At 43.9% G+C, this 144,179-nt stretch overlaps 1 protein-coding gene and 1 pseudogene across 4 annotated transcripts in view; both read left to right on the forward strand.

The window, feature by feature from the left end:
- LOC148542202 (cystatin-2 pseudogene) overlaps nucleotides 1-3,786 on the forward strand; it is a 22,790-nt pseudogene extending 19,004 nt beyond the window's left edge. The window contains exons 2-3 of the transcript XR_015878299.1: nucleotides 1,468-1,575; nucleotides 3,639-3,786. The product of XR_015878299.1 is annotated as a cystatin-2 pseudogene (transcript). The remainder of the gene's footprint in view (nucleotides 1-1,467; nucleotides 1,576-3,638) is intronic.
- A 12,385-nt stretch (nucleotides 3,787-16,171) lies between these two features.
- Nucleotides 16,172-102,650, forward strand: UFL1 (UFM1 specific ligase 1). Of its 3 annotated transcripts, none has more exons than XM_088472100.1 (20): nucleotides 16,172-16,230; nucleotides 39,477-39,696; nucleotides 51,768-51,913; nucleotides 52,020-52,048; nucleotides 53,696-53,793; nucleotides 62,760-62,874; nucleotides 63,547-63,677; nucleotides 73,182-73,240; nucleotides 73,585-73,731; nucleotides 78,553-78,728; nucleotides 79,638-79,817; nucleotides 79,969-80,089; nucleotides 81,606-81,728; nucleotides 82,276-82,396; nucleotides 85,029-85,195; nucleotides 87,455-87,585; nucleotides 90,345-90,425; nucleotides 95,708-95,793; nucleotides 96,822-97,002; nucleotides 101,932-102,650. In XM_088472100.1, the coding sequence occupies exons 2-20, from the start codon at nucleotides 39,620-39,622 to the stop codon at nucleotides 102,145-102,147; spliced, it is 2,385 nt and encodes a 794-aa protein (XP_088328226.1). In that variant the 5' UTR covers nucleotides 16,172-16,230; nucleotides 39,477-39,619; the 3' UTR covers nucleotides 102,148-102,650. The 3 variants fall into 3 exon arrangements, with proteins under 3 accessions (XP_088328226.1, XP_088328244.1, XP_088328235.1); XM_088472118.1 differs by having other exon boundaries at nucleotides 16,173-16,230; nucleotides 81,609-81,728; XM_088472109.1 differs by lacking the exon at nucleotides 16,172-16,230.
- Nucleotides 102,651-144,179: the final 41,529 nt, after the last annotated feature.

Genomic DNA, 144,179 nt, shown 5'->3' on the forward strand with positions numbered 1-144,179 from the left:
CTTACGAGAGCCCAGACCCAACCTTAGGGTCTGGTCGTAAGCTCTTATGGTCGCGATGGTGATGACCATCGCGACCATCACCCTGGTCGGTCGCTAGAGCTGTGGGTGGTAACCCACAGCCTAGCGATCGACCAGAAGGCGGCACTTAAAAATGTAAGTGGCCGCCCTCATTCAGAGCGATCGCTTGCAGCAAGCGATCGACTCTGAATGAGGTCCTTAGAGCGGTAGGGGGCCTGGTCATGGGCCCCTTGAAACCTGATGGGCCCTAGGCGGGCACCTAGGATGCATAATGGTAAATCCGGCCCTGGGTACAACTAATGCAAATGGACTGCCAGGGGGTACTCGGGCGGAAATTTATTATTGAGAACCACTATTCTGTATTATAGAGTTACTAACAGCACTAGGAGGAATTTTTATTAAAACTATTTTGTGAGAAATCCTCTGAAAACAGCAGTTTTCAGAGGATACCTGCAAAAGTTAGGTTTCCCCAGAATGTGCTCCCATAGGTTTCATGCTAAAATAGCAAAAGGCTTGGCCTTGATAGTTAACATCATATTTAGCCTATGGGCTATAGTTGTGCAAAGTTTTGAGGATCTCTCTCCAGTGTGTCTGCTTACATGCACAGTAGCTCTGACTGGTCAAAACCCGGATATAAAATCACTTTATTTTAACACATTGGAACCCGTGTCCCTGCATGTGTTGTTAATACATTCCTCTGATTCATAACTTCTTATTGCTGCTATAAGTAATTTTGATTATTGGTGTTAAGATACAGACCTCAATAAATATGATCGTAAATGCCAATTTGTGACATATTAAAATGGAAATCCAAGGTATAGTGAAAAAATAACCATATCAAAAGGTGTCTCTTGCCAGTCCTTTTTCTGACTGCCCCGGTTGAAAGCCGAGGGTGCGTGTAAATGCAAAGAGGAGTTTGCTCAAACACCCTCTGCATGCAGTCACTTAGAAATTGCTGCTTCTCATTGGTCCGTCCTTCCCTCCCCTCTGCAGCTATTTTAGTTCTGAATGCCTTTGGAGGGTTACCAGTTGTACAGCCCTGTACTTGGAGAAAATGACAGGTTTATTTATTTATTACCAGTTATTGTATATAGCGCACACATATTCCGCCTCGCTTTACAGAGAATATTGGGCCATTCACATCAGTCTCTGCCCCACTGGAGCTTACAATCTATATTCCCTACCACATGCTCGCACACTTACACACTAGCGTTAATTTTGTTGGGACCCAATTAACATACCAGTATATTTTTGGAGTGTGGGAGGAAACTGGAGTACCCGGAGGAAACCCACGCAAGCACAGGGAGAATATACAAACTCCACACAGGTAGGGTCGTGGTGGGAATCGAACCCATGACCTCAGTGCTGTGAGGCAGTAATGCTAACCATTACACCGTTAAGTAAATTTTGTTTTATATTTCTCATTTGGTTTTTCTTCTTTCAAATAAGATTATTACTTCTGGGATTATATACTTTATGGATGTGGAATTTGCTCGAACACAGTGTAGAAAGCCAACCAAGGACGTTAGCAACTGCGCATTCCATACAGATGCTAAGGTACAGTATAATGCAATATAATATATTTATGTATTAAATGTAAATACATGCCACTTTACCTACTTTATATTTAGATTTAAAGAAAAATGTTTTTCAGAAGACAGTTAAGGGCTGATGCAAAGTTGAACGCAAGTCAGTTTTACGTATGTATCTTGCATTTTTTTGCACTGCACATGCTCTGGATACGAGTATACACAACTTAGGGTGATATGGAGTTGCATCTGCATGTCATGTCTGAGGATTGGAGTTGGTTGGAACAGACGTGGGAGACTGAAGTGGAGCATAGGGAGGCGTGGGTAAATCTGGAAGGCTTGCACCAGGACATCCTCATGCAATGAGGAACGATAGGAGGCAGTGGAACTGCAGGAGGTGATGAGCCCAAAGGTGAGGACAGTAGAGATCAACTTTATTAGACAACAGGTTGGAATTAGAACAGGAGCTAATACTGAATGAATGAGCTTAATCAGATAGGAACCGATGATGCTGACTTTAAGAACTTGATGGATGTGAATCCGATGTTGAATTGATGAACTTAATTGGCTGGGACAGATGGTTGGAGATATCGGCTGGGACCGATGGAGTAGTTATTAACAAGTCTCAGGGCCTGATTTAGCAGGAAACACAGTTACTTATATGCACGCAATCGGCCATTTAATTTGCACTGCGCATGCGTACTCATCGCAGTGCGTGAACCAGATGGTGCGATCGGGACTGCGATCGCAGAGACTAAGCAGATCCATTGTATAGAGTGATAGACTCTATATGTGGGTGGTGACAGGGGAGTTGTCGGGTAAACACAGGTGTGCCAGTGCATTTCAACACCGTCGCATGAGTGTGCATAAATTTGCCACTGCGATACCATACACAGCCTGAGGCCTCATATTGTGCGCAGAGGTAAGCAATTCTTGAGTGAGGTCTGCACTGCCTTAACTGTGCGTTTGGGTCAGATGTTCTTGATTTTACCGATTGTTTAGCTATGTTGTCAAAGTATACGGATGTGAGTAAGGGGAAGTGGGCTTCTTTATGTTAGGCTGCGATCGCAATGCGAATGCAAACATTTACATATGACCACTGATATTGGCAACTGCGTTGCGTGTGTATAAGCAGAATAGCGTTCCATGCTGCAGGCAATCAGTGGATAACCCAGACTGGATCACAGATGGAATGGAGACTTGCAACCAGGCTTGGAACTGGAATCACATGGACTAGTACCGTTCAGATACAGAGTACCTGGGAGCTCAGCACAGAGCTGTAACTTCAGCAGGAGCTACGTTGTACTGGCAATGGAGGCCAGTAAGGAAGTGGAATTTATAAGGGTAGAACCCCAGGGATTGGATGATGTGATCAGCTGTTCTAGAAACAGCACTCTGAGTGGAGGAAGAGAGTCAGGTGACTGAATCAAACATGGCTGCGCCCATACTGTGAGTTGTGGAGGGAACTCAGGTGTGCAGCCTGAGTGCTAGCATGCTAAGTAAACACACAGAGCACAAAGCCAGGACTGTGTGAACAGACCCCATAGCCACCTGGATGCGATGTGCAGTGTAGGCGGACATCTGCATAATCCGGGAGTGATGTGAAGTCACAGCGCAAGCGGACCTCAGCGCACGCTGGATCAACACCGCAGGGGAGAATATGGGAAAAATTAGTCAGGATCGTGACACTGCACTAGCGCAGTGTGGGGAATAATTGGTGGTAATCCACATACGCAAGTAAAGTGAGTACATGCCCATAGGATTTCTGGCTATGCATAGTTGTGTCTGCATGTTATGAAGCCTGTTTTCAGATGTGTCTTTGGCGGCAAAGAGAGAGTTGGTATTAGTGTGCAATTATAAGTATGGCAGCAATGAAACCAAGCATACGGATGGGAGTGGTGAAGTTACATACAACTCAGCATATGCACAGCTATACACCTTTATTTCCATGTGTGCCGTGCAGGTGTAATTACATCAGATATGTTTTCAACTGTGCATCAGGCCATAAGTTTTTTACTGATGCATACACAATGAAAGATATTCTAAGAAAAATGTCAATGCTAACCATTTTCTTTATCTCTTCTCTTATAGAAAGCATTGTGCCACTTCGAAGTGACCTATTCTACTTGGAAGGACTTCACTTTGGTGGAGAAAATGAATTGTAATTAAGTTTCCTACTTGGCATATTACAGGTCTTAATTTTTTAATGTTTTACAACAGAGTAAACTATTAGCTCTGCTATGTGTGTATAATTCTAATATAGACAATCTACTGTACTTGGTAATGCACAAAATAATCAAATATATTCATACTGACAATAAAATATATTCAGTATATTTAAAAAAAAATATTTGTAGTGTGTTTCTTCTTTGGACTTTAAGTGCAGTTTCTGTCTATGATACACTTATACAGCACTGAAAACTAATTTGACTGTAATATGCTATAACATGGACCCTAAATAAACACAATATACCTTTTTAAGTTCATACATATTGCGATGTCTTAGCTTTTTTGGTTCTTTCGGATGGACGTTTACTTTGAGCTTGTCTATGGCTATTTATAAGCCTACTTCATAATTTAAAAAGCACTTCTCTTCATGCTATGTTATTGTGTTTGACACATGGGTATATGAAAATGTTTTCAGAGTGGGACTTCTCACTGTCCCTTATGTCCGTGATATACAGCAATTTAGTTTTTAAAATTCAACCATTTTTTGCGCGGTGCATTTCTAACTCCAACAATTAGATATTTGGTCCTGTTAGCTTTAATGTACATTTATATTGATACTATACAAAACATTGTGTAAGAGCAAAGAAGTTCTGGTAAAGGGTGAGTAGTAACAAAAAATGCTGAAATGGCAAGAAAGTCGCAAAAAAAATAATTTAGAAGACAATTTAAAACCAAAGTAAATACATGCAATAAAACATGACCAGGTGTGAGGCACATCAGACTTCTCCGGAAATAAGTTTGTAAAGAAGGAAACAGCATGTTAAACTTTGATTATAGAATCCGGGTTTGTTAAATGATAGACATGTGAATGATAATCAAACCCCAATCCTGTTAGTATGCCAAAGACAGGAGATATTAGTAGTGGTTAGGCATGGAGGGGAAAAACTCCTTATAACTAATTTGTCCATTCACGGTTTGGGTATAGGATCCTGGAAGTCGGGATGCCGGTGGTCACAATACAGACAGTGGCATCCTTCCTTGCAGTTCGGTATGCTAACCCTAACCCCCCCCTCCTGCAGCATAACTCTAAACTGCCCCTCCCCACTTCCCCGCAGCCTAACCATCCCCCTAGTGCCTAGTCCTAAATTTAAAATTGTAGTAATCCTGCGCACTGAGCTATGTTACAGTATGATGGCCAGCTGCTATCAACCAGATAGGCACCCCCACAGCCTACTGTGCAAGTGGTCTTGTTGTTAGTGGACGTTATAACGTCTCTAGGTGCTTTAGTCCATATATTGCAAATATGAGTCTAAGGGGTAAATTTACAAAGAATCGAGTCTGGTAGAGTTTGTTTTTTTTTCAACTCAATTTGCTTGATCTAAACTCAGGTGATTTGAAGTTCCTGAGACTCGCAAATTTACAAAGAAGGGAGTTTAGCTGAGAGTGAGATGGCCGATGGTGAAGCAGAACGAGATTTCTCTGCCGAGTAGCAGGTTTTGCAGGAGATGACTCACCCGAGATTGCAGTGTCTTCTCTCTGCAAAACTCTCCCGAGCAAGCAGCCTGCACATATCAGTTAGATATGTGTAAGCTGCTTGTGTTGTACCTGTAAAACAAAGGGTTATAAGTGTTAAAAAAAATGATATAGGGCCCCCCCCTAAAGCTTAACCAGCCCCAGGCTTGCCAGCCTGTCCTGGTTTCTAAGATTACAGGGAACAAAATGTGTAGGGTTCCCCCGTAATTTAGAAACCAACACCAGGCTGCAGGGCCAGTCCTGATTTTAAATATGGGGGAAAAAAAAAAAATTGCGTAGGGTCCCCCCTATATTTAAAACCAGCACCAGACCCAAAACGGCTGGGCTGTAATGACACAGCCCGGAGACCCTTTCACCAGGGCTCCGGGTCCAAAGCATTAGCAGCCCAAGCCAGGGATCTCAGGAGAGGTGGGGACCCCCCAAAAAAGGGGTCCCCTCTCTCCCTTAACCCCAGGCTTGGTCTGAAGCCCGGGGCTCTTCCCCACACCCCTGGAGTTGTTTTCAAAATGCCATGGATTACCGCGGAGACCAGCGCCAGATGGATTAAAGTGATGATGTTCTGTACATGGTATTTCAATAAAAAAATATTAACTTTACTATAGCTTGATTGGCATAAAATACAAAAAATGGCATACACAAAATGCTGAGGATACAAATAAATGCAATACTAATTAGATACTGATAAGTCAAGTGGATCAAAGATATCAACAATCGTTATTCAAATAATTTGTCTCTGAGTCTGTATCAAACTTGTGGGTAATTTGACTACCAAACTCAATAGTTTGCTGTGTTGGAGTGTCATGCAGTGAAGTCTGACAAGTTGGAGGCACTGGAGAAAATCTAAAACAGGCTGCGTCATCCCACTTGTCTGTTTACAAATGTTAATACATTGAGCAAGTAGGAGAGGAGGAATCAGCTGTTGTTCTGGCACCAAGTTAGGGAGAGAGAAAAAAAAAACGTTTTAAAAACCTTTAGGATAGATGCCCGGGGTTGTCTTCCTGGGAAAGGGGAGCTGGAGTACTAGGACAGTGATGAGGGTCTCCTGGCTTACCGTCTTCCCTTCAGACGGGACACCCAGTGGTGTATCTGTTGCCAGACGCACGCCGGGACCCGTACTCGGAAGGGGCTGGTCAGTGCCTTGGGAGGGGATGTTCCAGCTAGGGCTCAATTGAACTTTGCTGTGCTCCAGATGTCCGCTCCCCTTTCCTGCCGGCTAGTCTTCAGATTCTTTTCTTCTTCGATCCCTGTTGCTTCCAGGTTGCTTCCATCACTTGACCATGGCTGAATTGCGGTGCGAGTTTGGCTGTAGAATAAAGTTGTTCCAGTGCTTTTTCCAACTTTGAGAGTTGTGTGTTGTGGTTCCCCAACGCACTTTGGCCGTAAATGGCCTTCTTCTTGGAGGTAGTGTGAATAGTCTTTGTACGGGAGCTCTGTATAAGCTTGTGGGGTGGGTCTCAATTATGCAAATTCGTCCTACAGGCTATACTGATTGGCTGATGTTTGTTGCAGAAATTACTGGTCATCTCACATGTCAATCATGGTGCTTAATAGAGATTTTTGGTCATCTCACATGTCAATCATGGTGACCAACGTTGATTGCATTCCTCAGGTAGAGCAGAACGTAGAATTAAATATCTATATTACGTTAGGGTTATTGCAGTATTCCTAACATTGCTTATATGTCGTCAATCTGGGGTCATGATGAAAAGATATACTTTGACTTGAGGAACGATGTGATCACACTTTAGTGTGGGAGTGTAAGTGGTATTTGAACATAGTATTTGTATATGCGTTCCAGTTATTTATCTATACCTAAAGAACGATGATGTTGGAACTGACTATGTTAATCTTATGTTGGATTATATACCTTTATATCCATATAGGGATTTTGGTCATGGGGAATCTGTGGTTTGCATTATGATCATCTAAAATCTAGTACAGTTGAGTTGGTAAAAACTGTAAATTGTAAAGAAAACTAATGATACATTAAGAGAAACTATTGGTACATTTTCGCTGATACCTTTGTATGTGACGCATACATATTGGTAGTTGATGTTCAGTCGCCTATACCTTTGTGATTGGGAGGGTGTATGTCCCATCTCATCTCTTGTCTGAGGTTTGACTTATGTATGGTTCAAGGATAAATTATACATACAAAATCACCAGCATCGCGATAAGTACGAGATTCACCTCAAGCTACACCAATCTTTATATGAGTTGGTGGGAGGACCATCATATCTGGGGCAACCCGGAACTTGGGGCAAATCTCATACTCTGGAGAAGGTATATAGATGATATACTAATTATCTGGCATGGCAACAAATCACAACTGCTCACTTTCCTAGAATCAATCAACAAAAATCAGTCATCTCACATTTACTGCTAATTACAGTCAGAAACAGGTAGAATTCCTAGATCTTAACATCTACATAGATAACAACATACATACTAAAACATTCAAAAAACAAGTAGACGTAAATAGTTTTATCCTATCAAACAGCTGGCATCACCCAAGCTGTCTTACATTCATACCCAAGAGCCAGTTCATCAGATTAAGGCGGAACTGCTAGAATTTAGATGATTATATTATACAAGGGGAAGAACTAACCACACAGTTCTTAAAAAAGATTTATGATAAAATCATGGTCGAACAAGCCTGTAGAGAAGCAGCACTAACAGATAGAGATAATCTTCTTACTTATAAAGACAATAGAAATACAGAGAAAGACACAAAAATACTATGCATAACAACTTTTTCCAAACAATACAAGAACATACAACATATAGTAAAGAAACATTGGCCAATACTACTAAAAGATGAGATTTTGGCAGACCATCTCCCCAGGTTTCCAGACACAGGGCCAAATGTAATAGGGTGAGAGTTTAGAAAATGTGAGAGTTTAGCAGTAAACTCTCACATTGGTTAAGTTTTATCTTCAAAATGGGAAAACATCTGAATGAGATTTTAAATCGTGAGAGTTTTTTAAGTCTGAAAAACATGCAAGTTCACTCTGTTACTTTGTTTTTGGACTCTATTACATTGGCAAAGTTTAGAAAGTGTCAAACTCTCACTTTTCTAAACTCTCCCCCTATTACATTTGGCCCATAGTGTTTAGAAAAGCCCCAGATCTCAAAAACAAGTTGATACATAACCATATCCCACACAAATACAAACCACGATCGACAACAGTGGACCAAATAACGGTGTCTTCTACTGTGGGGCATGCTCTGGGTGCTCAAACATATGAAGACCAGGAACAAAACAATCAACACCTTTAAATCCAACCATACAGGCACTACATACAAAATAAAAAATAGATTGACCTGTAACAGTAAAGGAGTGGTATATCTACATGAGTGCAGTTGTCACAAACAGTATGTAGGACGCACGATAAGAACACTCAAAGTACGTATAGTGAACATATATAAAACATCAAAAAAGGCCTAGAGGAACACAATTTATCCAAACACTTTAAAGATGCCAACAACAGTAACCCAGAATCACTACAATTTATAGGGATACCAGAGATTAAACACAATTGGAGGGGTGGTAACTTTTTGAATAAGATTAATAAATCAGAACTAAGATAGATGTACGAGCTCAAAACCTTTATACCCCATGATCTCAACAAAGACAATGAAGTGAAATCAATCATATGCAAATAAATTCCTTCATCATCACCGACACTGAAGTCCCATGTCTTTTAAACAATCAATTACAATTGCAACATATATTATGAATGATAAACTATTTATTGCTCAAACCTCAGACAAGAGATGAGATGGGACATACACACTCCCAATAACAAAGGTATAGGTGACTGAACATCAACTACCAACGGTTAATATTTCATCACCATAATTACTCACTTTTACTGATCCAATACAGTATATAGTACGTATGCGACTAATACAGAGGTATCAACGAAAATGTACCAATAGTTTCTCTTAATGTATCATTAGTTTACTTACAATATACAGTGTTTACCAACTCACAACTGTACTAGATTTGAGATGATCATAATGCAAACCACAGATTCCCCACGACCAAAATCCCTATATGGATATAATGGTATATAATCCAACATAAGATTAACATAGTCAGTTCCAACATCATCGTTCTTTAGGTGAATTATAGATACATAACTGGAACGCACATACAAATACTATGTTCAAATACCACTTACACTCCCACACCAAAGTGTGATCACATCGTTCCTCAAGTCAAAGTATATCTTTTCATCATGACCCCAGATTGACAACATATAAGCAATGTTAGGAATACTGCAATAACTATAATGTAATATAGTTATTTAATTCTACATTCTGCTGTACTTGAGAAATGCAATCAACGTTGGTCACCATGATTGACATGTGAGATGACCAGTAATCTCTATTGAGCACCATGATTGACATGTGAGAAGACCAGTAATCTCTGCAACAAATATCAGCCAATCAGTATAGCCCGTAGGACAAATTTTGCATAATTGAGATCCACCCCACAAACTTATACAGAGCTCCCGTACAAAGACTATTCACACTACCTCCAAGAAGAAGGCCATTTACGGCCGAAACGCATTGGGAAACCACAACACACAACTCTCAAAGTTGGAAGAAGCACTGGAACAACTTTATTCTACAGCCAAACTCGCACCGCAAGTCAGCCATGATTAAGTGACGAAAGCAACCTGGAAGCAACAGGGATCGAAGCAGAAAAGACTCTGAAGACTAGCTGGCTGGAAAGAGGAGCGGATGTCTGGAGCACAGCAAAGAGGTCAGTCTCCTTAGAGAGGGGGTGCCCGGTCACAGGTTCAATTGAGCCCTAGCTGGAACATCCCCTCCCCAGGCACTGACCAGCCCCCTCCGAGTACAGGTCCTGGCAACAGATACACCACCAGGCGTCCCGTCCAAAGGGAAGACTGTAAGCCAGGAGACCCTCGTCACTGTCCTAGTACCCCAGCTCCCCTTTCCCAGGAAGACAACCCCGGGCATCTATCCTAAAGGTTTTTAAGTTTTTTTTTCTCTCTCCCTCCCTCACTTGGTCCCGGAACAACAGCTGATTCCTCCTCTCCTCCTTGCTCCATTTATTAACATTTGTAAACAGACAAGTGGGATGCCGCAGCCTGTTTTAGATTTTCTCCATTGCCTCCAACCTGTCAGACTTCATTGCCTGACACTCCAACACAGCAAACTATTGAGCTTGGTAGTTTAATTACACACAAGTTTGATACAGACTCAGACAAATTATTTGAATAAAGATTGTTGATATCTTTGATCCACTCGACTTATCAGTATCTAATTAGTATTGCATTTATTTGTATCCTCAGCATTTTGTATATGCCATTTTTTTGTTTTTTATGCCAATCAAGCTATAGTAAAGTTAATTTTTTTTATTCAAATACCACATACAGAACTTCATCACTTTAATCCATCTGGGCATGTGTAAACATTTAGACTCATCTTTGCAATATATGGACTAGCGCACCTAGAGATGTTATAACATCCACTAACAACAAGGCCACTTGCACAGTAGGCTGAGCGCTACACCTTGTTTATTCAAACTTGTATATATAGTCCTAAGTTTAACTCTCCCGCTAACCTTAATACTTACTGATGGGATTCCTATGCCGGGATTCCAACTGCTGTCAGGGTTCCAGTGCTGGTATTCTGAGAGTTGGCATCCCGAACGCAGGGATGTTAAATACATTCCCCTTCCACTATTGTTTAGGTAAGGACAAGTAGAGTAGTTTTGATGTATTATTGGTAATGCCAGTGCAGTCTTGTGCTCAGCACTTAGAAAGGCTAAAACAGTTTTCTGTACTAGCCCAGCACAATTCAGAAAATGGCTCCTCTGGGAAACACACCTGTGATGATAACTTGAAAATAGTATCTGAGATCTAAACCCTATGTACTCCATTGCAGAGTGCAGTTGAGTTTGTGCCTCGGTAATCTATGGGCTCAGACTATCAGTGTAAGCACCGCTATGTTAAGATGAGGTGTTATGGGTTGCAGATAATCCAATATTATGTTGGTGGTGGTTACCTTTTAGAAGAAGAATATATTTTTGGAAGAAAAAAAATGGATACTCTCCATGTGGTTGGAGGGGGGCTTGTTGGGATTGTTAGTGTAAAGTGGTTTAGCCTTCACAAGAATTCATCATCCAATTAAAAAAACTTTCAAGGCCCCACACACAAAACGATATTATGCACGACGCATGACAGATCGTGTATAATATGTACACATTGTGAGTGTCCACTCACAATAACAATGCATGTACATCATCCTGTCAGATCTTTCCTGCTGCAGGAAAGATCTCTCGGTATCGTCCATGGTCCAATGGCATATCCTTCAGTGTGTATGCACCGAACGATATGTCGTTCAGATCTGCATGCGCGAATCAGGGAGATCCGTGATGCATGCATAACGGCACTGCTGCCCGCACAGATCAGTGTGATCCATTCGGCAAGAACCTGCGATAAAAGACACATATGCATTGACAGTTCAGTAAGATCCGTCCCTACATCTGTGTAAAAAAAAAAAATGAATGAATGAATGGGTTAAATTAAAAAAAAAAAAAAAGAACCATAACCAGCACCAAATTTATTCTAGGGTGGGGTGGGGGGGGGGGGGGGTATGGGGGAGGGGGGGATTAGTAATGTCACAGCCTGGTGAACCCTTTTCTCCGGTCTCCCAGCCAAAGCATTACCCCTTATTTTTTTACACACTGATGCATGCATCACAGATCGCCCTGATCATTGCATGCATCTGTCTGCTATCGTGCATGAGCTTTTGCTGCACATCGTGTCCTGGAGTGCGGGGGACAGTTCAAGGGAAATTGCTCATGATGTCGTTGAGCACATTGGGCCTGATTCAGAGCCACTCGTAAGCGACAGCTCGTTCGCTCCGAGCGATGTTTGCCCAACTGCGCATGCGTATGGATCGTTATACGCATGCGCGAACCAGTCAGTGCGGCCGAAATTCATGTGCTCGCAAAATAGCGAATGCCTGCTAATTTGAGTGACAGAATGAGGCGTATGTGGGTGGTAACAGGGGAAGGGGCTTGAAAACGGGGAGTAGAAATCCGATCGCAGGCGTGCTTAAAGGTCAAAACGGGCGTTTTAAGGGAGTGCATAATTAATCCAGCAGCGTCATTGACCACGTCACTTGTTTTTTTTAACTCAGAACTGCTCGCAAAATAGTGGTTGAAAAAACCAACCACAAGAATAGCGAGCAGTTCATACGCTGGTCGATGTACTCGATTAATCTAATAAATAGCGGACATGACGTCTGGTGCGAGCGGCCAGGGGGCGTATTTTTCAAATTTACGTTCGCATGTTTTGCTCGCTCGTTCAGACTTCGAGGCGTGAACAGACCGCAAAGTGCGAACAGTTCATTTGAATAGCCACCCCTTTTTAGAAAACGAACGACCGCAAATAGCGAGCGGCTCTGAATGAGGGCCATTGTTCCATGTGTAGGCATCTTTAGAAGAATGTATAATAACATGCATATAGAACAAGACCGTGCACTATCAACATGGTACATTTGTTGTTAAACCAGTAGTTTTTTAGGATTCATCTAAAACACAGGTGTCTATTTTTCCAGTGTTTCAGTATGGAAAAATAAGATTGTAGGTGTTGTACAATTTTAGTTTTATGGAACCTCCACAATGAATAAGATTTGTGATGAGATCTCTCCAGAATATGTTAAGCTTTGTACACACTAGACGGTATTATGCACAATTTGGCCGATTCCAACACATTGGAATAGAAAATTGTGTAAATTGTGTAGTGCACACAAATGGTAACAATGCCGCTGCACATACTCAAGGGTTGTTTGTAGCTTCCTAAGATCTTACCTTCATGCAGTAAGATATGGCAATCTCGTACACGATTTGTGACATATCATTCAGTGTTTATGCCTGAACGATATTTCGTTCTGACCCAATGCCGACGTCACTTGACACAGATGCATGCACGGATCAGTGAAATCCGTGCATGCATCTGACAAAAATAATGCTTGAAACGTTTAGAAAAAAAGAAAAAGACGTGGTTCTCTCCCCCCTCAAAGCACAACCAGCCCCGGACGTTTTAGAGCCAGTCCTGGTTGTCAAAATACAGGGGACAAAAGACGTAGTGGTCCCCTTTATTTAGCACAACCAGGACTGGGCTCAGCGAGCCGGTTCTGGTTGGAAATACAGAGGATCAAAAGAGTAGGGGTCCCCTGTAATTCCATAACCAGCATCTGACTCTTTTTAGCGGGGGCGTGGGGTGGTATTGCCACAGCCAGGGGAACCCTTTCACCGGGTCCCCTGGTCAGAGCATTACCCCTGACCCCTAGTCATCCCAGGCCAGGGAACCCTGGAGAGACGGGGACCCCCAATAAGGCTATCCCAGCACCCCTGGGCTGTGGGTGCCGGGTTGATAGGTTAATAATGTGGTGTAAAAATAGATATAAAAACATTGTCTTTTGCTGGAGAACTACAGGTTCCAGCAAGCTCCCTCACATGTTGGTACTTGGATAATCACAAGTAACAGCCTGCGGGGCATTACGGGCCTGCTGGTATCTGTAGTTCACCTGCAAAAAAAATGTTAAAATAAAGACAAGACACACACACTGTGAAAGTTTTATTAACACACACATGCACACTCACAATCACACATACTCACCTAGTATCCCTGTAGCCAATCACGTCCCCTTCTCCATGTAGAAATCCACGGATACAAAAGAAGAAGAAAAATAATTATCTTTGTTGGCGCACTTTAAAGACTAATAAAATGTAAGTTTAATTAAATCGATTAACTACTGTCTATACTGCAATGGCCCCTACATCCACAACAGCGCACTGGTGAAACCTGGTAAGACTGTTCTGTGGGAAAAAGGTATTAGGCGGTTAAGAGAACTTAAAAATGAAGAGACTGTGGGTGCTCTGTGCAAAGATAGGCCAGTGGGGCCAGAAAGGTCTCAACTGTCTAAAAGACTTGACAGTTATATGATTAAATGTTTTAGCTATTGTCAGGTAGCAGCCTAGGATTGGCCATTACTCACCCTATCACTGGCTTCCCCTAACTTCTCGAGCGGTCAAACATCAGGTGCAGTGGCGAGTGATGAGCTGAGGATTATGCCTAGGGACCACTTGGACATCCATGAGCTGCTCCATGTCTTGGTTGCTGCGGTTGCCATCATGGACACAGCCATGACAGTCTTCATCACTTGACTGACCCTTTACCCAATGGTAGCGTGGTGGTTGTCAGCTGATGCTGTCCTCCACCTTAGGGTATATAACAAGGCTCCGGAAAGCAGGAAGTTGCCTGTATAACGTTGATACTTCTGGTGTATGCTTGCTGTTTCTACATTCCAGGTTCCGTGCTCCTCTCGTCAGAGCTATTCTCTAATGTTCAACCGCAGTGTGTGTATTAAGTACCATCTTCAAGTACCACCTCGTGTTACCATCCTCCTGTGAGTACTGCGTCTAAACCACAGTGTGTGTACTCAGGGCCTGATTCAGACCCGCTCGCGAGCGTTATGAGCTCGCAAGCGGGTCGATGGTGGCCCAGTGCGCATGCGCACGATGGAGCTGGCTCCATCATGCGCATGCGCGAGACCCGGATAGCGACGGACAATCCGTCGCTACAGGTCTCGTACCAAAGGGGGCGTGCTGTCAATGTTGAGTGACAGCACGCCCCCTTTGGTGGGCGGGCCGGGGGCATGGCTGCCCAGACTAAGGCGTTCCCATGGGAATGCCCACCGTCTGGGGCCAGCCCCACTGACATCACAAGTGATATCAGTGGGAGAGCTTTTTGGCCCTGTTAGAGCCGAAAGCTCTCTGGGGCTTGTGGCAACGAGACCCTGCCACAAGGGTCTCGTCGCAAGCCCGATGGTCGCGATGGTCTTGACCATCGTGACCATCATCATGGCCGCTCGCTATAGCTGTGGGTGGTCACCAACAGCTATGCGAGCGGCCAGGAGGCCGTTCGAAAAAACCAGAAGGCCGGCCCTGATTCAGAGCTAGCGCTCTGTCAGAGCATCCGGCTCTGAATCAGGCCCTCAGTACCATCATCAAGTACCACCACATGTTACCATCTTGTCACGATCCGCAGCTGGGAATTCCTCTGAGGAGGACAGAGAGCCGGGGGGTTAGGATGGGTAGGAGGCAGCAAGGTGAGTGACAGTGCTAGTGTCCTCAATAAAAGGTTAGTCCCAGGTGTTGGCTAGCCCTAGCCAGAGGTGCAGAGTCTAACCCACTCTGTGGTCTTCACCAGTGACCCCTCCAATTGGGAAATGGGTTTCGCCGCAGCGAGTGAGCAGGTCGCGGCCCTCCGCCTAGGTACCTGGGAGAGACGAGGAGACTAGAAAATGTCACTGCAATAATGGATGAAGTGATGTACTGATATGAATTTGTTACACTGTAGATAGTTTCAGGATACAGTAGCTGTGCAAGGAATGTAGATGTTGGTGAATGAACTTGTTACACTGGAGAGGTTCAGGATACAAGTAGCTGTGCAAGGGACACAAACACTGGTGAATGAACATGTTACTAAAAATGGGTTCAGGATAGAAGTAGCTGTGCAGGGATCTTAGCAGAAGAGGTGAGAGTTAGGGGTAAATTTACTAAAGTGAGAGTTTTCAGAAGTGAGTTTTAGAGGAGATATTGCCCATAGCAACCAATCAGATTCTACTTAACATTTAACTAGCACCTTCTAGAAGATAATAGCTAGAATCTGATTGGTTGCTATGGGCAACATCTCTTCTAAAGCTCACTTCTAAAAACTCTTCTTTAGTAAATTTACCCATTAGCCGTTGCTAATCAGCTTAACAGCTTAGACAAGTAACACAAGAACTCAGCTGAACTGCAATACAGCAATCAAGAAGGAACTTGACACAGTGGTAATCAGTTTAGCAGCTGAAACATGTAACCCAGGGAATAGCATTGAGAGCTGTACTGCACGCTGGAACTCAGAGAGAGCTGCTACATATAACGCCGGTTAGTAACTTGACAAACTATAGATCCAGTCACAGAATATAAAAACTACAGGGAAAACTGAGACAGGGAAAGCTACTGGATCTAGTGCTGGGGAATAGTACAGGAGGAGACTCAGGGAACTAGGTAAATGAGAGAGCTGAATAAACACAGGAGTATAAACTGAGGCAAGACTTGAAGTAAAACAAAATAAGCCACTAGAAATCCAGACGTAGATATGCTCAGGAAGGCACCGGAGACGCCAGCTGGCTCGAATGTTATTTAAGAGGCAGATGCAGACTAGCTGTGGGATAAGCTGAAAAGTAACCTAGACCCTGGAACAAATACTGGCATCTTAGTCACAGGGCAATCTAAGTTGAACAGCCACTTCCTATTCCTGGAGTCAGACTAAATACCCCTGGGCAGCTGGTCATTGCATCAGAGGATTAGCTGAGTGACCACAGGGCTACCATTGGGAGAGATTAGTCAGGTGATATGGCCCAACATGGCTGCGCCCATGCCCACTACAACGGGAACCAGGACACACACACAGAAGCCCTAGCAGACCCCGGGGAGAATACTCAGTCAACAATCACCTACACTCCCAGCGACCTATGCCCAAGGACGCCGGCGCAGTGGTGAGTAGCAGCCGATCCAGGCCACATCCTAACATCTTCCTGTGACAGTGCTGTGTCTAAAACCACAGTGTGTGTACTCAGTACCATCTCATGTTACATTCTTCCTGTGACAAATACTGTGTCTAAAACCAGTGTTTGTATACTCAGTACCATCATCAAGTACCATCTCGTGATACCATCTTCTTGTGATTGTACCAAGTGACACAAAGGGGTGAGGATGTGGTAGAACAGCTTGTGGTTCCCCAGACATATACGAGAACTGTGTTGGACCTAGCGCATGGTCACATAATCGCAGGACACCTATGGGCTGAAAAGACCACTGAGAGGGTTTTGCAGTAGTTCTTATTTCCCGGGGTGTATAAAGATGTATCTAAATTTTGTTCTTTCTGCCCTGAGTGCCAGTATCATGCTCCTAGACCACATTTCAAGAGTCTCCTAGTGCCCATGCCTGTTATAGAGGTCCCCTTTGAACAGATAGCCATGGATTTGTTTGGGCCCTTGTTAAAGTCTGCTTGGGGACATCAATATATACTTGTAATATTGGATTATGCTACTCAATATCCTGAGGCAGTTTGCGTAATATGTCAACCAAGGGCATAGCTAGAGAGCTGGTGCATGTTTTTAGCAGGGTGGAAACACCAAAAGAAATTTTAACAGATCAAGGTACCCCCTTTATGTCTAGAATTATGAAGGAGTTATGCAAATTGTTTAAAGTTACTCACTTGAGAACTTCAGTTTACCTACTCAAACAGATGGGTTGGTAGAGAAATTCAACAAAACCTTAAAAAGTATGCTAAAAAAAGGTTGTTGACAAGGATGGGAAAAAAACTGGGATTACTTGTTGCCATATTTAATGATGTCCATTAGTGTTACGATTTACCTGGTACATAGGCCGAGTAAAGCTTTACAGAGGCACAGGGTGATTGGACCCAATAAAGGTTTAATGAGCATAGAGTAACACAGGCATAAAAGAACAAATAGAACACATGCAGTAAAACATAAAAGGTAGGATCCCAACAATTCAAGGAGTGTTAGTTAGCAACAGAGTGCATGAAACAAAAGGTCCTCAAAATAGAAACTAATTTGATGTGGCACGGGGTGAGCCGGTAGAAATGGCGATTGCGCCAGTGAAGACGTAGGAACTTGAGGGTCAATTGGTGTGGCACAGGCAGAGTCACGGCTAGTGAGCCATTGTGAAGTGGCGATTGCGCAGTGAGGACATAGGACCTTGAGGGTCAATTGGTGAGGCACAGGCCAAGTTGCGGCTAGTGAGCCGAATGAAGTAGCGATTGCGCCAGTGAAGACGTAGGACCTTGAGGGTCAATTGATGCGGCATGAGCCGATTCGCGGCTAGTGAGCCAAAGTGAAGTGGCGATTGTGCCAGTGAAGACATAGGACCTTGTGGGTCAATTGATGCGTTCACTAAGCATATGCAGAATGTGTACAAATGAAATGAGAGTAATAGCTGCAGCAGTAAAATGGGGTACAAACTTACAAAGTGAGTTTAGACTTGGTGAAGATACTGCTGGTATAAATATACATGCAGGATGTGCACAGATGAAATGAAATCAGCAACTGCAGCAGTAAGGTGGGATTTCAAACTTGCAACGTGAGTTGAGACTTAGTGAAGGTTCAGCTGGTATAATTAAACAAGCAGGTTTAGTAATAGTGTGTTATACTCACACACAAAACGTATGATGGATGTGTATAGCTGAATGAGAACAGCAGCAGCACGGTGTAGATCAGGCTCCAGAGGCCTTTCCAGGTAGCTAGCATGCCAGAATAATTCCACAGAGCCGGTAACTGAGGAAGCAGCACGCTGGAACCACAGAGTCACAACGCAGTCAGCTGGGATGTGGGAGGATTGAGCTATAGCCGGCAGGGTGGTGAGAGTCCAAAGCTTAGAAATAGGATCAACAACAAATCATGTGGAAGGGAAGTCCGGAAGCTACCTGGAATGCCTGGATCTTCTGAGGACCGGAGTAGAACCCACACAATTAGAGAAGTACCTCAGTCTTCCACAGGATTCTCTCCTTTTGATCTGTTGTATGGGAGACATCCCAGAGGGTTGCTAGATGTTTCTAAGGAGACATGGGAAGGACAGCCCAAACCCTATAAAAGTGTATTTGGACATGTGTCATAGATGCAAGATAGGATTGCGGCCGTGGTGCCCATTGTCAAAGAACTCTGTTAGAGCCGAAATCTCTCTGGGGCTTGCGGCCACGAGACCCTACCACAAGGGTCTCGTCGCAAGCCCGATGGTCGCGATGGTCTTGACCATCGCGACAATCATCATGGCCGCACAAAAAAAACCAAAACGCCCTGATTCAGAGCGAGCGCTCTTTCAGAGCGTCTGGCACTGAATCAGGGCCAGAGTGCTTATTTTGATACCCACAGTGGAAAGCAAGTTTTTGGCTAAATGGCAAGATCCATATGAGATCAGGGAGAAAGAGAATGAGGTTAATTATAAAGTACTGTATACCAACCATGCAAGAGGAAGCCTGAAAAAATTGACCATCTTAACCTAAGAAAACCCTGGAAGGATAGATTAGTCCTGTCAGCCGAATCTAGCCCGCCAGTAGCTTCAGTCCCTTTTGATTCCAGAAGTAAAAGTGTGCGAAACCCTGTCAGCTGCTCAAAAGAACGAGGCTAAGGAGTTCCTTATTAGGAACAGAGATTTGTTTTCAGCACTGCCCGGCAGGGCTGCCATCAGAAATGGTGGGGCCCGGAACTGACAAATTAGGCAGGGCCCCCCTCCCCCACGATATGGGGCAGAAGTGGGCGGAGCTGTGGATGTGGGTGGAGCTACTTTGGGGGTGAGAGACAGGGAGGGCTGGACCTATTGGGGCACAGATTAATCGTTCGTCAATTCTGTTATATTATTTGCTGTGCTGACATTTTTATTTGCATGTTTTTAATTTAATATATCTAAGCACAAGATGTATTGTGTGTGTATATATATATATATATATATAATCACACACATAAATATGTAGGTAAGTGCTGTTACATTACTTGCTGTGCTGACACCTACATGCTAGTTACGGCTCTGTTTGTGTGTGTATATATATATATAATGTATGTATGGGCATGGGGCCCCAGCAACTTTTCAACGTGCAACGGATAGAATTTTAAAACCCCACAGACAGTATGCAGCGGCCTATCTGGATGATGTGGTAATCCACAGTCCAGACTGGTAATCTCAGTACGAGTACAGGCAGTGCTGAACTCAACACCAAGAAATGTTGCCTAGCAATGGAAGAGGTTCAATACTTGGGGTTTACCATAGGAAGAGGCATGTTTAAGCCCCAGTTAAACAAAGTTGAAGCTATACAAAACTGTCCCAGTTCCGAAAACAAAAAAGTTAGAGCCTTTTAGGGATCACTGTGTATTACAGACGGTTTATCCCAAATTTTTCCACCACAGCAGTGCCACTAACAGATCTCACAAAAGGGAAAAAGTCTAATGTGGTGAAAAGGGGCCCTGAGGCTGAAAAAGCGTTTCAGGCATTGAAAGTGACTTTGTGTACACAACCAGTGTTGATAACACCAGACTTTTCTAAAGAGTATGTAGTTCAGATGGATGCCTCAGAGGTAGGGTTAGGAGCAGTGTTGTCCTAAAGCAGTGATAGGGAGGAGCACCTCAATGTTTATCTGAACAGAAAACAGAAAGTGACCATGAAAAAAGGTACACTATTGTTGACAAAGAGGCGTTAGACAACTTGAGGTATTACCTCTTGGGCAGATGGTTTAAGCTCATAACAGATCATGCCCCATTAAAATGGATGGCAGTAAAGAAAGGCCAAAATGCCAGGGTAACAAGTTAGCATTGTAGGAATTTACATTCACTGTGGAACATAGGCCTGGGTCCCAACTATCTGATGCATTGTCCTACATATTTTGTTTACAAGTGTTTCGCCCCAGGTCAAAACAGGGAAGGGGGATGTGTGAAAAGGTCACTGGCATAGTGGTGAAAGGCCGGTACATTTCTCCTATGTTCCTAACCTATGTGTTCTAAAAACCCCAGGAAAATGTCTGTGTTGATGTTAACAGCTTTGTGGGCTTTTTGACAAAGCTGGAAGATGAGAGAGAGGGCGGGCTCCATCCATTAGGCCCAGTACGGGTTTTGGAGCTTTTGGCCTCACAGGAGGTTAATTAGGAACTGCAGCTGTGTATGTGTGTTTTAAGGCTGTCAGGCTGATCATTTGGGAGTGACTGCCTCATTTCTCTGTGAGAGAAACAGGTTGCTGAAACCAGGTGAACTATGCCTGCTAAAATCTTTCTGTACTTTGTTTTATTAGTGAGCTAGGATTACTTCTGTGTTTAATTAGTGCCAGACGGCAAGGTTTTTATTTTTGTTTATTTTGTTTGCTGCGTAATAAAACTGGCTAAGGCCAGTTGCACCAGACCAATGGACTTTGTGTGATTTCTCAGCTGCTGCAGTGCCATCTACCCCAGGTGATGGTACCAGTTCCCCGACCCTGTTATAATATATAAGGGCACATTTGCACTTATACTAAGGCTGAATTGAAAAAAACTGAATTCCTGAGGGGGGTCATGGTGTTTAAGGGGCTACACCTCAAAGCTATTGCCGGTACAGAGCTGAAATTAAGCATGGACAGGTAGAACTGACATTCGGTGCTGCATGCCAAATTTCAGGGCAAAAAAAAAATGAGGATTTGGGAGTAGTCTAAAGTTTTTCATGACACTCTTAATTAGGACCACTTTTCTGATGTTCTCAAAGTGGGATTTTTAGGAAGGCATAACTCGGGGTAGAGTGCGAATTTAGACTTGGGGTTTGTATTATCAAGTAGCTCTTGTTCCAGGGTAGGTGCTTTTGGGGTACAGGTATTACCTCACAAATGCCCCATTATATAGATAGGGAGCTTCATCTTGTTGCGCAGCCTCAGTACATGCCTCCAGCAGAGGGTGTACTCACTGTGGCTTCACCTGGGTGCACCAAGATGACTGTCCTTCAGCAGCGCTAGCACGCGGCAATGGTAGCAGGCGTAGCAGTGGCGGGGACCCTGTGACGGTGTGTGAGTTAGCCAGGCGAGGACCCGGCGGCGGTGCGGCCATCAGAGTCGGTGTTGATTTCACCGGTGCGGGTATCAGCGGCATGACACAACGGCAGCGGGGGTAACAGGTGGCGGTACGGGCATCGGCAGCGGGCCTGGATCTGAGAGGATCCAGTTCCTGCCAGCCATTCGGCAGAGTTTGGCAGCGGAGCCCATTTTTGAAATTTGAAGATGGCTGCCGCGAGCCAATCATGGCTCGCGATGTCTTCGCAGAGTTCGGCAGTGCTACTGATTTAAAAAATGGTGCCTTTAGGGCCAATTTTTAAATAAAGATGGCCACCGCAAGCCAATCACACCAATCCCCCTGGATGCCTAATTGGAACGAAGAGGACCAGCAGAGGCTAGTCTGATTACCATTTAAGTGTAAACATTGTTATTTTTGCCTATCCTGGAAAATATATCCGCTGACTAAACAGGTCTGTTTATGAATGATGTATTTACATTAATTGATGCAGAAATCAGCTAATTCACAAGATTAAGGCAAATATTAGTAAGTCATTGTTTATCATCGCAATATGTGACAATAAGAAATTATACTTTACAGGGCTAAAATGTGAAGACTCTTAAGTAGAGCCCCTAGGACTTACAGAACAAAAACAGATAACTGTGTAAGATCAATGTAGAATATATTGGGGCTGATTCTGAGTGGATTGGCGGCCGCCTATCTGCGCCTTTATGCAAATGCGACTAAAAAGTCCTTCCCTGGTGTACATCCGTGCATATGAATGTGCAAGCACTGAAACACCCACAGTCAGCGTCGCACAATCAAAACTTGCACCTGCCCTGAGTATGGCGCCCTATCGATTGGATTAAGGTCAGGACTTTGACTTGGCCATTCCAAAACCTTAAATTTATATTTCTTTAACCATTCTTTAGTTGAATGACTTGTGTGCTTTAGGTCATTGTCTTGCTGCATGATCCCATGTTCTCTTGAGATGTAGCTCATGGACAGATGTCCTGACATTTTCCTTTAGAATATTCTGGCATAATACAGAATTCATAGTCCCATCAATGATGGCAAGTCGTCCTGGGCCAGATGCAGCAAAACAGGCCAAAACCATGGTACCACCACCACCACCATTTTCACAGATGGTATGAGGTTTTTATGCTGGAATGCAGTGTTCTCCTTTCTCCAAACATAATACTTCTCCTTTAAACCAAAAAGCTCTATTTTAGACTAATCTGTCCACAAAACTTTATTCCAATAGTCTTCTGGCTTGTCCAGGTGATCTTTAGCAAATTGCAGACATGCAGCAATGTACTTTTTGGAGAGGAGTGGCTTTCTCCTTGCAATCTTGCCATGCACACCCTTGTTGTTTAGCGTTCTCCTGATGGTGGACTCATAAACATTAACATTAGCTAATGTAAAAAAGGCCTTCAGTTGTTTCGAAGTTTCCTTGGGTTCCTTTGTGACCTTGCAAACTATTAGACACCATACTCTTGGCGTGATCTTTGTTGATCGACCATCCCTGGGGAGGGTAATAATGGTCTGGAATTTTATCCACTTGTAAACAATATGTCTGACTGTTGGTTTTTGGAGTCCAAACTCTTTAGAGATGGTTTTGTAACCTTTTCCAGCCTGATGAGCATCAACAACTCTTCTTCTGAGGTCCTCAGAAATCTCCTTTGTTCGTAACATGATACATTTCCACAAACATGTGTTGTGAACTACAGACTTTGATAGATCCCTGTTCTTTTACAAAGACAGGTTGTCTACTCACACCTGATTGTCATCCCATAGATTGAAAAAACCTGACTAATTTCACCTTCAAAATATCTGCCAAGTCTAAAGCAGTGTTCTCCCCAGAAGTGGGGGCTTTTGCAATGATAAAATGTTTTATATCCGGACCTTATAAGGATTTAAACTTGGGGCACTCTCCCCGGCCCCAATACGCTGCATCCCCGTACAGCCTACTGCCAGGCATTCCCTCCAGCCCAGTGGTCAATGTGGGAATTTTATAGTGGGGGAATGGAAAATGTAAGGTCATAATTATGCATGCGTTGGAAAAAGGGGTATGACCACTCAGATGGGGTATGTCCTTAAGACGCGCTACCTTTTCATCAGTGCAGTGTACCACACCGTAGTACCCCTTATACACATTATGCCATGCAGTAGTAGTGCCTCTTATACATTATGCCACACAGTAATGCCCCTTACACATTATCCCACACCCAGTAACTTACACATAATGCATATTGAATTCCCCCCATATGATTCGTATAAATAAAACCACAGGAATAAAGGCCATGACAGGAATAAACACACACACGCACACACACACACACACACACACACGCCCCCATTGGAATACATACAAACATAGGTCCCCACTGGAAAACACACACACAAACCCCCAGGCACCCTGGATGTATTACTCACCAGATGCATCTGTAAACAGTCAGTAGAGCTACATAGATGTGTTTCAGGTAGGAAGGCTGTCTGCTAAGATGGTGTCTGTGGGTGGCAGAGGGTAGTGTTGAGGAAGTCACAGAAGGAGTAGAGATGACCATCAATAATCCGCAACCCCCAGGGAGCCAGAAGCAGCAGCAGTCAAGTGAGGAGCAAGGAAGGATAGGCACATAGGGAGATGTGGTTGCGAGCAGGGACCGGAGTTCCACCTAGTGGCAACCCACACTCCGGTGGGAGCCAGGATCAGCAGCTGTCAAGTAAGGAGGGGGAAAGCAGGGACTGCAGTTCTGACCATCTGTAATCTGCCATCCCGAGGGAGCCAGGAGCAGTATCAGCAGTCATTTGAGGGGGAGGAGAGGCACAGAGAGTGTGGACAAGGAGGTGAGTCTGGAGACCAGATCGGTGACAGGAAAGTCATCCAGCAGCAAACCAAGAGCAGCAGCAGTTCAGGGCCATCCAGCCTCCAGCACTGAGAGCAACAGAACTTTCGGTGGGGTTCAGTATACAGGCGAGCAGCGCTGCAAGGCATTTGTGAGTCACACATGCAGTGTTAAAGCCACTCCACATTGTACAGTCGCTCACTGTACAGACACAGCAAATCCCTGGTCAACAAAGACACGTTTGAGGGTGACCGGGCAACAGGGGACACGGGGCATTGCTGCGGGGGGAAGTGCCGGGCGATAGCCTGTTTCTGCCGGGGGATGGGCCCGCAAATAACAGCCTGGGGAGAAGACTGCTAAAGGTTCACATACTTTTGCCACTCACAGATATGTGATATTGGTTCATTTTCCTAATAAAAAAAAAAAATGAGCATGTCTAATTTTTTTGTCTCATTTGTTTGATTTGGTTCTCTTTATCTAATTTAGGACTTGTGTGACAATCTGAGGTAGTTTTAGGCCAAATTTCAGCAGAAACATAGAAAATTCTAAAGGGTTCACAAACTTTCAAGCATCACTGTACATCCATTTGTGCAGTGCAAAAGCCAGAGCAGCCTACACATCCTAATCATGTTCAATCACATCACTGTAACTAATATCTGAATAAACAGATACCAAAGACACATGACCATTGATTGTGAGAAAATATTGTCCTCTATCCATTAATGGCAGAAAACATTGCTAATCATCTTCAACTGATGCTTGTGTTCCCTACTGAAAACTAAGCTGACTGCCAGCAGGAGGTACTGTAGGAGGCTATTTTTTACAGCCCACAGCCTGATAGAGGAGGAGGAGGGGGAAGTGGCAGCCTGACTCTAAGCCAGAACCTATCAGACACTGAAGCAAGACTTCCACGGCAGGACCTGCCAAGCTAACATTTGTCTTGTTAGCAAATGGTGGCACTCGTCTGGTGGCATCAAGGCTCCCACCATCCTGGCGAGCCTTGATGCCACCAGACGAGTGCTTCCTTTGGTGGCATCAAGGCTCGCCAGGATGGTGGAAAGTCCTCTTAGTCAAAGCGGGACAGTAGGCTGGTTGCCGTGTATTTTTTTTTAAAACATTGGTATAAAACCATCAATGGTGCGAAACGGTCAGCCTGTCAATGGATTCAAAACCTTCAGACAGTGGCTTAAAAAAACCACACCATTGATGGCCAGGCTGGACTAAGCTATCTTAACCAACAATCTCTCTCTCAACACCAATACATCACAGGATTTAGGAAATATTTCTACTATAATGCATGATGGTAGCATTACAGAACTGTAAATAAAGATCAAATTCACTGTATCATGCAGAAAAGAGATATCTATACCTCACTCCCTTGCTTGATTTTAGGGATGGACATTAAAATGTTGCTGGAGGTTCACTTCGTGTATGAGAGATTATGCACTTAAATCTCACCCATTAATAACTAGCGTCCTTATATCAAACCCCAAATACCCACACACTACATATTCGCACATAAGGTTCCATAAGCATCAAAATGTATGATTCAAGTTGGTTAAGTTAGTTTAAATGCTAAGAAATAGAGGTTTTTGATATCTAAGGTATTATATATGATAAGCAAGGTATGTTTGATCTCGTTCTGATGCCTACGCTTTTTACAGAATCCCGGTGTTATCGGTGGAGAGATCGCATCATGCAAACTCAAGTTATGGATCGCAGAACTTATAAGCAACAAAAATGTTTTAGTTGATGGAATGTTACAGTAGGCGTTACCAGAAAGACCACGGCTGTTAGAGGCAGGAAAAGTCTATTTGAAACAACCTGTTAAATGTGTCATTACATATGCTCCTCCTCTGGGAACCAATGAGATCAGCAGGAAGATTCCCCTTTGTCCTGTTTCAGTCTGGGGGGGGGAATAAATACATGTGTCCAAACACTGGTTTGGTAGTTCATGCTGAATTTTGGGTGAGCTGAGGATATCTAGCGAGAAGTCTATCTCTGGATCCAGAGGCGCAGCGTATGTATAACCGTACTTGGTCTGTATTATTTCCTTTTACGCCTAAATTATGTATGTATAGATTGCGTGTAACTGACTGTACTTTTACCTGAATAATACTTGTGCATTGGAACCACAAGATTCCACTCCTGTCTTTATTTGCGGTCATACTGCGTACGCAATTAGCGTTGTCTTAGAGGTTTTTAGGCAGGGTTTTGTCTTAGAGGTTCTAGGCAGGTGAATCTTAGAGGTTTATAGGAAGGAATATATTAAAAGGTTTATTTACGATTTAACAATGTGTTGTGTATTTCTGTGTTCTACAAATACACTAGAATGATATGCGTGAAAAAAGTATGCGTGAAGAATCTGTTTATTGAGTATAAAACTCAGACCTATATCACACTACGGGCCTGATTCAGAGCTGCTTGCTCTGAATCTGGGTGTTTTTTTTTTTTTTTTTTGTCTCCAGACGCTCGCAAAGCTGTGGGTGCCCACCCACAACTTGTGCGAGCCGACTGGAGACCGCCGCGATTATCGTGACCATCGAGTTTTCGACGAGACCCAGGGATAGGGTCTAGCCTACGCAGCCCCAATAAGGTAACACCGCGACCACCTGATCCGACCAGCAGGCCCCCGCCGAGAGTTGATGTCCAATGGTATAGCCAGACCAAGCAACGCCGTTGGCTGCACCTCAAACAAGGGGCGCCAGCACAGCCTGAAGTTCAACAGGACCACACTAAAGGACATCACAGAACCGTAAGTTGAGGTAACAGTGTTGTCGCTGAATCAACAACCTCCCCCCCCTTATATATATTTTTTTCTGGACTATTTTTACCCCTTATGGTACGCAGCCCTCTAAACTCAGTACTGTATAAAGATGGTAACCAATAAGTAGGGCGGGACGCCGCTCTCTTATAATAATGAGACCTGGCAACACATCACTAAGGAAGTTGTATACCCTTACATGTGGCTATTAGTCAAGAACTCAAAGGCAGACAGACTTATACCCCACCTTGATTAATATGTTATGTTTTATATATGCAAATGTACTACAATTATAACTGTTATTAATACTGTGCAACATTAATAACTCTGCTATCCCTGTATGTAATTAATAACCTAGAAGCCCTGTCATACATTGTTTACCATATATGATTGTTTAAACAACTGTACATATAGGGAGGTATTCAATTTTAGTGAAAAGTCTGGGCTGGACTTTTAGCTCCACAGCGGAGGTTTTGACAGGGATAAAGTATCAGGCGTGTGCCCCTTATCCCCGTATTCAATTTCCATGGATGCAAAAATGGGACCCAGCAAAACTGGAAGCGGTGAAAAAATGTGGCAATTTTCAGGAAATCATCCTTGGACCCCCCCCTAAAGATGTCCAGACATGGGGGATCACTATGGGTAAGGAAGTCGGGTTTTAAAATAGCCGCGGCAGGTGCATAAATGCGGCTTTGAAGAAGGTGATGCAGAAAAGCATTTGCCAATTTTTTGAGGGAAAAATAACTATGCCCATCACATTTATGTGGGGTACTTGAAAATGGCTGCAAGCATATTTTTAAGTCCCTAAAATGATTTTTAAAAATTCTTCAAAAATGCACCTACCGCTATCACCCAAATTCAAGAAAACACCTGCCGCATACTTTGGACCCCTCTGGATTTAATTTAGCTATTTTAGAAGTGTGTTCCCTATTTTTTTTTTTAACCCCAAAATGTTAATTTTTTTTGGGGTGTCCCGATTTTTCTTCTAACACATTAATTTTTGGGGACATTCCCAGGGGTGCAGGCTATTTTTTTTTTTTTAAGCCTGCGCCCCTAAACCCCAATTCTGCACTTTTTTCGCCACCTATTCTGTGGTGAAAAGTTATCCCCATTTTTTTACAAAGATTTTTCGCACCAGCGAAAAGTCTTTGTAAATGAATGCGGGGATAATTAAAATAGGCGAAAATTACGTCATCGGCATTGTGGTTCGCATTGTGCGCATGCATCACAGTGCGCGTGTGCGAACCACTCCAAAAGATCGGGAAGCGATTGCTCGCCCACCATAGACAGCCCAGCTGCATGAGTGACAGGGGAAACAGTTTATGGGTGGTAACAGGGGCAGGCCACTAGAAACGGGGGAGTAGAGGTGCGAACGCAGGCGTGTCTGCGCGTCTTAACGGCATTTCAGAGGCGTGCATAATAAACTGGCAGCGTCTTAGTACACGTCACCTGGCAGGGTAAAGTCAACCGCAAGCGCTGTGATCACTTCCAATGGTACCTGATGTACCGATGGTTGCATACACTTCCTGGAGATGACGTTGCAAGTGGGCATCTTAAGACAGGCTGGTGGGCGTCTGCATACACAAAGGGAGCGCACGCCAAGACATAATGGGCGTGCTTATGCCTTGCAGTCGCCTGCCTTCCTGGGTGTGTTCCGAATTTGCATACCTGAGAACGAGCAAACGCTTCTTAGAGTCCGGGTCTGAATCAGGCCCTCTGTGTGAAGCGGTTTATGACCTAGAAACAGATTGCTGGAACACTCTCCATATTCGCCTGTGACTTGCAAATTTTACTTTATGGAAAATAATGATCAGTTATTGAGGTAAAGGAGAAAATGATGGAGCTGGTGAGACTGCTGACATATATTGATGCTACAGCACAGCTTTGACCAATGGAATATAAGAATGCAGAGGTGTGTGGATGCAGAAGGGAAGTTCACAGAAGGGGAATGGAATAAAAATTTACTTAATATAAGTAACCATAAATTATAGCATCAGTCTTGTTATTTAATAGCCACAGGTCGTATGTCAGACAATCGCAATGTTGACAATCATCATGTCAACATAGACATAATGTCGACATTGAACATGTTGGCATGTTCATAATGTCGGCAAAGACCATGTCGACATTCAGCATGTCAATGCTGGTGTAATTGTTAGGGAACGGGTATATCTCTAGAGGATTAGTCCCAGGACAGCCTTGAGTGCTGGAACACTTGGCTAGTTGTGGCCATTATTGCCTTGAGGGCTGGTAAGCCTTGGTGAGAAGCAGCCTCTGGGCTGTGTAACAAAATGCGGCCTTTGGCCGTGTAGCAGCCTTGAGGGCTGGTATGCCTTGGCTAGATGTAGTCTGTGTGCCATAGGACAAGATGAGGCCTTTGGGCCGTGCAGCAGATGTACCGCTGGGTTGACACAGGCGTTAGTATGCTGGATTGCGTTCTTAGGACGCTGGGTTGTGACCTGTGCGCCGGGTTGACACAAGCAGCTGATGCTGGAGTGGGCCTGTGCCACTGGGTTGACATAGGCAGCTGATGCTGGAGTGCGGCCTGTGCCGCCTGGATAACACAAACGGCAGAGGACTGGTATGCGGACCGTGCCGCCTAGATGACACAAACGGCAGGTAGATGGTATGCGAACCGTGCCGCCTAGATGACACATTAGTTCCACCAGGATAGCGAAAAAATTATATAGAAGAAAGATTGGCAAAGGCCGAGATGAAATCTATTTTTGATTTAGGGACATTAGAACCCGAAGGACTTAGGCCCAGATTCAGAGCCGGAAGCTCTGAAAGAGCGCTCACTCTGAATCAGGGTTTTTTGTTTTATTTTTGTGCGGCCTCCTGGCCGCTCGCATTCTCGTGGCCGCAAGCCCCAGAGAGATTTCGGCTAATGCGAGCGGCCAGGATGATGGTCGCGATGGTCAAGACCATCGCGACCATCGGGCTTGCGACGAGACCCTTGTGGTAGGGTCTCGTGGCCGCAAGCCCCAGAGCTGAAAGCTCTCCCATTGACAGAGCCGAAAGCTCTCCCATTGACATCACTTGTGATGTCAGTGGTGCCGCCCCCAGACAGTGGGCGTTCCCATGGGAACGCCTCCGTCTGGGCAGACACACACCCCCGGCCCGCCCACCAAAGGGGGTGTGCTGTCACTCAAGATCGACAGCACGCCTCCTTTGGTGCGAGACGCGGAGCGACTGATTGCCCGTCACTATCGGGTCTCGCGGAAGCGCTCTGGGCCACCATCGACCCTGTTGCGAGCGGTCAGCGCTTGCGACCGGGTCTGAATCAGGTCCTTAGGCCCTGATTCAGAGCCGGACGCTAAGAGCACTCGCCCTGAATCAGGGTTTTTTATTTGTTTTTTGTGCGGCCTCCTGGCCGCTCGCATAGCTGTGGGTCTCGTGGCCGCAAGCCCCAGAGAGATTTCGGCTCTAACAGAGATGGAATCTCTCCACTGCCGCTCCCAAACGGCAGGCGTTCACATGGGAATGCCTCCGTTTGGGCAGCCACCCCCCCTGGCCCGCCCACTCAACATCGACAGCTCTCCCCCTTTGGTGCGAGACCCGGAGCGACGGATTGCCCGTCGCTAGCCAGGTCTCACGCATGCACACGAAGGAGCCAGCTCCGTCGTGCGCATGCTCTGTGGGCCACCATCGTCCTTTCATCAGGTTTTACACTTCTAACAATGTAATAAGATTGTTTGTAATGTTATTTACTTTTTAGTCAGTTTTTCCACCCATTAGGTTTAGTCTCCACCCCCACCAATCAGACAGCTCCTTAAGGTATATAAGACAGAACTAGGGGGATTTATATATGGCTTGACAAAGACCTTTTATGGTCGAAACATGTTGGCTTTTGGAGACCTAATACATGAACTGATTTATGTGACCACTTGGTCTTTCCTTTATATCTGGACTTATTTGGAAACAAAAAGTCTGGTATGTTTTTATTTGGATGACATTGAAATGAAACATATTTTGGAATACAAAGTCCTTTCACGTTTTTGACGTTGATTCCATATGGTTAAAAGAAACCTTGATGGGAGGAAAATGCCTATGTCTACTGTGAGTATGGTATGCTGATTAGAGACCTTTACATTGATTAATCCACCTATAGCTAAAGTGAGTGGGGTACGTCCCCTCAAATATTCTCTTTTCACAGTGCATGGTGACCCACACCTTTCCAGACACATGAGATCCCACCCATAAGGGTACAGCCTTTGGTGTTTTCCCTTTTTTTCTATCTTAGGCCCTCATTCAGAGCCGTACGCTCTGAGCAGAGCGCACGCTCTGAATGAGGGCCGTCCTCCATAACTATGGAGCGTCCCCCTGGACGCTCGTATAGCTGTGGGTCACCACCCACAGCCTATACGAGCGTGCAGTTTGATGGCCGCGATGGTCTTGACCATCGCGATCATCGAAACTGCGAGCCGGAGCCTGCGGTTGAGGTTTTCAACCGCAAGGACCGGAGTGATTTTGGCTCTATCAGAGCCAAAATCACTCCCACTGACATCACTAGTGATGTCAGTGGGCCGGCTTCTGACGGTAGGCGTTCCCTTGGGAATGCCCCCGTCAGGGAGGCACGCCCCCGGCACGCTCACCAAAGGGGGCGTGCTGTCAATCAACATCGACAGCACGCCCCCTTTAATCAGACACAACGAGCGAAGGACTTTCCTTCACTCGTCGCGTCTGGCGCATGCGCACGACGGAGCTCCCGCCGTCATGCGCATGCGCAGTGCACAACATCGACCCACTTGCGAGCGGACAGCCGCTTGCGAGTGGGTCTGAATCAGGGCCTTAGTTTGGTGATGTAAAATAAAAATATATTCTTTGTCTCAAACGGTACAACACACATTTTTTTCTTATCTTTTTCTCTTTTCCATATACCCAAGCACTGGGAGAACATAAATATGCCTCTAAATATTAGAAGCAATAAGGAATGTAGATGACTCATCATCATTTTCGACTCTGAAAGTTGAGTCCCATATTCCATTGAACATATATATTATTCTAAGAAGCTCCTTCATCTGAGCTTCACATCTTATTTACTGTGTCCATTAGTGGGGTGGTGGTGACACCCAGGTGCTCGTGGAAGAGGGCAGCATCTAAGTGCGCAGAGGTTCAGGCCATTTTTGCTTTTGGCAGTATAACAAGATAGGCAGGAGAACTGGGTACTCAACTGGATAACAGGAGACAATGCCAGAACCGGAAACATGTAAAACGATATCACCGGCATCGAAGCAACGTTTGCACCAGAAGGAAATAGCCGCAGGAACCAATCCAGAACAGGGATGATGGACAGCAGATGGGAGGAGTTCAGCAAACTGTTCCCTAGCGTTCGCATGAGCGGCTTGTGACAGTAATGTCAACATTGTTAGAATGTCAACATGCTGTTTTTGTTCTTATACTAACCCTAACCGTCCTGGAAATTTCCAATGTTGACATTCTGTCAAGAGTCAACATTTTGCAGGTGTCTATATTTTAACAATGTTGACATCACCAAGGTCGACATTCTACTGTCAACACTGTGAATATCGCATTGGTGATTGGCGACATCATGACTGCATACCAATTTACCTGGGAAAGATAAACCTATTTTGTGGCAATTGGCTTATAGAGGAGCATTTCCAAATGCTTGATTTTAGAACGAATATGGCTAACTAATGAAGAGTGCATAATTAACAACATGTAACCTTCGTCATACAAAGTCCGTTGCATGTCATACTTCAGACATATACAGGGCCTGCAATTATATGTAATTCGAGGCAGCAGTCAGGCCTGCAACACATCGGGGTCTTATCCCCACATATGTCCACCAGTGCCATCTCACGGCCGTCCGTGCACCCCCTGGTCATCTGCGGCAACGCTGAGCACTGTGTCACAAATTGTAAAAAAACAGTCAGGCTCCATGGGTGGGGCCATATTGTATTCTCCCATGGGATTCTCTCAGTTCAACTGGATTGCAGCAGCTGCGTTTACATGATCTTTTCAAGCAACAGACACCAGGGGGTATATTTACTAAAGTGAGTTTTTAGAAGTAGAGATGTTGCCCATAGCAACCAATCCGATTAAGCTATTATCTTCTAGAAGGTGCTAGATAAATGCTAAGTAGAATCTGATTGGTTGCTATGGGCAACATCTCCACTTCTAAAAACTCTCACTTTAGTAAATATACCCCCAGGAGTGCCCCATTTAAATCCTGAGATCAGCCCACTGCCAGAACAACTTTCTCTCCTGATAGTTCCTTGGCTCCGGACTTCATTTGCATCCAGTGCTGTTCCTGTCATTCTGAAATCTCCAAAGTACATGCTATCACCAAGAACTCTCCATTCCGCAGTAGCCTGGTGTTGTGCCATTATCATCAGCCTTACTGTGGAGTCAATCTGCTAGCACACTATACGGCTGTTGGTGACAGGTTTCCCTGTTCTGGGAGTCTAGTAGCTGGGGCTAGCTTTGAGTCTAAGGGGGTTAATTTCCAGTTCTGTGGGTCAGGATTGGGTTCTAGGTCTGTGCATCTGTTGCAGTCAGTTGTCCTGAGCTCCCCACTTCTGGTCTCATTTCTGAGTTGATTCCAGTCCTAGCTTTACTCTGTTCTGAATTTCCGTGATCTGTATATTTCTGAGTTCCCAGTAGTCAGACTCCATATGTACCTGGGTTTAGTTCTCCATGAACGGTTCCAATTACCTGTAGCTGTGGATTCCAGTTCTACGGTTCAGGCACAGACCCAGGTGTAAGGATTCCTTCTTATCTGCTAGCGTTACTCTCTGGGTTGGGGCATCCTACGTGGCTATTACTCGTCACTTTACTAATGAGCAGAGGTCTCGTCAAGGCCTGGCAATTTCAGTTACACTCCTGCCTCAGCTAGGCCCAATGGTCCCGATACGTATCAGCGATAAATGAGTTGTGGTAAAACTTACATTTGTTAACTCTTTCTTCCTTAGGGTCCACAGGAAGACATTGGGGTGTAGGTGGGACCTGGAGGACCGGTCACCAACAGCAAAGCTTTTCAATGCCAGGATGCTCTGGTCCTGCCCCCTATACCCCGCCCACAGCTTGAGAGCACTTCAGTTTTGTTAACAAGCCCAAGACAGGAGCAGGACAGAACAAAGACTTGTACACTGAAGAATCACACTCTCACACAGAGATGGAAACAAGTGACCAAGAGAAGAAACCCAAAGAAGCCAGGTGCATCAGGGTAGGTGCTCTGTGGACCCTTTAGACTTTGAAGAAAGAGTTAACAAAAGGTAAGTTTTACCAAAACTCTAATTTTCTTCTTCAGGGCTCCACAGGGAGACATTGGGGATGTCCCAAAGCAGTGTTTCAAGGGCGGGAACACTCCTGCGCTGATAGAAGAACCCACTCCCGAAGGAAGCATCCTGAGAGGCAAATGTATCAAAGGCATAAAACCAAAGAAAGGTGTGGACAGAAAACCAGGTTGCCGCCTCGCATAGCTGTTCAGCTGAGGCACCACATCGGGCTGCCCACGAGGGACCCACATAGCGAGTAGAATGAGCTGAGACTGTAGTCGGCACAGGAAGGTCCGTCTGCGTGTAAGCCTGTGAGATAGTCATGCGAATCCATCTGGCCAGAGTCTGTTTGCTAGCTGGCCATCCCTTCTTGTGGAATCCATATAGGCCAAAGAGGGAGTCTGATTTCCTGATGGAAGTAGTATGATCCACGTAGATCTTAGAGTACGGACCACATCCAAAGATGCCTCACCTGCCAAGAGGTCTGGTGAATTAAAGACCTGAACCACAATTTCTGCATTCAGGTGGAAGCAAGAAACCACCTTTGGAAGGAAGACTGGGCTATCCTGATGAAATATCAAAAAGGGGGAGCAGTGTGAAAGCACCCCTAAATCCGATACCCTACGGGCAGATGTTATAGCCAGAAGAAACAAGAGTCTTCGCAGTGAGCCATTTGATATCCACCAATTTCGGAGGTTCCTGAAGTGCTTTAAGCACAACTGACACATCGCATGGAGCCACAGGAGGGACAAATGGAGGTTGCATCCGTAAAACACCTTACATGAAGGTATGGACATCTGGCATAGAAGCAATCTTGCACTGAAACCAGACAAAGCTGAAACTTGCACTTTGAGAGATGCTATGCGGAGGCCTAGATTCAGTCAGCCTGCAGAAAGGCAAGAATTCGGGAAACTTTAAAGACCTGAGGGTCATAGTTTCATGGAGCACACCCTTGGAAATATGAATGCCAAATTCTGTGGTAAATCCTGGCTGAGGCTGGTTTATGTGTTCTCAGCATGGTCTGGACCAAAGGGCTGGAGAATCCCTTAGCCGTTAGGAGGAATGTCTCAAGAGCCAAGCCATTAAAGACAGACGGGCTAGGTCCGGATGTAGACATGGACCCTGAGACAACCGATCTACTCATAGAGGAAGTTGAAGAGGAAAGTCTATAAAGAGTCTTAAAAGATCAGAGTACCAATGTCGTCTGGACCATGCCGGAGCTATTAACAGGACTGTGCCTCCCTCCTGTCTAAATTTCCGAAGCACTCGAGGAAGCAGGGGTATTGGAGGGAAGAGATATGCCAACTGGAAGGTCCATGTCACAGACAAGGCATCTATAAAGGCCGCGTCGGGGTCCTTTTTTCTTGCTCCATAAACTGGAAGTTTGTTGTTGTGTCTTGATGCCATGAAATCCACTTCAGGAAGACCCCATTTGTCCACGGAAGCTGAAAGACTTCTGGGTGTATATACCATTCTCCAGCATGCACATTGTGATGACTGAGGGAATACACTTCCCAATTGAGAATCCCTGGGATGAACACTGCGGAGATGGCTGGGAGCTTGCGTTCAGCCCATGTGAGAATGCGGCACACTGCTGTCATTGCTGATTGACTTCAAGTGCCCCTTCGATGACTGAGGTAGGCCACAGCCGTGGCATTGTCGGACTGTACTTGTACTGGCCTATTTTTCAAAATATTCTGAGCCAGAGTAGATGGTATTCTGTAGATGGCTCGAAGTACCAGGATGTTGATTGGCAACATTGCCTCGACTGGGGACCATTGGCCCTGGAAGGAGTGCTAGATGGGTACTGTGACCTACCCTCAGAGGCTTGCGTCCGTGGTGAGGAGAGCCCAGTCCAGGATCCAAAAGGGATAACCCTGGTCTGTAGCCACCAGGCTAGGGACAAACGAGCATCTGGAAGGAGGCTCATCTTCTGGGATTTGAGCAGATGGTGTAGTCAGTTCCACCTGGAGAGAATCAGGTGTTGTAGGGGCCTGGAGAGAAAATGGCTCCACCATATCGAAGCTGGTCACCATTGATCCCAAGGCCTGCTTTGCAGAGTGAATCGACACTCTGCGATTGTGAAGCAGTCTGCATAGTCTCTACTGTAGTGCTGAAATCTTGTCTGCCAGCAGGGAGATTCTCTGATCTCGAGAGTCCAGGAGGGCTCCCAAATGTACCATCCTTTGAAAGTGTGTCAGGGAAGACTTTTTTACAGTTGATCAGCCAATCATGCATTTGTAGAAAGGTAATGGTTACCTGCAGATGACGTTGAATTGTCTCTGGGGAACTTGCCAACAGCAAAAGATCGTCCAAGTATGGGAGCAGTCTGATCCCTTGACGATGAAGAGAGGCCACCATAACTGCCATGATCTTGGTAAAGACCCAAGGGGCCACTGAGTCGCCAAACGGCAGAGCCAGAAATTAACAATGTTCCTATAGTATAGCAAACCGGAGATATTGTTGATGATAAGGTGCTATAGGTACATGGATGTAAGCGTCCTTAATGTCCAGGGATACCATAAAATCTCCAGGCTCCATAGCTAGGTTAATAGGAGAGTTTCCATATGAAGCTTGGGCACCCTGATAAACTTATTCAGAGATCTGAGATTGAGGATAGGCCGATGAGACCCATTGGGCTTCTGAACTAAAAAAGGGTAGTATAATAGCCCTTGCACCGTTGTGATGAGGGGACCCAAAGTATTACTCTGGATTCAGTAAGGACTGAATGGCTTTGTGGAGCAGCATGGCCTTGGTTGAGTCAGATGGAGGTCCTGTGCAAAAGAACTGTTGGGTGTGTCGCCTCAGGAAGGAGAGGGCGTATCCGTGGGAGACCACTTCTCTTACCCAGGTATCTGACATGGTTTGATGCCAAACCTGGGCGAATTGAAGAAGTCAGGCTGCAGACTTGTCCACAGACTTGGCAGGTGCACGTCTAGTAGCCCAGGTCGGTTTTGCCCTTAGGCTTGGAGGCCTTTACTGATGTCTGGTGCCGTGGAAAGGATTGGCCTTTGGCTTTACCTTGAGGGCGAAAGGATGAAATCCTAGATTTTGTATTATAGGTAGAGGGGAGGAATGCCGTCTTGGAAGCTGCCAAAGTAGTCACAATTTTATCTAGCTCTGGACCAAATAGGATGTCCCCCAAATAAGGGAGAGACTCCAGAGCCCGTTTTGAGTCTTAATCTGCATTCAAGGAACGGAACCAAACGATACAAGCCACTACCGAAGTGAAAGATATCCTGGAGGCCAAGAGAGCCGTATCCATAGCTGCCTCACCTAAGTAGGAGGCTGCATCCCTAATGTGAGATACATAGGAGAGTTGCTCCCTTAAAGCATCAGGGGGAAGTGTTTATTCTAGAGCCTCTGCCCAACTCTCAATGGTTTTTGCCACCCAGGCCGTAGACCTGGCACGACGAGTAATAGCTCAAGTAAGAGATTAAATAGATTTATGACAAGCTTCTATACATCTATCTATAGTCACCTTCAAGGAGATAGCAGTATGAATGGGTAACGTGGTATTTTTAACCAAATGAGTTACATGAGAATCCACTACTGGGGAAACTTCCCATTTATTGCAATCAAAAGCTGGAAGTACCGACAGTAGGTGGCATGCCGACGCTGGAATCCCAACAGCCGGGATGCCAAACATAAGTATAGCGGGCTGGTTAGTACTTAAGCTGGCCACAACTCTAAAGATTATCTGTCCAACCAGCCAACTAGTTGATTGGTTGGAATGAAAATCTGGTAACGTATGGGAGTAAATGATGATTAGCAATTTGCTCCTAAATGCCAGAAAACAGATGATAATGATCGTTCAGACAAGTTTGTTAAATGTTTGATCTAAACAATTTGTTCAAATAAGTTTTTGTCCATTTTCCGGCATTTGGGAGCAAATTGCTGATTGTCATTTGCTTTCATACCAAGGGGAGGATGGTTAGTGATGGCAGGGACAGGCTGGCCATCGGGCACTTCTGACATATGCCAGAAGGACCAGCTCGAGGAGGGGGGAAGGAAGTGTCCCCCACCCTCCACCCCCGGAATCATTATGATCTCACGGAGAAGGAAGGAGTGGACGCATGGATGGGCTGGTGGCGGCTGTGCTGGGAAGACACAGGGGCGTGCCGCTAGGCCAGCTGCCGTGACTCGCGGCATGCCCCGTTGAGTTAACCACGTACCCCTTCGCATACGAGTGCAGGGTGGACTGCCAGGGCTGATATACAGCCCCTGTCCGTCCCCGAGTGAAAGGCTGTAGGAACAGAGGGTTAGAAAGGGGGAGTTACTATACTTACCCCACTGGCGTCACAAGGGGGGTGCGGGCCGCACCAGGGTGTCACCAGTCATGGGGTGACACCAAAGTGCCGTCTCCCCGAGTGACAGGAGCCGGCTCCTGACACAGTGAGGGAGCCGGCACTTCACACAGGCTGGTCCCCGGGGGCAATTTGTCATATTAATTATACAGGCTCTGTAATTGATCAAAACAAGGTGAAATGGAGAGTTGACGTCAACCAGCCACATAATCTGTATAATTCATGGGTCACCCGAATTAAAGGGATGATAAGGCAGGCCTACATACATGTGTCATCTGGAGGCTCTGTGATAGTTCTTGATTCATTCATTATTCGTGAGTGTAAGATAACGAATTATCTAGTGTCTACAGTAAGAATGTCAGTGATGCAGTATATGAGAAATACAGCACTTCTGCCATATTACTATTAATAGTCACTGTACTGGTTTTCAACCGCCTTATCCTCTGCCCACAGCCTCCACGCAGCTGCTGCTGAATGAATATACGAGCTTCCTTTCCCAGGAGCCAGGACTCGTCGTCGTGACACCTCCTGCTCGCCGTAACCAGAGAGATGACGTGGGTGTGACTGGCGGACATTGGCAGCTCACCCCACAAGACATGTCTGCCGATTGGGAGGAGATACGGCGGCTGGCGGCCGACTTCCAGCGGGCCCAGCTTAGTGACACTGTGCAGAGGTAACCCGGGAATGCATGGCTTAGTGATCGGACTGTGGGAGCTACATCCTGCTGCACATGTCCGTATGTTATATAGGCGCTCAGCTGGGCGAGTGGCTGTCCGGCCGTGTTGCTGCATGCCAGGGAGGGACTTTTAGTTCCACAACAGTTATGGGGACAGACTATTATGCACTTTGCGGTCACTAATCCATTCCCCAGCACAGCCTGCAAGTCCCTCCTAATATACTGTGACAGTGACATACTGCATGTATGAGTAATAAGTGTTACATAAACCTCTTTACCACTAATGAATAGAGCAGAGGTAATAGGAAGGTACCTGAGCAACAGCAGCTGCTGTGCTTCTTCCGCTGTCTGCACTGGCTGCTTCCTGGCACTATTCACCTGTCCTGTGGCTGCTAGTACGGTTAGGTCTAGACCACAGGTTCTCAAACTCGGTCCTCAGGACCCCAAACAGTGCATGTTTTGCAGGTCTCCTCACAGATTCACTAGTGAAATAATTAGCTGCACCTGTGGCTCTTTTAAAAGGGTGTCAGTAATGACTGCACCTGTGTACCTGCTGGGTGACCTGTGTGGGGTCCTGAGGACCGAGTTTAAGAACCACTGGTCTAGACTATACAAGGCTGATGGACCTGTGACGTCACACCCACGTGACCCGGCCTGAAAGGGGGAGGGGCGGGGATGCTAACGGGGGATCAAAAGTGTCCCCTCGCGGACTCACTATGCTCGCCACGCTTCGGGCACGGTGGCTCGCTGCGCTCGCCACAAATATTTATTCCCCCCTCTGTGCCCTAGTGGATGGTAGCGCAGGAGCGTTCCAGCCTCCTGCAGCGGTCACGTGGTGGATACGTCACAGAGGTCCTTTAGCCACATAGGAAATAGCAGCAACCCTGCTTGGGTTACTGCTACTCTTCTACTGTCACATACACAGTGCCTTTATGCAGGACGAGCAAGAGAAAATGGAGGATCAGGGACATGATTCTAGCCCTCCAGCTGTTGAACTACAAATCCCATCATGCCTTGCAACAGTTTTAGTATGGAAACAGCAAAACTGTGGCAGGACATGCTGGAATATGTAGTTCAACAGCTGGGGGGGTGCTTATTGCCCACTCTTATTCTACAGGGAAGGGAGAGAAAGCAGATGTTGCTGTAACAGGGAAAATGTATTACTAAGGACAGATGATAATGACTGATAGACCTGACCTGAGATAAGTGGTCCAGCAGATGGGATTTAAGAACGAGAGAGAAGAGTTTAGGGTCTACTTGAAAGGCAAAATGAAAAGGGGCACAAAAATGTTCCTGCTTTTCACATTGCATTTATGTCTTTATATTACAAGTTGAGACAGCCCTTGCAGTAAAGGGCTGTCTTCACAAGGAGATGCTAAACATATTTTGCTTTTCTGAAAGATAACAGCATAGTCTGATCAGCATTGGTGTCGCCAGCCATGTTTTCACGGCACCCCTAAGACAAAAGTTTGTTATTGAGAAATTCAGAAAAAGAAGTAGTAAAGTGAAGTAAATAGTGTTTACCTGTCATCCTTAGGGTCAGTTATGTGCTGGTGGTGGACAGGTTTGCACTTATGTTTGTCCATGTATTTACATTACATTGACCATAAATAATTTGATTTGGTGCTGGACCACAAACCTGGTGTCATGGAGCACAGTTTGGGAGCCATTGGGCTAGAGTGCCCTTTCTAGTTGAACACTAGATGATGATCATGTGAAGTGCAGCTATACAGCTCTTTGACATGATATGATAGAAAAATGACATGATAGCCAGTGGGCATGTGACATTTTTTTCCCTGTGGCGTTAATTTTCCTATATTGTTAAGCAGTAATTATTGAGAAACTTTCAAGAACCCATCATATTCATTTCCAAATAACAGAGAATCTTTAAAAGATTGTCTGTAAAAACAAGTAAGAGCATCAACAAACATTACAGGACTCCACATTACATTGCTACATCTGGACGGAATCGGTATGTAATCCCGGTGGACGGGATGCCGGCGGTCAGAAGACCGATCACGGCATCCCGGTGTCTAAAATACCGACAGGTGCCAGTAAGCATACTAAGCCTCCCCCTTCCACACACCGCTCCCCCCCCCTCCCTCAAACCCACCCAGGGTGGTTCCTAACCATAAACTCCCCTGTCCGTACCATAAAACTAACCCGGAGGTGTGCCTAACCCTAAACTCCCCCCAGTGGTGCCTAACCATAACCCCCCCTCCCTGTAGCCTAAAGCGGCCCATGCACTGTGCAATTTTTTTTATTTTTTTGCATGATATGGCTGATTTAGATCAATCGTATCGACCAATCGTGTGTGGTATTTGTACGATGACTGTGCGTCCCCGCCGTCGTAAATCTACATCGTCGAAATCTTACGGTTTTTCCATATCGTGTACGATGTGATGAACATCGTATGCTGTTTGTCAAATCGTACACGATACAGATGCATGTAGCACAAACCAGGGTAATCCATGATACTTACATCTGTGTGATTGACACAGAGCACGGACGCGTCAGTGAGACCTGTCTGTGCTGCTGCAGTAAAAAAAAACAAAAAAAACCTGTGTAAAAGAATCAAAACGTCGTGCTTAGCCCCCCCCCCCCCAAAAGAGCAACCAGCCCCGGGCTTTTAGTGACCCAGTGCTGGGTGTGCTTCAATACAGGGGACAAACGATGTGGGGGTACCCTGTACTTAAGCACAACCAGCACTGGACTAGTCAGAACCAGTCCTGGTTGCCAAAATATGGGGGACAAACGATGTAGTGGGTCCCCCGTACTTTGCGCAACCAGTGCTGGGCTCTGGTCCTGGTTCTAGAAATGCAGGGGGGAAAATGAGTAGGGTCCCCCTGTATTATCCAGAACCAGCATGAGACTTTTTCTAGCGGCGGGCTAATGCCACAGCCGTCGGGCCCCCCAGCTGAAGCATTAACCCTGACCGCTAGTCAGCTCAGGCTGGGGAGCTGGGGACCTCCCCAATAAAGGGGCCCCCCTCTCCAGGGCACCCCTGGCCTAGGCTGATAGCCCGGCACCCCTGGGCGGTGGGTGCCGGGTTGATTATGTAGTGTAGTGCATTTCAAATAGTTAAAAATATTTGTCTTTTGCTGTGGAACTGCAGGTCCCAGCAAGCCTCCCCTGCATGCTGGTACTTGGAGAACCACAAGTACCAGCATTCGGGGCATTACGGGCCTGCTGGTACCTGTAGTCCACTGCAAAATCAATATTTAAAATAAACACAGGACACACACTGTACACAGTATAAGTTTATTAAACAAAAAATATCCATACTCACCTTCTCCTTATGCGTGGATCGGTCCTCTTCTGTCCAAAGTAGGCATCCAGGGACTTGGCAAAATAAAAAAACGGAAAGCACGGACCCACGTACTTAAGTACCGTCCTATAAGAAGTCTACTTCCCAAATGAGAGCTTAGCGGCAGGATTTCACCATGTAAAAATCACGTTTACTAACACTTAAAAAAACAAATATGTTAGTAAATGCATGATTTAGCCCCAGAAACACAACACTGATATAGATCTATTTAGATTGATTAAAATAGTAAAACATCGATTGAAATGAACCTTTAGTAAATTTGCAGCTGGATCTAAAGGAAGCATTTGCTTCAATGTAAATAGATATACAGGTTGAGTCACCCATATCCAAATATTCCAAAATACGGAATATTCCGAAATACGGAATCATTTTGGCATGACTGAGAAAATGAAACCTTTTGATTTTTGATTGTTCAATGTACACAAACTTTGTCTAAGGCACAAATTATTAAAAATAATGTATGAAATTACCTTCAGGCTGTGTGTATAAGGTGTATATGAAACATAAATGAATTTAATTTTTGTACACAAACTTTGCTTGAGCCACAAAATTATTGAAAATATTGTATACAATTACCTGCAGGCTGTGTGTATAAGGTGTATATAACACATAAATGCATTCTGTGAGTATATTGGGGTCCTTATTCCCAGGATATCTCATTATGGTATGCAATTATTCCAAAATACGGAATATTCCGTTATCCAAAATACCCCTGGTCCCAAGCATTTTGGATATGGGAGACTCAACCTGTATTAATTTTCATCTGTGGAATTTAGGTTTGGAATAATGGATGCTTTAGACCAGTGATTCCCAACCTCGGTCCTCAAGGCACACTAAAGCGGGGTATCCACTAGACGATAAAGTTGAACGATAGTGATAAAATCGTTCGATAATCGTTCAAACATCGTTTGCAAATCGTGCAGTAATTGTTTCTAACGATGTACGATGCGCGCTCCCGCTGGTCGTTTGATCGTCTCCTCCATCGACTGAATATGCAGGTCAGTTTCACTTGATTGCTTACAAATCGTTTACACATCGTTTAAACATTATTTACACATCGTTCACGCTGAACGATCAAACGATGAACCACTGTCTGCCCACTATAGCTGAAAGCTCTCAATCACAGATTAAAACAACATAGTTTATTGTTAGATCGTTTGGAAATCTTTTGCAAATCTTTTGCAAATTGTTCAGAGTGGAAGATCATATTTCAAGGGAAACTTCAAGGGAAAATCGTTAAGAGGTTGGACAGGGATAAAATCGTCTAGTGGATGCCCCCCATTACAGTCCTGGTTTTGGTGATATCCATGCTAAAGCACAGATGGTTTAATCAAAATATCTGAGGTACTAATTAAGCTGCCTGTGCTCAAGTATGGCTTAAAACTTGGACTGTTAGTGTGCCTTGAGGACCGTGGTTGGGAACCCCTGCTTTAGACAATAACTCAACAGGGGCATCCACCCTAAATAGTTTCTCCCATTTATCCATACCCCCTTAGACAGAGGTAAAGAGATTCAGTTATCTGTGAGTAACCTGAAACTTGCATTCAGGTTAGGTCCATGCACTTCTGGCAAAGAATCCAATTGTAGGATTAAAGGAAAAGAAGGCAACTATTTCCTCCTCCTCCTTCTCTCATACACTGAAGTGTCAAAAAGTAATGGGATAACAGCATACAAAGGTAGTGGTAGGTGGCAACACCGTTCTGTGATATCTTGGAAATGCCCAGATCTCCATCAGTTGTAATCTGACATCTCGTGACTCCGTTTGAACACTGGCTAGGCTACTCATGGCAAGTGAATTATTAGAATTCAAACAGAGCATGATAGCGGGCGCCTTACGTACGGGACATTCCATTTCCAAAGTTGTGCGGACATTCAAAAATCCTCGATCTACAGTGTCGTGTGTACTGGGAATACCTCATGAAATGCATTACCACCCACTGTGGACAGTGCAGTTGCCGAACATGGGTGTTAAGGATTGTGACCAGGTATGGCCAGAATTGTCTGTGGTAATAGACAAGCAGCAATGGCTCATGTAACATCCACATGCAGGAGGTACCAGTCGCATATTTAGCGTTCCCGCTAGGCTGTTTTAGCGGGGCGCGGCGCCCTGCCCTTCTTCTGGAGGGCAAAAAGCACCCTGCCCGGCATGTCCGTAAGCGCCGGGTACACCCCCAAGTATGACGAAAAGGGGACGCGTCTTATAGACACGCCCCCTTTTCATGACCACGCCCCCTTTTCTGGCGCACAAGGTTGCCCTCTCTAGCCCCTGCGCCCTGCCTGCCGCCGGAGCTAGAGTGAACACTACATATTCAGCAGGTCAGTGCAGCGTTTTGGCTTCCATGGGATATGGGATTAGAAGACCCACTAGAGTGCCCCTGTTACCACTATGACATGGAACACAGCACCTCAACTGGGCTTGTGATGTCTGTAATTGGACCTTGGAAGACTAACTACATGTGACATGTTTCAGTTGTTTCGGGCTGATGTTAGAGTTCGGGTGTGGCACAGACCCCATGAGGCTATGGACCCCAGTTGTCAACAATGCATCATGCAGACTGGCGTTGATTCTGTAATGGTGTAAGGTGTGTTTTCGTGGCATGCGTTTGGTCTGGTGGTCCACCTGAGCACGTCATTAACTGGTAACTGCTATGATGCATTGTTGGATGACCATTTGCTGCCCTTCATAGACTTCATGCCTCCCCCCTACAATGATGGGATATTCCAGCAGGATAATGCTACTGCATCATGTCATTGGTCCCAAGTTGTCCAGAATTGGTTCGAGGAGTATCCTGGAGAGTTTCAACGAATGGTGTGGCCACTATGTTTGCTAAACATGAACCCAATAGAGCATTTATGGGATGTTGTGGAGATGTCCATTCACACCCAAGATCGTGCACCTACAAATATCAACGAGCTGTGGGAAGCTATCCAGAAGCCATGGGTCAACATCGGTCTTCCGTCCACTTGTGGAATCAATGCCACATCGAGTTGTACCACTTCACTGGGCTAAATGGTGTACTACATGAAATTAGGCATCTATCCCATGACTTTTGGCACTTTAGTGTACAGTATATTGTCAGGACAGCTCATACCAAGTAATCATTCTAATACTGTCAAAGCACAAGGCATCATTAATGTGGCACTGTGGAACTTTTTAAAAATGACCGGGTCCCGCAGGACGCGCTGCAGCTGTCAGTCAATAAGTCCTTAAAGTCTCCCCAACCAATCACAGCTAGCAGTTTTCTCGTCCAATCGACGCCCGAGCCCTGCCGACCACCTCCCTCTGCCTCCTACCCCTCCTCCGGCGGCTGCTAAGGACTGCTGCCAACTATGGCGGGGGACTGCCTGTATGATCCGGGCTGCATTGTAATCGGCCCTGCAGTGTCTGGTCACGCAGGGCCAATTCAAAGGCTGTTCCGGTGTGGCCGCACCTGGGCATTTGATTTGTGATGACCCCCTAACCGCCGGCAACTGCTCCGGGGTCCAGGGCAGGTGACACTGTTAGTGTGCCACTGGCCAACCTACTCAGCCTCCACTCTGCTCAACCCCCTTCCCACCCTGGCAGCCGCAAGGAGATTATTGCAGGCTGAAGCTTGTGATTGTTGGTACTGCTGCCTCTCTCCAGTAAGCCGGCTCCCTGAGGGGACTGTCTGTTTGATTCGCGCCTGCATTATAATTGGCTCAGCATTGTCTGGTCACACAGGGCAGCCGCTACTGAACCTTGACTTGTGCTGGACCCCAGCCGTCAACAACAGCACGGGGGTCAAGGGCAGGTGACCCTGTCAGTGCACCACTGTCCTGCCCACTTTACCTCCATCTGCCCTGCAGCTTCAAGTTCCTCTGTCTCGCTGCTGGCATTTACGCCCCTCCTCCCATTATGTGATGACTCACAGGCTACAGACTTTTCAGCATGACGGCCTCTCCCCACAGTCCATGGGACATCACTCAAAAGTAAGCAGCTAACCCTCCCTTGCCCCCCAGTACTGCCCCAGCTGCAATATATCCTTACAACTCCCTGCACCCAGTACTGCATGCCGCTAACCCCCTCCTTGCCCCCAGTACTGCCATAGCTGCTATCTACTCTTACCCCCTTCCCTAACCCCAGTACTGCCTGCCCTTAACTCCCCTCTTTTCCCCCCAGAGCTGTCCCATCTGCTGCCTGATCTCATCCCCTATAATATGTGATGGGACCCAGAAACCATGGAGTAGGACCCCAATTTCTTAAAGTGAGGGCTCCCTGGGACCCACAAATTTTTACGCTCAGCGAGATCACTGCTTGATTGTCTGGATCTCGTTTGTTTTTATATCTGAATAGACATGATTTGCCAAATACGCTATTGCCAATCCTCTTTTGATGTTGATGTCGTCACTATAGCACATTATTTGTAATAAATGGGAACTTAACACTTCCTTCCCCTGCTGAGCTAGATCAACTATCAAATTGGTTTAGCTTCCTCTCCCTTTAATTATTAGGCTACTCAGGGTCTGAAAATGGTCTCTCAATTCACTGAGTAATTGACACGGTGTCCTTCAACTCTTTCCCAACTTCAGTTATGTTTAACTTCTTGGCCATCTGTAATCTCTTCATTATACAATTACAGCATTATGTATCTAAAGTATTCTCTTTTTTTTCCTCACATTTGGATTGAGTAACCAATTAGACACTGCATTTTTGTCATCTGGGAAGTGGCAAAGCCATTTATCTTTTTTATAACAGAGTTTTTGAAGCCTCCTTTTATTACTCTGAGCTGTAGCGAGAAAATGTATCCTATTACAAATGTTTAAGGACAAAAGGACTGGATGGAGACGTCTATACATAAGGAACTAAACATTGGTGGTTTCTTCTCTTTATGAGAAGTCTGTATTGATATCTTGCGTTTTGAATATTAAGCCGTAAGTCAAATAATTTTCAATTTATGTTATGGTATGAAACTAGGATTGTTTTACTATAAGCCCTCTCTATTTCCCTAAACTGAGTAGTGAGTCGCATGTAGTCTCTCCCTATCCTCTCTTGCTGTTACACCCTTTCCCCCTTCCCCTGTTCAATTTCTTGATTACCTTCTTTATATTGCTGTTCATGGAACTGGGTTTCATTATCCTTCACCTTTTTACATTGTCTCAACTTTACCACTCATTGTCTCCTGTAATTGTTATTACTCCACTTACAGACTCCACTTACAGATTCTCTGGGGGCAATTAATGGGCACCCAATGTTGCAATTCTATTGTTTGCGGGCGCCCATTTATTATTGCACTTGTTGCACCCAATTAGACAAAGTCTAAAGTCCTCAATAGGGCACCCAAACGGTACATTTAGCATGTTTCTGTATGCCTCCTCAGGAGGTGGCAAGCAGAAATGGAGGTGCCGGTAGCTGTTCATATCTGAACGGAGCAACAATTGAATTGCTTCGTGGGGCGACCGGTACTGACAGCCGCCAATGCTAACAATTGAATCGTCCCATCTGAGGGCCTGATTCAGAGCCGGACGCTCTGACCAGAGCGCTCGCTCTGTATCAGGGCCCTCCTACCTGAAAATGGAGCGGCCTCTTGGACGCTCGCATAGCTGTGGGTGACCACCCACAGTTATAGCGAGCGTCCATGATGATGGTCGAGACCATCGCGACCATCGGGCTTGCGACGGAGACCCTGCGGTAGGGTCTCGCTGCCGCAAGCCCTGGACTGATTTTGGCTCTATCAGAGCCAAAATTACTCCCACTGACATCACTACTGATGTCAGTGGGGCCGGTTTCAGACGGTAGGCGTTCCCATGGGAACGCCTCCGTCTGGCAGCAACGCCCCCGGCACGCCCACCAAAGGGGGCATGTTGTCAATCAACATCAACGGCACGCCCCCTTTGGTGCGAGACCCGGAGCGACGGCTACCCCGTCGCTAGCCGGGTCTCGCGCCCGTCGTGCGCATGCGCAGTAGGGGACCATCGACCCGCTTGCGAGCGTCCTGCGCTCGCGACCGGGTCTGAATCAGGCCCTGAGTCCCTTTAAGCATAATATATGTATGTTTTGCTTCTTTGCCAAACAAAATATTGTCATTGTGCTGTATAGCTTGCTTAAAGTAGCGTGTGAAGGGAATTTACTATCCTCATTCCATCTTGGATTTTCACACTAGGCTTCTGTGTGATCTAAATGAAAAGCTCAGCCTGTGCTCTTTCCACAGGCAGGGCTCTTCCAGTCCATACAAACTTTTTAGACCCTTTGATCCTAGACCTCCTTTTAGAATCTCTTTCCCTGATTCAGAACCGGTCGCTCTGACAGAGCGCTCGCTCTGAATCAGGGCCGGTCTTTTTTTTTTTAGAATGGCCTCCTGGCCACTCGCATAGCTGTGGGTGACCACCCACAGCTATAGCGAGCGGCCAGGAAGATGGTCGCGATGGTCAAGACCATCGCGACCATCATGCTTGCGACGAGACCCTTGTGGTAGGGTCTCTTGGCCACAAGCCCCAGAGAGCTTTCGGCTCAAACAGAGCCGAAAACTCTCCCACTGACATCACTTGTGATGTCAGCGGGGCTGTCCCCAGACGGTAGGCGTTCTCATGGGAACGCCTCCGTCTGGGCAGGCACCCCCCCCGGCCCGCCCACCAAAGGGGGCGTGCTGTCACTCAACATCGACAGCACGCCCCCTTTGGTACGAGACCCGGAGCGACGGATTGCCCGTCGCTATCCGGGTCTCATGCATGCGCACGGCGGAGCCGGCTCCGTCGTGCGCATGCACTCTAGGCCACCATCGACCTGGTTGCGAGCGCTCAACGCTTGCGACCGGGTCTGAATCTGGCCCTCTGTTCAAACACTTCTGGGATGCTTTAATGGAAGGTGGACTTTTGGTTGCATTCATATCTCAGTTTGTGGCCCTCTAATAATTTTCAACCACACTTTGTTTCACCAGGACAAAACATTATTATTACTATTATTATTATTATTATTATTATCATTTATTTATATGGCGCCACAATTGTTCCGCAGCACCTTACAAAGTACAAATTGTAGACAAGTGACTTACAGAATACAATACAATACAGGACATGGATAATATATATTGCTACATATATATAGCGATCATATCACCCAGATAAGCAACAGAGCATAAGCAACCAAGTGTTAGGTGCCCTAGTGGTGAGTAAGAAGTAAATGACACTATAGTAAGGAGAAGCACAAGAGGGTAGAGGGCCCTGCTCGTGAGAGCTTACATTCTGGTGGGGGAAGACAAACTGGGTTGACACAGATGGGGTAGATGGGGACGAAGGAGCATGTAGCAAGGAGTTAGAATGATAGCTGGAAGGCTTTGATGAAGTAGTGGGTCTTGAGAGCCTGTTTGAAGCATCGCAAACAGGTGGAGAGTCTGACAACATATTTTGCTCCTCACTTGTCTGAAGTTATTTCACAGTTTTACCTTAACAGAGATATTTTCATCCAATCCCATCTCATCCTTGAAAGACAGTACTGCTCTCTCTGCCTCAGGTACATTTTGTTAAGGGGCATACACACTAGACAATGTGTGTTGTGAAAGATTTCCTTTGAACTTTCCATAGTGCAGGACAAACAATAAGATAACGTTAACGATATTGTATAGTGACGTCATTCTGCCACATCCCTGAGCAGGCACTTTCTGACGATATCGTCAGCTTGGCCTCCATGTTTGCACGACCCGTGGGAGCGCGCATCATTGGTCGTTCGGACAATACACACTAGACGATATGAACGGTATATCGATAAACGATATTGCTATCAATCATATTGTTCACTTTAATCGTCTAGTGTGTACGCGGCATTAGACTGATTTACTGTTTATTTCAGAGGGATCACTTAAGGCTTGGGTATCATGAAAGGTACATACACACACAACGATTTTGTTACTAACGATTTTATGAACGATTTTCTGTCAGATTTTTTAAAGTGTAATGAATGATTTTTTTTTTTGAACTACAAACGATTTTTGCATATTCCCTTAATGAAAATCGTTGAGTTGGTCAGTCTGACTGAACTACAAACGTGAACGCGCATGAACTATAATCGTTCATCGTTTTAACTTAGAAAGTGAACGATTTTGTCAATGATGAACGATAATCGATATTGTTTATTGATAATCGTTCAAAAAATCGTTGCGTGTGTATATGCAGTTTTACAGGTAGAATTGCCCATCAGATCCGTGTGCACTCCATAAGAGAGTAATTTTTGCCACCTGGCTTCCATGACACAGGTTTGTAGTGATATGGACATCCATGCCACATTTACCAAATTCTACCAGGTTTAAGTGAATGCCTCCACGGTTGACAGTTTCGACCATTAGGTTTTTTTGCGGTGGTAGCTTGGGCTGGTTGCATATTGCAGGGAAATGTGCTTTTACTCTATCCCCACTCCACTGTCTTCATTGTAAAATTATTTTTTTCTTTTGCGTTGAGGGAGGGGCGGACAGATACCACCAGTTTGTTACCAATTCTCTACTGTGACCATCTGTTTTTGTTGACCCCTTTTAGTTCTGTAGGTTTCCAGGTTACATATTTTTTTTTTTGTTCTCAGTGGCTTCTATTGTTTTTCTACCAAACTTGTTTGACATGTTTGATTCCAGGGATTATGGTCTGTGAGGAAGTGTCAAATCCTCCTCATGTGAGGACCTATGCTCTATGGTGATGTGTCTCCAATAAATTGGACAAAATGTTTTTTTATATTTTTTATTTTTTTATTTTTGAAAAAGCTTTGCCCACACATTCTGCAATTTTTTTGTACCTCTAGGTTATCTGAGCGTAACTGCATTGAGATTGTTGCCAAACTCATTGCTGAGAAGCAATTGGATGTAGTGCACACTCTTGATGGTAAAGAATATGTCACACCATCCCAAATATCTAAAGAGATCAGAGATGAGCTTCAAGTTAGAGGTGGTAAGATCAACTTTTTCTTTTTATTTTTTTAAGGGAGCTGTATTCATAATTGCTCTTACTATTTGCACATGCAGTGTTTGTTTGACTTATTTTTTCTCTTTTATAGGGAGAGTGAACATAGTGGAATTACAACAGGTAAGAAAATTTTACATAAATACACGTTTAGCATTGCTGCAGCTGATATCCTGACTGGTTTCAGTATTGACTTTAAATAGAAAAAATATTAAGCGCTAGTAATAGTAATTTAATTTCTAATTATTTAATAGTCTGTATGCAGACAAATTTGGCAATTGCCAATAATACCATACTGTAACTACTAAAAACCTAGAACAAGGAATGAATGTTAAACATCACTATAATAATTTGATTCACATTTATTCCTTGCTCTATGTTTTTAATAGTCTCAAATTTGTTTTGTACAAAACTGTTTTTATTGGCAATTGCCATATTTTTCTAAATGCAAACTGTTAAATAACTAGAAATTAAATTGTATTAACATAGCTTACTTTTTTTTTTTCTGGTTATCTTTATTAGGGATGAGCAATAATCCCTCTGTAGTGAGCAGCAGTTGACAATTACTGGAGTCGTTTACTTATTTATTTATATAAAGATTCATTTAGCACATGGTATTTTCAATGGTATGTAGACAGGAAGCCGACAGTCGAAATGCCGACCGTCGGCTTCCCGAATGTGTAATTCCGACGGGACTAATGATTGGCGGCAAAATCCCGATGCCTATCATTATCCCTACCACAGGAGCCCGACGCCCGGCATACCGAACGAAGGTATGCCGGGCGGCGCGTCGGACAGCCGCAAGGGAGGGAGGAATAGGTTAGGGGCTACCGGGGCGGACTTAGGGTTAGGCACTCCCCCGGAAGGGTTAGAGGGCCTTAGAGTTAGGCACCCCCGGGGAGAGGTGAGGGTTAGGCACCCCTAAGGGAGGGTTAGGGGGCGGAAAGGGTTAGTTATACTTACCTTAATTACCTGTCGAGATCTTCACGGCGTCGGGATTTGAAATCATTCATACCGATCCCTTTTGAATTGGTTTAATTTTCTGCTGCAGTGAATAAACTGTTTTTAAATTAGGTTTGTTTATTCAGTATAACATTTTTTAAATTAATGGAAGGTGCAGAGTTTATTGCAGTCAAAAAGGTATCATTGCTAAGTACCAAGTGGGGAATATTTTTATTATTTGCATTTATCTGTAGTAACATTTTTCACTGCAGTGAACCCTGCTTCATTATGACATTAAATTTGCGTCCATAAAAAATGCCTATTGCTGCTTTCCAAAGTCAGTCTGCTCAAATATATTTCTAATAAGGTATAGACGTGGGGCCTGATTAGGTGTCACATACAGGTCTGAATTTGTCCCCATTCTGAATGCAAATAGATTGAAAACAGAATGTTAATGCGGCTAGTCACAAGTCCTAATCCGTACTCCTCTTTGCGTTCGCACTGACCCATTTTATCATTATCATTGGCACTTACACCTGATCCATCTGAATTTGCTATCCAGAATGCATATGCACGACTCTACACACCGACAAAACAGTTCTCTTGTGTCTGTTTTCATTGTTGCCACTTGGAAACGCCTTTTTAGCAGCCAGAGAGAAGCAGCTGAGATGCATGTGGCTTTGAATTGTGGTACGTTCCCAAAGATACATAAGCAGTTTGAGAAGCATGTGCAACATGTGAAAAGTCGCTGGATGCAGCTGCACAAAAAGTTGCTTGCTACTCAGAATCAGGCCATTAATGTTTTTTATTATGTTTTCTTCTTGACAGGTTGTAAACGTTGACCTGACTCATATTGAAAGCAGAGCCAATGACCTTATTAAATTAGATAAAAATATCCAACTGGTGCTTGGACAGCTTGTGGACAAGTAAGTAAACACTTGCTTTACCAGATCCAGTATTGGGCAGCATGATTGGTGTATAGGTTAGCATTACTGTAACAGTACTGAGGTCTTTGGTTTGATTCCCAACACAGCCCTAACTGTGTGAAGTGTGCTTGTGTTGGTTTACTCCGGGTACTCAGGTTTCCTTCCATAATCAAAATATAAACTCGTAGGTTAATTGGCCCAGAGCAAAAATGAACCTTGGTGTGTATGTGTGTGAATGTGGTAGGGAATATAGATTGTAAATTCCACTGGGACAAGGACTGACCTGTTTTAATTGTGCGTGAGGGACCGATGTTACTTTATGTTCCAGATGTATATGCAGGACTGCAAGGTATTACGGATGTAAGATAGCGTTAGTGGGAGGTAGTGGGCGTCTCTATGCTGGCTGTGCGACGGCATTGTGATGGCATTCATTAGCATGTTTTTGTAGCAGAACTGCATTCCTAATCGGAGCTGCGATCGCAATAGCAATCTGTAGTGAATCAGGCCCTAAATCTTTTCGTATTGACTTCAGGAGGAAAAATTACTAATGTCATCTACAAGGCAATCTTAGACCTCGGTTCAGGGTCCGTAGGGGGTCCACAGGGTGACCTTGGGGTATTGGAGGATGGGAGTCATCCGGGCACCACGCAGTTGATTTTTTACTTCCTAGGATGCACTGGGTCCCTCTCCTATACCCCGGGCCAGAGGCACCTCAGTTTCGTTGGGTGCCTGCCCGGAGTCGGGTCACTGAACATGGTCGGGCTGTTCCAGCCCCTGAAGATCTTCATTCTTCGTTTTTTCTGAGCAGGCAACACTGACAATCCAGTGGACGTCCGTGCTGCCGCTCCGTCACCCTGCCGACGCCGGTACTGATCCGGGGATCTCGGCGGGCTTCCGGGGTCTTAGGTAGCAGGGACCCAGGAGGATCCTTGGAGTGTGGACGGACGCTTCAGGTATTCAGGTAAGCAGTGGGTCTCCGCGGTGGGGACCCGCTGAGAGACAGTCCTTTTTTTCCCCAAGGCTGGGGACTTCCCTGGGGACTGCAGCATGTGGAGCCAGGCACTGAGCCCTGCGCATCCACTTGACCCCCAGGGACAATGGGGCTGGAGTTTACGGAATGCTCCAGCATCCCGGCGGTTGAACGCTGGCCAGGGGAGGCAGCCTGTCTAACAGCCGGCTCCTCCCCACTGCACAGCGCACCTTTCCACTGCGGTCTGGCTAGGCTGTGGCAGTCCTCTGGATTCGCCCCCTCAGCATTCTCCGGCGACCATTTTCTCCTGGCTGAGTCGCAGATCACAGCAGACGGTGTGGAGCCCAGGTTCCCCTACATACCTCTCCTCCTGGAAGTGGTCAGTTTATGTAGCACTATATCCTAACAGACACTAAGGCCCTCATTCAGAGGCGGTCGCAAGAAGCGACCGCTCGCTCTGAATGAGGGAGGCCACTTGTGATTTTAAGTGCGGCCTCCTGGTCGCTAGCTAAGCTGTGGGTTACCACCCACAGCTTTAGCGACCGACCAGGGTGATGGTCGGAATGGTCAAGACCATCGCAACCTTCGGGGCCTGCGATGAGACCCTAAGGTTGGGTCTCGGCACCCGCAAGCCCCAGGGAGCTTCCTGCTCTAATCGAGCAGGAAGCTCCCCAGTGACATCACTGCTGATGTCAGTGCCGCTGCCCACAAAACGGCAGGCGTTCCTTAAGGAACGCCTCCGTTTGTGAAACCACCCCCTGCCATGCCTACAAAACGGGGCGCCGTTTTGTAGTGAGCTCCGGAGCGAGAGAAATTCTCTCTCGCTCCGGGGATTGCGCACGCGCAATGCGGCCGCTGCACGTGCGCAAAGCATAAACATCGACCCAGTTGCGGGCGCTCACCGCTTGCGACCGGGTCTGAATGAGGATCTAAGTCTGGGTAGTTGATTAAGTAGTGCCATTAAGTGCAGGTGTTATTATTCTGCATTGTATGTGACTGTATGCTAGCGCTGTCTGCCTGAGTTTCACTTTCTGAACTGTCAGCCATTTTACTTTCCCTGTGCCTGTTGTTTTCCTCTCTGAGCCCTAACACAGGTATTGTCAGGGTGCAACCTCACAGTCTGTTATATTCTTTGTGGGGGTCCCATTCAGTTTATTGGTATCCTCCTTCACCATCTCTGTCAGTGAGAGTGATCTGCCTAAGTTGGCTCCCGTCCAGCTGTCATGTAAAAAATGTATAGCGGAATTGGGGATGGGAGACATGGTCCTTGAGGGATTTTGTTCGAGGTGTTATGCTCCCCCAGGTCCCTCTACGGTCACTGCAACTCCGCACGAGCCCCCTTGGGCGTGCTTTGCACAAGCACTAATGGCCATTGTGAGATGTTTAGCTGTCCCTCTTGTGTTTTCCCCGCTAGGGTTCACACAGCAGCATCTTATGCCCTCTCAGAGCCTGCTTCAAGCGGCTGTACCCATGCAGGTGCTATCCCCCAGTGGGTTAATAAGATTCCCTCTGCGTTACAGAATGTGGCTGAGGGGCGACAGGGGGAGGCACTCAATGGAAGACCGCCTAAAAGACTTTTGCCGTTGTCTTAATCTATGCTGTAGGATGACGATGATGTGTCATCTGATGATGGGGTGCTCCCGTATGAATCTGACTCCTAATCCCCTACACGTGAGGTAGAGTCGAAGTCAAAAATTTATATTCCGGGTTTGATACAGGCTGTCCGTGCGGCCTTGGTCATAGAGGAGGACGAACCTCCAGCACCAGTCCAGACATGCCCTTTTCAAACCGGTAAAGGTGGCCGCTGCCATATTTCCTTTGTCTGACCAGCTGGTGGACCATCTGGAGGTGGCATGGAAAACACTTGGAAAGCGGTACCAGCCGCAGAGGTGTCTGGCCTATGCTTATCAATTTGCTGAGAACTATTTTTCAAAATGGGAAGCTTCACCGGCGGTAGATTCCCACGTCATGCTCCTGGTTAAAAGCGCGACTCTCCCTATGCCTTTCATGTCGTCCCTGAAGGATACTACAGATAGGAAGGTGGAGGTTTGCCTGAAGTCTATTTATTCCCTTTCAAGTGCCGCGTGCAGACCAGCCATGGCTATCTGCTGGGTGGCTCGGGCTATGGAATGTTTGGCAAACACCCTGGAATGGTCCTTGTCTTCGGATGCGACCAGGGAGCAGTTGAATCTTGTGGGCAACCCTATATTAACGAGGCTGCCTTAGATGTCAGCTTATTAAATGCCAGGATTTCCACGGCGGCCATTGCGGCTCGCCGCTCCCTGTGGCTTCACTCTTGGAGGGCAGATGCGGACTCCAAGAAGGGCTTGGAGTGTTTACCCTATAATGGTAAGGTCCTGTTAGCCCCTGATTTGGACACAATTGTGGATACATTAGCAGCCGCTAAGTCCGCTTGTCTGCCTTCTGCTCCTGCTCCGTCGGGGTCTCAGACTTCGTCCTTTCGGACCTATCGAACCCCAGGTAAGCTTAGAACCCAGTCCTTTCCTAGGCCGTCAACCACCAAGCCTGGAGTGCGAGACGTCCAGCTGCCAAGCCTGATGACAAGCCCTCAGCCTTACGGGGCAGACCTCCCCCTGGGGCCGACTTCTTCAATACACCCAGCGATGGTGTCAGACTACTACAGACACCTGAGTAAGGGAAGTGGTGTCTTGAGGGTACGCCCTCTCCTTCCGCAGACAGCTTCCCCATCAGTTCTTCACAGGCCTCCTGTCAAACAAGGACAAGGCCTTGGCTATTCAAGAGGCAGTACAATCCATGCTTCAGGCAGGGGTCATTGTACCGGTCCCGTTGTCCCAGAGGGGAACGGGTTATTATTCCAGACTTTTTCTGGTTCAAAAACCGAACTGATCCCACCGTCCTATCCTCGATCTCAAGTCCCTGAACAAATTCCTCCGGGTACCTCTGTTCAGGATGGAAACTCTTCGTTCCATCATACTGGCTATGGAACCTGGGGATTTTATGGTGTGTCTGGATAGTCAGGATGCATACCTGCATATTCCGATTGCTTCGGCTCACCAGCGTTTTCTCAGGTTTGCTGTGTCACAACAATATTTCCAGTTTCAGGAATGCCGTTTGGCGCCTCTACTGCACCTCGATTGTTTAGAAAAATTATGGCGGTAATGGCAGCCCATCTGCGGCTGTAAGGGGTCAGCCTGTTACTTTACCTGGATGACCTCTTACTGTTAGCATGGTCTCCAGAGGTACTTCACCACCACCAACTACAGCTGACAATATCTGTACTACAGATGCACGGGCAGTTGTTCAATTGGAAGAAGTCCTCCCTGATCCCGTCTCAAAGGATGCTCCATCTGCTAGCTCTGTTGGACTCACAACAGCAGTGTATTTTTCTGACCACAAACAAAATCACTTTGCAGTCGAGAGTGCACAGATGCCTACGCAGTCGCCGAGTGTCCATACACTCAGCCATGCAGTTACTGGATTCCATGGTGCCGACATTCGACATGGTGGAATATGCCCAGTTTCAATCCCAGCCTCTGTAAAAATTGATCCTCTCCTGGTGGGACGGATTACCCCATTGGATAAAGACACAAACAATGGTACTCTCTCCGGAGGTAAATCTATCTCTGTCTTGGTGTCTGCAGTCGGTCCACCTCATCAAGGGGCGCCCCTTTTGAATTCCGGACTGGGCCCTTCTGACAACGGATGCCAGTCTTCGGGGTTGGGGCTCAGTGATGAGTCCACACTCCTTTCAAGGATGATGGACAGCAGAACAGTCAGCTCTACCAATCAGCATATTGGAACTTCGGGCAGTCTTCAGGGCCCTACAACAAGCCAGACTCCTACTTCACGGAAAGTCTGTGCAAGTTCAGTCAGACAACGCCATGACCATGGCTTACATCAACCATCAAGGAGGAACTCTAAGTCCGGCGGCAATGTCAGAGGTGTCACACATCTTGACATGGGCAAAAGGCCATCTACCAGCCATATCGGCAGTGTTCATTCCAGGAGTTCTCAATTGGGAAGTGGACTTCCTCAGCAGTCACGACGTACATCCCGGGGAATGGTCTCTTCACCAAGAGGTGTTTCAGCCCCTAGTGGACAAGTGGGGCCTTCCGGATGTGGACCTCATGGCCTCCCGATATATTCACAAACTGCCAGTGTACGGGTCCAGGTCAAGAGAAGCCAAGACTCTCTTGATAGACGCTCTGACAGTCAAGTGGACTTTCCAGTTTGCGTACCTGTTTCCTCCATTCTCCCTTCTTCCTTGAGTACTTCGGAAGTTCAAACAAGAAGGAGGCACTGTCCTGCTGGTGGCTCCAGTGTGGCCCAGACGTCACTGGTACTCAGACCTTTGACACTCTGTTGCTGTTGCCTCTGCATCCGGACCTGTTGCCTCATGGTCCTTACCTTTACCCGAACCTGGGTCGTCTGTCTTTGACGACGTGGCTCTTGAGACATCCCTCCTAAGGTCCAAGAGTTTTTCCGGCTCTGTGGTTAACACCATGATCAGAGCACGGAAACCTGCCTCTGCCAGGATTTACCACAGGGTGTGGCATACCTACTTTGAATGGTGTCTTCCCAGAGGTTAAGACTCCCAAGTGTTTAGGGTATCTAGAGTTTTGGCTTTCCTGCAGGCGTGTTTGGATCTTGGTCTCCGCCTTGCTTCACTGAAGGTGCATGTCTCTGCCCTTTCAGTGTGGTTCCAGCAAAGGATTGCTCCTCTTCTGATATCCACACTTTCCTTCGAGGGGTCCTTCGAATTCAGCCTTGGGATTTGGCTTTTGTCCTTGGCGCCCTCCATTTGAACCCCTGGACTCAGTGGATCTCAAATGGCTTACTGCTTAGACAGGATTTTCTTCTGGCTATTGCTTCTGCCAGAAGAGTGTCTAATTTGGGGGCGCTCTCTTGTCGTTCCCCATTTCTGTTTTTTCACCAGGAGAGGGCGGTGCTTCTGACTCGCCCTTGTTTCCTTCCTAAGGTGGTCTCTAGTTTTCACATTAATAAGGAAATTATTGTGCCGGCCTTTAATTCCCCAGACCTCTCGGCAGGTGAGGCCTCATTGGATGTGCTACGTGCTCTCAGGATTTATGTGGACCGTATCAGTTCCCTTCGGAAGTCAAACTCCTTGTTTGTACTCTATGGTTTCCACAAGAAGGGATGGCCAGCCAATAAACAAACTTTGGCTAGGTGGTTTGAGTGGCGATTTCTGAGGCTTACATTCATGAGGGCCTTCCAGTGCTGCCCTCTGTTACTGCTCATTCTATTCGGTCTGTGGGTCCTTCGTGGGCAGCTCGCCGTGGTGCCTCGGCTGTTCAGCTTTGTAAGGCGGCCACGTGGTCTTCTGTCCAGACCTTTCTGAGGTATTATGCATTTGATACCTTTAGCTCTCAGGATGCATCCTTCGGGCAGCAGATTGTCCTCTCTGCACAGGAGCGTCCCCACCCTTGAGGGTACTGCTTTGGGACATCCCCAAGGTCACTCTGTGGACCCCCTATGGACCCTGAAGTAGAAAATTAGAGATATATTAAGAACTTACCTTTTATCTCTCTTTCTACAAAATCCATAGGGTCCACAGAGCACCCACCCTGTCGCACCTGTGCTTCAGTTGGGCTTCGCTCTGGTCACCGGTTTTCTGTCTCCTTCTGTGTGAGAATGTGATTCTTGTGTGTTCCAGACTTTCTTCTCTCTTTTATCCTCCTCCGGCCTTTTGGCTTGCTACAAAACTGAGGTGCCTCTGGCCCAGGGGGTGGGGTATAGGAGTGGGACCCAGTGCGTCCTGGGAAGAAAAATGAACTGCGTGGTGCCCGGATTACTCCCATCATCACCTATACCCCAAGGTCACCCCGTGGACCCTACGGACTTCGTAGAAAGAGAGATAACAAAGGTAAGTTCTTACCATATCTCTCCTTATCGCCGTAATTTCAAAATTGCACCTGTGCGAAGGTGGGTCGTTATTGTTATATAAATGGATGTTAATATGTAAGTAAATGTTAATTTAAAAAAATTGGTAAAATATGGTATTTAAAACAATTGTCTATATGGTTTACCTCATCCCACTTTTCAAATGCCATCTGTGTTACTGTCTCTCCAACTCTAGCTATGCATATTATACAAGACTAAATATTACCTGAAGCAACTACCAACCTTGGTGAGAGACGTGTGTTTTTGCAAAGGATTGTGCATGTCATAGTGTACTGCCTCAATAATTATACTGTGATGATATTGCAGGCTGCCCTTTCTTAACACACATCACTTCATTTTAAAAACATACAAAGACATAAAACTATTTCTGTGCTCTCAATAATAGAATAGAATAAAAACAAAAACAATGGTCTACACCAGTGGTTCTCAAACTTGGTCCTCAGGACCCCACACAGTTCACATTTTCCAGGTCACCCAGCAGGTGCACAGGTGTGTTCATTACTCACTGACACATTTTAGAAGATTCGCAGGTGGAGCTAATTATATCACTTGTGATTCTGTAAGGAGATCTGGAAAACATGCACAGTTTGGGTCCTTAGGACCGAGTTTGAGAATCTGTGGTCTACTATTTTGGCAGTTATTAGACGACTTATATAGTTGACACAGACTTTCCTTCCACAGTTATAAATTTTTATCTTTGTATGATGTCCCTCCCCTCTGATTAGTCACCTGTTTGAAGCAAGACACTCCCTATATTGGTGATCTAGGAATACAGGGCATGATTCTGATATGTACGTAAACCAGATGGTTTACGTACATAACTGATGTTTGGGGGCCTGTGCATATGCGCAAACTGGGTTCGGCGTTGCCGCTTGCAGTCCCCCTTAGCTTCAGGATGATTGAGATAATGCAGCGTTTGGGGAGTGAAACAGGGGCGCCGACCAGGACCTTTGTACAAAACATCAGAATTTGGCCCACAGTACTTGGTGTACAGCAGTATGGAAAATGTTACTGCTGTATAAATAAATACCAGTATTTATTACAGGAAGGATGAAAGCAGGGTTGGCTGGTTTAAACCAAATGTGTGTTTTTATTTTTTTAATTATTATTTTGTGACTACAGACACGGTGCTCTGACTTCTTTGAAAAAAAAAAAAAAAAGCCTATTATAAGGGAACGCCTCTGGTATTATTCAACATTCTTGTTACTTGTGTGCATTTACTAATTTAGTTCAGCTCACTCAAATGAAGACCACAACAGAGAAATAGAGAGGGTGAACCAGATTAGAGACGTATTAAATCTGCCTAGCATCAGCTAAGACTCCACAGACTCCTTCCCTAACAATCCCATAGGACAGGAGAAAACCACAACTAAAATTCTCACTCTTAAAGGATAAACAACTCCAACAAATTAAAGAGGCAATATATAGAAAAACATCTCCTTGTTTAATCTCCTGATTTATTTCAATTTAATTCCTTCAATTCTACTGAGATGAGTGGTAGGAGGAAGGACATAGGGCTAAATGTAATAGCTTGCGAACGCGATTTTCACCCACTGCGGGGATTTATGCAAATCTCCCTGTATTTTTAAAGTGACAATCATTTTAAAGGCTAAACCTGCCTGGTTTATCTCTTTTGTTGAGATAAAAAAACATAATTATTTTGGTTTGTTTAATGTTAGAAACCATTAAAACATGGTTGATCAAGGCTCCTAATTCATAGCAATGTTTCACAGTATTGTGTTAATGTAATAAGCGGTATTCAGTTTTTTTAATTTAAACATTATTGCAATAAAAACTGGTTTAAACTTTAAACCAAAAAAAATATGTGTTTTTTAATAACCTGTCTTTTTTTATTTATTTTTTATTTATTTATTTTTTAACCCTGGATGAAAGAAAAAAAATATTAAGCCAATGAACATTTGTCCCAAAATTGAAATTGGTTTTGAATGTTAAGTAATATTTTTAATAACTGTAGTTTGCCTTTGTTATTGACTAATAATCGGAACAGTCCTTATAACCTGATTCTAAGGCTTGAAACTTAGATTTAAATGTCAAGATTATAAACCTATATTTCTTGTTTTGTTTTTTTTAGCAACTATCTGGACCAGATAGCAGAGGAGGTTAATGATAAATTGCAGGAGGCTGGTCAAGTGACTATATCAGAATTGTGCAAGACTTACGACCTTCCAGGAGACTTCCTGACAGAGGTGATAAAGGACTGGCCACAGTCATATTTCGGAAGCTCTGTATTTCTTTGATTCTTATACTTCTGCATTAGAGCATAAATCGGTTACACCTCACAGTTCACATTTTCTAGAATATAGTTTTCATGGTTAACATAAGCCAATTCTTATCCACTTCCATTACAGGTCCCTTTTACACTTAACTGTGAAAACTGATAAAAACATTAAAGTATTACATTAGTTACACCATAAGTAACTTTTTAAGTCTGAATGAGTTCATCTATTTAGATAGAATCACCAGAATGAAGAATTGCAACTGCACTTCCCCTGTGGAGCAGATGTCAACCATCCACTCTTGTTTGTATTCTATGTGAATGGATCATATGTTGTTATATCTGTCCTATATGAAGCACAGCAGTAATATCAGGAATGGGGTAATATTGCTCAATTTGGGGTCTATGTACTAAGCCTTGGAAAGAGAGAAAGTACAACCAATCAGCTCCTAGCTGTCATTTTTCAAACACAACCTGTAATGTGACAGTTTGGAGCTGATTGTTTGGTACTTTATCTCCATCCACTTTATCTCTCTGCAAGGCTTAGTACATAGACGCTCATCCAACCAAATGCAGTTCAGCAATAGCTGGAATGTCAAATGCACTTATATATATTTTTCATTCTTTTCTTTTTTTACCACAGTCACTGACACTGAGACTTGGAAATATTATTCAAGGGAAGATTGATCAAAACAACAGGGGTGTGATATATACTGAGACATTTGTGGCTCGCCACAGGGCGCGAATCCGTGGCCTTTTCACAGCAATCACAAGGTTAGAAAATTGAATACATTTAGACATAAATATGTTGTACTTGACCAATATACACATTGATTTTATAACTGTTTCATAATTACTGTGCACATGACAGCAATATTGTTTTGACAGTTAAATATTTGTATTGTTTTAAACTTTTAGTAGATATAGTGCAATGATCATTTTAAATTGAATATACGGTATTATAAATGTTCGATCCTTTCTTTTGAAAGTATGTCAATGAGTTTGGAGCCTGACTGGCTCAGTGCTCTATACCGTATTGAATGATACTAGAAAATGTATTTGGTAGTGAATATGCAGATTATTATTATTGTTATTTGCCAAGTGAGGAATAAAGTTCAGTGTCTTTCCAACTAACCTTTTATTTGCTATAAATAAATTCTAGTATATATATTAATTGCTACATTTTCATTATTTAATGTGCAATTTAAATTTTTCCACACTGTGAAATCTACAGAGGGCAAGACCACGCAGGGCAAAACAGTTCAGTACAAACAGCACTGCAAATCTCAAAACAGCCACTGATGCAATGTGTGCAATTGAAATATACAGTGTCAGCTGAAACCTGTAGCTGTTACCGTGGGTGCAAAAGACAAGTCTAGTTCATCTGAAAATGCAAACGCAGATGATTGGAGTCCGGGGGCAGAGAGCCCAAGGAGGGTGTGTAGCAGGTGTGCAAGAGAAGTAGGTAATGAGAACAGGAGGGAGGAAGGCCCTTCTCATGTTGTTTCCAGTCTAAAGGGAAGGGGGAGACAAACAAAAGACATAAGGAGTGAGTCATTGTAATGGGAACTAAGGGCAGAAAGCAGGAGTGAGACAATTGGAGAGCGCAAAGGGTTCAGTTAGACCTGGCTAGGTGGTGGACAGATATGCTTTTTATGAACAGGTTGGTTTTCAGCGCCCGCTTGAAGCAATGCAGGCTGGGGGATAGTCTGATGGAACAAGGGAGATTGTGCCAATGAAGTCAGGGCAGCTCGGGAGAAATCTTGAATTCTGGAGTGAAATGTGGTAACCAGAGGGGAGGAAAGGCGGCGTTCAATGGCCGGCTGTAAAGGGCGGGAGAGAGTGTGTAAGGAGATGTAGGCAGCTGTGGAGTTGGAATGAGCCTTGTATGTCATAGTTAGGAGTTGGAAAAGGATTTTGTGGAGGAAGGAGAGCCAGTGAAGGACTTTCTAGGGAGGGGATGCAGACATGGAGTGGCAGGAGAGGGAAGATAAGTCTACCTACAACGTTAAGTACAGATTAGAGAGGAGCAAGATGGGTAGCAGGGGAGTCCAGTGAGGAGAAGGTTGCAGTAGTTAAGGCGAGAGAGTGAGTGGACAACGTTTTGGTGGCATCCCGGGAGAGGAAGGTTCTGAAGCGAGCTTGTGGAGCTGGATACGACTGGATAGGGCAAAAGATTTAATGTAGGGTGTGAAGGCGAGGGAAGAGTCAAGAGTGACTCCCAGGCAGCGAAGTTGGGGAACAGAGGAGATAGTGGTGTTGTTTACAGTGATTGAGTGATCTGGAGGGGAAGAGAATCCCGTTGGATCTGTGGCCGCTGTGGTAACTATGCAAGACTGATCGTTGATCTCTGTGAATTAAACACTTCATCATCTAAATGTGACTTCTGGTCATTGTTTGGTTTTTTCATTGCTGATATCGAACTGCAGGGGTGCTCCTGTAGAAACACAGGAGCACAGCGTCCATGCATGTGTTCATCCAGACATAATCCAAAGAGCAGGGCACTCACCAGGCTTGTTGATAATAATGAAAGGTAAGTTATAAATCTATATCAAAACATCTTGAGGGAAACGTTTTGAACCCCTTAGGAATCTTAATCATGACAGATGAGAATATCCCAAAAGTTCTACAGCAACTACACCCATCCCCAGACCAACTATATATACACCACTGTTAAGTGGGATTAGCAATCAGCTGTGGAACAGGAAATGAGCCCACTTAAGGGTCTATGGCCCTCATTCAGACCCACTCACGAGCGGCTGTCCGCTCGCAAGTGGGTCGAGGGTCCCCAGGGGGAGCTCCGTCGTGCGCATGCGCGAGACCCGACGAGCGAAGGACTTTCCTTCGCTCGGAGTGACTCATCAAAGGGGGCGTGCTGTCGATGGTGACTGACAGCACGCCCCCTTTGGTGGGCGTGCCTGCCAGACGGAGGCGTTCCCAAGGGAACGCCTACCGTCTGAAGCCGGCCCCACTGACATCACTAGTGAACGCCTTGGGAACGCCTCCGTCTGGCAGGCACGCCCCCGGCACGCCCACCAAAGGGGGCGTGCTGTCAATCAACATCGACAGCACGCCCCCTTTGATCAGACACTACGAGCGAAGGAAAGTCCTTTGCTCGTCGCGCCTTGCGCATGCGCACGACGGAGCTCCCTCCGTCGTGCGCATGCGCAGTGCAGACCATCGACCCACTTGCGAGCGGACAGCCGCTCGCGAGTGGGTCTGAATCAGGGCCTATGTACGAAGCCTTGGATGTTGATAAAGTATCAACAAATCAGCTCCTGTCGTTTTACAGGCTGTGTTGAAAAATGACAGGAGCTGTGGTTGGTCTGTTCATCACCTTGCAGAATATATTTATTATTTGGAATATAATAAAGGGCAGAATGGACCCATATGTGCACCAGAGGTCAAGCATATGAGGATTTATATATATATATATATATATATATATATATATATCAAACCAAATCTTTCAAAAGTAATTTGCATGTCGTCTTGAGAACAGGATAGAGAAGTCCCATTACTGGACTTCCAAGGTGCATCTTAATTTACATTGTATACTTGGGAGCTTGTACATCTTATTGACACAGTTGGAAACATTTACCACCCCTGACATAATTAGGATAAGAAAGACTTTTAATAAAACTCATTTCTACTTCAGGGTCCATAGGGGGTCTACAGGGTTGACCTTGCGGTATAGCTGGATCTGGATCCACGGGCACCACGCAGTTAAAGCTTTAGCTGCTCCCAGGATGCTCTTGGGTCCATCCTCCTCTATACCCTGCCCACGAGCCACAGGCACCTCAGTTTGAGTTGGTGCCCAGCCCCCAAAGCTTTTTAATTTAAAAAAAAAAACCTGTCAGTTTTTAGTTTTAACAGGGGCTCTTCAGTGTGGCAGCGAAGGGCTGTCTGTACAGACGCCCACGCTGCCGCTCTTACTCACCGCTGGCGCCGCAACGCCAGTATCGCACTGGGGATCGTGGCGGGAGGCCAGAGTCCGTACTAGCCGGACTCTGAGGACCTCCCTGGACTGCTGCCGGAGTCGCCGGGGAGAAGGTAAGCCGCGAGTCACCGATTAGCGGCGGCACGTGGGTCTTACTATTAATGCAGTCCTTTGCCCCCGGTTCTACGGGACAGACCGGGGGCTGCTAGCGGTGGCGGCGGGCTCCCCCCCCCATCGGAGGAATACCCACCAGGGTTATTTAGCGGCAAGCGGGATGCCGGCAGCCCGGGGGGTTAATAGCTAGCCAGGGGAGGAAGCCTTCCCTGTTTAGCGGCTCCTCCCCTCAGCTCAGCGCGCCTTTCAGCACGTAGTCTGGCGTAGCTGAGCTGCAGTTACTCGGCCACTCCTCCTCTGAGGTCTCTGGGGGCCATTTCTCTGTGGCAGCGCAGATCTCTCACTGAGCACGCGGACCGGTCCCCCTGTGTACCTCTCCCCCGATCAAGGACAGTATACACAGCACTATAGCCCTCCCAGACACTGAATCTGGGAGGTTGATTGTAGTGGAAAGGTGCAGTGAGTATATCTTCTCTGCATGGTATGTGACTTTTGCTAGTGCTTATTTCTACTTACTGTCAACTTATACCTGTGTACCTCTCCCCCGATCAAGGACAGTGTACACAGCACTATAGCCCTCCCAGACACTGAATCTGGGAGGTTGATTGTAGTGGAAAGGTGCAGTGAGTATATCTTCTCTGCATGGTATGTGACTTTTGCTAGTGCTTATTTCTACTTACTGTCAACTTATACCTATCCCTTTACTTCTCCTGCAAGCCCTACAGGTGTGTGGGGGAGGGGAGTTTCTACAGACCTCACCTATATAAATCACGTATTTGTGAGGTCCGTCACATACAGTTGTGTGCTACACAGTACCATATTGTGGGCTGTTGTTCAGCACACTGGTGAGTGCGCTTGATTCTGCTCTGTTGCCAGATATATTTATTTATATAATATATTTCCTCATGTCGGAGATTGAGCACTCCGTGGCTCCGGTGTTGGTCTCCTGCAGACGCTGTTCTGCAGGAGTGGATAGGGAGGATTTGTCACAGGATGGCCTGTGTAGACGGTGCCAGGTGGTTCCTGGCCCATCAAAACCTCCTATGACGCAGGAAACACCATGGGCGATGTTTTCTCAGGTGCTGGTGTCTATTGCGGACCGTCTGTCGGTCCCGACTGCTGTCCCTACTAGGGTGTTGCCCCAGCCGGCCATCCCCCATTCCCCGGGTGTCCCGCAATTATTGCGGAGCCCCCCCGGGTCTCAGTCTGTTGGTCCTTATGCGGGGTCACCTGTGTATATACAGGCTTCCCCTGTGACGCAGCAGTCTGTGGTGCCCTTCCAGGCCCCTGTGGCGGCTCCTCCACCCTGGGCGGATGTGCTCTCCAACTCAGTACAAAATTTGGCGGCCGCGTCTTCGGCTTTTCAGTCAATATTGCAGAATGACATGCCTTCAAGGGCGTCAAAACGCACACTAATGGCGCAAGCGGCGCATTTATCGGACTCCGAGGGGTCCTCCAGATGATGGGGAGGTTCATGATGACACTGACTCGGAGACATCGGTCCAGGAGGTAGATACCAAGTCGTCTATTAATGTGCGAGCACTGGTTAGGGCGGTGCGAGCCATTCTCCTAATAGAGGATGAGGCACTAGCTCCTAAGTCGAAGTATCCTAGTTTAAAAAAAACGAAGGTGGCTTCTGCGGTGTTTCCCCTGTCTGATCAGTTGACGGATCATATGGCGGTGGCTTGGCAGGCGCCCAGTAAGAGATTCCTGCCACAGAAGCGGTTGGCTTCTAATTATCCTTTTCCTGAGGCACATTGTAAAAAATGGGAAACTCCACCGGCGGTGGATTCCCATGTCACCCGTTTAATAAGGAGCTCTACTTTGCCATTACTGTCTATATCCTCGCTGAAGGATCCCACGGACAGAAAAGTTGAGACTTGCTTAAAGTCCATTTACTCCCTCTCAGGGGCAGTGACCCGACCGTCCATGGCCATCTCCTGGGTGGCCAAGGCCATTGAGGGTTGGGCCAATGCATTAAAGGATACCTTTCCGCACGATGCTCCGGATGTCCAGAGGGCGTTGTTAGGACAGATGAGAGACGCTGCTTCCTACATTGGAGAAGCCTCTTTGGATGCTAGACTACTGACCTCTCGAGTATCAGCTGCAACTGCGGGACGGGGTACTATTCTACTCTGTTTCTGGTACAGAAGCCCAATGGTTCTCATTGCCCTATCCTGAATTTGAAGTCTCTGAACAAATACATCAGAGTTCCCAAGTTCAGGATGGAAACGTTACGTTCCATCATTCTGGCGATGGAACCCGGGGATTACATGGTCTCCCTGGATATCCAGGACGCCTATCTCCACGTGCCCATAGCACCGGCACACCAGCGGTATCTGAGGTTTGCTATCCTGCAATATCACTACCAGTTTCGGGCGTTGCCTTTTGGCCTTTCCATGGCTCCGAGGGTGTTCACCAAGGTGATGGCAATTATGGCCGCCCACCTTCGGGGCCAGGATATACGGCTGCAGCCATATCTGGACGATCTTCTTCTGCTGGTGAGCTCCCCGGAGATACTTCTTCGACATCTCCACCTGACCATTGCTTGTCTTCAGGCACACGGGTGGTTGATAAATTGGAAAAAGTCATCTCTGATCCCATCACAACGGATGGTTCATTTGGGAGCCCTTCTGGATTCTCGTCAGCAAAGGATTTTCCTGACTCCGGAAGAGGTGCCCTCCCTACAACTGCGGATAAACAGTTGCCTGAGCAGTGCCAGGGTATCGGTCCTCTCGGCCATGAGATTCCTAGGGTCTATGGTGTCGGCATTCGACATGGTGGAATTTGCCCAGTTCCATTTCAGGCCCCTGCAGGGGCAGATTCTATCGGAATGGAATGGGTTACCTCACCTGGTCTTGTCCTCGGAAGTGCGCCAGTCTCTAGCTTGGTGGCTTCAGCCAGCTCATCTCATCGAGGGTCGCCCCTTGTGGATCCCGGACTGGGTTCTGCTCACAACAGATGCCAGTCTCCGGGGTTGGGGGGCAGTGACCGGCTCGTTGTCTCTTCATGGCCATTGGTCTGCGGAGGAAGCAGTTCTTCCCATAAACGTGCTGGAACTGCGGGACGTGTTCCAGCTGTCGTAGTTCAGGTGCAATCCGACAACGCCACCACGGTGGCGTACATCAACCACCAGGGAGGAACTCGCAGTCGAGCTGTGATGTCGGAGGTGTCTCAGATCCTGGCTTGGGCGAGTGCCACCTTCCAGCAATCTCGGCAGTCTTCATCCCGGGAATCCTGAATTGGGAGGCAGACTTCCTCAGCCGTCACAACGTGCATCCCGGGGAATGTTCGCTTCACCCAGAGGTGTTTCAACTTCTCGTGGACAAATGGGGACTGCCGGAGTTGGACCTGATGGCCTCCCGTCACAATTACAAGTTACCCGTGTATGGCTCAAGGACAAGGGACAGGTGTCTATATCTAAAGCCTGGTGGACGCACTGTCAGTGAAATGGACATTTCACCTAGCGTACCTGTTCCCTCCGATCTCCCTGCTGCCTCTGGTACTAAGAAAAATCAAACAGGACGGGGGCACTTTTCTGCTGGTGGCTCCAGCGTGGCCCAGACGTCCTTGGCACTCCGATCTCAGGAGCTTGTCCGTAGATTCCCCGTTCCTTCTGCCTCAGCGTCGGGACCTGCTGTTTCAGGGGCCTTGCATTTACCCAGATCTGGTTCGGCTGTCTTTGACGGCGTGGCTCTTGAGACAGCAGTCTTAAGGTCCCAGGGCTTTTCAAGCTCTGTCATCAGTACCATGCTGAGGGCGCGTAAACCTGCCTCTGCACGGATTTACCACATAGTGTGGCACACTTACTTTCAGTTGTGTGAGTCCAGAAACTTTGATCCTCAGGTGTTCAGGGTTTCTAGGATTTTGGCATTTCTGCAGTCAGGTCTTGACCTGGGCTTAAGTATGCTTCCCTGAAGCTTCATGTATCTGCTCTGTCGGTGTGGTTTCAACGTAGAATCGCTACACTGCCTGACGTTCACACCTTCTTCCAGGGTTTTCTTAGAATCCAGCCTCCCTTTATGCCTCCAGTGGCTCCGTGGGACTTGGCGGTGGTTCTTCGGGTCCTGCAGGGACCTCCTTTTGAACCTCTTGAGTCGGTTGACCTCAAGTGGTTAACACTTAAGACTGTGTTTCTCCTGGCAATTGCTTCGGCCAGGAGGGTATCCGAGTTGGGGGCACTTTCCTGTAGTCCCCCCTTCTTAATGTATTACCAGGACAGAGCGGTGCTTCGCAGTCGTCCTGAGTTTTTGCCTAAAGTTGTCTCTTAAGTTCCACATCGATCAGGAACTTGTGGTGCCTGCTTTTCAGTCACCTGATCTTACAGCTGGTGAGGCTTCGTTGGACGTTGTCCGTGCTCTCAGAGTTTATGTGGATTGGACTGCTTCTGTAAGAAGGTCCGATTCTTTGTTTGTCCTCTTTGGTTTTCATAAGAGGGGTTGGCCTGCCAACAAACAAACTGTTGCCCTTTGGCTTTGTTCTGTTATTCGTGAGGCTTATGTACAGGACGGTTTACCTGTTCCAGCCTGTGTTAAGGCTCATTCCACTCGGTCTGTGGGTCCTTCTTGGGCTGCTAGATGTGGTGCCTCTGCGGTTCAGCTGTACAAGGCAGCCACTTGGTCTTCCATTCAGACGTTTTTTGAGGTTTTATGCGTTTGACACCTTTGCCTCTCAGGATGCATCCTTTGGGCGCAGGATTCTCCTTTCTGCACAGGAGCATCCCCGCTCTTAGTTGAACTGCTTTGGGACATCCCCAAGGTCAACCCTGTGGACCCCCTATGGACCCTGAAGTAGAAAACAAGAGATATGGTAAGAACTTACCTTTTGTTATCTCTGTTTCTACGAAGTCCATAGGGTCCACAGGGCGCCCGCCCTGACGCACCTGGCTTCAAAAGGGCTGTGTTGCTGGTCACCGGTTTTCCGTCTCCCATTTCTGTGAGTATGGTTTCTTGTGTGTTCCAGTCTTCGTTCTCTCTGTTTAGTCTCCTCCTCCGGCCTTGCCTGCTTACCAACTGAGGTTCCTGTGGCTCGGGGGCGGGGTATAGAGGAGGATGGACCCAAGAGCATCCTGGGAGCAGCTAAAGCTTTAATTGCGTGGTGCCCGTGGATCCAGATCCAGCTATACCACAAGGTCAACCCTGTGGACCCTATGGACTTCATAGAAACAGAGATAACAAAGGTAAGTTCTTACCATATCTCTTGTTTTACTGCATATGTTCAGTCGGATACATCTCAAGATGTGTCCAGCTCTACAACATATGCACCAGGTGTACATCCGGAATCGGTGAAATACTGCCAGCCGCATGGCCGGCGGTTCGATTCCCGGCAGCGGCAGCCCAACATATGGACAGATCCCGGCAGCGCTGGAAATCCTCATCGTCCTCAGGTAAGTATATACTAACCTAACCCCTATAACCCTCCTTAGGGGTGCCTAATCCCACCTGTAAGTGCCTAACCCCCCCCCTTCCCCGCTGCCTAAACCTAAGTCCCCTGGGGGGGTGCCTAACCCTAAGTCCCTCCCGGGGGTGCCTAACCCTAACCATCCCTCCCCCTAGCCTAACCCTCCCGGGGGGGTGTCTAACCCTAAGTCCCCCCCGGGAGCCCTAAACCTAACCCCACCCCCGCGGCTGTCTGCTCGCGGCGCCCGGGATTCCTTCGATCGGGATGCCGGACGCCTGTCTCCCGGTGTCGTGAAAATGACAGGCGTTTAGATATAGACACCTGTCATTTAACCCACGACGGGATAAAGCAGTCGGGAAGCCGGCTGTCGGCATCACGTCAGCCGGTTTCCCGATTGCATCCCATACATCCACATTACCAAGTGTGTAAACTGTATACTGTGGCCCCACAATAGTGTAGAGAGAAGCTCAAGATATAATGAAGTGTCCTATAAATGAGAGAAAACTATTTCTGGTCAGTGTTGTTAATAAATGCAAAATATCCCATTTACCATATAAAGTATAAGTAAATACAAACATATGTTGTGAATCTAGACATGTTGCCCATCCAACCTGTCTAGACTGGAACAGTATTACAGAGAGGAATGCACAAAAATTGTAGTGTCCACTTTTGCAAAGCAGGTAGAGACTCTTAACAAATAGGTGTAATTGCAACTAAATGTGCTTCTACATAGTATTAAAACAAGTGGCTGAACACTTTACAGCCATTTTATCAACATTTGTAAACCGAAACAATAGTAATCTTATTTATTCTATTTGTTTTAGACCCACACCAGTAATTAATTTGATTTCTCAACATGGGTTTCCAGAGCATCTTCTATACTGTAAGTATGTATACTCACAACGTTGTGTTTATGCCATCTGTCATTAATTTACACAAGTGGTAGTTGTTTTGATTCAGATCATCCTGACAAAGTTTTGAAAACTTTCACTTGTTCTTGAAAGTCATATACAGTCTGTTTTATGTATTAACGATGGATGTGTTATGGGAAATCTTGCACACTACAGATGTAGCAGTTTTCAACAGTCATCTAAGCTAATAATTAAAGGAGAATAACATAATACATTTTACATTTGTATGCAGTGTGTTTCAGGCTGCTCCGTCAATTAAGAATTACTATTTAGACATTCTTTAAAAAGTGCTTGTTGCTTTCATCCTTTTTTGCAGCTCTGTTGGAGGAGCTTGTTAACTGTGGACGTTTAAAGGGCACAGTGGTCGGCGGGAGACAGGATAAGGCTGTGTTTATTCCTGACATCTATGCCAGGACACAAAGCAATTGGATAGATGCCTTTTTCAAGCAAAACGGTTACCTAGGTAACGCTCTTTTCCCTCTATGTATAAGAAACAAGGAGGTCTTTGTGAATCTTGTTTTGAGCTACATTAAAGTAATTTAGAGAATGCACCTTCTGGCAGGAAAAGCCAACTTTTCACTTTGTCCATCTAGACCTGCAAACTTGCTTCTTTGTTATTTTGTATATTATTAAACATTTTGGAGTATTATCTGTACATGGTGAAAATAAAAATGTAGAATATAGTTAGATTGCAGCAGAGAAACAGGAAGTTTGCTTGTTACGAAACCCTTATTCAATCATGATGAGAACAATCAGTGATCCCTACCATGAGGTTTCTAAATCAATTGTAATACACTCACATTCTAATTAACCAGTAACACTTTGAAATGCACAAATAAAAAAAAGATCCATCCTGACATCTACTATGAGAGCCGATATTGCACATGTCTAAAATAACAATGTACTGCTTTTTGGGTGGAGAAATTGACAAACTACAGTAACACATATTGCTGGAATCACTCCTCTGAGGTTCACATCCTCTGTAGGTGTCTCCTAAGAAATTACCCCAGTAAATTAGGGTCCAGTTTAAAGTAGGCCTCTAATAGAGCCTTATGTTCGCCCTTACCCCTATTACCCTAATCATGTTGCTTTGGCAAATATAGTTTAAATCCCAGCACCACTCATAATCACACTGGGAACATTGTGTCGGCTGCCCAAAGCAGAACAGTGGTAGAGACAGGTAGTGATATTACTCTGCACCCACTGCTACATTATTCCTCCTTTGTTGGCTCCCAGTTTCTTCAGGCACCCTCACTGCATAGCAGTTAGTAATGCTAGAGGAGGATCCACCACCGGATTTGTAAAGGGCAGCAATGGGTGTAAGGGCTAGTATGTAAATTTTTCCACACAAAAGGTTCAGTTCTTGTTTAGATTACTATTGCAACTCAGATAAAGCTATGTGATATGTTTACTAGTGATATGTCTGTGCTGCATAATCAAAAAGAAAATGTCCTAGTTTTTCTTTTTTCTTTTTATGAATTTTTAGTAAAATATGCAGACAATTTGTGCGCAAAGATCCTTTTGTTTTAAAACATTTTCATTTGAGTATGCTAACTGCCAGCACTAGTGGAGGTGAATAGTGCCTCATAACAGGCACAGTTTCTTCAAGGGCACCATTTTTTCTCTTGGTGGAAAATATAGATGATCAAAACACATCTATAGAAGCACTTTGTCTTGAAGGGACTGCAACATCAAATGTGTGCTTTTATTGTGTTGTGTGTAGGAAAGTACATGTGAAAATATTGTTTGGTTTGTCTTAGTATAAACTCTCTTTACAGGAGAGTGAGTTTGCATACAGAAACAGGCAACTATAAATGCTCCACACTCCCAATCTTCTCTTTTAAGCAAATTCCTGATAAGAGCGTAATGCTGGGTACACACTGGCAGATATATTAAGCGATCAATACTGGCAGATATATTGGGCGATCAATTGATCGGCGGATATATCGTGTGTGGCTGTAGGCCATTGTGTACCAGCGGTTTGTCTGTGAATGACGTTGTTCACAGACATATCGCGATGGCTGTGCTACACAGCCGATGGCAGATATAGTGCATCCTGCAATGTATTCACATCGCTTCACTTTTATTCCATAATGGAATAAATTCATTTTTGTCCTCAAAATTCTACACACAATACCCCATAATGACAATGTGTAAAAAGTTTTTTTTGAGATTTTTGCTCATTTAATAATAATAAAAAAAAAAAAAAAAACAAGAAATCACATGTACATAAGTATTCACAGCCTTTACTCAATACTTTGTTGATACACCTTTGGCAGCAATTACAGCCTCAAGTATTTTTGAATATGATGCCACAACTATCTTTGGGCAGTTTTGCCCATTCCTCCTTGCAGCACCTCTCAAGCTCCATCAGGTTGGTGGGAAGCGTCGGTGCACAGCCATTTTCAGATCTCTCCAGAGATGTTCAATCGGATTCAAGTCTGGGCTCTGGCGGGGCCACTCAAGGACATTCACAGAGTTGTCCTGAAGCCACTCCTTAGATATCTTGGCTGTGTGCTTAGGGTCGTTGTCCTGCGAGAAAGATGAACCGTCGCCCCAGTCTGAGGTCAAGAGCACTCTGGAGCAGGTTTTCATCCAGGATGTCTCTGTACATTGCTGTATTCATATTTCCCCCTATGCTGACTAGTCTCCCAGTTCCTGCCGTTGAAAAATATCCCCACAGCATGATGCTGTCACCACCATGCTTCACTGTAGGGATGGTATTGGCCTGGTGATGAGCGGTGCCTGGTTTCCTCCAAACATAACGCCTGGCATTCACGCCAAAGAGTTCAATCTTTGTCTCATCAGACCAGAGAATTTTGTTTCTCATGGTCTGAGAGTCCTTCAGGCGCATTTTGGCAAACTCCAGGCAGGCTGCCATGTGCTTTTTACTAAGGAGTGGCTTCCTTCTGGCCACTCTACCATACAGGCTTGATTGGTGGATTGCTGCAGAGATGGTTGTCCTTCTGGAAGGTTCTCCTCTCTTCACAAAAGAATGCTGTATCTCTGACAGAGTGACCATTGGGTTCTTGGTCACCTCCCTGACTAGGGCCCTTATCCCCCGATCACTCAGTTTAGACGGCCGGCCAACCCAAGGAAGAGTCCTGGTGGTTCCAAACTTTTCCATTTACATATGATGGAGGCCACTGTGCTCATTGGGACCTTCAAAGCAGCAGATATTTTTCTGTACCCTACCCCAGATTTGTGCCTCGAGACAATCCTGTTTCGGAGGTCTACAAACAATTCCTTGGACTTCATGCTTGGTTTGTGCTCTGACATGCACTGTCAAGTGTGGGACCATATATAGACAGGTGTATGCCTTTCAAAATCATGTCCAATCAACTGAATTTACCATAGGTGGTCTGCAATTAAGCTGTAGGAACATCTCAAGGATGATCAGTGGAAACAGGATGCACCTGAGCTCAATTTTGAGCTTCATGGCAAAGGCTGTGAATACTCATGTACATGTGATTTTCTTAGTTTTACTTTTTTTTTTAATTAAATTTGCAAAAATTAAAAAAAAAAACTTTTTACACGTTGTAATTATGGGGTATTGTGTGTAGAATGTTGAGGACAAAAATGAATTTTTCCATTTTGGAATAAGGCTGTAACATAACAAAATATGTGAAGCGTTGTGAATACTTTCCGGATGCACTGTATATCTGCTAATCGTGCTGTGTGTACGGGTGGTCAGCCAACCGTCTGTACACTTGCAGCAGAGGCAGAAGGGAGGGGGGGCGCGACGCGACGCGACTCCTAGCCAGTGGGACCCACGGCCAGATGACAGATCATGGTTGTTCAGTGTGTATGAACAACCATCATCTGCATATATATCTGCAGACCAGTCGATCTTCAGATATATCTGTTATGTGTGTAGTGTACCCAGGTTAAGATACTTCTATCTTCAGTGTGAGTGGAAGAGTATAGCAGAAAGGTTTGGGCAATATATTTTACCAAAAATAGGAAAAACAAGATCAAAGGTGATACTATGAATTGGCTGTTTGAATTGCTATATATACAGATGTCATCATAGAACTAGCCTCAATAAGCCATGTGGCGCGATTGAGTCACCATATCCCATGTGACTCTGCTAGCACATGGCATCTTTTTTACCCGAAAATGCGTCTAAATCACAATGTTTTGTGACTTGTACACACCAGGAGACCATGCTGATTAATGTGATATGCAACACTTGTATATCTGTGTGTGACAACGGAACTTGGCATGGAAAAAAACTGCGGCCACTGCATCGTAGCATTTCTAATAAAGATTCAGACTCATTCGCCACAGATATACAAGTGTCGCATATCACATTAATCAGCATAGTATCCTGGTGCATCCTAGTTGCATTACATGGTGACTAAGATGCATTCTCGGTTGAAAAAGAGGCGAAAAAGACACCCGGCGCTTAAAGAGTCTCATGAGACCTGGCGCACCAAGAAGGGCTGCTTGGCACGACTGCTGTGAAGACACATCTGTAGCTGATGCTGTCACATAATGCTAACACTACAATTGCTGTGACATCTACAGACTTTACAAGTCCTTTAAATTGTATGCTAGAGGACCTGTATCTGCCCTCTATATCACATCTGATTTTATGTATGATTTGTTTGTACGGACTGCCCAACATTGTGGTGCAAATTCAAATAAAATGGTATTGAACCTAAGCGCATTTAGACTTGCTTACACTTGCATGTGTCAGGAAAATGAAGATCCAACCAAGTATAACTGTGGTGTGTTACAAATCAGTGATCATGTTGATGGAAAATGCATAGCATATTGTTTTGTAATCTGAAAGGAGACCCAAAAGTAATGGTCTTTAATATTCAGGAGAAACCTAGAAATACGTGTGTATATCAGAACAGCAGTTATTCACATCCTCCAAATACATTTTTTAAGGTGCGTACAAACTGTATGATTAAAATGGCCGATATGAACGATAGCAATATCGTTCATATCGTCCATTTTTTTGGGTGGCAAACTACCCGCGATGCGTGGGCACGCATGGTCGATAACTATATCGGCCATCGCCCGTGCATGCAGGCCAATCTGGTCGATATCGAACAGGTTACGATAGGGACCCGCGATCGTTGATCGCAAGTTGTTGGTGGGTGCATGGTGTGCTAGATCCATATCGATCATCCAGCACACCCGGGAGATCGTACAACGATATTGTTATCATTGTCGATCGTCCCGTGTGCATGCATCATTACAGTTTGTTTTCAATAGTCTATTTAAAAAAACGATATGTAAATATAAATATTATTTTGTGTGTGTTTGCCAGAGTTCGATTCTTTGTCTAGGCTCGGGATCCCAGACCCTATTGGTTATATCCGGAAAAGATACAAGGCTTCCCAGTTGGTCTATTTGAAGTCAATATGTGTTGGTCAAAGTATTATGGATCAAGTGGAAGCTTCGGCTGAGGAAGCAATAAGCTCGGGATCATGGCTGGACATTGTGGTATGTGGCACTGTCTTATGGTTTTGCCTTGCAAATGATTGCCCCTGTAAAAATAGGGGCAGACTCAACGGCATCTTACATAAGCCTCACAGTCTTTTGATTAGGGTGCACCAACAGAATAAAAAAAATAAACATTTTATGTTTTATAATACATGATAAACTGCATTGTCTTTCTTTATTTCATTGCCAGTAGAATATATTTTGCCTCTCATTTTAGCTGTTATATCCATGTTCAGAAAGATCTAGCCAGCCATTCAAGAGTTAGCAGATGAAGATTTGCTACTCTGACCCTGAAATGGACCAGACAATTTAAAACTTGTATTTCACCAATTTTGGATCACAGTTTGGATCCACTTTCCAATTCCTCTGTTGTCCCATTCCATACGTAGTCTGTTCAGCTCATTGCAAGTTTTTTTTTAATGCTTTTTGCATTTGAAAATCATCAGTCCAGTTTGATTGCTACTTAATGGAACTTGTTAGATGTAACTGCATCTGTCACTTGGTTACAACATTGTTGCTGTCTAGCAATGATTTTCATATTTTATAGAAATCAAGTCTTACAAAAATAAATGTTTCATTTTAAAACAAATATGTAGAAATACACTTTGTATTCCAGTTCACTTTGTCTTCCAACTATGCTCCATTGGACAAATTAAATGTGAATTTCAGCATTTTATGTTCCTTAAGTCTGATCTTGCCTGTTTTATACAAATACTTATGGATGCTGTTTAAATACTACCGTTTTCTCAGTAATAATTTGTGTAGTAAAGGAAAAAATAACTGTTAGATATGTGTGGTCTGAAACCCCTATTTCCTATTTGATTGTAAAACTTTATTTAATATTTACATCTGTTACAAAGGGACATTGGAAGCAGCACACATATAATTTTTATTTTTATTAAATCCTAGCCTTTGTTACCAAGTTGTTTTTCTATGGAAGATGCTTCAATCTTACTCCAGCAAGTGATGAGAACATTGAACAAAACATCATCTGCTCGAATCTTTGGAGACACTATTGTTGTCAGCGAGAAGTTTATTAATGAATGCCTCGATAAATTTAACGATCTCATGCAGCACAAAGCTGAAAGGGTATGTATCCATTTTATGTATGTAGAATTTGTCACTTTGGAAACACCAATATATTTCCTTGAAATCCAATACAAATTTCAGTGTCACATCATCCGATTAGTAATGGATCTTTTTCTGTAATTACTACAACATGTGCAATGTGATTTACCAGGAAATGAAGAAAAGCCCGGTATTTCTAGTAACAGAAGACGATCTCAAGCAAGCAGCACTACTGGAAACCGCAGCCATCGGCAAAAAAGACAAGAAGGAGGACAGGCGGAAGAAAGCTGCAGGTTAAATTCAATAGCTAAATTCCACATTTCTTTACTTCAGTGTTTATTTAGATGTATCATTATTTTGACCTGGTAGTCTGCAGCACACAACCGCATTATAGCTATAGATACTACTTAAATGATGTGAGGTCTATCATGGCAGACACCCAATATGTCATATTTCGGAATAAAAAAGAGTGTCGAGATTCTTCAGAAGTCCATCATGTTCTTTGCTTTGAAGAGTACATATTGAGGAGTGTAGGCTGTGTTGATCTGAAATAATCTGGAGGCTAAAGAAAAACTGCACAAATTGGATGCAAATGTAGAACTCATCATCTAGTTTGGTTGAAACAGGAAAATGAATCTCCAGGAGGTTGGAATAATTTCAGCATGATGAGACTGGTTCAATCAGGGCTGCAATTAAAATAAGTAGTTCTGACATGGGGACCTTAACTTTTAATGGTGAGCTTAAAATAGAGCATCTCATATTTGTTATACTTTATACGCCTAGCGTGTCAGAATGAAATGACTATAAAGTATGTTCCCTAAGCGTATAATCAGTTTGAGAAGTCCATACATTTTCTTCAGTGTATCCCAGTTATAGATGGTTGTGACATGGCTGGAGAGAAATGGACAGCAGAATCAAAAGTGTAGACTTCAAATTGCAGAGATCTGATTAACATGTGACATCTAGGAAGCGTGTGGCTGTGCGCAGTTTATTATTTGTCTGTGTGCCCTTTCACTGCCACATGTTGTTTAGGGCACATTTGTAACTACCAGGCCATTTTAAATATTTGTCCATACAGTTGGTTATGCTTTTGGCAGGACATTTTCTTTTATAGACTATCTAAACACCGTTGGCTTATCTAAACCAATTTCACCAGCTGGCATAAATTACTGTCATAAGCAAAGGCATGCTCACACACACAAGATACATAGATATCATTTGTATGACAATCACAACGTGGTGCAGATTGTGACATTTTCAGCAGTTATTTCATGTTTCATCGCATTTATTTTCTAGAAGTACTACACATAGTTCAAAAGAAGCCCATAGGCTTTACGTTTGCATAAATTGTTAGTTGCATTTTATGTTTATTATCGGCTCAGGATTACTCCTGAAAAGCTCCTGAGGTTACTACTGCTTTCACTTGTATTTTGATCACTAGCGACGAAAACAATGTACAGAAAAACTAAGCATTCTTGTGTATTGATAAAAAATGTATTATACTCCCTACATTTACCGATTTATCCCTGATTGTCACGATTGAATATTTAATTTAAAAAACATAATTTCACATGAATGTTTTCATCTAGCACTATGCAATAGGTATAACTCCATTAACCATAAAAGCAGAGCACACACTGAGTAGTGACTTGGAAGGGGGGCACTAAAGGTGAAAAATACCATACAGGTGCTTCAGACAAATGTTCTTCAATTAATGCAGGCAAGGCATTACAGGCACAAGCCAACACACAAATCTTTATTGGAAGCATTTTCTAAAATGTTGGTCATGCATGCTGTAATTTTGTCCAGCAGAGGGCAGTGGAAGCATTAGAGGAGGTTATGGAAACGCCAGAGAGATAAAAATAAAAAAAGCGAAGAAGAAATCAAGAAAGGACGAAGATAGCGATGACGAGTTACAAAGTGCAAACGCAAGTAACTAAGCTTATCATATAGAACATTACATATAATGTTTTGCTATTAATATATCAGGACAGATTATTAGAAGCCATCCCCTGCACAGGGGATACACTAAGACATTATTTACTTTTCATTAATTATATTGTTTTCTCATGGTCTAGCGCTGTTTGCTTATGATTATTGATTTATGTTTTATTTTTTTGACAGTTTAATCAACTACTCTTCTCCTTATATACATTTCTATCCGATTCAGTCACTCCGTAATAATAGTAACCAATGCATCTGGTAACTAAGCATAATATATTATTTTAAAAGTGTAACTATTTTAGTGTAATGCATGCATTTAAACTATCACTAATAAAATATATAATCATGGTGTCACTACATTTTACAAATGTAGAACTTCCTGGCAGGATGCACTTTTTCCCATGATTAATCTAGAATATATAAAACACTGTACCTCCCAATGAGTGTAATAAAATTGATATATAGTGGTTATAGTGTGGCGATGTTTGATACCATAATGTATTTTTCCTGCTGTTTAACTACGATTCTTTATCAGATAAGCCAAAGGAAGGAGAGGTCCCATTTATGTCCCTGGAAGAAATTCAAGATGTTTTAAGAAAACATGTTCCAGATTCTCCAGATGAGCTGATCATTGAGCTGTCTGAAAATTTAATAAGGTTGGTTAATCAAATGTGATTATCATGACAGATGTGTGTGTGCTCTTTATAAATGCCTTTTCATTTAGCTGAACATGAAACATTGCAGAATGCATGGCTCAATAGCTATGGAAATAAGCTTTTTTTTATTCAGTGGTCTTTTTGTGTTGTATAATTTTCTGAGAAGACTATTGCTCAGTGGATTACTGAGGCAATCTCCCAGACCTGTGTGGGGACAAGTTTTCCGGTTCCAGAAAGTTTTTGAAGGCTCGTTCTACTAGGCCTGTGGCAGCTTCAGGGACAGCTAACCATGGGGCCTCTGTTAATAAACAGCTCTGCAGAGCAGCAACCTTTTCATCTGTGCATACATTCACAAAAGGCATGCTAGCTTCAGGCGGAAGCAGCTCCGCACTGCGTACCTCGGAAGATTTCAAATCGGGATATTTTTACTCACCGTAAAATACCTTTCTCCGATTCCATGGGGAACACTGGACGCCCTCCCTCCCACTTATTGTTTGTGGTGTCACTCTCCTCTGACGGCTGTATGGCCATTCAGGGTTTAGAGAAGGAACCTGAGTTTGTGTCAAACTTGAAAGTTCCAAGGTACCTCTCTCTCTGTAACCACAGCGTTTTCAGTGTCACAGACGCTGGGGTTAATGTTGGAGATTCTGGGATTAGTGTCGGAAGACAGTGGATTTAGTGTCAAAGACGCTTTGGTTAATCTGTGAAAGGACTTACAGTGATATGATGATGGGTGTTACGTAATGGATATGTTAGGGCAGTGGTTCCCAAACGTTTTTGAATTGCAGCACCCTAGAGCATCAGCATTGTTTTCACTGCACCCGTAAGTCAAAAGTATGTTATTGAGAAATTCAGAAAAAAATGTAGTGAAATAAATTGTACTTACCTGTCATCCTTAGGTTTGGTTATATAGTGGTGGACAGGTTTGTGCTTCTGTTTGTGCATATATTTACATTACATTGACAGTAAAGAATTAGATTTGGTCCTGGACCACCAACCTGAGGCACCCCTGCAAGTGTCCCAAGGCACCCACCCGGGGTGCCAGGGCGCACAGTTTGGAAACCACTGTCTTAGGGGATGATGTATAACAGGAGTGTTTGGTGGAATTACAGGTGAGTTTGATACTGTAAGTCTGAGGAAAAATAAGTTACAGTGATGTATGTTTATATATAGACAGAACACTGCAACTAATTTCCACTCATGCATCTTATACAGTGTCTAGGGATTTGGGCTGAAGGGATGCCTAGCACTTCTAAACATCTAGACATGCCCCCTGCACACAGACCACTCCTCCATTGTTGCATATGAGTCATTCTTATTTTGAGAGTACAAATGTCACTTGTATCACTTGACTCATCCCGTGATGGAATGTGTACCAACTAGTGTTCTACTATGTTTTCTATAACGTTATAAAATCTGTTATGTTGTTATTATAGGATTGACAGTGGTTCAGTAGTCGACAAAAAAGTTTATCGGGATATGAAAGTGAAACACCAGCGCTGAATTGGACTATCAGCCCACTGTCTAACAGATGAAGACACACACTCTCTAATGGGGGGTATCCACTTAGCGATATACAAACGAGAGCACGATTGCGACATTGCAATCGTGCTGTCGTTTGTATAGCTAATGATGTGCCTAGACGGAACGTTTACTCGTTCAGTCCCGGCACATCCCTCATCCCCGCACATGCAGAATCTGACGAGATCGTCCGGTTGACCTGCATGTACGGGCGATGTCTGATGTCGGAAGCGACCCGCGGGCACGCGCATCGCGGGTCGCTTCCGCCCAAAACATGCCCGATGCATGCGCGATTTGCAAGCGATTGCAAGATAACAACATCGTTATTGTGCAATCGCTTGTTTAAATCGCTAAGTGGATACCCCCCATAAGGCTCATGATACACATGACAGTATGCATGTAATACATTTCCTACAGCCGTGTTCCAGCTACCTCCTCACAAAACAAAAGTGTTATTCATTCTTACTAGTGTTTATAGATGACTTTCAAATGGTTGAAATTCTGAATGTATGTGGAAATGGAACAAGTAGTGTTCCAAGTATTTGAACCGTATAATGCAGACTCCCTTAGAATAATGATCTTTAAAGTCACAATCCTTTAAAATGCATAATTCAAGCCCATGGCTTTGTGCCTTAAATTCATAATGCCTACCTCCCACACTATAACGAACCAATATCAAATATTTCAAACTGTAAAACATCTACACTGGAACTGTAGTATCGACAGGTTATTATGGAAGACGTTTATATTGTTTCGTTAACTTCTCAATTTAATCTATAAATTATTGAGCTGATGTAAAGGTAAATTCATTTAGGTACATTTTAGACATGTCTATAAGTTTTGCATTTATACTGTTTAAAATATTTAAAGTTGTATATGTATCTCACCTTGTTGCATCTAATGTGACTAGAACTGCCAGTATGAAGCCGCAAAACTCTACAGCAGATCAGTATAAAGCTCCAAACCAAAGTGTTGCTATATACATCTACATACAAGATGACAAAAGGAGCACTGGCTTTTCTGGTAGAGGTGTTAATGGTTTCACTAAGCGATATATCATTTAAAATCTTTAATTTTTATTAGCTTAAGTTTCTTCATTTATGTTTTGCAGACCTCTAACAAAAAGTTACCAAGAGGTGGTGCGGTCGGTTTTCATGTCCTCAACTTCATCTTCATCGGGAGCCAGCAGAAAACAAACTATGAAGGACTTCCAAGAGGAACTCTCCAGTCTTTATAACAATATTCGATTGTTTGAAAAAGGAATCAAACTTTTCACAGGTCTGTGACTTTGTCTGTAACAGCACAATGCTTCTTGATTGTCTTATCATATTTGTATGATTGTATTCCATACATTAGTAGTTCCCAAACTTTCTTAAATTCAGGCACCCTACAGTATCAGCAATTTTTTCAGATCACCCCTAGGTCAAAAGTTTCTTATTGAGCAATTCCGAAAAAATATTAAAGTAAAGTAAATTGTGCTTACCTGTCATCCTTACGGCCGCTTATATGGTGGTGGACAGGCTTGTGCTTCTGTTTGTCCATATATTTTATGATTGGCAACCTTCAATACCGGTTTTGCCTATCAAATTGACTATAACAAATTGACCATAAATCATTATTTGATTTTGTCCTGAACCACAAACCCATGGCACCCCTGCAAGTTCCCCACGGCACCCAGTTTGAGAACGGCTGCCATACATAAAGATTGGGTCAGCCACTGCAGTATTTTACTTTTTTTCACCAGTCAACTGCATCTATAAGTTTCTAATGTAGGATATTTGTTTAAAATGTAGCAGTAACAACAAGCAAATCCTATAAATGCAGAGGATGGTGAACCAGAATCACCCACATACACAGAACCCAATACTAGGTTACAGGTAGAAGACGGGCACTAACCGTTTACTTATAATTAAGACCTACATCCTGAAAGAGGTACTAAGACAAATTGCAAGGGAACTACATAATGCTTCATAAGAATGTCAGATTAAAGGCAACATTACCAGACTCACCTCTCTGACATATAACCAGTCAGCAAATATAAGGTCTTTTCTGGCTTTGTTTTCTGTTTCTGATACAAATGGAACATATTCCTGTGGGCATACAGAAAAAATAACAATACCCAGATCTTCGGACGTGTATCTGACATACCTAATGATGAAATGCCCAGATGAAGGTCTGTGTGTAGCAGAAACTAAACAACCTCTCAGCAGAGGCATGAATACACACCACTTTACTGTGACACTCAAACACACACCTCTACTCCCACTTGGAAAATATTTTTAGTGCCTTGATCAGTGTACACTAACATTGCAGTTTTGGAAATGGAAATTCAGGACTGGAAATGTAAAAAATATATAAATAAAAAATATCCAGCAATGGAAAATTCAAAACCATGATTTATGGCTTATTATTCAACTTAAATCTGAACTGACAATACCCTTTTCACTACTTTAACAATTTCATTAACAACATTAAAGCACCTTGTGTTAGACAAATATATAAAGGGTTAAATCAACAACTATAATTAAGCTGCAAAAATAGTAATTATACACATTACAATACAGTGTACTCCCCAATTCTAATCCTTTTCAGGTCAGTGATGTTTACTGTTTACGTGTGTAAATGCAGAACTACAACTTTCTTATGAGTCGTTCTATTCAATGAAACACTGTACAGGGCATGAATACCGCATTGAATGTACAAATGTTTATGTGCTTTTAGGGCATTCAGCTGGGCTCCAAGAGAGATGGAAAAAAGCACTTGCATTCCTATTGAAAGGAGTTTTCCTTAATGCATGAAAAGTACATCAAAATGTGTGTGAGCATTTGCAGAATAGGACTTCAATCATCGAGTTGAATGGAGCCCAGCAAGTACTTTTGTCCACCTCTCTTACAATGTTTCACCTTTGTTGCATATACAGTCACATGTATACAAAGCGGTCTGTATAAAACAATGAATACTTACAGATGTATCCACATACATCTATGCTCCGTGCACTACAAGTCGTGTTACATATAACGTGTGAGCGCCTTGCAACTCGGTAGTGCCAAGCATCTATTTGTGCTACTTTTTCCCTAGAAATGTGTCTTATTTGCAAAGTAATGTAAATAGGACAAACAAGCAGCTTATGCTGATTAAAATGATATGCAGCATGCCTATATTCTGCATGTGACTGCGGTTATATCTGCATGCAAAATATTATGTTAGTGTCAGCGGCGGTGACACTATAACGTAGCATTTTTCATGCAGATACAGACGCCGTCACACACAGAATATAGGCTTTGCAAATAGGTCGCATTTTAAGGGAAAATGTTGCACGAAAAGACACACTGTGCCACAGAGTCGCGCCTAGGCATTGCGCGACCAGAAGGGCTGTTTAACAGTCAAGGAGACTAGATAGATGTGGACACATCTGTAATATGTTTTTTTTTTTTTTATATATATATAATTTCACATTATGATGCAAGACCATAGTTCAATCTTAGTTTATTTCACCTTTAAGTGATTGTTGTATAACTGGTCTTGTTTATTATACAGATGAAACACAAAGCAACCTTGCCAAGCATCTGCTGAAGACCGTATGCACAGATATTACCAATCTCATCTTCAATTTCTTGGCTGGTGATATAATGATGGCTGTGGAAGATTATGCTACTATTACTAGTGAGGTACTGTATCAACAGCTTCATTTTACTTGTCTTTGGTAATTACCTAAGTGCCTGAATCAGCAGCAATCGCAAATGCAACTAGTACGCTGATCGAGCAATTGTTAGCCATTGCGCATGCGTATAAACCGCACTGTGCGTACACTGCGATCGCACCGTGATTGCATATGCGCAGAGGAATCCATCGCAGAGTGAGCGACAGGCTGTGAGTGTTTGGGGGGTGGTGACGGGAGTGGTAGGAAAAACGCAGGCGTGCCTGTCTGTTTGAACGCCCTTGCTTGGGTGCGCATAAATTATCCACTGCGATTGAGCTTGAGAGCCGACTACGTCCATAGAGACTTGCAGTGTCTGCGGCACGTCAGACCTGGTGTAAATGCTGTGTGAGTGGTCAATGTGCGTCGATGGTATCGATGTTTACACAGAAGAGCGACAGTGGGCAGATGTGAGAAAGCAGCAGTGGGCGTCTTTATGTCGGTGGTGCTTTTGCGTTAGCATTATTTCGCAGCTGCGTTCAGTGCGAATTCGCAGTAGCAATCGCTGCTGAATTGGACCCTAAATCTTGCTATGTTTTACACAAATGTTATTTTGTGAAGTATTAAAAACTTAGTTGTTCGCATCTGTTTGGTTAAATTACACTATGTAGACAAAAGTGATTGGATACTGACAGCAAATAGATCAATGAGATTTTATTGACGTCAGTACTTTGTAGGTCCACCACGTACAGGGATTACTGCAGACACCCTTCTTGACAAACTGTCCACAAGTTCCTGGACAACAGAAAACACACCGTTTTGCCATTTTGCCTTAAGTACAGTGACCAACTGTGACACTGAAGGTCGAGTCGGCCTAAAATACACACGTTGCTCATTGTTTGTCCCAGAGCTTCTAAATGGGGTTAAGATCTGAGCTGGCCAGTCCATCCAGGTTACCGAATTTTCTGTATACCAATCCGGCGTCACCCTGGAAACATGACTGGTGGCATGGTCATCCTGGTAAAAACATTTGTTGTTTCCGTAGAACTGCAAGTGCATGGGCCTCCCTACAAAGTGTTCTTGTTGAAACCGCCACATTAGTGGCCATTTGGAACTCGTGTGCATGGTATGCATTTAGCTTGCGCTGGGGTCTCCAATCACTTTTGTGTACTGACAGGCTGCCATAAATTTACTATGGGTCGGTGACACTATAACTCTTAGGCAAGGTTTTGTACATATTTAGATACAAGTTTGGATAGACCCCTTCCAAATTTGAATCTGTCTGCACATGTTAAATCTGCCCCACCTGCAGTGCAGCATGGTGTTACCAAGATGCATAGTTACTTGCAGTTTAACTCCCCCTCAAATTACTTCCCAGATATGGGGCCCGTGAAAGCCAAATGTGGCTTTCAGTGGATAGGTTTCAGACTTCGAAGCGTCCAACCGCATCTAGTGTCCTTTGCCTCCAGGGGTCAGCTTTCAGGCAAGATTCCTTAGAATCCTACCAGCTGTACTAGAACCCTGCTCAGAGCTACTGTGGGGCCTCCTAATGCTGCCTTTACCCTCTCCCAGCACTTGAGAGCAGGCTTGATAATTCCTCACTGCCATTTTCTGTTGGTACCATTCTGAACCAATAGGTATGGGGGATACTCTGGCACCACACTGCTGTGTTTGCTGTTAATTGGTGCACAATACAGTCAGAGGTGCACCAATCCACACTGCACCACCAGGGCAAGTTTAACTACTATCTTTATTACTGCTTTTCTTTTTGTAAAACATCTGAGAATGGGTTGGATACGATATCCCTGTGGTGACCATCCACGAGGTTGACCATACAGGCAGCGGAATTCTGATAGTCAAAATACAGACGAAATTTAGTGAGCATTCTAACACTAACCCACCTCTTTGGCAGCCTAACCATACCTACAACAGAGGTTCCCAAGCGCGGTCCTCAAGGCACCCCAGCAGTTCAGGTTTTAGAGATAACCATGGTTGAGCCGGGGTAGTTAAACCAAATTGACTGAGGTACTAATTAAATCACCTGTGCTCAACCATGGATATCTCTAAAACTAGAACTGTTGGGAATCCTCGAGGACTGCATTTGGGAACCTCTGCCCTACAATGAAATACGGAATGACTATCATCTCAAAACATCACATGGGCATGTTTTATATACCTCGGTGTACTTCAGACTTAGAACAAAATAGTGTTTAATGATATAGTTGGGAAAAATGCCATTTTGGTGTAAATGTTTGAAGTTTGGTAATGACTTTTATTGTGTGCAGTGTACTGGTTTGGAAAGACTTTATTGAACATATAAAATTGCTGGGTTGGTTGGAAAAAAATGGTGTATACTTGTATTCGCTTACTTAATACTAAAGCATATTCTGATTTGTATGCATTACTTTAAAGTCTAATTTCAATTCTTTAAAAATAAAAATTAATATAAAACTTAAGTTCCTGACACATTTATATATGTCCCACTCAAATCTGGTTTCATAACGGATAACCAGTTTTGCAATGAAGTGTAATTATGGGCCACCACATTATTATGCAGCATCAGTCTCCTGACATAATTACATATCAAGGTTCCAGTATCATCATAATTGCTGATGAGATTGTATACCATAAATAAGCCAATAGCCTTTGCTGCAACATTCTCTGCAAATCTGGTTCTCAGTGGGAAAGGACAAAGGTGATCTGAGGTCTCATAGAGAATGCAATTTATATATGTATATTCACTGTAGACATGAACAAGTTGTTGCACTACAAGATATCCTTATTTTGCAGGTTAGAAAAAAAATGTTAAGTAAATTCCAGGAGGAAGCCAAAGGCCCTTTGACCAAGCTGAACAGTTTGTTGTCTGGAAAGGTGAGAGTGTGATTTTAGAAACCTATCTTTTTTCGTTCTTTTTTTTAAATTAAATGTTCTAAAAAAATGTGCATGTGTATAGATCAAACAATCAGAACTGAATGGGATAGAAGATAAAGGGAGTTGGAATTTTTGTACTTTCTATAATCACATTGTGGTGGTTCTGCTGTAGTTGCACAATGGTTGCGGCTGTAGAGCGCTGTTTGTATGTGATTTATATCATTGTCGTGTGAAGATACTGGGGTCCTCAGATGTCCTCAGACATAGGAGTGATGCGATAGAGAGCATAGACTACGATATTGTTAGGTAATAGCTGTAGTTCAAGGTACCCCTGTGTTAAGACATAGGCCCTCATTCAGAGCCGCTCGCTATTTGCGGTCGTTCGTTCTAAAACAAGGGGTGGCTATTCAAATGAACCGTTCGCTAATTGCGGTCTGTTCACGCCTCGAAGTCTGAACGAGCGAGCAAAACTTGAGGTTGTAATTTTCAAAAATATGCCCCCTTGCCGCTCGCACCATACGTCATGTCCGCTATTTATTACATTAATCGAGTACATCGAACAGCGTATGAACTGCTCGCTATTCTTGTGGCTGGTTTTTTCAACCGCTATTTTGCGAGCAGTTCTGAGTAAAAAAAAAACAAGTGACGTGGTCAATGACGCTGCTGTATTAATTATGCACTCCCTTAAAACGCCCGTTTTGACCTTTAAGCACGCCTGCGTTCGAATTCCACACCCCCGTTTTCAAGCACCTTCCCCTGTTACCACCCACATACGCCTCCTTCTGTCACTCAAAATCGCAGGCATTCTCTATATAGCGAACAAACTATTTTCGGCCGCACTGACTGGTTCGCGCATGCGTATTAAAATCCGTACGCATGCGCAGATGTGCGAACATCGGTCAGAACGAACGTGCGGCCGCTTACGAGCGGCTCTGAATCAGGGCCATAGTTTTTAATATTTATCTCATAGATTGTAGGCACAAAAAGTTTATTGGACGAAGGCCAATGGACAGCACACATGCCAGGGCTAATGAGGGAGGGTACCAGGTATTGTGAAATAGAACACGAGAATAGGGGATGGTATTAGGTAAAAATTGTTAACTTAGATCAACATGCATGCTAAAGGCAAACTGGTATGATAGCAAGTATATATTAGCATATCCAGGGAAATGGGCAGGGTAGTTGGGTAACCTCACTGGTCAAAATGACAAGCAATGTCCTGGAGAGGCGGCAAACTGCGCTAGACAAACTCCAAAGGGAAGTATAAAGCTGAGCCCAGGGATCAACACATGTTCGGTACATTAACCACTTAACTGACGAATTCTTTTTCCAAAAACCGCTCCAAAATTGTCGGTTTCTTTTATGATTGAATTAGGTCACGAACATAATTTTAAACTTATCCATCACTATTTTATTTGGAAAAAATATTTTTAAAACACAGTATAACATAAAAATAGCAATTTTTATGTTATACTGTAGTGATGGCCACTACGTTAGAAGCCATCAATTGTTTTGCGATTGGGCGAGGAGATCTGTGTAGACCACAACTGCCGAGGTTTCCTAAACATCGATTGAGGGTTTACCATCGATGGTGCAACATTGATGGCCACCAGCAATGGAAAAGCACTTGTTTTCAGCCAGACCATCGATGGTTTGTAAACCATCGATGGTCGGTTACCATCCCTAATCAGAGGCTCTGCGATACACATCGATATATAACTGCTGCTTACACACACATATATATAAAAACACGTGTATATACACACACATATATATATATATATATATATATATATATATATATATATGCATATATATATATATATATATATATATATATGCATATATATATATATATGCATATATATATACACATGTGTGTGTGTATATATAATATATATACAAACACACGTGTGTGTGTGTGTATATATATATATATGTGTGTGTGTGTGTGTGTATGTATGTGTGTGTGTATATATATATATGTATGTGTGTGTGTATATATATATATATATATATGTGTGTATATGCGGCTCTGGAACAGTAATCGGTAAGATCACTGTGTAGCAGCAGCGGCGGCTCTGGTAGCCGACGCCGCTGCTATGTCTCTGGGCCGCTAGCGGGACACCCATCCGCTGCGGCTCCGGAATACAGTCACAGTGATTAGTGAGATCACTGTGTAGGAGCAGCATCAGCGGCTGATAGCCGCGGCTGTTGCCATGTCCCCTGCCTCCCCAAGTGCCCCGATCACTGCTGGCCACAGTGATCGGGCAATATATATATATATAGAAGCTATGTCAGGTGACTGCCTTACCTTTAAAAGCCATTAGCTGGCAGGTGAGCTTTAAACCAGGTAACATTTTTTCAGTCTAAACTATGGGATAGCAGCTACCAGGTTTCCATCAGTGTGACGGATAGTGTAGGACCTGCAGAAAGTGGGGTCCCGTGATGTGGGCTGCGGGCTTAAATGCATTCATCAATCCATGAACCAAATCCCCATTATTTACTTATTTATACATCATTGTGGGTGTTTAAACATGGTGAGTGCTGGGTTTTCTGTTTTTATTTAATTAAGCAATGTGGTCACAGGCCACTTGCACCCCAGTCCTGGGAATGGCGAGTGCAGGTCTGCACCCCAAATCTAGGAGTGGCGAGTGCAGTGGATTTCTGACTTTTTATATATATATAACATACGACCATGTCAGGGAAAGCCCACTCTGGTATGGTCGTATCTGATACGACCGTGCCAGGCAAGTGGTTAAAGATAGTCTGGCAAGAATACAAACACTAGGGAGCTCATTTAGACCTGCTTGCAAGACGCAATCGCTTGCTGGCAAAAAGGGGCCGGATATTTAATTTAAGCGCTTGCACTGCGTCGCGTAAGGACGCCCACTATGTTTGAGCGAGCTACGGGAAAGTGTGCTCGCAACTGTCTGAAGACGCCCCCTTGCCACTCGCAACACACGTCATCTCCGGGAAATGAAGGATTAATCGGGACCATAGTGAGCCATCGGAGCTGCTCGCAGCCCTTTGGGTTGCCTTAGTCTGCCACAAGCACATGCAGGTGACGTGTACAATGACGCTACTTTGCTAATTATGCACGCCCTTTAAACAGCGTTTTGGTAGCCAGACACGCCTGCGTTCGTACATCCACTCCCCCGTTCACAAGCACCTTCCCCTGTTACCACCCACAAACTGCACTACTCAAAGTAGTGACCTGATAATGGCTTATGAGCTACCAAAATCAGATTGCAACGAATGGCTTGCGCACGCGCACTGCGAATTATACGCATGCGCAGATGAGCGAAAATCGCTGAGAGCGAGCGATTTGCGCCTTAGCGAGCGGGTCTGAATCAGGTCCTAGGTCACTACACCTATAACAGGCAAAGTATGAATGAAGGAGTCTTTGAAAAGTAGAGACAGAGTGCCACTTAGGAAAACTTGTTGGTTATCATATGACTGTATTAGGAATTAACATCTAAAGAGAATTTACACAGCATCTGTGGCGGTGAGTGGTCAGGGTCACTATTCCAAAATACCCACCAATTGTGAGCGTACCAGTGGCCTGATTCAGAGATGTACGCAATTCCGATATTTGCGCAGTTGATCGATTATTGGTCGACAGCGCATGCGTCATGGTTGCACTGCTCAAGAGCCAAGGTACCTTTGAGGATTACCACAAAGTCATTGACAGTCAGGAATCCGTTTTGGGAGTGGTGCCAAAAAAACGCATGTGTGTCTCCGCTGTTTTTGGGACGTATCCTAGCCCGCGTTTGTGATCCCATATGCAGATAGAGTGGTTCCAACGTCTCGGGTTATGCTGCCATTCTGCGTGACCATAGGGCTACTGAGATGGCCGAATGACAGTGGCTGCATTGCTTGGATCTACAGTTGCCAGTGGACGGCTCAATACATTTCCAGCCAGCTACAGCATGATGTATTTTCACATAGCAGCTGCGAATGCATTAACGTACATCCCTGAATCAGGCCCTAAGCTTGTAAAGGGGGATTAAAGAGATGATACTTTGCACCCCTTATGACAGTGAGGTCCCTTTTTGGCTGGCCGGCCTATAATACAAAGGACTATGCAAAAGTTTTAGGTAGGTGTGGAAAAAATGCTGCAAAGTAGGAATGCTTTCAAATATAGAAGTGTTAAATGCAAAGTGCATGAACAGAAGATAAAATAAATCACACATCTTGAAACCCCATTCTGCTAGAAATCTGTGCCTGGGAGAGACCTTGCTGATGCAGTATAACTACCTTGTGTCTTGTTGCTGTGCTCAGTCTTGCCATGGTTATGACCTGTGACATGAAACGTTCTTTCACAACCTCACCTCTGTAGCAGAGTTTGGCTGTTCCTCACCCAGTTTTAAGCCTCCTACACAGCTGTTTCAGTTAATGACTCTGTTTCAACCTTGAAATTGATGATCTGTATCACCTGTTTGGTATGATTGGTTAATCATACACCTGACTATAATCCTACAAAATCCCTGATGTTGTGCAAGTGTACCTAGAAGAATTGATGCTGTTTTGAAGGCAAAGGGTAGTTAGATTTCTCTTCTGTTAATTCACTTTGTATTTTGTTAATTGATAAAAATAAACTATTAACACTTCTATTTTTGAAAGCTTTCTTACTCTGCAGCATTTTATCCATACAGGTCTAAAACTTTTGCACAGTATTGTTTATGTATTTGCTGAAAAAGTTTATGTCCATATAGTTTGTTGCACACAATGTTATAACATAGAACACTGTATGTTGGAGGATGTCCTATGTCAGCACATGCAACATTTTAAAATAAACAAGAGTCAAACTCATTTTATAGTACTAAATTATGCCAAATTTATATTAAAGTAAACCTGAATACTTTCCCTATAAAAAAGTTTGTGCTCATTTAAAAGAGCCATAATAACACTTGCTTAAAAATGTAACTAAATAGAACTTATGACACTAAAAAAACCTTTTGCAGTTATGCCATTTCTCTCAATGTTGTCAAAGAGACCCCACAGGCATAAAAGTGTGTCCGATGCTTCAAATCTGTGGCATGATGCTGCAGGAGGCATAGCCATGGTCACGTCTCTGAAACATTTTTACCTTTCCCCTCTAATCTCTGGAACCCTGTCTCTTAACCAAACAACTTACTGGTAACACATTGAGCTATATTATCTCTACTACACTCTCCATCACTCAACTTTTGTGTATTTCTCATTATAATACTATATTTACTTGCAATTAGTTTGCTTTCAGGAAGTTACATATATCATTTGTTTGTGTTCTGTCTCAGAGTATAGAAGAATTTCTATCTGGCCTGGATTCAGCAGCAGATCATTGTGACCTCTTAGTGAAGAAAGGAGATAAGAAGAAAGAAAGGTACATTATTATATAATTCTGTATTCTACACAGGTAGCTGGGCCTTTTATGAGCACTGATGTATGCACTGTGAAGTTTCTCTGTAGCTTTGCGCCCTAAATTAGTACAGTTGGTGTGATGCTGCAGTGATTAGATCGAGATTTAAATAGCACCTGTATAGCAGATACCACGTATCAAGTAGAGGTTTGTTTTGTTTTGTTTTTATAAATATGAGTGGATTATTAATGGGAAAATCATAGTCGTAAAGAAGTAAAACCAAAAGTTTATGGTAGTGTTAGGTATGTTATTGTAAAGCATTAACCACTTAACTGACAATTTTTTTTTCCACCAAAAACGCACAAAGATTTTTATTTTTTTTAATTTAATAAAGTTTACAAAGTATTTGTAAAAATATATTTAAATATTTTATTTTTAAAAAATATAGTGGAGGTGTTATCTGTAGCCTCTAATGAGATTCTAGCTGTCATTTATCTAGTACTCTATATTCTGACAAATGACAGCTAGAATTTGAGTGTTTGGGAGGGGCAACACTACCACTTGTGCTCATTGGAAGGTTGTGTGTTTTTTACAGTTTAAAGCAGTAATATTCCCTCTAGTCCCCACTGACAAATTTACAAATAAAGCGCAGAATGGTGACTAGAACTTCAAGATTGTATGTCTGGCATTTGCACCAATGCAAAATGTTCTATTTAGTAGACAAATACTATTTGTGCCGCAGTTTGTCTCATCTTTAGGTGGGAATAAATTATATATTGGCATATTGCTTATTTATTAGTGCGATATACATCACCCTTTTATAAAGACATGTTTCATTTATATTCTGAAAAACACCTTGTGATTCCCTATTAATCTATTATCCTTGACATTCCCGCTTACAGTGTTATACTCTTGATAATGTACCAGCACTTCTTGTCACACCAGTTGATGTCCATACAAACTGCAAAGCAATCTGACTATGCTCTATTAAGGTGTGAAATGCATGGAATGATTACAATTAATGTAAGGGTGCTCTGTTTTTGGTTTTTCAGACAAGTTTTGTTCCAGCACAGACAAGCCCTTATCGAGCAACTTAAAGTCACAGAAGATGCGGCTCTTGTTCTACATCTGACTTCCGTCTTGCTGTTCCAGTTAACTACACATTGCATGCTACATGCACCAGGAAGATGTGTCCCACATATTATTGCATTCCTAAGCACAAAGCTCCCTGAGGTAAGGTGATGAGTAAGACACAGCACAGTAATATATCTGTACATATACACAGGTTGTAGTTTATTTATGCTGTGCTGGGTCACCTCAGTCTGCCCGCTGTCTGCACCATCCCGCCCCCATCTCTGTCCTGTCCCGCCCCTCCTTCCCACGGCTGCATTCTTACCAGTTCCTAGAGGCTCCTCCCTCTCCGGCTAGGCTAGAGTCTGTTTCATCACTCGCTGTGGTGGGAGATGGGACACACTTTAGGAGATTATTTATATAGATTTTTGTTGTTGTAGGGGGGAGGGTTAGGCGCCACCAGGGGGAGGTTAGGGTTAGGCACCCCCCCAGGGAGGTTTAGGGTGCAGTGCGGGGAGGGGGGGTTAGGTTTAGGCACCTCCGGGGGTACTTAGGGTTAGGCACCACCCTGGCAATTTGGTGTTAGGCACCCCTAAGGGAGGGTTAGGGGGGCGGAGAGGGCAGGGTTAGGTAACTTACCTGATGCTGTCGGGATTTCATCCTCTCTGACTGACGCTGTCGGGATTTGAACCTCCGGCATTTCAATCCTATTCCCTAAAATACAGGTAACCAATATAGGGACTAGCACAGCTGCATTGAAAATAGACTGTAGGGGTGAAAGTCTGTTATGGAGAAGACCAGTAAGGAGGCTATTACAATAATCAATGTGGGAGATGAGGAGTGCATAATTTGGAGGTTTGGCAGTGTCTTGTGTAAAGTCTGGGTGGTGTATTCTGGATGTTTCTTTTAGATTTATTTAGCAGGATCTGGAAACAGATTGAACATAGGGAACAAAAGGCAGTTCAGGGTAAAGGATGACCTCTGGACAGCAAGCTTGTGGGATAGGGTTGATTGTCGAGTTATCAACAGTGATAGTTACCAGGTTGGTAAGTACTATTGACAGTACTATTAATTCTGTTTTGATCAAGGTTTGGGGTTAATTGGCTACTGACTAAATTGACCCTTATGTACAGATGTCTCCTCATACACCTAGCCTCAATGCACCACGTGCCGCACAAGAAGCCTGGCATCAGTGAACTATATCGAGCGGTGTAGTATAGTTTGTGTCGTTTGTGCTGAAATGCGCGTCTTATGCCGGGTACACACTAGACGATATCGTCCACATCTGCCAGTGTGTACCCGCTATTTTGCTGATGTGCGTCTCGCAGGTCATCGGTGACATCGCAGGTCTAACGGGCAATACCATGCTGCATGGCCCCCGCCGTTCCTCCTGGCATCGATAAGTGTGTATGCAGTTGTCGATGCCGGGTCCCGCCGTACGAAACATAGTGCTGGGTTACACATTGTTTAGTGTGTACCCAGCTTAAGTTTCAATGCGACAAAACCACTTCACGGGACTGCACTGATTAATTTGATATGCGACACTTCTTTATCTGTGTGCAACTATGTCTGAATCTGCATAACGGAACTTGGCTTGGAATAAGCTACAATCGCTGCATCGTAGCACTTCGTATCCAGATTCAGGCTCAGTTGCACACAGATATACGAGTGTCCCACGGGGCCTGGTACGATTAAAGGGCAGTTTGGCGCATCTGCAGCAATAGTGTATGAGAACACCTCTGTATGTACAATATGTGTCTGACAGGGAACTGATAAGCTGGACAGGGACTGATGTAAGTAAATAAGCATTTTCTGATTGTACAGTTCTATATAATATGTTGCTGCTATCTAAATAATTTATAATATTACTGAAGTATCCGTCATTAATGACTGACTAAAAGAGATGGAGTTAATGGCTAGAGATATTTTATAATATTTATTATTAATTTTACTTATTTTGTATTTTATCAGTTGTATCTATAACCATAACACGGCAACTGACTTACAATTTTGGTTTTGAAAAAAATTCCTGGATGCATTAACCACATTTACAAAAGTAATGTGGTTAATGCAGTGTTTGTAAATAATCTAAAAGCATGGCAATGTTATTTGCAAAATGAACAGTATTTGTGAATGTCATCTTTAACTACTTAACCGACAATTTTTTTAACCAAAAACTGCTCAGAAATTGTCGGTTTCTTTTTTTTTTTTTATTTAATACAATTTTAAATGCATTTTTAAAAATATATTTAAATATAGTATTACAAAAAGAATACCTTGGGGTAATAGACTCCCCTGGCAGAGCCCTCACCCTTACCCCCATGACAATGGGCCCCACTATTTAGTGCCACCCCTTCCCCATGTGTCACTATACATTAATTTTCATTTTTTCTTAATACACCACCCCCTCAAGCCAAAAAATGTTTAATGGGGCATAACGCCCTCCCCCCCATTACCCCCTCACCCATGGCATATCCCTGCCTTATTGCAGAGCTGCAGCTGATCTCTTCACACGCAGAGAAGATCAGTTTACTTGTGCTCGGAGGGGAACTATTTTAGTATAGGCGCATGTGCCCCGGAGTGCCATTCGCACTGCACTTTGTGGCGAATCTGTGACCGCCGACATCACTCCATGGGGGCCTGAGCAGGAGGAGGAAACCCATTCTGCACGTGTGCAGGACGGATTTCCTCTATTACAGACGTGGGATCGGGAGAAGTAGCACAAACGCATGAGATGCAACATGGTCAGGTAACACACTCCTGGCTGTAGTCGCATCTCATGCGTTAGTGCTAGGCAAGGGGTTAAGGTCATTTTTAGACTAATTTACACTGTTTGTGTAAGTAGGAAAATAATGAAATCGACAAATTTTTTACCTACATTATGAATGAATTGTATTGCTTTTTACAACACATTTATTATGCCCTTGTTTTGATCATCTGTATATTGTAAATTGAAGTTCTGTACCATATAAATTGTCTAAAACATTCAAACTTATCTGATGTCAGTACCAACAATTTATATCCATGATGTACTGTATGCAAATCTGTGGAAAACCTAATAATCAGAAAACCATTAAGTAAGAAAATGTCAGTATTTATTTTAACAACTGACAGGTGCAACAAAAACAAATATAAAGTCAAAATGATTCACAAAACAAATTCTTCTCTACGTTAGTAACAAAGGATATACAAACTACAGACCTAATGGTAAAAAAAAAAATTTGCCCATGAACATAGTCACCATAAATTCACAAATTAATTCTAAAGCATGTCAGAAACATGCTATTTATATTATTTATTAACTTTTATTTGGATAGAGACAGGGTATATTCCATTGAGATTTACAATTTGAACAACATAGTAATAAAGTGAGACTGGATATAATTCTTTAGATGATATTTAGATCACCATTAAAAAATGAGTGAAATGGGATAATTGTTTTTATGAACACACACAAGCTGGTTACACACTAAATCGACGGGTCGGCCATTCAGCTGACCTGTCTGACGATTGGTAAGTGTATACACACTTACCAATTCGTCTGCCCGATGTGCCGGGCTTGACAGTTTAAATGGGCGGGCATTTAAATCTCCCGCCAAGTTGAGCTGTCAATCACCGCCACGTTCGCAGCATATGTACGGGTGATCAGCGGTTCACCCATACACACCAGCAGATGACAGATATATCTTCCATCTGCTGTGCTTCACAGCAGATCGGATATGTCTGTGAACGACGTCATTGCCAGGCATATCCACTGCACACACCCGGCGATGCACTATAGATGAAACGGGCGACATATCAATCAGTGTTTACCCAGCTATACTTAAGTACCTTTTTCATGCATTTAAAAGAAATATATATATATATATATATATATATATATATATATATATATAGTTAAGAAAATTCCGCCATATAACTGCCCAGCCTTCTATGGGGTGTATACATGAATTAGTGAAAAGCCCTTTTTAACTGAAACGGGGCTTTTCACTGCTGCTTTCTATTGATGAAGCGGGTTACCGTGGAGAAGTTCATGACTTCTCCAGCTACGCCCTCGCTCCATGTCTGGATTGCTTCCTTATACCAGTAGTACAGTAGTATGGGGATAGCGATTCATGGAAGAACAGAAAACTCAGCTTTCCGTTCCTCTGCTGCGTACAGATTCGCCATCTCAGGATGGTGTAATCTGTACTGTGAAATGAAAAGAGCAGGGAAGTTGAATACTTCCCTACTCTTTGGCAGTCATTTGACGCTTGCTCCGTCCCATTTAGCCCAGTGTCCTTTGCAGCAGGTGTGACGTGACCGTCTGATCTCAGACGCCGGTACATGCACAGTGGGAAGAGGACATATCTGACTCCCGATATGTCTGTCTTCGCGCTGCTTCGCGGGATTGCCATTTACCGGAGGACGTAGCCGGACAAGTAAGTTTACATGATTGGCTACAAAGCAGTACTATATATGGCATAATATCTAGTGATATGTTTTGGTAGCCAGTTCATGTTTTAACATACATAGGCCTCTCTGTCTTAAATGCTTTGGGAATTATTTTAATTAGCGTTTAGTGTGGGCTGAATCTCCTGTAATGTAAAACTCGTGACTTTACAGACAGTGTATTGAACGGGATGTAGTTTCGTGCCCTGCCATCAGAATGCCAACAGTCACTATAACGACAGCGGCATCCCGACGGTCACAATCCTGACAAATTCCGACGGTTAGGATTAGGCATTAGGGGGAGGGTTAGGCTGTGGTCAGGACGGTTAAGGTTAGGCTGTAGGAGGGGTGGGTTAGGGTAAGGGTTAAGATTTGGGTTAAAATCCATCGGGATCCCGTACCTAACTGTATTAAAAGCTGGATGATCTCACAGGCTGTTTGTCAGTAGAACACACAATATGCCCCTGTAATCGTTAAGGCTCATTAATACGAAAATGTACTTGCCCAAAAATTGGCTAATTGCAGACATGTAAATATAGACGCTATACAGTAAATGTAAATGTTTTCCTATGCTGTTTAGTTATCTGTTTCATGTGCATTTGTGAGGAAGTGATATTGCACATTATTGTAAAGCATTTTGTTTTCGTTGTTTTTCTTCAGGATCAGCATAGCTTGTTGGCCAACTACCAAAGCCTAGTGGTTAAACAGTTAATAGGTCACACAAAGCAGAAGGAAGATGATATAGACATGACTGGAGATCTAGCAGATGACCCTGAGAAGGCGTCAGATAGCATTAGGAAAGAACTTCAAGAGCTGTCCGCTACAATCAAAAATCTTGTTCTCCGACCCAGAAAATCCTCTGCATCTGAAGAGTAGCTAAAGACATAGCTGAAATATTGATTTCCGCCACCCTCATTTCACTAAGCATAAAATTAATGGTAAACCTAATTTAAAATGTGCAGCATGTTTTTGGGGAAATATACCCAATTTTGTAAAATTCGGTAGGGCTTAGTTTTTGCTTTACTTTTCAATAAATGTTTAGGAATATACAGTGTATGTGCAAAGGTTATTGTGCACAGAGGGTAATATTTAATTGCCTATATGTTTTACTGTAAGTGGAAGCTGATGTTTTGATTGGTCTGCCAATGTAAAATGACACATGGTCCATAAGCTCAATATTGCCTCTAGTGGTCACACTATAATCACAGATTGAAAAATATTTGCTTGCATTTACTAAGCATCATTTTGTCATCTAAGTATCTCTAAGAGATGTCCCCTATGTTTATTCCCAAAAAGGAATATAATAAATAAAATTGTATTTAAATATTATTCTTTAGAAAATTACTGTTTGGTCATAAAAAATTTTCACTTCTTCTGTACTGTTTTCTCCCTTGTTTTTTTTAATTCTTTCCAGCTGAATAAATCTAATTTGTATGGCTATTTTAATGACTGTACATGTTTTAATTTGCCAGAAAGTGGAATTAAGAAATAGGACTAAGGGCTCTATTTATTATCATTATTTTTACTAAAATAAAGTGAAAAAGTGTGTTTTCACATTTTTTCAGTATCACCTAAAGTTACTAAAGGGCAATTGGAGTAGAATTCGTAAAATTCTACTCCAACCCCTAATTATCACTTATTTTTAGTAATCAGATCGCATTTCCCATAATTGTAATGGGAAATGCGATCTGCCTGGTAGTTACTAAAAATAAATTGTGAACATAATACCGCGGGAAGCCTTGTGATGATGGCGTTATCCAGGGTCTCCCCCGGTTACCGGACTCCTGCTCCGCTCTAACATGCAGAGCCCGTAGCCGGTCCCTGTGATCAGATGTGTGGTCTAAACAGACCACACGCTGATCTCTGCTTAAAAATAAATAAATTTAAAAATAACTTATGTGACTTCATTGCTTCGAGAGCACACATTTATACAGTAATTGTCTGTAAAGCTTCTGCAGGACTGTAACTTAGATTTTATACAGACAACTGACTTAATTTTTTTCAGTTTTTAGCATTATCTTACATGCATTATTGAACATGATGTTCCCTGCTGCCTTAGGGCAAGCGATAAACCTCAAAACAGATGACAAAGAGAGATTTGCAATAACGGTTTACTGCAGTACACCCTTCCCTAAGCCCTAACATGCAAGAACAGTGTAGTTGTAGTGTACATCTGCGCAGAAAATTCATCATCTATTCCAATTAAAGACATAACTTTACTATATTTTTCATTGATTTAAATGGAATGTTCCACCCAGAATAACATCTATCGAGAGGAGAAAGAAGAATTGGATTCACATCGACGTCTAAAAGGTTGCCATTCTCACAATGCTGACGGAAGGCACTGGGGGAGGGGTTAGGCATAGGGAGACAGTACACGTCTGTGCCGGAACTGCTGGTCACATGACGGCCGTGACCCGGAAGATGACACTGGAGACGCCACTGCAGCCGGGACTAGGTGAGTGACCACCAGTAATGTTAGGTCGACATTCTATAATGTCGACATGTCATTCTTGTAGACATGATGAATGTTGCCATGGTCAGCATGTCGACATTTCAACTATGTCAACATTCTCATGTTGCCTCGAATATCGACATGGAAAGTGTCAACCTCATACCACACACACACGCACAGATAAGGATTTTCTCAATAGCTGAGAAACATTTAAGCTTGTGTGGTTAATTTATATATCAATATTTAATACATTTATTTATTTGTACCCCCTTCAGTATGGTACAAATGTGTCCACCTACACCTACTCTGTGTCACGACCAGTGTTTCGCAGCGTGGAGGTTTGCGGTCCTTCTGGCAAGGGAGCTGGCACGTGGAGACAGGCAGTGAGTATGCGCAGGGGTCTGCCAGCGTTGGGCCATCCTGGCAAGGGTAAGTCTAGTAGTGTCTCAGCACCACAGGTACATGGGCGTATCCATCTTGCCTCAGGTCATGTGACATAGTGGGCTATCCTGATGCGTCAGGTGATCTCTCCAGCCACTCACGCTCTGCTGCTTGGGTACTTAAGGGGGTTTAGAGCTCCCTGCAGTTGCCAGTGCAACGTGTTTCAGAATCAGCTATGAGAGAGTTCTCTGCGCTCCTGAACCAGACTTAGCTCCGGTGTTGCCTCAGCTCCTTGCCAGTCCCTGGCTCCCTGCAAACCTGCACCACTCTACCCTGCCTTGCTCCCTGCTGTGGATCAAGTCCTCCTTCTACCTACCCACTCCTCCCTGAACCTGAAGTTCCCAAACCTACCCATTCCTTCCTGAACCTGTAGTTCCCAATTACCTACTCCAGCCTGCACCTGAGTTTTCAGCTAAAGCCCTGATCAACCATCATCGCAGCATTACCTGCTTTCCCTTTCAGCAACTATTACAGCATTTCCGGATTACTCTGTTTAGCCATCATCTCAGCATTACCTGCTTTCCCTTTCAGCAACTATTACAGCATTTCTGGATAACCCTGATAAGCCATCGTATCAGCATTACCTGATTTCCCTTTCAGCTATTATCACAGTATTCCCGGATTCCCTACCCTGCTATTACCACTGACTTACTGGACTTTTCCTTCAGCCCCACGGTTACCTCAGTTAATCAAGACTTTATTTTAGTTCTGTCACTGATCTGGACATTCATTCATTGCAGCACTATTGTTCCTTCAGTCACAGATGTTAATCAGTATTATTCTTGTACATGTCTACTAGTACTTACATTAAACAACCTACTTTTCACTTTAAATCTGTTCCGGTGTCTGCTCCTGTTACCACCCCGGGTCCACGACAAATGATCTCAAATCTTGCCAAAAAGACCCGTTTAGCGTGCCATTTGTCATACCTAGTACTATATGCTCTAAGCAAATGAATACCCCTTTTCCACGCTCTTTCAGATCAGGTCAGACACGGGACATACACCGTGGCGCCGTTCATAACGCACACAGATGCAGTGTCGGCGCTTGGAGATGACCTAATCTCCTTGCACCGAAATGCGGCTCTCCCCTTGCTGTAAACGGGTCCCAGATCAGATGTCCCAGGTTACCTGTTTACACTGAGCCTTATCCGCGTCCTTCCCGAGAAAAACTCTGCTCGCTAGCAGGGTTGGCTGCCTGGGTGGGGCTGTTTCCACTGACCAAAATCAATTGCGTTCATGTGCAATAACCTGGGATTTTCAGGTTAGTGGAAAAGGGGTACAAGATGCAAAACTGCGGAAAAAGTAGCAAAATTAGGAGAATAGTACACACGGGTAAAAAAGGCAAAATACATGTTTTATACAAGAGACCAGCACCATTCATATTTATGCTTAATTTGTAAATTTATGCCAATTCCATTGCCACAAAAAAAAAAAACATCTTAAGTACCTAGTACACTGTATGTGAATTAAGACACAAAATTGATGGAAAAACTGATAGTATGAAAATCGGACCAGGCGTCTCCCACCATATGTAACAAAAAGGACACATCTATAGTTGGCAAATTTTACTAAGCTAGTATTACGGACCTGACTCTGCCTGTCTTATCCCGTTTCTGACTATCATCCCCCTCCATCACCTTTTCCAGCTATTACCCCCCCATCTCTTTCTCTCCCTCTTGCCACAGTCTCTTTCCTCTCTCTTACTTTTTGCCCCCTCAGTCTTTCTCCCCTCCCCATTTTGTTCTAATTACTTTATGTACAAGCAGCACATATATTGATCCAGTCGATTGTTATCTATATATATATATCTATATATATATATTTATATAGATATCAGTTATCCTATTAGTATATTTCCTCACATGGTGTGTATTTTATAGTCCGTATGAATCTAGCATCAGAATATATTGAAACCTCTTACATATGACTTTTATTATGCCAAAATCTAAGGGCCTGATTCAGTGATGGATGCTAATGCAATCGCAGCTGAGATTTATACCAAATGCAGCTGCGAAAATATGCTAATTGTTACAAAGCTTACCCGAGTATATAGACACCCACCACTGCCTTCTCGTATGCGTATGATGTCTCATACCTATGTAAATATCCATAACATCGATGCACATCGAGCGGCCATCTTGGCCTTGTGGCAGGTCTGACCAGCTGCAGGCTCGGCAGCTCTCCTGACACGCAGAGGGCTCTCATGAGGCGTAGGAGATTGCAAGGACTAGTTTATGCACGCTCATGTAACTGTGTTTAAACGGCCAGACGCCTGCATTTTATTAACCACACCCCATTGCCTTCCCCAAATGCTGACAACTTGTCACTCAGTTTGCAATGGATTCCTCTGTGCGTCCATAATCGCAATGCGATTGCTGCACACGTGCAGTGCTGCTTATATGCATGCGCAATGGCAAACAATCGATTGATATGCATATGTAATCGCCATTGTGTCCATCTCTGAACCAAGCCCTAAGTTGTTACAGATGTGCCTGCATACATCTTACCACTACAAGTCGTAATAAGCATAACGTGTCTGCATCGTGTATCCCGGTAGTGCTGAGCATCTTTTCGTGCAAGTTTTTACCTTTTGAATGCGTCTTATTCGCAAAGTGATGCAAATAGGATGCACAAGCAGCTTTTGATGAATAAAATTATGTGTGTGCATATATTCTATGTGCGACTGCTGGTGTATCTGCATGCAGAATGCTATGTTAGTCGCACACCGTATGGGCATGCCGCATATTTTAATTAGTAACTGTGTGTCCTATTTGCATCACTTTGCGAATAAGACGCATTTGAAGGTTAAAAGTTGCACAAAACGCTCACGGAAGCAAGACGCAGTTATGTTTATTGCGACTTGTAGTGGTAAGATGTATGCAGACACATCTGTAGCAACTTAGGGCCTGGTTCAGAGATGGACGCAATGGCGTTTACATGTGTCAAATAGGTATCTAAAATAAATATGAACTTAATTGGCTTGTTAGATAGAGACAGATACTGTATATACAGTCAGGTGCATAAATATTGGGACATTGACAGAATTTTCATATTTTGGGCTCTATTCATCACCACAATGGCTTTGATATGAAACAAACAAGATGTGCTTTAACTGCAGACTTTCAGATTTAATTTGAGGGAAATTACATCTAAATCAGGTGAACGGTGTAGGAATTACAACGGTTTCTATATGTGCCTCCCACTTTTTAAGGGGCCAAAAGTAATGGGACAAACTAAACAATCCTAAATCTAACTTTCACTTTTTAATACTTTGTTGCAAATCCTTTGCAGGCAATTACAGCCTGAAGTCTGGAACGCATAGACATCACCAGATGCTGGGTTTCATCCCTGGTGATGCTCTGCCAGGCCTCTACTGCGAATGTCTTCAGTTCCTGCTTGTTCTTGGGGCATTTTCCCTTCAGTTTTGTCTTCATCAAGTGAAATGCATGCTCAATCGGATTCAGGTCAGGGGATTGACTTGGCCATTGCATAACATTCCACTTTTTAGCCTTAAAAAACTCTTTGGTTGCTTTTGCAGTATGCTTTGGGACATTGTCCATCTGCACTGTGAAGCGCCGTCCAATGAGTTCTGAAGCATTTGACTGAATATGAGCATATAATATTGCCTGAAACACTTCAGAATTAATTCTGCTGCTTTTGTCAGTAGTCACATAATCAATAAATACAAGGGAACCAGTTCCATTGGCAGCCATACATGCCCACGCCATGACACTACCACCACCATGCTTCACTGATGAGGTGGTATGTTTTGGATGATTAGCAGTTCCTTTCCTTCTCCATACTCTTCTCTTCCCATCACTCTGGTACAAGTTGATCTTTGTCTCATCTGTCCACAGGATGTTGTTCCAGAACTGTAATGGCTTTTTTAGATGTTGTTTGGCAAACTCTAATCTGGTCTTCCTGTTTTTGAGGCTCACCAATGGTTTACATCTTGTGGTGAACCCTCTATATTCACTCTTGTGAAGTCTTCTCTTGATTGTTGACTTTGACACATGTACACCTACCTCCTGGAGAGTGTTCTTGATTTGGTCAACTGTTGTGAAGGGGTTTTTCTTTACCAGGGAAATAATTCTTCTGTCATCCACCACAGTTGTTTTCTGTGGTCTTCCATGTCTTTTGGTGTTGCTGAGCTCTCCGTTGCGTTCTTTCTTTTTAACAATGTTCCAGACAGTTGATTTGGCCACACCTAATGTTTTTGCTATCTCTCTGATGGGTTTATTTTGATTTTTCAGCCTAATGATGGCTTGCTTCACTGATAGTGACAGCTCTTTGGATCTCATATTCAGAGTCGACAGCAACTGATTCCAAGTGCAAATGTCACACTTAGAATCAACTCCAGACCTTTTACCTGCTTAATTGATAATTAAATAACGAGGGAATAGCCCATACCTGTCCATGAAATAGCTTTTGAGTTGATAGTCCCATTACTTTTGGCCCCTTAAAATAGTGGGAGGCACATATAGAAACCATTGTAATTCCTACACCGTTCACCTGATTTGGATGTAATTACCCTCAAATTAAATCTGAAAGTCTGCAGTTAAAGCACATCTTGTTTGTTTCATTTCAAAGCCATTGTGGTGGTGAATAGAGGTCAGAATATGAAAATTCTGTCAATGTCCCAATATTTATGCACCTGACTGTATCTATAATATATATATCTCAAATGTCCTGACTGACTCATCAACGGCCAGCCTAAACCCCTGGACCTGGAAACATGAAAATCGGGGAGTATATTCCTTCCATGATGTACAGTAGGTGCCCACTAAGAGACTGACTGTCTCATCATGGTTGTGTTCGATATGCAAACACCAACTGTCATTCCAAGTGCTTACTAACATCACTGGCAGTTGGTTTGGTTCCCCTATTTGAATAGTGAGGCAAGGGAATGTGTTACTACAGGTTGAGGGAGGGGAATCTGTTACTACAGGAGTTAGTGGGGGTAATGTGTTACTACAAAGGTGAGCTGGGGTAATGTGTTACTCCAGAGGTGAGGGAGGGGAATAAGTTAGTACAGGTGATAGTGAGGATAATGTATTACTACAGGGTGTGAGGAAGGGATTATATTTCTACACAGAGAGGAAGGGAAATGTGTTACTACAGAAGTGAGAGAGGGTAATGTCTTACTATAGAAATTATGCATTACTATAGAGGTGAAGGATTTATGTGTTACTGGTGGCGAGATGTAAATGGAAACCATAAATATCTAAGGTCTACCCGAGTGAAACCGAGTACATCAGCTAGTCTTCTATATAACTAAAGAACTAGTCTCCAATAGGGACCTAGGATGAATATTAATTTGTTTAGTTATACAGTACATATTATATTTGTCCTTTATTAGCTCAATTGGGCATGTGGTTGTGATCATATCACGTGACTTACTAGTGAACATTATCGCAAGTTTATCAAAAGTTATTTTTTGACAACCTAGTTATTATTATTAACATAACTATACAATATGGGATTATAATATTCATAACATCTTGCACATATTATTATTATTATCCTTTATATGGCGCCAAAAGTGTTTTGCAGTGCCTTACATAGTACATAAACAAATAAGTGAACAAGAAACCAGTGATTTATCATACAATACAATTAGGACAAGGTTTATATGCATTGCTGCATTGGCGATCATAACACTGAAATAAGCAACAGGGTGTAAGCGTTAGGTTCCCTAGTGAGGAGTAAGGAGAAGCACCAGAGGGAAGAGGGCCCTTCTCGTGAGAGCTTACATTCTAATGGGGAAGGGCAGACAAACAGGCATGACACAGATGGGGTAGATAGAGAGGAAGGAGCATGTAGCAGCGAGTTAGTATGAGAGATGGAAGACTTTGGTGAAGTAATGGGTCTTGAGAGCCTGTTTAAAGATTTGTAGAGAGTCTGATAAGGAGAGGAAGAGAGTTCCATACATCTTCGTGAAGCTGCCATTATATGATCCACTAATCCGATATCTCTCTATATCTTGTACAAGGGCGCACTCCAGTTATATTAAAATTTCTGTTGACCGCACTGTCTTATCAATGCTTTCCGTACTAGGTCGCTGTCTGCCCAGTCATTGCTGTGCAGATTTGAAAGTGTTACGTCAGTTCATTCGTGACTGCAGTGCAAGAAAAAATGGCTGCCCCGCTTGTGATTTGCACGAAAGAAGAGCAGCGTGCAGTGATTAATTTTTTTGTGGTCTGAAGGTGTGTCTGGTGCCGATATTTATCGAAGACTTTGTGCACAGTATGGCGAAAGTGTTTTGTCACGAAGTGTGTATGAATGGATAGAGAAGTTCAAAGAAGATCGCAAAAGTGTCAGCCATGAAAAAAGGAGCCGGACACCTGTCCACGACTGATGAGAACATTGAGTGTGTACGTGAACTGATTCTATTGGATACGCCAGTGACAATGGATTATGTTGCAAATCAGCTATGGCTCTGCCTATGCAATAATCCACAACAGACTTGTGTTTCAATTGGTTTGTGCGAGATGGGTACCAAAACAACTCACGGAAAAGCACAAACAGAAGCGTTTGGACATCTGTAAACAAAATTTGGACCAATTCTCTTAAGGAAGATGAAAGTTTCTTAAAAAGAATCATTACTGGGCGTGGCCTGACTGTCTTCCAGCCCAGACGTGCTTTGCTGGAGCTCCCGCTGATCTGACCACAAAGAAGCCCTTTATGCCCTTTATTGGTGGCCAGCTCTGCCTCTTTCCCTGCCTAACGGTGCCTGCTGCCTCCGTGATCAGCCACCTGAGCCCCCGGTGGTCTCTGGCGCTTTACGGCCTACCTGCCGCCTGGAAGCTGCGGCCTCGAGTTAGAAGCCCCGGCAGGGACCCGCGTGGCCAAGCCACCACGGACGCCGCTTCGCTTCCTACCTGTCCGATGATGCCCGCCGTCGTCCCACGCAGCCCTTGATAACCCCTGAGACTCCAGTGAACTCCGGCGCTCCACGGCCTACCTGCAGCTCAGATGCCGCGGCCTTGAGTTTGGAGCCCGCCGGGGACCCGCGTGACATCACTGCCGCGGGCGCCGCTTTCATCTCCTGGACAGAGGACACATCATAATCGGTCTCCGCTTCTCCCTATTGACCTGCTGAGCCAGATCCCTCCCTCTCCAGTGCTGCTGACCATCAGGTTTGTGGAAGTTCTCTTTGAGAGGCTATAGGCGCCATCTTGGGTTTGGGCCCCATATTTTCAGCACATCTACACACAGCCTGCTCTGCCTTCACCACACTGCCACACAAGCTACATGGCCTATTTTCTTCACCACTATACTCCTGCTAGTGGTTGAATATAGCGCTCCTCAGCATTTCCCTACCAGCAGGGTAACAACACCCCACGCTGCCATGTTTTATCAATGATATCCGTCACTCATCCCTATGAGACCTCCACAGCTCATGTTTGCCTAATATTGCATTGACCACAACAGAAACCATTTGCCTTTTCAGATCTGTCTAAATTTACTATACGAAGAAGCCATTATGCCCAACAAACGAAACAAGTTGTCCACTCTTGCACCTCCAATCAAATTTATATCGCATAAAACCTCCAATTTATTGTCTACTGGGAAATCTCCGCTGACAACTAAGGTTGCCCCCTCTCCTAGCCCTGACGTCAACCTTGATCTCTCTACTGATGCTCCGCTTACAGTCCGTACACTTCATCAAATGCTTCAGGCATTCCGCACAGACCTTACCTCCGACTTTCAAGTCTTATTTAACAACTCACCAGTGAAGTGACTGGTATTGGAGACCGTACGAACAACTTGGAGACTAAGATGCAAGAAGTAGTTTCCTCTCATAACGATCTTCTAACATCTCATAACTCAGTCCTCACGGAGCTGGTTGCTGTCAAAGACAAAGTGGTGGATTTGGAGGATAGATCCAGGAGAAACGATGTTAAAATCAGGGGCGTCCCGGAATCTGTGTCTTAACGCAGACCTCCAGGACTTTGCTTTGAACATTTTTCAGAAATGATTGCCCTCTGTGGAGGTTCTCGACTTGCTGATTGATCGCATCCACATCTACCTAAGCCCCCCCGGCTCCGGCAAGCTCTCCCAGAGATGTCCTCCTGCGGCTTCACTTTTTTCATATCAAAGAAGATATAATGAGGGCTGCTCGGGAGACAGAGGATGCAGAAGTTATTAATAATCTTCAATTATTTCCTGACTTCTCGGTCCACACCATTAATAAACGGTGAAAATTCCAACCTTTCAAGAAAGCACTTCGGGATAACGACATTCAATACAGATGGGGTTTCCTGTTAAAGCTTCTGGTGTGAAAGGATGGCTCAACATTCATTATATCCTCATTGGAAGCTGGTGCCAAATTGCTAGCAGAATGGGAAATTTCTGTCTCGATTCCCACATCCTCCCAAGCCCCATTTCTCCAATCAAAATGGTCTAGAGTGGGATGAAGCCATATTATTCTGCCTCTTAGGACTTCTCCGGAATCACTTGGTCTTCTACTGGCTGAATCTAGATCTGTTATGCATTGGGCCGTTGCGGACTATCTCAGCACTCCTCAGTTATTCGCTACAATCAAGGTCCTTCCTCAAGAACATAGTTTCTTTCATATTTCTAGATCTGGATCTCTTTAGTGGACGTTCCATGCTGCATTTCTTAGTTACGAGTGCCTCCGGTGTAAGGTCTGTTGTATCCTTGCAATTTATGTTTATTGTTTCGCTTAAAGTAAGTGGTTTTCTGTTCAATTACTACAGCCTTTTCCCCTTCTATCTTTTTCCTCGCTATAGTATGTATTGAGATTATTTCTCTGTATTTAGGTTAGAGAAGGGATGGTAAATGTGATTTATTGTTATATGTTTTTAATATGTTCTGTAATAGGTCTCAGGGATGGGGAATGACACAGTCCGCCCCCACATGTTAACCATTATGCTGTATTGGTTTTTCATGGCAACTGCTGTGGTCCGATATACTGGGCATTTTGGGCTTTCTATCTTCCCTTTGTTTTTGTTTCTAATTTTTCCCTTTTTTCTTTATTTCTATGTGTAATTTTTTTTTCTTTTATTGTTGTGCGACATGTACATTTAAAGCATTCTCATTTTTCCACTGCCTTTAATATACCCAATGGTTAAAGTCCTTTCACTAAATGTCAAGGGACTTAACTCTCCATAGAAGAGACTCTTGGCTCTTTCTACTTTCCATCACCATAAGGCTACTATTGTGGCTCTCCAGAAGACTGTTTCATGCCAATACCCCATTTGTGTTACATAGGAAGATAGAAGATGGGAACGGTAGGTTCCTCGTTCTTATTGGAAAAATTGAGGAGACTCTTGTCACTTTGATCTCTCTTTATGCCCCTAATTCCCGACAGGTCCCCTTCTTACGAGAAACTTTTGAGGAAATATCTAAGGTTCGACAAGGAGCACTTATTTTGCTGGGCGACTTTAATTTAGTTCTCGACCCCAAAATGTACAGATCCTCTTCTTATGGCCTTTCCTCCTCCCCTCATGACATAGGCCCGTTGTTGGCCTTTAAAAAACTACTAGCTGAGTACGATTTGTATGATGCCTGGCGCACCCATCTACCGGACGAGAGAGACTATACCTTCTTTTCTTCAGTCCATAATAGCTATTCTAGAATAGATCTTGTCCTTTTAGATAAAAGAATTCTCCAACCCACTAAAAAGGTTAAAATTCTCGCGATAACTTGGTCTGACCATGCACCTGTTTTATGGATTTGGGATATGAGCTGTCATTTCTCTCATACCCATCCATGGCTTCTTCCTGAGTACCAATTAAAAGATCCTGAGACCCTGAAGGCTCTGTTATATATACAGACTAATTCCTCTACCGATACCTCTGTTTTCACACACTTGTGTGCCTTAAAAGCGGGGCACCACCATCCAAAAGGGAGCTCAACTTAAGCCTCACTCTCGTGAAATACAAATTAGTTTGGAATCTACTCTGCGTTCTTTGGAGTCCCAGAATCAGCTTCGGCCTAATAGAGCACTACGCAAACAACTTCAAGAAGTGCGATCACAGCTCCAAAAACTTTTTTTGTCATGCATGCAAGTGGCCTTTGCTTGCCTCCGCCATAAATGTCATACGTCCGGCAATAAAGCCTCCAGTCTTTTGGCACGTAAGCTCCATGGGCATTAGGCTCGCAATAGAATTAAATGTCTCCTAACCCCCTGTGGTTCGAAATGCCTTAACCCTCTTGATATTGCTAATTTATTTTCGGACTATTAAGCAAAACTATATAATTTAAGGGATGATCCCTCAATTCCCCAACCCTCGGCTAATGTTATCTCCTATTTATATGATCTATCTTTTTCTTCTCTAGATGTAGATGGCCTGGCGTCCCTGAATGCCCCCTGGTCTTTTGAGGAAATTCTGGAAGTAATTCAGAAATTGCCCAAGGGCAAGGCCCCCGGTCCTGACTGTGTTTCAAATTATTTTTATTTTGCATCTAATGAGATTCTGGTCCCGATTCTTCTAAATTTGTTTACAGAAGCTTCTGCTATTGGTTATTTTCCACCCAAAATGATAGAAGCACAAATTGTCACCATTCCAAAACCTGGTAAAGACCCCTCTGAGTGTAAAAACTATAGACCTATTGTGCTTCTTAACACAGACATAAAATTTTTTGCTAATCTGATAGCCAATCGTTTCAATCCATTACTCCCACAGTTGAGGCACCCTTACCAGGTGGGTTTTGTTCATGGATGCCAGGCTCCCGATAATACCCGTAGAGTTCTGGACTTGGTTGAATGGGTGTCATACAATAAATTGCCATTCCTCATCCTCTCGATGCTGAAAAGGCGTTCGACCGGCTCCATGTGACTACATGCGCCAGGTATTGTACAAATATGGATTCCAGGGTCACATTCTTCTGTCCATTGATTCCCTTTATTCCGGCCCTTTTGCTCACGTTTTTAGTAACTGGTTTCTTTCCATACCTTTCTCAATTTCCAACGGCACCAGACAGGGGTCTCCCCTTTCCCCATTAATATATGTGTTGGCCATAGAACCCCTTGCCCAAAAAATCCGCCAATCATCTGAATTCCCAGGGCTCTCCATTCATGACACCTCTCACAAATTATGTCTGTTCGCAGATGATGTTTTGTAACTGACCCGGAGATCTCGTTGCTACCTCTCCAAACTATTTTAGACAGCTACAGCGCAGCTTCTTATTATACACTAAATGTTATGAAAACTGAAGCTTTACCCTTTAATATTCCACCTCTATCTTTATATTCCTTGAAGAGACGCTTCCCTTTTATTTGGAAGAATTCTTCCATATCTTATTTGGGAATTTATATACCGTCCTCTATTAATGCTGTTGCTAATGAAAATTATGTCCCCCACCTGACACAACTGTCTGCTTTAGCCACTGCCTGGATGAACCATGAGATCTTCTGGTTAGGCCGTATAGTAGCATTCAAAATGATGTTGTTCCCAAAATTGATGTATGTATTCCATGCTATTCCATATGCTATCCCACGTAAATTACTGCATCAGATGCGCCGCTTGATGATTTCTTATGTGTGGAAGGGTAAAGCCCCTAGAATGGCTTATAGTCGTATGGTTCGTTCTAAACCCCACGGAGGCCTCAACCTCCCTGATCTGACCAGATATCATGAGGCAGCCCTTCTCTCTCAAATATGCGATTGGTTTCTTCCCCCCTCTGTCAAACTCTGGGTAGACCTAGAACATGCTCTCCTAAAACTGTTTTCCCTTCCCGACCTTCTATGGCTGCCCCAACGACTTCGACCACGACCCCTCCTATTCCCTAAAGCAATCCTCGACACTTTAAAAGTCTGGGATCTTAACCTCACAGTCATTTTGAAATTACCCTGCCCACTAGAACCATTTCCCTTCAGGCATTGGACAAAGTATTGCCCAGCCTTACTATGTCCTATTGGACGAGCCTGGGTATTGAATCCTTAGCAGACTATTTTTCTCCATCCTCTATTTTATAATATATAGACCTCAGTGCTAAGTACCCATTAGGACCCTCAGCCTGGTTCTACTATCACCAATTTACACATTGGTATGCCTTGATGAATACAGGTCCCACTGTATTCCAAATTCCACTAAACCAAATTCTGAGTAAACTCACTAAACCTTCCTCTAGCGGGGCTATATCTTACTGGTACTCCCTATTGTCTCCCACAGCTCTGACAGTCCAATCCCCTGCCCCCTGTCCACAGGCGTACCAAAATACTTAGCTTATTACCCATGTCTGTATTTACGGTTTTAAGTTCTTTTCTAATGTCTATGGATGTACTGTCACCTTTTTCCCCCTTATAGGTTATTTTTCTGCATGTTTCCCTCTTTCTTTTTTCTGTACCCCCATTAATATTTAGCAATATATTCAATAAAAATGTATTGATGGCAAAAAAAAAAAAAGAATCATTACTTGTGATGAGACATGGATTCATCACTACCAGCCTCTGAGTAAACGGCAGAGTATGGAATGGAAACATCATCAATCGCTGACCAAGAAAAAGTTAAAAAGTCAACCATCAGTTGGAAATCTGATGCTTACAGTTTCCTGGGATTCTCAAGGGCCAGTATATGAACATTATCAGGAAAAATCCTAAAATATAATCAAAACACAGATGACTGCTATCCAAGGGTGTTGAGTTGTTGCATGACAATGCACGTCCGCACACCACTGTTCATACTGTCGACACTCTCCAAAAACTTAGTTTTGAGGTGTTAAAGCATCCTCCCTATAGTCCTGATCTTGCCTGCCCCATCGAACTATCACCTGTTTGGTCCCCTTAAAGAAAGGACGAAGATTCACGTCTGGTGAAGAGGTGAAGACAGCGGTAATACATTCGTGGATTGCAGCTCAGCCTAAAACATTTTTTAAATGAGGGACTATGACATCTTGTTGACAGATGGACAAAGTGTATTTAAAAGCAGGGAGATTATGTTGAAAAAGAATGTATTTTTTTTTTCTGAAAGTTGATTAAAATAAATTCTACAGTCAGAGTCCGGATAATCTTTGACTGGTATGTAGTTAGGAGACCGGCAGGCGGCATGCCGCCAGTTGAAATCCCGACGTCGCAAGCCCGACACGGGATTAAAGATATGCATTGAAATACCGACACCTATCCTAATCCCGACTGCGGAATCTAGACAGACGCCATCTCGAACAAGGTAAGCTGGGGCGTCTTAGCTGTTAACTGCGGGGGGGGGGGGAGTGTTAGGTTTAGGCAGTATAGCAGGGTTAGGTTTTGGGGGAGAGGTTAGGGTTAGGCACCCCTGGGGGGGTTAGGGTTAGGCGCCATTGGGGGCTTATAGGGTTAGGTTTAGGCACGAAGGGGGAAGACTTAGGTTTAGGCACTAAAGGGGAGGGTTATGGTGCGGGATGGGCAGGATTAGGCTACAGGAAGGGAGGGTTGGGGGGAGGATTGGTATACTTACCTGACCCCTGTTGGGATACCGACTATCGGGATGCCGCTGTCAGTATTTTGACAGGAGGCATCCCGATTGCCATTATTTCATGCCCATTCCCTTTTGACTCACCCTCGTATATTACTCATACTATTTTTTTTAATTTTACTTTATTTTAGGAGAATTGCTGTTATATATTTAGCATGTAATGATTGGGATTGGTCAACTATATCACGTGACATTGTTCACATCCTATGTGCCCAGAGACTTGTATTTGTATATCTTCACCATGACAACTCTTACTCATTATGATTGCTGTAACTGATCATATGATTGTGGCTTACCACATGACCAATGAATTCAAACTGGAGAGCTGCGCTCACTTTGAGATTCTGCCAGCTGCAATCACCATATGAGACAATCCTATCTTAACTTTGACATATACATATAACACAACAGGTGCTGTACTTGGCTATTAGCAGATAAAAGACTGCCACTAATAGTTTGATTGATTATGTATTTTACTCAATATATGTGTATAGACAATACAAGCTGAGAAAAAAAATCCTTGATCAGAATGCACATGCTATATGTTAGTACTGCTATCTGCAGTATAATGACCTGAGTCCATAAAAAGGAATGTTAAACATAAACGGTGTCCAGATGTTTTGTGACAGACAGCGATGTATACAGACTTATTTGCATGCAAACAAAGAAAAAAAAGTGTCACGGATCGTGCTTCCTGCACTCAAATGTATGCTTACTCGTAGGTATATGATTTATATGTATTATGCTTGTAATTTTATTATGATTGATTTTTTTTTTCATATATTATATATAATGGTGTAGCAACCTGGGATCACGGCTTTGGACTTTCTGCTTGGGGTTAGTGAACTTGCTTCTCTATGTAAATGCTTTTAATGTTCCCCATCTTGCTTTCTGGAGCGCTGTCTTTGGAACATTCTGCTGTAATGGAGCCTGAGCCCACTTCCAAAAACTTGACAAGCACACATCTAGGTAAGCGACTTAGGAGTTTTTTTTCTACATCTTATCAGTTATTCTTCCCAATAGTATCTTGCGTGAACCAATCTTTTACCATCAGCTGAATGATGGGTGATTTTACTATCATAAGGTGGTAAGAAAAAAATAAAAAGGAAAATACTGTTCAATGAGTTAAGATTTCACCAAGTGCTGCTGATGTGTTGAAACTCTACTGCACTGTTGATAACTTGATAGTACTCTGTAATAACATGGATTTGACTACTTTGAATATTATCTAAGAACTCTATTCATTCTTATATAGAATTCTGGCTGCTGAAGCTGTGGAGAGGTTCTAAAAGATGAATTCCTATTTGGCTAATTATACTATTGTTCTATTTCTTTCCTTTTTTGGTTTGCACAGGGTGAATATCTTCAGATTCTTCATTCTCAGTACACTTTCAGAGCCTGTTCAAGGAAAGAGAAACAGGACATCTACAATGTGTTTGTGACGAGACTTTGAGAATTGCAAATGAGCTTTTAGTGCAGACTATATTTAGCCCAAATAGGCCACTGCTCAGTCTAATGAATAGTTTTTCGGTTTATTTTCTGAGATCATGAGCAAATGGAATGACACTTGTTACAAAGCAGGATTTATATCATGCAAGGGCCTGAAGAGAGCAAGAATCTGGATGCGTACTCAACATTCTCTCAATAATTTCAGTAAATTATCTGACAGTAAACTAGGAGACCTCCCAGGTTATTTGGTCCCAGATAATATAATCCTTAAGTTGTGAATGTCCTCATCACCCATACTGATAACACACTAGCTCCTTTCTCCAATTTTCTCTTTTTTTTATATGAATCCTCCAAAAGTGATTATTAACAGGATTATTATAGATATCCTTAATATGGAATGGAAACAGACAGACAGATATGTCAAATTAATTTCAAAAGACTTGATCATGTATCCTTTTCAGAGGCTCTGAGGTGCTATTTGAGGATGGAGTCCAATTGAAAAATTGTATGGATAGGAAAATCGAAAGCTAATTCATGACATTACATATTTCCTAGGGAGTCACTGGTGGGACTGCAGCCTCAGTACTTTAAGGCAACCTTTTCATCCTTTAAGGTGTAAAAAAAGAGGGAGGCCTGGGTGTAAACCTTCTTATTGACTTTCTCAGCTCAACTTCCAGTGAGTTCTGTGGGTGGAGGAATTTAAAACTATGTTGATTTGTGGATGCGTACCATTTAAAATTGTATGGAATCTGTTGAATCCATTCTCGATGCGATGAAGAAGAAGAAAGACTACCTTATCTACAGAACACGTATCTTCAATTTGAGCTTAGTACATTTCAAAGGACCTTCAACAAGGTGCTAGTTGTTTTTATGGCTGCTCTCAAAGAAAGGGGAGTCATACTCTTGCTTCTATACAGAACGTAACAAATGAGCAACCTTCTGCTAGATCTGCTCATACATCTTCATAGCAAAAATACGACTGCATGCAAGCATTCTGGAAATAAAGGCAGAGGGCAGTGTATCTAAAATCCATCCAGGCAGATGGGCATTGCACAAAGATTGTTCACATTTTTGTGAAAATGTTTGGACTGCGGCAAGTTCAACATAGGCAAATTGGAACACCAAAGCTTGTTTGTGACACAGAATGCTGCCTGAGCCACCATCTAAGCTCTGTCTTGAGCCTCCATACAGATGTGTCCTCTTACATTTTTGCTCAAGTCGCGCCCTACAGGCAAGTCGCAGCATGAAAATAGCGCGGTGAGGCGCAGTGAGACTTGACAGTATCCGCTGCATGCAATACACAACTTCATCGCTGAGTGGCCAGTGATCCACTGTTTAAAACTACAGTGCCGAATAATACAGCAGTATATGAATATGGCACTACAGAATGCAATGGTACAGTAAGCCCTGACAAGCGGGCCAATCACGTACAGTACTGCACAGTGTAAACAGTGTCTTTAATACAGTATACAGTACTGTAGCAATACTGCACGGCAGGCTATTTTATGAAAGACCACCCGTGGGATTAGTTGTGCCGTGCGTATTGTTCTGCAAGCGCCTAAGGCATGTCATCACTGTATAAGTGCCGCACAGCACTGCCGAAATTGCCGTAAGGTTGCTGTAGAAAACGCAGTCTATATTCTAAATAGACCTCTTTCTGGGCTGATCCTTGTAGTTGAGTGATGATTTCATACAGCGCCACACATCACTGCTGAAATTGGCGCTAGGCGTTCGCAGAGCAAAGTGTACAGGACTATGTGCATGGGACAAGTTGCATGGACCAGCACTAACTAAAATGAGGTGTTATTGTGCCGGTCTGTATGTCTAGTATAATATTGTTACAAGTCGCGGTCACGACTTGTCTCCCTCCAGAAGTTCACCATTGCATGATGCTGTCGTTCCATTTCCTCAGTTGCTAGGCAATCGGCACGCCTCAGGATGTAGCATGCTATCCATGGCACTGCGTGATTGGGCGGTCTTCCTATTTGTACACACTGGACTTTTGCCGCCTCGCGACTATAGCGTTCCTGTAGGTCTTCTCGGCTCAGCTGCACTAACGGCTTCCATGCTGCCGCAGGCTCACCTGTCTCTCCTTCGACTCTCTGGTCGCACCAGCAGCTCCATGCTGCCATCGGCTCACCTGTCTTTCCAATGGCTCTCTAGGCGCACCTGCAGCTTCCATTCTGCCACCAGCTCACCTGTCTCTCCTACGGCTCTCTGGCCGCACCAGCAGCTTCCATTCTGCCACCGGCTCACCGGTCTCTTCTACTGCTCTCTGGCCGCACTGACAGCTTCCCTGCTGCCACCAGCTCACCGGTCTCTCCTACGGCTCTCTAGCTGCACTTGCAGCTTCTGTGCTGCCACTGGTTCACCTGTCTCTCCAATGGCTTTCTGGCTGCACCAGCAGCTTCCATGCTGCCACAGGCTCACCTGTCTTTCCTTCGGCTCCCTGGCTGTACCAGCAGCTTTCTTGCTGCCACCAGCTCAAAATCGCAGAACTCAAACTTGTACACTAATTAGTACACCATATTGCATACCGTTACTCAAAGCCGAAGTACACAAACTTGTACACTAAATTGCGTACCGGCCCTCAAAGCCGTAGTACACAGAATTGTACATGAGATTGTACATGAACTTGTACACCAAATTGCGTACCGGCCCTCAAAGCCTCTTCTATTATTTTCCTTCTTCTGCAACTGGCTCCAGGCCGCACCAATGGCTCCCAAAGCCGCATCAATTGTGTACTTCCCTCTGCTACTGGCTCCGAGCCGCACCATTGGCTCTCAAAGCCTCATCAATTACTTTCTTTATTCTACAATTGGCTTCAGGCTGCACCATCGACTCCCAAAGCCACATCAATTGAGTACTGTGTTTTACAACTGGTTCCAAGCCGCACCATCGGCTACCAAAGTCGCATCAATTGAGTACTGTCTTCTACAACCAGCTCCAAGCCACATCATCAGTTCATCAGTCACCTCATCTACTCTCAAAGCCACATCACCTGCACACCAAATTGTATCCTCGACTCTCAAGTCTTCTAGATACTGGTTTTTGTTCCTGTCATTCCTTTCTCCATTTAATCCCTTTGTATTTCCGTGTGAACCTCTATTACCCTGAATTATAAGACCAGGCGGCCGCATAAGTACCGGTGAACGTCTCTTTGTTCTAAGGGAACAACAGACAGTTGTTATTGGCGGAAGACCTTGCTAGCCTGGGTTTTAGGGGGTTCACACGGAGCAGGCTTTGGGATTTGTAACAAATATACTGTGATATTGGTAACAGAATACAAATATACATTTTTCAAAAGTGTACAATGGGATGTCCTGTCCTGTCATACAACCGCTCTGGTCTGAGGTCTTTGATTTGATTAAACAGGTCACCTCGGAATCCCTTCCAAGTCTACCTGAAATAGCATTATTACATTATTTCCCCCTGTCAGTCCAACAACATAATAAATATGTGATTTGGCATATTCTCATTGCCACAAGAGCAGATTTAGCACAATATTAGAAGAGACCAGACCCTCCCTTGTTACCAAAACTTATCTCTAAGATTCAACGCAGTTATGAAAGGATACTATAAGATTCAAATATTCTATGTCTCCTTCGTTCCCTCATTGTCAAATGGTCCTCTTGGTTTGATTATTATGCTAACCACTTTTCCTCAAGCCTAGCTCTTCCCTGATCACAGCTCAGATTTTTTCTATGACAAATAAGATTAGGGCTCTAATTGTAATTTTAAGAGTTTCTGTATTAATCTCCATAGGGTGTATGCACTACCCCTTTCCCCTCCCTCCACCTTGTTCTGTATTTTTTCTTTATGTTACTCTAATTATAGTATTTTACACTAAACTGTAATCTGGATTATTATATGTAACATGTATTGTTGTTGTTGTTGTTGTTTTCGTTTTTTTAAATATATTCAGTTAAAAAAAGTGTACAGTGGGATTCAAACCTAAGTCGATAGCATTGCAGTGAATGTTTTTTTTTTTACCTCAATCCTGCATTGTTTTTAGTTAGACAGATATTGCTGCAAGATTGCTGTAGAAGATGCATAGTCAGTGTGTAATCCAAACAGACCTCTTTCTGTGCTGAGACTTGTAGTTGAGTGATTTCGTACAGCGCCATTTCTAAGGCATGTCATTGCTGTGTGAGTGCTGCACATCACTGCCGCACTGACCGGCACTTAGTGATGTGTACCGATTAGCATCATGTCGAGCAAGCTGCTAGCGGCAATGTCTGTAGTGGTTGGTGCCACAGCCGTCTCTGTTGGTATGGCATAGGTCGGAAGGCTGGGGGGAATGGTGTAAAGCTACAGTGTGCAGTGAGTTAAGCACAGTGGTTTCATTGCAAGCTGAAAGTGCGTCTTTACACTCTGTGGCATTGCATGAAGGGTAAATTTGTGCCGTACAGTGCAAAACTAAAATTAAAAAAATAAATATATATATGTACTGTATTGTAGATAAAATAATATTGATTAGAAAATCACATTACTCAATGTCCTTGGACGCTGGGGTTGATAGTGTAAAATAAGGGGTCATATTATCCATTCCCGTGAGACTACAGGTCCCAGCCAGCCTGTCCCAGCATCTCACATGTCTGGACAGTAATTGGTGGCTGACACCTGTACTACCAGTATAAAGAAAATATTTTAAATATTTTAAAAAATACCGGACTTTCATACCAAATTATTTAATCCCTTATAGCACACTCAAATACAGCTCTCGATCCATGGGGTCTGACAGGTTCAGTCAGCCAAACAGCGGGTGGTACTACAGACATTGCATAGGCTTTTTTACGCAGGCACAGTGCAGTTTAGGAAAAGGGACATCTGGTGGACAGAAAGTAGTATTACACTCTCCGTCTTTTCCAACGTCTCAGTACGTTAAGATGCGACTCAATACGCCATGAGGCGACTTAGTACAGCAAGCAGAGCGCGACTAGCAGGGTTCGTTACAAGGCATACGGACGCTAGATGTAAGAGGACACATCTATATGTTAGGACACACACTGTTTTAATCTTATGGGCGAGATCCTGGACTCAAATGTACTAACCGGTGGCTGTCTATTTTCTGTTTGGGTTTTGGTATATTTACAGTCAGCATTTCTTCAGCTCTCTCACAACTATTTTAGCATTTTTGTTGATTTTGAGGCAATCATTTTATAGTAACTGCGATATATGACTGCTATGCAGAAAATTCCCTTTTAGATTCCTGGCTACTTTGCCCAAGAAGATCATTCTATTCTCTTAAAGCTTTGACCTTTTTTTTTTTTTTATAAAACTCTCTCAGTTTTTTAACATTTCTCCATCAGCTGGTAAAGCCTTGTTTAGTTCTCTTAAAGGCACACATTGTAATCGTGCAGTCGTTTGCCAGTCTGTGATGTGCCTACACTGAATGAGCAGTTGTTCAGTGTAAACCAGAGGTTCCCAGGTCACCCAGCAGCTGCGCAGGTGTACTCATTACTCACTGACACATTTTAAAACATCCACAGGTGGAGCTATGTATTTCACTTATGTTTCTGTGAGGACTCCTGCAAAACATGCACTGTTTGGGGTCCTGAGGACCGAGTTTGAGAACCTGTGGTGTAGACACATCAATCATCTGCAAACATGCTGAACCTGACGATATGGTCAGATTGTACAACATATTTGTACGATGATAACTGTCTAAACGACCAGTGGGAGCGTGCATCGTTGGTCGTTTTAGACATTTTTTAAACAATCTGCAAACGATTATCGAACGATCTCGATATCGTTATCGTTCAATCGCTCAACTTTCTTTTGTCTGGCTTTATTTCTTACAGCTTTCTTTTTACCATCTTATTTCTTTATACTGTAGTCATTCAATCTATATCCAACATCCATGATGAAAAGTAAAGAGCTTATTAACCTTTTTCCTCAACAAATTAGGCCCCCTATTTGTCACCAAGCAGCAATTGTGATCAGTCTTGTAAATGAACATCTTATGTATTTCAGAACTCATCTTGTTGTGCCCAGAAGTATTCCCTAGTGCTTTCAGGACCTCCCTCTGGATACTTTACATCACACACATTTTTAGCCCTTTCTTTTGGAGTCTCTCTCTCTCTCTCTCTCTCTCTCTCTCTACTGACATCTCATCATCAGGATCATATATGTGTGTTCAATCTTTTGTCAAACAAACATTTTTCTTTGGCAGTTACTTGGGAACTGTAAGTTCATACTGTTTCTTTGGAGCTGCAATTGTGTTCTTATAATAGCCTTAATCACATTGTCTAGTTCACTATGCTCATTCTTAAGAAGGTAATTGACCCTCTCCAAGCTATTTTACTGATTTATATGATGCAGCTGCTGAGACAGATTATTGTGCATGTTTAAGCTCCTAGACTTGGACTACATATATTTACACTGTCTCATTCTTAGATATGATCAATTATTCCATGTCTTCATGCAGGTCCTTATTGTATTTGATCCAGCTATAAACTCCAATTTAGGAAGCAAGCCAAGTCCAGGGCTTTGAAGATTTATCATCTCAATTATGTTCTTCTGTGTATTTGCAGACCGTTATCTCCTCAAAGCATATTTTTCCAACTGTTGCTTCTTCTTTGTATTGTCTTTACTGTACATTTGAAGACACTAGGACCTTTTCTTGACATTGTTGAACTTTTAAGTGGGTCTATTTCAACATTATTAGCTCAGCATATCTGTCTATTACCCACTCATCTCAAGTTTACAACAAGTGAAAAGATTTACCCTTTCTTCAATGCATTCTATAAAGGGTATGCAGTAGACATGAGCGGATTTGAATTTTAGAAATCCAAACGCCCCGCCCCAATCCAAGCCGGGAACAGAGTCCGGCTCGGGTTTTCCCGCCAGACTCTGTTCCTGGAACGAGGCAAAACGTCGTTCTCGCGCTGTCGGATTCTTGCGGGTGTTGGATTCTATAAAAGGTCCCCGCGTTGGCACCATTTTTCAATCCGGCTTTGGACAGTGAAGAGGGAGGGTGGAGGTTGCTGTGCTGCTGCTGCTGTTGTCCTTTGGGGCTGTGTCCAAAATCCATAGGGGCTAGTTGGGCTGTGTTGTGCAGTGCTGTTGTCCCATAAAGGTTGTGTTGTCCATAGGAGCTGTGTGCAGGCAGAAGAGGGGGGCTTCAGTGGCTCCTGTGTCACTGTAGTCTTAAATGGGTGCTGTAGTGTTGTCCAGGGTGTGCTCTGTCCATCAGGGGTGCTCCCCCAAGTGCAAAAAAAAGTAGCAGCGTCAAGCGTGCGCCTATGTCATAAGTCAAGGGCTGGCTGGTCTGTTGAACAGCGGTGTAACCCCCAAAGTGCCCAAAAAATTAAAACATTTAAAAAGTTTTTTTTTTCTGTGTTTGTGTGTGCGTTAGCTGCACATGCATCAACAAAGTAGCAGCGCCAAGCGTGTGCCTGTGTCATAAGTCAAGGGCCGGCTGGTCTGCTCAAGGGCGGTGTAACCCCCAAAGTGCCCAAATAAATCGTGTTGTTTTTTTTTTTCAAAACTGTGTTTGAGTGTGCCTTAGCCACACATATCAATATCACATAAATGGAGGACAAAATTTTGGAGGATAAAATAGGGAAAGATCAAAAACCACTTCCTCCAGGTGCTGAAGCTGCTGCCACTAGTCAAGACATAGACGATGACATGCCATCAACGTAGTCTGCCAAGGCAGATGCCCAATGTCATAGTAGGGGGCATGTAAAATCCAAAAAGCCTAAGTTAAGTAGAATGACCTTAAAAGATAAATGTAAATTGTCTGAGGAGAAACATAAACTTGCCAATATGCCATTTACGACACGGAGTGGCAAGGAACGGCTAAGGTCCTTCCCTATGTTCATGACTAGTGGTTCAGCTTCACATGACGATGGAAGCCCTCCTCCCAGAAAAATGAAGAGAGTTAAGCTGGCAAAAGCACAGCAAAGAACTGTGCGTTCTTCTAAGAAGATATCACAAATCCCCGAGGAGAGTCCAAGGACCTCATTCAGAGTCGGTCGAAGTGGCCGCACGGTTGTACGGGAAAAGGGGCCCGATATGCAAATGATTCCCTCGCAAGTTGCGTCCCTAAGTTCGGATCGGTAGCTGGCCGACCAAGGGGAGGAAGCGGCCGGAATTCAAAAAAATACGCCCCCTTCTCGTACACATTGCACATCATCTCCGGGCATATAAGGATTAATCGAGACCATCGGTAACCATCGGAACTGGTCGTAGAGCTTAAGGTTGACCATACCCTCTCTTAAGCTCTACGATCATGTGAGTGTAAAAACCTCCCATGTGCCATGACGCTACTTTGTTAATTATGCACTCCCATAAACCATATGCACTCCCATAAAACGCCGTAAGCATAATTAGGCACGCCTGCGTTCGGATCTCCACTCCCCCGTTTTCAAGCACCTTCCCCTGTTACCACCCACAAACGCCTCAATCTGTCACTCAAACTACTGACCTGGCTGTGTTCAAGGAGAGAGAAATTTCTGATAGTAGCGGCTAGTTTGCGCACGAGCATTGCGAACTTTACGCATGCGCAGTATAGCGAACATCGGTGGCGTACGACCGTGCGGCCGCTTCGACCGACTCTGAATGAGGTCCCAAGTGTGGTGGCGGTTACGATGCCTGACCAACACTGGATGGGAAGAGGTGGCTCCTTCCACCATTTGCACACCCTCTGCAAGTGCTGGAAGGAGCACCCATAGTGGAGTTGCTGATATTCAAATTGAAGATGACACTGTTGAAGTACAACAGGATGAGGATATTGGTGTAGCTGGCGCTGAGGAGGAAGTTGATGAGGAGGATTCTGATGGTTATGTGGTTTGTTTAAATCAGGCACTGGAGGAGACAGTTGTTGTCCGTGGGATGAAAAAGCCCATCACAGTCATGGCTGGGCAGAAGACCAAACATTCCACCTCTTTGGTCTGGAAATATCTATCCAAATATCTATCCAAATCCGGACAACTGTCTTATTCCACCTTTACATATGTACCATATGTAAAGGTGGAATAAGTAGGGGTAGGGATGTTAACCACCTAGGAACATCCTCACTTATACAGTACGTCACCTGCAGCACGTTCATAAAAAGTTTATGTCAAGTTCAGAAACTGTGGCTAAGACCGTAAGCAGTTCAGGGACACCTAAATCCCTTTGTCCTGTTGCGTCCAAGCGCCTGCAAACCACACCATCAACTCCCTCCTCGTCAATTTCCTCCTCAGTCAGGATCGGAAGTAGTCCTGCAGGCCATGTCACTGTCATGACTGACTCTCCTATACGGGATTCCTCCGGAGGATCCTGCATTGCTACGCCTACTGCTGCCACTGCTGCTATTGCTGCTGGGAGTCATTCATCATCCCAGAGAGGAAGTTGGAACACCACTACTTCTTTTACTAAGCAATTGACCCACCAACAGTCCTTAGCGAGGAGGATGACGTACGACAGCAGTCATCCTGTTGCAAAGTGGATAACTGAGGCCTTGACAGCTATGTTGGTGTCAAACGAGCGTCCGGTATCCACCATTAGTGCAGTGGGATTTAGACAATTGATGGAGGTAGTGTGTCACGGGAACCAAATCCCGTCTAGATTCCACTTCACTAGGCTTGTGATACCGTGAATGTACAGCGACATCAGAAAAAGTGTCCTCAGTGTCCTAAAAAATGCGGTTGTAGCCAATGTCCTCTTAACCACGGACATGTGGACAAGTGGAACAGGGCAGACTAAGGACTATATGACTGTGACAGCCCACTGGGTAGATGTATCACCTTACGCAGCAACAACAGCAGTGTCACCAGTAGCAGCATCTCAGAAATGCCAGCTCGTTCCAAGGCAGGCTACACTGTATATCACTGGTTTCAGTAAAAGGCACACCGCCAACAACCTCTTAGAGAAACTGAGGGAAATAATCGCCCAATGGCTTAGACTCTCCTGGGGATTTGTGATATCTGACAACGAAACCAATATTGTGCGGGCATTACATCTGTGCAAATTCCAGCACATCCCATGTTTTGCTCACACAATAAATTTGGTTGTGCAGAATTTTCTAAAAATGACAAGGGCGTGTAAGAGACTCTTTGGGTGGCCCAAAAAATTAATGGCCGCTTTTGCCATTCAGCGACTGTGTGCCGAAGACTGGAGCACCAGCAAACACTCTTGAACCTGCCCTGCCATCACCTGAAGCAAGAGGTTGTGACGTGGTGGAACTCAACCCTCTATATGCTTCAGAAGATGGAGGAGCAGCAAAAGGCCATTCAAGCCTATACATCTATCTATGACATAGGCAAAGGAAGGGGTATGCAATTGACTCAAGCGCAGTAAAGAATGATTTCCGTATTGTGCAAGGTACTCCAGCCCTTCGAACTTGCCACACATGAAGTCAGTTCAGACACTGCCAGCTTGAGTCAGGTCATTCCCCTCATCAGGCTATTGAAGAAGCAGCTGGAGAAAGTGAAGGAGGAGCTGAGATGGAGTGATTCCGCTCGGTATGTGGGACTTCTGGATGAAGCCCTTCATTCGCTTTGCCAGGATTCGAGGGCGATCAATCTGTTGAAATCAGACCACTACACATTGGCCACCGTGCTCGATCCTAGGTTTAAAGCCTATGTGGTGTCTCTCTTTCCGGCAGACACAAACCTGCAGAGGTGCAAAGACCTGCTTGTGACAACACCGTCAGCTGAAGCGGAACATGACATGTCAACAGCTCCTTTATTTTCTCCCGCAACTGGGGCTGCCAGGAAACAACTTAGGTATCCTAAGCAACCTGCTGGCGGCGATGCAGGGCAGACAGGACCAAGTTTGGACATCTGGTCCGGACTGAAGGACCTGCCAACATTCCCAAGGATAATTCCATCTTGCATCTCTTTTTTTTTTTGCAGTATGTACTTTTTCAAACTGACATCCTATCTGCCACTGCAGTGCCACTCTTAGAAGGGCCACATGTTTGTGCAGCCCACTTGTATCACTTAGCATAGTCATCCAGCTACCTCGGTGCAACCTTTTTGCCTAAAAACAATATTGTGAAGTGTTCAGAATAGACTGTAAATGAGTGGAAATTAATGTTATTGAGGTTAATAATAGTGTAGGAACAAAAAAAACTAATTCTGTGATTTTAGCTGTTTTTATGCTTTTTTTCAAAAAAATACAGATCCAAAACACAAAAACCCAGAACCCAAAATGCGGAAGGGTGGTTTTGGCAAAACCAATCCAGATCCAAAACACAAAGAAAGATCCAGATCCATAACCAAAACACGAAAAGTGGCCAGTGCTCACCCCTAGTATGCAGTCATGAAGTCAACATTCATAATGTCGACACCAGAATATCAACAGTACACGATGTCGACATGGTTAAAATGTTGACATAGTAAATGTTGACATGTACAAAATGTTGACATAGTGAAAATGTTGAGGTTAGGGATTGGGTTAGATTTACCTTACTCAACATTCTGACAATGTCGACATTTCATGAACATTTCGACATGACATTCTGATGTTAACATTATGAATGTTGATATGGTGACTGTTGACCTAAAGATATGTCCTTCCTCGTCTGTCCTCCCTGCGTTATGAGTCGCATTACACAGGGCACCTAGGGCCAACTCTGCTGAACCATGTGTCTTTCACTGCAAATGCGTCTTATGCACAATTCAATGTGAATAAGACACACAAGCAGACTTTGCTGATTAATATGATATGCAGATTGTGTTCTGTGTGTGGCCGAGGCTGTAAAATAATCACAAAGGAAAGTGGTGTGGAAATCAGCCATTGACACTGAAATATAGCATTTGAATACACAAACAGCTGCCATCAAACACATGCAGCATATCATTTTGATCAGCAAGGTCTGCTTGTGCTTCTTATTGGCATCGCATTGCGACTGACGCATTTGCCGTGAATAAGATGCACAAAAATACGCTCTGCATGAGTAAGCTCACACGGGACCAGGCACGACTAGATGATCTGTTTAACGCGACTGCTGCAACATCGACGGGGAACACGTATCATACAGTGAACCCCTTTGGAGAGTCTCAATTAAGTTTACAATTTTGTGTTAAGATTTTTTCAGCTGTAGTCGTGTGATCTTTCTCCAATTCACACTCCACAAATCTTGTGTGTAGTTATTAAAATTAGAGTTATTTTAACATCAGTTGTTGATGGACCACTGTATGCTGTTTCACTCTGATGTTTCTTTATACTGTATGATTGCATTTCTTGCTGAATAATCACAAGTGTCTGGTTCAAAACAATAACTGCATTTTCTCTGCTATTATGAGATTACTAATGTGCACTGCTTTTAGTACAGCCACTTTCACTAGTGCACATTCCTCAAGGCATTCAGCTGTTGTGGGTACCGGATCCCAGCGCTGAGAATCCTGACACCGGGAATCTCGACTGGTTTCAAATACTGACACCTGTAGGTAAGTACTCTAACCCTACCCCTAACCCTACCACTAAACCTAAGTCTTCACCTCTTCAGCCTAAATCTAATGCCCCCCCCTGCAGCCTCACCGCCATCCCACTTTGCAGCCTAACCATTCCCCTAGTGCTTACCCAAATACTTCCATAGGGGATGTCAGTGGTCAGGATCCTGGAGCCAGGATTCTGACTGCTGTCGGGATTCTGGCACCGGCATCATGACCGTTGGGGTGACAACTACATCCCAATTCATACTTGCCTACCCTCCCGATTTGGTCGGGAGCCTCCCGAAAATCGGGTGCTGCTCCCGACCTCCCGGGAAGGCAGGCAAGTCTCCCGGCAGCTGACGACCCTTCCTACCCCCCACCGCAATTACAAGAAGCTCCCCGGCAGCGGGGGGCCTGTGACGCGATTCACGCAGAATCGCGTCATTTTGACCCCGCCCCCTGCTTCACACTGCCTGTAATATCGGCAGTGTGTAGCGAGGACGGGGCCAAAATGACGCGATCGCGTGGCTCCGCCCCCTGCTCCGCCCGCCCAACTCTTGTAGTCTGGCCGGCCCCGCCCCCATCTGCTGGCCACGCCCCCCACTCAAGCCGATCTGGCTGCTCCCTCCCGGAAGGGGCAGCCAGATAGTCGGCAAGCATGTCCCAATTGTTATGCTCAAAGCTGTAAAAGCGATCTATTTCTTGTTGACTTTGCAAAGAACTCTCTTTATGAGCTTTAGGGGTCTATTTACTAAGCTTTGTTAGGAGATAAAGTGAATAGTGATAAGGTACCAGCCAATCAGCTCCTAACTGTCATTTTTCAAACACAGCCTGTGGCATGGCAGTTAGGAGCTGATTGGCAGGTACCCTATCATCGTTCACTTTATCTCCCTAACACAGCTTAGTAAATAGACGCCTAAATTTCACTCTTTTGCTTCAACAGATGTTGTTAAAATCTGTTTATTTCTCCATTTCTACATTAACATTTTTAAAAGATAGTTTACTTGGGAACTAATTTATTTCCTGCACTCTTGTCTTTTCGTTATGCACTTACTGTACCTTAAGCCATACTTTATGTGCTAAAATCCACATATTAATTGCATAAATTCTCATTGGAAGCTTTTAGTCAGCCATATTTTAATTGGTACTAGCTCACGTAGCAGTTTTTCTGTCAGTGATTCTTTTTTAGGTTTTAAATAAGTCTCCAGACATCAAAAATAGGTTTTCAAACAGGAAAGCAGCTTTAATTGTCAGCAGTTTTGCAGAGTAGCAACACGACCTTACAGAAATCAATAAACCTAGGCCCTATAGGGTATTCAGACACTTGGCATCTCACAACAACAGATGCCTGGGCTCAGGAGGTGGTCTCCCAAGGTTATCCTCTGACATTCTGGAGAAGTCCTCCCCAAAGGTGCTTTACCGTATCCCAGCCAGTGGGTTCGGTGAAGGCTTTGGCCCTACGACAGGCTGTTCAGTTCCTGCTAAAGGCAGGTGTGATCATCCGGGTGCCAAGAGATCAGGTGCGGAAGGTATTTTATTCCAACCCGTTCCTGGTTCAGAAACCAAATGGGTCCTTCCGACCTATTTTAAACCTGAAGGAACTCAACGGGTTTATTCAGGTACCCAGGTTTCACATGGAGACACTGCGATCAATCGTATTGGCAATGGAACCAGGGGATTTGATGGTATCCCTGGATATCCAGGATGCCTATCTGCATATTCCAATTGCATCATCCCACCAGCAGTTTCTTCGAGTTGCGGTGGGGCAGGATCACTTCCAGTTTCAAGCACTGCCGTTTGGTTTATCCGCAGCTCCCTGAGTGTTCACCAAAGTGATGGCAGTGATAATGGCACATCTCAGGAGCCAGGGCATCAGAATTCTGCCTTACCTGGACGATCTCCTGCTACTGGGACATTCTCCGCAGGGGCTGTTGTGTCATCTCGAGTTGACAATCTCCTGTCTACACAGGCACTGTTGGGTCATAAACTGGAAGAAGTCAGTCCTCCAGCCAGTGCAACAGTTGGTGCATTTAGGGTCACGTCTGGACTCCGTGAAGCAGAGATTGTATTTACTGGACGACAAGATTGCGGTCCTGCAGGGGTGAATACACAATCTGCTTCACAACAGACGAGTCTCGGTACACTCAACAATGCGAATGCTGGGGTCGATGGAGTCCACCTTCAGCATGGTGCAATATGCTCAATTTCACTCCCGTCCATTTACAGCAGTGGAACCTCTCACTCTGGGACAGGGAGTATCAATCAACAAGATCTCAAAGGATCCAGCTGTCTCCAGAGGTGCGGTTGTCCCTGGCCTGGTGGTTGCGGATGGGCCATCTCAACCAGGGTCGCCCTATTATATATCGGAATGGGCTCTCCTCTCCACCGATGCCAGTCTTCGGGGCTGGGGAGCAGTAACAGGTCAGCACATCTTCCAAGGGAATTGGACAGAGGCAGAGATTCATCTGTCCATAAATGTCCAGGAACCGAGAGTAGTTTCCAGGGCATTAGTACAGGCCCAGAGGTTATTGCACGCCAGACCTGTGCAAGTGCAATCCGACAATGTCACCATGGTGGCCTATCTAAAGTTCGGGCTGGCCTATCTCTTTCCGCCTCTGGCTCTTCTTCCCAGGGTCATCAGGAAGCTCAAGCAGGAAGACAGTGTGGTGATACTTATAGCTCCTGCTTGGCCCAGGCGCCATTGGTTCATCGATATACAAAATCTCTCCGTAGACACTCCGTGGCCTCTTCCTCTGAGGCAGGACCTGTTAGTTCAGGGTCCGTGCTTGTATCCAGATCTTCCTTGCCTGTCTTTGATGGCAGGCTCTTGAAGCCTCCATCCTCAAAGCTAAGGGTTTTCAGATTCAGTGATACAGACAATGATAAGGGCGCGGAAGCCTTCCTCTGCCCGCGTTTACTATAGGATTTGGCACTCGTTCTTTCATTGGTGGAGAAAATACGACCCTAGTGTATTTAGGGTCTCCCGAGTGCTTTCTTTCTTCCAGTCAGGTTTAGAGCAGGGTCTTCATCTGGCCTCCCTGAGAGTGCAAGCTTCTGCGTTTGGGGTTTGGTTTAAGCACAGTATTGCTCCGCTACCTGATGTAAGGACTGTTTTTCAGGGTGTTTTAAGAGTGCAGCCGCCAAGACTTCCGGTGGGCGGACCTTGAAGATGGCCACATATTAGAGAACTCTTGCTCCCGTTTTATACTGGCGCGGATCTACCACCCACAGCGCCAGGAGCAGTGACGCGTGGACATGGGTGCGAACACTGGAGATAGCGGTGGGTAAGCGGAGACTATTCCCGGCTCCCCACCATCACAATAACCCCGGAGTTTAGGTGCAGTACATAGCACCACTAATCGCGGCCGCCATTTTGGATCCGGCCGGATCGCGCAGCTGCCTCCCCTGTCACCTCTTCCCCCCAAGTGTACTATCGGAGGGGTCACCTACCTTCCTGCCTCTCTGGCTTCCCTGGCCCCCTGTGATACAGGTGATAAATAAGTGCTGTGTGGGCAGTGCAGTGTATTAACCCACGGCCGCCATCTTGGGATTGGCAGGGCTCTGTAGCTGCTGTTCCTGTAACACAATTCTACACAGAGACACATTTGAGAGTTTTTCTGGATCTCCAAAGGCACTATATCTATATCAGCTCCCCCTGCTGGTCAGGATTATTCAGTTTTTGTTTTGTTTTTTGGCATATTGAATATAATCAATTTTCCTAGCAAAGTTCATTATCTGAGATTTATATATGGATAAACACGTGACCAAAATACAAAAGGGTGGTAAGGGAGGTCCAGGTGTTAGAGGCAGAGAGACCAGAACCACAGCATCTACCACCTCTAGTCCTCCTACTTCCCTGGCTGGGGATGATATCATGGATGGCGTGTCTGATCCTTCCAAATTCAGTGCCGCGTTTGTGGAAAAAAGCACACAAGATCTCGTATCTTCTCTCACCATTGCTTGATAAAAAGTTGGCTGGTCTGAAAGAGGCGATAGATTCGGCTGTGACGCAGCTTCGCGAGCATAGTGTGCGGTTTGATGAAGCAGAACAACGCATTTCAAATCTTGAAGATGATCTTACTACGGCCAAATCGGTAATTGAAACGCAGGAAGTTTCTATTGTCACCATGCAGGAAAAGTTGGAAGATTTGGAGAATCGCAACCGCCGCAATAATCTGCGTCTGATTGGCTTACCGGAATCTGTCAAACAGCGGGAACTTATGGACTTAGTTTCAACATGGCTTCCTCAGGAGTTGGGTTGCAGATCTACATCAGGTCCTATATTGATCGAACGTGCACACAGAATTGGTCCGGATCGTCAAGCAGATCGCCGCAGACCTAGACCTGTAATCTTCAGGTTCCTTAATTATATGGATAAAGTCAGACTGATGGAGGCTTATCGTAAATCTCAAAATTTATCCTATAAAGGGGACAGGTTGCTTCTCTTTCAAGATTTTTCTTATCAAGTGGCAATGAAACTAAGAGAATTTTCACCGATATGCAAGTCGCTTTTTGATGCTGGAATCAGATTTGCCCTCCTCTACCCAGCTAAGCTTAGAGTACAACATGATGGCAAACAGTATTTCTTTGATTCGGTGTCCTCGGCAAAGACATTTGTTACTTCTCTTTCGGAATCTAACGTACCCTCATCTGTCGATGAACATTGAGTTAATGCTTAAATCGCAAGTATTATATTACTCACATATGCCTCATTATGTCATTAATATTTGTTAATGAGAAATTGATTCTCATCTGTTTTTGCATATTATGTGTAATTCTTACTGTTTTTCTGGAAAACTCTGTTTCCTCTAAATTGTTCTTTTTTTATTATTTGTTTTGATTTTGAATTTTTTTTTTTATTTTCTCATATTTGGAATATAGGGCCTGATTCAGAGCCGTTCGCTATTTGCGGTCGTTCGTTCAAAAACAAGGGGTGGCTATTCAAATGATCCGTTCGCAAATTGCAGTCTGTTCACACCTCTAAGTCTGAACGAGCGAGCAAAACATACGCTCGTTTATTTGATAAAAATGCCCCCTGGCCGCACGCACCATACGTCATGTCCGCTATTTATTAGATTAATCGAGTACATCGTACAGCGTATGAACTGCTCGCTATTCTTGTGGTTGGTGTTTTCAACCGCTATTTTGCGAGCAGTTCTGAGTTAAAAAAAAACAAGTGACGTGGTCAATGAAGCTGCTGTATTAATTATGCACTCCCTTAAAACGCCCGTTTTGACCTTTAAGCACGCCTGCGAACGGATCTCCACTCCCCGTTTTCAAGCACCTTCCCCTGTTACCACCCACATACGCCTCATTCTGTCACTCAAAATAGCAGGCACTCGCTATATTGCGTACAAATGATTTTCGGCTGCACTGACTGGTTCGCGCATGCGTACTAAAAACCGTACGCATGCGCAGATGTGCGAACATCGCTCAGAACGAGCGTACTGCCGCTAGCGAGTGGCTCTGAATGAGGGCCATAGTTACTGGTTATTATTGGCCACAATGGCCTTATGTTTGTGTTCAAAGAAAAACACAAAATGGTAGAACTGTATCATTTTGGTGTATGTGTTTGGTTAAATGTAGTGATAATGGGATTGAGAGACCGCGCGTTTATAATAACAATGGCGTCCCTACTCGCTGGGACATGGGATGCTATGTTTAACGAATTTCAACAAATTAGTATTTTCATGAAACAAGGTATTGGTTGATAACTTGAATTCCTTGAGTACACCTGTTAATTATAAGGATCGTATAAAATTCCTCACTTGGAATGTAGAGGGTCTTAACACACCGCTCAAACGGCGGAAGGTATTACAACATCTACAGAGGCTCAAACCAGATGTGGCTGTGCTTCAGGAAACGCACTCCAGGGAGGGGGATCCAAATACGTTAAGGAGCAATTGGTTGAATGAATACATAGCAGCTTCATATACCTCTAAACGAAGAGGTGTGGTTCTTCTTCTACGCAAGTCCCTTAACTACACTATACTTGATAAACTGTGTGACCCTGAGGGCAGATTTCTATTTGTTAAAATACAATTGGAGGGGGTTTTGTATACTATTGTCACCATATATGCACTAACTGGTCCTAACTGTTTTTTTTACAGATTTATATGTTCAAATACAGGATTGGGCTGAAGGGACCATTATTTTAGGGGGGATTTCAATACTACTCTCAACCCACTATTAGACAGATCAGGTGATGGGGGAAGGGGCACTATACCTAAGGCCTTATATTTTCTTATATCTTCTCTTCAACTCTCTGATCCCTGGAGGTATCAACACCCCGTGGAGCGTGATTATACGTTTTACTCACACCCACATCGCACATCCTCCAGGATTGATTATTGGCTTCTTCCCACAAATCTCCTTCCTAAAGTTTATGATGCTAAAGTAGAAAATATAGCTATCTCTGACCACGCTCCAACATGGTTCTCCTTATCGCTTCCTACACCAAAACCTTCCTCCTTTAATTGGAGATTTCCCTCCTATTTATATAATTGTCCTGATTTCAAGCTATATTTGGAACAACAATACGGGAACTATGTCAACGATAATAATCAACATATTGAAGATATCAATTTATTTTGGGCAGCATCCAAGCCGGTTTTGCGTGGCTCGATCATAGCTTATGTTGCTGGAAAACGTAAGAAACTCTCCCAAAAATTTCAAGCTATTAGTACAGCTCTTTCTACATCTTATACAAATTTAAAGGTTTAATACCCCAGAAACTCGTCAGATTTATATTGATACTAAAAATTTATATGACACACTATGTACAGAAAAAGCCCAATGTTCTTTAGATGACCAGAAACATCGTTATTTTAAGTGGGGAAATAGGGCAGGGAAACTGTTGGCCAAAGTGGTTAGAAATCAGCGTCCTCAGGTTAACATTTCAAAAATTGTCTCGGAATCTCATGTTCTTACCTCCACTTCTGATATAACAAATTCCTTTTTGGAATACTTTAGAAACTTATACACTGCACCACCAGATAACCAAATTTTAGGTATGGAATTTTTAAAGTCGGCAGGTTCCCCTATATTAACTGAGGAGGAACAGGAGATAGTGACTGATTGATTTAATTTCTGAGCAAGAAATCTTGGCGGCTATTGGACATTCAGCAATTGGTAAAGCTCCGGGCCCTGATGGGCTTAGTGCAGAATATTATAAATTATTATCTCCATCTCTTACTCCTCATTTATTAAAATTGTTTAATTCTATTCTCTCTGGCACAGCGGCTCCATTTTCTTTTAATGAAGCGCGTATAATAATGTTACCGAAGCCAGGCAAAGATCCAACATTTGTACAGTCTTACCGTCCCATATCTTTATTAAATCAGGATTTAAAGTTATTATCCTCCATTATGGCACAAAGATTACAGATGCTTTTACCCAAGTTACTCCATATATCACAATCTGGCTTTGTAAAGAATAGATCTTCAGTACATAACATTCATCAGGTAATAGCAGCCATAACGCAATCACTACAAAACTCAGAGGATAAGTCTCTTTTGGTCAGTTGTGATGCTGATAAAGCATTTGACCATGTGTCCTGGACACATTTGTTACGCGTCTTTCATTTTCAAAATTTTGGTCCAAGTTTTATACGATTTTTTTAATTCACTATATAATACCCCCACAGCATTTCTCGCCATTAATGGTTTAAATACAGAGAACTTTCAATTATATCGCGGTACAAGACAAGGGTGCCCTTTATCTCCCCTACTTTTTAATTTAGCGTTGGATCCCCTTATCCGACATTTTTATTTGCAGACCGAATGGAAAGGGATTCGAATTGGAAATCAAATATTAAAAGTGTCAGCATACGCTGATGACTTGCTATTATATTTTGCTAATCCACAAGCTGCTTTCCCAGGTTTTATGCAACTTCTACATGATTTTGAAATTATGTCAGGATTTGTGATAAATAAGTCTAAGACAGAAGCTTTACCCTTACACGATGGTGCCCAGGCTGCCTGGAATGGTTCTTTTCCTTTCAGATGGGCGAATACCTCTTTGACTTATTTAGGTTTACATATACCTGTCAATCCCTCTGATCTTTACATGGCTAATTTTCCTGCTGTAATATCCCGTATTATTGCTGACTTTCAGGCCTGGAAACACTTGCCACTGTCTTACATAGGTAGATGCCACTTGATAAAAATGATCTCTTTTCCTAGGTTGCTATACCCAATACAAATGTTACCCTTACTTTTAAAAGATTCAGATCTAAAGTTATTGAATAAAGCTTTGAGCAAGTTTATTTGGGCGGATAAGAAACCAAGAATATCTTTATTCAAATTAAGTCAATCCACACAATTGGGAGGTATTAACCTTCCCTGTATAAAAAGCTATAATCTAGCTGCAAACTACCGTTATGCAGTTGATTGGTTACAGAATTCTGAAGAGTTCGCTAATACTGGCTTGGAACAAGCCTTTTGTCCTGACATTACACTCTCTAGCCTACTACATATGAGACCCACAGATTTTCCTTTCTCGGTTACTAATAATTTGTTGTTAAACACTACGTGCACAGCCTGGCGTCTATCTAGACGCAAGATGGGTGTATCAACATGTAACACTATTTTTTTACCCATATATCATAATACAAGGTCTCAAAGATTCTCTGCTTTACATCATACTTTAGTGCGTTTTTGGGGTTCAGGGGGTCCGAGACTGGTTTATCAAGTTTTGGATGGACAGACACTTAAAAATCTTACATATGAAAAATTACAAGAAATATTTCCTCAGATAACTATTCCTTTATTTACATATTACCAACTTAGAAGTTATGTGACTAACATTCTCTCCAAACTAACAGATTCTGACAAGACACATACATTAGATAGAGTGTTGAGTAGTTGCTCAGGAAGAAGTTGCTCTACATCATATTTGTATTCTCAAATTAAACGATCTATAGATTTGGAAAAATTACAGTCTGGTATTGTTAAATGGGAGATTGATTTTCCTGACATTCCACTTAATGATATTCTTCAAGCTTTTATTTGTCTAAATAAAATACTTATTTCCGCTTCTTACACAGAAATGCATTATAAACTGCTACATCGTGCTTACTACACACCCAAGTTGCGTTTTTTGATGGGGGCCTCCAATGATTCTAAATGTTTCAAATGTCAGGCTTTAGAAGCAGATCTTTATCACTGTATGTGGAATTGTCCTGAAGTAAAAAAAATTTGGCTTATACCCAAAACATCTTTAATGTAAGTTTGAATTATAACTATTAATATCTCTCCCGAATGGGCCCTATGGGACATATACCTTGACCAAAATTTACCTAAACCACCACTGGGTCAACGAATTTTGGCCCTCATTCAGAGCCGTACGCTCTGAGCAGAGCGCACGCTCTGCATGAGGGCCGGGCTCCATTTTCATGGAGCGTCCTCCTGGACGCTCGTATAGCTGTGGGTCACCACCCACAGGCTATACGAGCGTGCATTTTGATGGCCGCGATGGTCGTGTCGCGACCATCGAAATTGCGAGCCGGAGCCTGCGGTTGAGGTTTTCAACCGCAAGCTCCGGAGTGATTTTGGCTTTATCAGAGCCAAAATCACTCCCACTGACATCACTAGTGATGTCAGTGGGCCGGCTTCTGACGGGAGGCGTTCCCGTGGGAACGCCCCCGTCAGGGAGGCACGCCCCCGGCACGCCCACCAAAAGGGGCGTGCTGTCAATCAACATTGACAGCACGCCCCCTTTGATCGGACACAACGAGCGAAGGAAAGTCCTTCGCTCGTCGTGTCTGGCGCATGCGCACGACGGAGCTCCCTCCGTCGTGCGCATGCTCAGTGCAGACCATCGACCCACTTGCGAGCGGACAGCCGCTCGCGAGTGGGTCTGAATCAGGCCCTTTGTTAGCTAAAATTGCAGCAGCAGGAAAGAAGACAATCCTGTCTCAGTGGATATCCACAGATACCTTGACATTACCTTTGTTAATACCTCGTATTTCCTATTTGTTCCATATGGATTGGCTTGAAATGTCAATTAACAAGGAAAAAAAGGTCAAAAAGTTTTTCGAGACATGGTTAACATATGTTTGTGCGTTACCTTCTGAGACAAAAGATAATTTACGCCAAGCGGTGAGGTTAACTACTTGGTACAACCTAGAAGTTGTTTCAACAGGATGCTCACCCTTCTAAAGTAGTAATTTGGCTGACCTATGGTGTTTATTGGGGATACGTGTGGTTCTCTCAATCCATTTGTTTCTGACAACTTGCATATATATATATGTTTCATGGTAAATATAAAATGTAACTGTTTATACATTTGACTGTGATACATTGTCTATTATGTATGTTTTATTAATGTATACAGTTTACTAATAAAATATTTTGAAAAAAAAGAGTGCAGCCGCCTTTTGTTCCCCCCGGTAGTTCAGTGGGATTTGTCATTAGTACTCAGGACGTTACAGGCTCCCCCTTTGAAACTTTGAATTCGGTAGATCTCAAGTGGATGACTGCAAAAACAATTTTTCTTCTGGCCATCACTTCAGCCCTTAGGGTGTCTGACTTGGCAGCTCTATCAGTCTGCTCTCCTTTCCTGGTATTCAATCAGGATAGAGCGGTGCTGCGTAACAGAGCAGGGTATCTTCCTAAAGTGGTATCACGGTTTCATAGAAATGAAGAAATTGTGGTCCCAGCCTTTCAGGCCTCTGGACTGTCCGTAGGTGAGGCCTCCCTGGATATTGTACGTGCTCTACGTATTTATGTGGATCGCACCAACAACTTGAGAAAGTCCGATTCTCTTTTTGTTCTGTAGGGCTGTCATAAACGGGGTTGACCAGCCAATAAATAGACCTTAGCAAGATGGCTTCATATGACTATATCACAGGCATACACTCCAGGCTGGTCGTAGGGTGCCAGATTCAGTCAAGGCACATTCTACTCGGTCTGTAGGTCCTTTGTGGGCAGCCCGCTGGGGTGCCTCGGCGGAACAATTGTGCAAGGCAGCCACTTGGTCACCGGTCCACACCTTTATCAAGTACTATGAATTTGACACCTTTTGTCTCTCAGGATGCCTCCTGCGGGTGTAGGGTCCTCCTTTCTTCCGAGACACAGGAGCGTCCCTGCCCTTAGGGGTACTGCTTGGGTATATCCCCAACATAATGGCTGTGGACCCTATGGACCCCAAAGAAGAAAATAAGAGTTATGGTATAACATACCTTTGTTAACTCTTTTTTTCTTCGAGGTCCATGGGGTCCACAGGACACCCACCCTAATGCACCTGGTGTTATTGGGTAATTCTTTGTATCTCTGGGTGTTTCCCTCTTTGGTGAGAGATTGGTCTAGAGAACATGTGTCCTTCCTTCTTATCTGTTTGCCTTCTCTTGGTGGGCTTTATAACAAACTGTAACCAGTGGCGCGGTATATGGGGGAGGACCTGGTGTATCCTGGGAGCCAAGATCTTGGACTAACTGTTTGGTGCCTGGATACATCCATATACTCCAACATAATGGCTGTGGACCACATGGACCTCGAAGAAAAAGAGTTAACAAAGGTATGTTATACCATAACTCTTATTTTCACATTTGGGAGGGATTCATTGATTCCTTGTCAGAAGATATAAGGACTCAATTACATAAATGCTTTCACTCTACTCAGTGGTACAAAACTTGACTTTTGTTAGAAGATACCCCAATCAATTTGCCAAGACCCGCCTCTGCGGTCCAATCTGACAAAATTGCCGACCACGCCTGTTGATTTTGTTATAATTTACTTAATCCGCTTAATATTTAAAATGTATACATTGCTGGTGTTTGCTTTAAATGCCAGGTACTTTATTTTCTTTGATATATATTATATGATTTTGTGTATTTGCCAACTATTGTATCTCCAATATACATTATATTGGTTTTGGTACAATTTCTGTATTATCTTTATTTGCTCCTTTCTGAAAAAAAATAAGTTTAAAAAAAAAAAAAAAGAGCATGTGGTTAAGGCAAGATTATTATTATGTTTTGGCATTTATACCTTTTTCATATAATTGTACCAGATCTCATTTTTAGTCTATTTACTATGACACTCATCTTGAAAAAGATGCCGCAGTGTGCCAAAATGCGTAAAAAGATAGGAGTGTCTCACATTGGTTTATGGAAGCCTGTACACATAAGATTTACTGAATACCAGGGATATTCAGTATTTTTTCATCCATATGGTGAAGCTACTTACAGTATAACCTTTGTTTTTATTTATTAATACATTTTATTTCATAGTTTATAGTACAATTTTTTCTATTATTTTACATTATCGGAGGTGTTTGGAATCACCTACCCCCTACTTACCATTGGCTGTTCATTGAGAACCAAAGAAACCTTTATGTGCCTTGCACCAACTTTGAAGTAAGCATTCATGTAAGAACAAGAACCCACAATGCCTACTGTGCTTCACGAATTCGGTGTCTGACTTGAGATCTTGGGAGTATGATCTATTGGAAAAGACTGTTTTCACCACTTTCCTCTGAACAAACACTGTTGGAACTTTGAAAGGGTTACCAATATTACACTATTGTGGTATTTTTGTTGTTTTTTTATTTACATATATGAACTGTTTTGTTGCTGAAGGAAAAAAAAGGATATCCTCATCTGTTGTTGAACAATCTGGAGCGCAAGTGAGATTGTTAACTTTTCTTTGTATCTGCGTGTATCTATATAAGTTTGGTGACTTATTTTTGTAACATCTTTGCTGCTCTGGAGTGCAGCGCCATTGGTTGAGATACTGCTTTTTGAATTTCTATCTTACAGCAGTGGAGT

The sequence above is a fragment of the Taudactylus pleione genome, unplaced genomic scaffold, assembly GCF_031769625.1.
Source record: "Taudactylus pleione unplaced genomic scaffold, aTauple2 ptg000015l, whole genome shotgun sequence".
Lineage (NCBI taxonomy): Eukaryota > Metazoa > Chordata > Amphibia > Anura > Myobatrachidae > Taudactylus > Taudactylus pleione.

Bases quoted from the DNA above. Each gene is read 5' to 3' on its own strand.
- UFL1 (XM_088472100.1), top strand. From the start codon at position 39,620: ATGTCTGCCGATTGGGAGGAGATACGGCGGCTGGCGGCCGACTTCCAG. The intron at 51,914-52,019 runs GTAAGATCAACT...TCTCTTTTATAG, and splicing joins TGAGCTTCAAGTTAGAGGTG to GGAGAGTGAACATAGTGGAA. The intron at 79,818-79,968 runs GTATGTATCCAT...GTGATTTACCAG, and splicing joins TGCAGCACAAAGCTGAAAGG to GAAATGAAGAAAAGCCCGGT.